A 144,179-nucleotide genomic window follows, 5' to 3' on the forward strand; every position below is an offset into this window, starting at 1 on the left:
TAGAAGACAGGACGAAGAAGGTGATGATGCATTTTTCTTCTCAGTAAAAATAGAAGCATCTTTAAAACTTGCTTCAGTTCCCAATTCTTCCTTATCAGCCGATTTTGGTCCAACAGTTGAAGCATTTCCATCATGCATCGACGAAGTTGATTCCCCTCCTAGTTTAGAATTCTTGAGTCCATCAAGCTTTTTGCTATCTGGAATTTTAAGATATTTTTTGGACTTGAAAACCCCAGGATCTGCAGGATCAGATGCTGCGCACCAAATGTACAGTCCAAAGACACAAGTAATCTGGAAAGAGGAGAAGTATTAGTATTAGTACAACATGATAATGTCCTTTGTGTAGTTTAAGACAAATACACAGATAGTTCCCATCTTTATAAGTGTATACAATTGGTATCAAAATAACCATTTGTCACTCAATATTGGTAAAGTGTATTGCAACTTGCAAGCACATTCAAAGCCAGAAATATTCACCCACACAGAGTGATGCAAGGCAGTAGCAAGCTAGCAGCCCTAAAAAGGTCATAGTCATACAAAGGTCTAACAAAAATTGCAAACAGCAAGACAAAATATTAGAGAGCTGAACATAGGTTGCAAAAGCATATCAGCCTAGAAAAATTTATCCAGAATATAGATAATCAAGCATATTGTATTTATTGGATAGCGGGTATATATTGCTACCCACACATTTAATATTCCATTGGCTCTACGATTAAAGACTAACAATATACAAGTCAAGGATTGTTGTGAGTTCAGTTCATAAACCCAAGAATTTGTTCATTCTCCACTAGTGGATAGTTAAAGTAGTTTTTGGGTTCAAAATCTAAGATTGTGAATCTACAAATACAACAACAACCATTGCCAAGCATTTCTTTACTAGGTGAGGTTGGATACATGGATCAAATCAAACTACACCATAATATGATGCCGGGGGTAATAATTACAAATAGTGTGCAGAAACCAGAAGTTTACTAATCAACTTGCCAAATTATTCCTTCTTAACTAAGTGTTTGATGCAGATTACCCAACCCAATTCAAACATTATTGCAGCTTATGGTCCCATGGCTCATTGAGGAAAACAATTCATTTTACCAAGAACCTCTATAATGAAATCTTATAAGTTTCCCTAAAAGTCTCATTGAACTTAGTGATTACATAAATGCAAATTCCAAACTCTCAAGAGAGCACCTAAACCATTATCTGCAATGATCTCCAAACAAAACCACCATCAAGTTGCAACTGTTAGTGCTATGCTATGTTTAAACAGCCATACAAAACAGCTAATTTTTATAGTGCCCACATTTTCCATAATCTAGTATTAATAGTATAAAGTTGGCGTATTGCTCTAATTCCACATTTTTCTTAAAATCTTAAAACTGAAAGGTTCATGACGATGCTAATGATTCAGTTGGCATAATGACCAGCAGACAGAGCTATCTCTGTCATCCATGGATGTCATCGAAAAGCATACATAATAATTCCAACTTCCACATCTGCTTAAATGTCACCCATATTCAGACACTCACTGGCTGTACCTTTAAGCAGAATGTTGAAGCCATTGAAAAATTCAGAGTCACTCTCTTTAAGTAGCACATTCAAGGTATCTTCCATGAATGCGTCCCAGTTTTGACAAAGGAGGGTGGTGGTTGCCAGAATTATCAAGAAGGCCAAAAAAGGAATATGATAAGGACAATTCAGTGCCATCTTGGACTTCAAAAAATTAAATTTGTTTGAATTTTTAGAATAATTTCCTAACACATATTCATGTGCCTGGTTTGTCAACAGCAACAATATCTAAGCCAGCACAGTTTAAAGCCTTGGTTTCTAGATTACATATCTTCACAAGGCTGTCTCTCAAAATATTATTAAAAAAGGGATTTAATAAACTGGAAGAGGATAATTTAATTAAGGAGACATAACAAGCAGCCAATACATAATAGTTCCAAATACCACATCTGCAGACACAGAAAGTCAACTAAGTGGCAAATTGTCACCCATATTTAGACACTGACTGGTTGTACATTTAAGCAGAATGTTGAAGCCATTGCAAAATTCAATGTCACCCTCTTTATAAGTAGCTCATTCAAGGTACCTTCCATGAACATGTTCCAGATTCAACAATATCAACCTCCCTCCAAAGAGAGTGATGGTTGCCAGAATTATCAAGAAGGCCATAAAAGGATTCTGACAAGGGCAATTCAGTGCTATCTTGAACTTCAAAAACTTAAACTTGTTTGAATTATGAAAATAATTTCCTAGCTCATATGCATTTGCCTAATTTGACAAAAGCAACAAATATGAAAGCCAACACAGTTAAAAAGCCTTGATTTCTTGTTTATATATCTTCACAAGGCTATCTCTCAAAACATTATTAAAAAAAGCAATTAATAATTGAGAAGAGGATAATTTAATTAAGGAGGGCATATTAAGCAGCCAAATGGGCTACTCATAAGCTATCCAGAGACAGCTCCATACAACATTAAATTGAACACCATCTAAATGCTAACCCCAAAATAAATAAATAAATTTTTAAAAAATAGGAAAGGAAAAGGAACCCAGATTGGACATAAAGATTAGAGACGCATGAAACCAAAACCTTGAATCAGAAAACAACAATCACAGATCTCATCACACCTTCCACCAGCCCACATAAAATCAGTAAAATGAGCATAAAGTAGGTAAAGGTTCAAGATTGGGTTACCAGGGGTGTGTAGAGGCCCATTACAACATACTGATACATCTTCTTTCCAACAAAAGGAGCAAAGAACACATAGAAGGCAAACCCCAGAGCCATAAACACAGCAATAGCCACCACCTTCACACACAAAGAAAAATTATCAAAATGACAAACCCCCCACAAAAACAACAGTAACAAATCCTAAAAAAAAAATCAAAACTTTACACCCACCTGGAGAGGATGATAAGGTAGCTGCCACCCATTCTTCCTCATCTTTCAGTATGAATAAAAACCCAAACTCTGAAGGAGAAGTACAAAAGCACAAAAAACCACACACACAAATGCAGACAGCACCAACCAGAAAGAGAACTGTAGAGGACTGTTATCCTTCCACTTTCTTTCACCACTTTTCCCTTAAGTTCTTTTCAAGGGAAGAAGGGATGAAGAAAAACCAAAGTTTTCACTCTGGGACCAGCAAAAAAAAAAAAAAAAAAAACCTAACTTGCAATGACATGTTGGTACAAAGAGCTGGCAGAAAGAGATGTAACAAAGAGAGAGACAGAGAGAAAGAGAATGGGTTAGTTTTTTTTTGTGTGTGTGAGAGTGTGTAGAGTGAGCAAAGGTTTGTCTGGTTCACTCAGAGACAAACCTTACCCAGGTCATGGAAGATGTAAAGAAATGGCCTTTCTTTCTGGATTTAGATGTTGGGGTGCTTGCAAAGCTTTTTACTTTTGCAGAGAGAAGAGAATAGATCTCTATGCTATGTAGTGTGGTGGGAGTGTGAGTCGAATTGAGTTTGTTTTGTGTTTGATTTTTTTTTCCTTTCTTTTCTTTGCTGTGAAATTTACCTCATTTCATGACCCACCCCTTTTACTTTTTTGGGGTCTTAGCATTAACCTCTGTGTTGTGCTGTGCTGTGCTGTGTGTTAGACTGTTAGCACCTTTTTCCATAGGCAAAATCATGTGTTACTCTCACAAGCCACTCACTGCAATAACAGTTGTTTGTTTGGTTCTGCTTTTGTTAATTGCCAACAAACAATCACTTAAAAGCTTGCTCAGGAAAAACGCATACAACGCATTCTCTCTCTTCACTCTCTCTTTCTCTCTCGTACTTCATCGTATATTTAATGAATAAATTTGTAGTAGTAATAAATTGTATAATAAGTGTACTATAAGAATATAATTAAATCCAGCATCAATGACCAACTCACTGTTTTGTGTTTGACCAGGTTTGGCTTTCTTTATTATTATTTTATTGCTGCAGTTCCTTATACTGTGCAATGATACTAGGAAATTACTATGTTGGAGTTTTGTTCATATAAGGTGGGGTAACCCTGTCTAATGTCCAGTGTATGTAAACAAGTTTAGTCAACAAAAATCATGGATAGGAAATTTATCAGAAAGTTGTACTCGGATCAGTTTGGTCAAAGTATATATATATATATATATATATCGAATAAAAATGATTAGATTCTGTTTAATTTTAAAAAAGTATCAACAAATTTATATCAAATTATTTTAATTAAATATATAATCATAAAATTAGATTATTTTAGTTGGAACCCAGCAATTAAACTAATAAAATTCAATTTTAATAGTTGTATTCAAGTTAAATTTGAAGATGTAAAAAAATTACTCAAGAATAAATGTGTACTTTTACATAATTAAAATTTATGTTTTATAAATATTTTGAATATAAATTATATTATAATTAAAATTTATAATAAATATTTTAAATGTATAAATTATTTTTTAAGATTATAAAAAATAATTTAATTATGACATAAGACTATTCTTAACTATTGATCTTCTTTGAAAAGAATATTGAAAATTAGTTTAAAGATAAAATGAGGGTAATTTAGAACGGTTGACAGAATATTTTTGGTTAAATGCAAGAGTAATTAGACTCGGTACTTCTATCCTACCTAATAGCATTAACTGCTCGATGCTTAGGAGGATTATTTTATGTGTTTAAAAAAGAGCAAATAGAAATAAATAAAAATGGAAAAGTGGTAATTATTGACTTATTGTTACTCATCTATTTCTTTTTCTTTTTTTACAATCTACGTATCTAGTTGATATAGACATATGTTGATAGAAAAATATCAAATTTCTTCTCTTTTTTTTAAAATAAGTTATGTGGTATCTCCAAATTATGCTACTAGTTAGTGTGTTTGATTTGATGTTAGATAATTCATTATGAATTCATAATTTATTTTAAATAAAGTTTCACGTTCAAAAATCTTTTAGAATTAATTTTGGATTCAATATTAAATTTAGGTTGAAATAACTTTGATAAAAAAAATTATATTAACTTTTATTCATAATTTGATTTTATAATAAAAATATTTCAACATAAATCACATCATGTCAAAATTAATTTTAATTAAAATTATTTTTATAAAATTATTTTTAAAAAAAATAATTTTATCAACGCTTATACAAAATATACACTTAAAATAAAATATATGTGTGATATAGATTATTTTGAATCACCATCAATCTTTGTTGGCTTCTATGTAAGTGGATTTACATCACTAGGTTTACTTAATTTTATGGCTAACTTATGTCTCACTTATGTTGACCTTGTTTGTAATCAACTTTTAACAAAATTTTACATACTCAACTTGGGTGTGATTGATCGATTCACTATCTTACAAATTATTAATTCGTTACGCATTCATGTAACTAGAAATATAATATTTTATTTAAATAAGTTTTTTTAAAAAATGTCTCTCAATTGACTAGTTTAACTAATTAGTTTAGTCTGCCCTGAATATAATGTGGATTAGACCATTAATATCCAACAAGTGACCTAACTCATCTTCTTTCTCATCCCTCAATAAGTAACAGCTTGTACTTTTTTCCTTTAATGTTTAACTTCTCTTTTCACTCCCTTTGATATTTATTGATGATTTCTTAATGCTCACCTTACTGGCCTTCATTTGGTTAAATAAAACCAAGTTATGGTGTATTTTTGTTGTTGTCTAGTTCTAAAATATTCTGAATATATGGAAACAAACACTGACACAGCGATTGAGTGGCTTAGATACCAAGCAATAAGTTTCTTAAATGAAAGGTTTGAAAATGCCATTACACTCAATTCAGTGTTTTATCAAAGAAAATAAATACATTACTTACGGAACAATTCAAACATTCTTATACAGACACTATATATTTTGTATTTTTGGTTGCTGCTACAAACTAGCTCTTTTATCTTTATGACAATAGCTAGCGTGCTTAAATTTCACATTTGAATACTTTTAACCTATACTTTGTCATCATAAAAAAACCTATATTTTTAAAAATTATCCTTTGATCATATTAATTATCTCGTTTCCAGTTTTTATAAACCTTGCAATTGCACCGTCAAAAAAAAAAATACCTTGCAATTGCATCATAACTTAAAAACGAACTAACCTATTAGGGCGGCCTACTACTGAAAAGATTGAGTAGTTTGCACAATCTCATGTTCTAACCTTATATTTACTACCATTGTGTACTAAAAAATAATCATTTAAAAGCAAAAAAAAAAATGTTCTTTTATATTTTTTATTTGAAAATACTAAAAACAACGACTAATATAAAACGGGATATATTATTTCTATCCTTTGAAAATTTTCCTAGAAAAGAAAATTCTAAATCACTCAAAACATTCAAGTCATATATGAAACACATTTTTCTTCCGTCGAATTATATCCAGTAATGATCAGTGTGATAGAATGTTTATCAAAAACATTATTTCATTAACCCACACAAGCATATTATATTTTAAGTTTATGCAAATCCTGTACTTTGACTATGCGTTTACTTAAACTAATATTTTTTTACTGCTACTTTAACGAATATTTTAATGGTTTTGTTAATTTCTTATAAAATAAATTGAAAAGGTTTTGTTAAAAAAACATTTATTATATTAGAATTATAATATCATTTATTTATTTTCTTACTTTTTTTCTTAAACGTTAACCTTAAATATTGATATCAAGAAAGCAAAAAAAAAAAAGAGTTTAATTTTAACATAGTTTGCGTTAAAGATTTATATATCGTTAATTATTTAGAAATTATTTTATATATTTTAAAATAATTATCATAAAAAAGCAATTATATAGAAATTCATTATTAGATGACAGACATTACACTATGGTCTATGGATGTACTGCAAACAATTAAATTAATAAAGTAATAGTACCTTTATTTTAAAAAATGGCATCTCATGCGAATAGTGAAGAGAATAACCGTGACTAAAGTAACTAATTATAATGGAAGAGCATTTGTTTCATTCCCTTGAAAGAGGCCGTATACTTCTATTTTTTTCTTAATCTTTTGATTTATAAAAAAAATAATTAATTCAGAATTCGATAAAATAAATAAATAAAATTTGATAAAAAAAAAATTATTTTCATAAAAAATCATATCAAACTCGTCTATCATCTAAATGATTTAACTTTAACTTTAATAAATTAATTATTTACATTTAATTACTTATTATCCACTTTCCTTTTAAACACATTTTAAACTTAGCATTCAAATTTCAACATCACTTAACAAACACAAACTTCAATCAATCAATATGTCTTAAGTCTTACAAGTCTTAGATGAATCTATATATATATATATATAAAAAAGTTTAGAACCCAAATTTAAATTAATTTATAAAATTAACAAAATAATTCATGTTTAATTTGATAGACTAATAACAGTCACGTGTTATAAATGAGATTTGATCTGAAATGAAGAAACATCCAAGGTCTTTAATCTAAAAGAAAAACAAATCACTCAAAATTACTCATTAGTCATTAAATTGAAACAATTCACCTCAATTGATCTACCATCAATATATATAGCATTCATTTCTCAAGAAAGACAATGACCGAAAGAAATAAAATTAGAAAACAGAATGCAAGGTGCAAACTACAAAGAGCATAGACAATGACTGAACAGAAGGGCACAAATGGTATTATAAAAATGTTACTACTATGTGTCTACACTAAACGAACATATTGATATTGATAACTGCGCAGTGACAGTGAGAATAGAGAGAGTAAACTCCGTCTTGCGAAACGTCGAAAGCAATTTGTCGTTTTCTTGTCAGACACTACCGCAACTTGAATTTTTTAAACTTTTTTCTCTTTTAATTTAGCAGATCGAGTCCATTGAATTTACATGGATGTCGTTTTGGGAAAAGCAAAGCCATTAATGTGCGTTTTGTGAATGTCCTCTTCGGTTTCGTCCCATCCACGAGTCCCAACTTTTTTTTAAAATTACGTTGACCCGTGAGACACATTTGACCGTCGATTTTGCACCGCTGATCAATTAATGGACGGTCATGATTGATCGTAGTGTATCTGCACATAAGCACCGACTTCATACTAACTTTCACGTGCGGAAGTAATTAAGAACTCATGCTTAGCAATCAATAATCATTCAGTATTCCTAATGCTATAGTTTAGAGCTTATAGATCATTATGTTACAGTACGCAACAAAGAGTTCAATTTTTAGGCTAATTTTTTAGTACATAATTAATTATTAATTAATTAAAATTTATTTTAGATATAAATTTTAAAATAAATACTACAAAAATTAATAATTTTATCATGCATATTTTTTTTATTATTTTATCATACGTATAATTTCATAATTAAATGTTGTTAAAAAAATTTATATTATCAATATATTTTAACTAAATTCGACAACAGATATGCTAACTAGAAAATGGAATTAGCATATGTAAATAAATAAATATATGATCTAGTTGCCTAATTCAACGCCGAACACTCTTAAATCATACACATGATATACACTTTATATGAGTATTTTGAGAGGATATTTTATACGAGTATTATTATATACGTGGATTTAGGACCGAGAGTCAATGGAGACAATTTATTTTAAAAATAAAAAATACTTTTTATTATCATACATATGAAAATAAAAACATAAATATTAAAATTAAGTGTAATGAGCTGAAAAAAGAACGAAACATTCCGTTTAATACAACGTAAAGTACTCGATGAACTGAAAGAAGAACAAAACTTAAAGAAAAAACTTAGAAAATAAAAAAATTAAACATAAGATTTGACAACAGTTGAAAAATTGGGAACAGTGAATACAAATTATAAAAATAGGAGATATAAAAGATAACAATAGTACTATATATATATTTGTATTTTCTCAAAAGTCAGGGGTGCTTGCACCCCTCATTTATACTTGGATCTGCCCGTGATTATATACTAAATGAATTTAATTATGATAATTTGGTTTTATAATTTAGTAATACGATTCAGGTAGATATTTGTTTAGAAATAATTTACACTAAAACCATAAAGATATAAGATTATTTTAACTTAATTAATAATCTCACATTTAACTTTGAATCTTGAATATATAATTATACTAAATATTTAAAGAAAATGTTTAATTGGGAGAATACATGTGATCTTACTATAAAATAGAAATAATTTACAGCATAAAGTTTTATACGTATAAATAATTAGTTTTAATGGGATTTGTTAATATATATATATATATCTTTAAAATCTAAATATGTTTTTTTCATAAATAAATTATTTAAATCCTGTACTTAAAATCAGCTTTATTTAACGAAAAAAAGTTTTTTAAAAAAATTACTTTAAATGAATTTGACTTAAAATAAAGAGCATTTATTCAAAAATGTAAACAAGCATATAACGTTACGTTACAAATTGATTACAAACGGCCTTTTGTTCGCATCCAAACAAACACGTAGAGTCGAAGTGTTGTATAAAGTTTTGAAGGAATATCACATTTGCAATACAACAAAAAAATAAGACATAAAAAGTTAAAAATTGAACATGTAAGCAAGGCAAATGGCATAAGTTGACTATCTTATGGCAGAACAATGTTTTAATAATCCAACTCACAAATCCTTGATTAACGCAAGATCTCAACCTGTTATGGATTTTCATTTACGCATTTTAATTATTTTATCATAAGCTTTGTTCTCTTCAAAACTTTTAGACAAAATATAATAATATTGGTTGAATTGTGGATACCTGCCACGCTGCCGCTACAAATTAATATTAATATATAAGACAAAAAAACATATTTGACCCGTGATTATTCTTCTTATTGGCCACCATTCCTATGTTTTCTCTTAGGCATGTGATTGATGTACGGATCTACATAGATCACGTTCCATGAATGACCCCAATAGGATTTTTACTTTAATTAAGACATACTCCTTCGGTGTAGATAGTAATAGTATACATCAAAGGCATACACGTGGAGCAAGGAAGGATTTTTTATTCACTGATATGTAGATATGACATGACTTTAAAATTTAGATAGTTTATGACAGGTTCAATATTGAAAAAACACAAAAACAGATAGAGAAGTAGATGATAAAAGGAGAATAGAGATAATGTAACAACTAAAGTTTTATTGCTAATAAAAAACAGTACAATAAAAATTGGTTTAGAAGTTCTATCTTACTCACTCAGAACACTACTAATTAATCATTTTTATAGGAGTTGACAACTATAATAGAATAATAAAAAATAATTACGACGGCTAAAAATAATTACAATACAAAACATTGTCAATGAATAATCTAACAAGTTAACTAATATAAATTAGAAGACACATTAAAAGACATGATTGGATGCTCCAGTGGACAGAAAACAGATTCCAACATAAAGGTCTAGACTAAATGTTATAGGTAGTGTCGTCTATTCATCTCTTTTAATGTTGTCCACTTTTCCTTTTTCCAACAATCTCCATCTTGATTCAATAACAACTCTTAATCTGATGTAAATCTGTTTATTTCTAGCAATCTACATTAAGTAGATCCAAATAATGCATCAACTTGCTTCGAAGAACAAACTTGGTGAACATATCGACTAAATTCCCCTGTATCAACTTTCTAGACTGCAATCCTATTCTCAATACGGATGAAGTGGCATTTGATGTCAATATGTTTAGTCTTCTCATGATGGACTTTATCCTTGATTAAAAAAGTTGCACTTTGACACAAAAAATGATAGTTTTATCATGTGGAAACCCAAGATTGTTGATAAGACCTTTCAGTCATATACCGTTCTTTGTTGCTTTTGCCAAAGCCATATACTATGCTTTTGTAACGGACAAGGCTGGTGTTGGTTAAAGTGTTTCCTTCCAAGTGACAAGAGAATTGCCAATTGTGAATGCATACCTTGTCACAAATCATATTGCATCTAAATCTACAACGTAGTCAGAATTTGAATATCCACCAAGGACACAAGATGTGTCACCTTGATAGACCAGTTCAATATTAGTTGTACCCTTAAGGTACCTGAATATATGTTTCCTAGATTGTCAATGTTATTTCCCAAATTTACCCATATATCTACTCACCACATTGACTACTTGTGTTAGGTCCGGTCTTGTGCACACCATTGCATACATGAGACTACCTACAACACTTGCATAAGGAACACAAGACATGTATTCCCTTTCCGATTCTAACTGAGTGACATTGAGTTCAATGAGATGAATGGATGTTGTCAAAGGAGTACAAATTGGTTTTGCGGATGTCATCCCAAAATGATTTAGCACTTTTTGAATGTATTCCTTCTAACATAAGAAACACTTATTCTGGGCCCGATCCCTCTTGATCTCCATGTCCAAAATCTTTTTTGCAGCTCCCATGTCTTTCATCACAAATTCACTATTAAGTAGGAACTTTAGATTATGAATTTTAGACTTATCTTGAGATGTTATGAGCATGTCATCCACATAGAGTAACAGATAAATGTGGGAACCATCTTCCACCTTAATATGATAGACATATGAATCATAGGGACTTTTGTTGTACCCATAAGAGACAATTTCTTGTACCATTGCCTTAGATATTGCTTCAGCCTATAAAGAGACCTCTTCAACCTACTAACAAAATTTTTCTTCCCTTGTGCCTCAAAACCTTCAAGTTGTTGCATGAGAATGTCTTCCTCCAATCTTCTATGGAGAAAGGCTATTTTGACATCAGGTTGCTCTAACTTCATGTCTAGAGTTGTTACAAGAGCCAGCAAAACACATATTGAAGTATGTCAAATTACTAGAGAGAAGATCTCATTGTAGTCCTTCTTTCTGACTATAGCCTTTCGCTAATAAATGTTCCTTATACCTGATGATTTTAATTTCTTCTTGAAGATCCACTTGCACCCCACCACTCGCTTGCCTTCAAATAATTCAACTAAATACCAAGTCTAGTTTTTCTTAAGGGATTCCATCTCTTCATTCATAACCATCATCTACTCTTCAAATTTAGAACATGAAATTGCTTCTCCATAAGTGGTTGGTTCGAATGAATCAATTTCTTCTACTACCTATAGCGCATAAGACACTATATTATCAAAGACATATCTTTCAAGTGCTTTGATTTGTCTTTGAGACTTTCTAGGTGTTGTGGTTTTTGGCTACTTCGGATGGTTCTGACTCGTCCAGTGAGACCCCTCAACTGGTGCTAAATTTTGATGTTGAAGTTGCATTTGAAGATCTTTATTAGTCCCATCGGGTGCTTCAAACTGCTTTTGATCACTAAAATTTCTGATTGTGGGGCTCTTAAACTCCACGTGCTTAGTGACATCTTTAGACATGCCTGAATTTTCTTGAGATTTAGAATGCAACATATAGACTTCATTAAAGATGACATATCTATTTAGAATGACCTTTCTTTCTAACGAAGACTAGATTCTGAATCCTTTAACTTCATCTCTATAGCATATAAAGACACCCTTCTTGGCTTTGGGCTCTAGCTTACCTTCACTTACGTGATGGTATGTTGAACATCCAAACACCTTCAACATTGAGTATTTGATAGGTTTGTTAGACCATACCTTAATAAGAGTCTTGAAATCTATGATAGTTGATGATATGAGATTCACGAGATAGCATGTTGTGTTCACTGCTTCATCCCAAAAACTCTTATTCAACCCTTAATTGGATAGCATGCATCTGGCCTTTTCCAACAAGGTCATGTTCATTCTTTCAACTACTTCATTTTGCTGCAGAGTATAGTGTATAGTATGTTGTCTTGCCATGCCTTCATTTTTACAAAATTTCAAATCATTTTCAATCCTAAGACACTTCATTGTCTTTCCTGTTTGATTCTTCATAAGAATCGTCTAATGCTCAAAACATTTGAAAGCTTCAAACTCCAATTAAGGGTTGAATAATTTCTGATTGTGGGGCTCTCAAACTCCACGTGCTTAGTGACATCTTTAGACATGCCTGAATTTTCTTGAGATTTAGAATGCAACATATAGACTTCATTAAAGATGACATATCTATTCAGAATGACCTTTCTTTCTAACGAAGACTAGATTCTGAATCCTTTAACTTCATCTCTATAGCATATAAAGACACCCTTCTTGGCTTTGGGCTCTAGCTTACCTTCACTTACGTGATGGTATGTTGAACATCCAAACACCTTCAACATTGAGTATTTGATAGGTTTGTTAGACCATACCTTAATAAGAGTCTTGAAATCTATGATAGTTGATGATATGAGATTCACGAGATAGCACGTTGTGTTCACTGCTTCATCCCAAAAACTCTTATTCAACCCTTAATTAGATAGCATGCATCTGGCCTTTTCCAACAAGGTCATGTTCATTCTTTCAACTACTTCATTTTGTTGCAGAGTATAGTGTATAGTACGTTGTCTTGCCATGCCTTCATTTTTACAAAATTTCGAATCATTTTCAATCCTAAGACACTTCATTGTCTTTCCTGTTTGATTCTTCATAAGAATCGTCTAATGCTCAAAACATTTGAAAGCTTCAAATTTTTGTTTCATCATGAATATTCGTGTCATCTTAGATTAATTATCAATGATGGAGAGGAAGTACCTTGCCCCTCCTAGCAATGCAACTTTCGAAGGTCCCCCAACAATGAGAATGGACATAGTCCAATGTGACCTTCGTAGTCTACAAAACCTTTGGGAATTTCTTTCGATGTTGCTTCCTATAGACATAGTGCTCACAAAACTAAAGAGGTTCCACCTTGTGATTTCCAAGTAAGCCTCGCTTGCTCATAATTTCCAGTCCTTTTTCACTCATGTGGGCTAGACACAGATGTCACAACAAATTATCATTGGACGCATGGCTCCCAGCTTGTGAAATAGTTAAGATAGAGCCTGTTATAGTGGACCCTAGAAGGATGTACAACTTTCCTTGCTTTAGTCCTTTGCATTACCATAAAGTTCATTTTTCCTCTAATTTGCAAAGCTCCATTTTCAACCCAGGAAGAAAAACCTTTTAAATCCACGACACCCACAAAGACTAGATTTTTCTTAAGCTTTGGAACATGGAGAAAATCATTTAAGGTTCTCACAATCCCATCATGCATTCTGATTTGTATAGAACCTATACCGAATGACTTGCAAGAGGCATTGTTACCCATCAGAACATTACCATCAAACTTCTTTTCATATGATATAAACCAGCTTTTGTGTGTACACATATGATAAGAACAACTGAGTCCAATACCCATTGTTCAAAATGTTGTTGTAATTGTTCACCAACAATCAGAACCAAATTGTTTTCAAATGACGAGTCATTCTAAACAATAACAACAACATAATCTTTCTTTGCTTTCTTTGGACAATCTTTCTTCTGATGACTAGGTTCTTTGCAGTAATTACAAATGTCCTTTGGATCAACTTTTCTCTTCTTGCTACCTTTGTCTTTCTTCTTCTTTTGTCCTTTAGCAGAATCAGTTATTGATAATCTAAATGCAAAGGCTTTATCACCATTCCCAAATGCTTTCAGTCGAAGCTCTCTAAAATAGAGATCGAACATGACTTCTTCAAGTATAATAAAGTCTTTCCCAACACTAAGTGAACTTATAAAATTCTTATAGGAAGGAGGGAGAAAGTTTAACATAATCATTAACATATCTTCATCTTCTATCTTAACATCAATGTCATAGAGCTCCATCAAAATAGGATTTAACTCATCAAGATGTTCTTTCAGTGGTGTACCTTCTCTAATTCAGAGGCTAAATAGACATCGTTTCATAAGCAACTTATTGCAGATTGATTTTGTCACGAAAAGTTTCTCCAACTTAACCCATAACACAAAAGTGATTTTCTCTTCAAAAACTTCATAAAGAACTTTATCACACAACAACAAGAGAATCAACGAGTTAGTCTTTTCATCTTGTAACTCAAGGATTGACTTATCAATCTTCGACGATTGATCAGAGAGAGGTGCCCAAATTCCCTATTCTTTTAACAATGAACGCATCTTGATGCACTAGAGGTTGAAGCTATTATTCCCTATGAATTTCTCAATTTTGATTGTGTTGGTCATCCTCTCGATCAAATATTGAAGATGTAGCACAAATAGAACAAACAAAATGGTTGATCTCGGATGACTTAGACCCATCATGAATGGTGCAAAATTGATCTGAACTGAAGCTCCAATACCAATTTGTGTTAGGTTTAAGATTGAAAAAATACGAAAGCAAATAAAAAAGCAAATGATAAAAAGAGAAGAGAAATAACACAACAATGGAAGTTTTATTGCAAATAAAAAAAATAGTACAATGAAGATTGGTTCAAAAGCTCTCTCTTACTCACTCTAAACCTTGCTAACTTACCCCTCTTATGGGAGTTGACAACTTTAATAGAATAATGGAAAACAATTATAACGTCTAAAAATAGTTACAACACAGAACCATCTAAGAAACTAACTAATATATATAGATTGGACGATACATTAGAAGACATGCTTGGGCACTCCATTGGACAAAAGACACATTCCAACATAGAGGACTAAATTTAATGCTACAGGCAATGTCATCTAATCACCTCTTTCAGTGTTGTCTACTCTTCCTTTTTTCAAGAGTTTACCTTCACTAACAATATTTTCATAGCTTCCCAATTATGTTGGAAATTTTAATTATTATATTTAATAAATTGAGACATTGTCCTTGCAAGTAGCCTAGCTACAACATAAAACACATGTCATGTGAGACACTGAGACTCACCATATTAAATATATAAAAAAGATTCACATAAAAATTATTGTGAATGGTAACCTTAAAATATGCAAGAATTAACCTCAAAACATTTTTCCTTAAAATGTTAATATTTTATACTTCAATAGAATGAATATATTTATTAGTACAATAAGATTTTACAAAAAAAAAATACTAAGAAACTAATCAGAGTAATTACACCCCCCCGCACACACACCCACGCACACCCCCCCCCCCCCCCACATTAATATTTCACACCCCCCCACACACACACGCACACGCGCGCGCACACACACATATATATATATATATGATTTCATGTGTATGTTAAAATAAGTTTAGGTTATAAAAAATGGTGTGTTAAAATATTTTAAACTCCTTTGTTAGGTTAATTTGGTCAGATTTGAGAAAATTTATGGAAAACTTGCCAATTTTTTTTACAATTTCAATTGACTTATACAGATTTTAATAAATTATTTATTAGATTATTAATTTTATTTTAGCCCAAACAATATATACAATTTAATAAATAACAAAGAACTTTAAAATAAAAAACTAAAGAATTAAATTCTATTTTTGGTTAAATATATAATTTTAATTTTGTTATTCAATTATTATTATAATTTAAATTATTTAACAATTAAAATAATTAATTTATATTTTAATAATATAAAAAATAATAGTACAAAAATAAATCTTATCTCACGTGTGTGTTGTAACAAAAAGAAGTATAAAAAGAAAAAAGAAAAAAAGAAGAAGAAAATACAGTGGGGGCAAGGGTTGAAGCGGGGAGTTACATTTCTATTTTGCCCTTTTATATTTCGCTTTTTTATCCATAATATGGTCTCACACCTAACCCATCTTTTGTTTTCGTGATATACTTTAAGGCTTTTGTTGGTGAATTATGTTTGTGGAAGTGAGGATTTGTGATTCAATTTGTCATGTTTGTAAAAGGATTGAATCCCTCAATTACTTGATTAATTTACATTATTGACCTTTTTACTGTTTGCTTTTGTTTATTTTTCTTTCTTTGTATTTTTTAGATGAGTCAAAAAAGTAAAAAGTAAAAAGAGTTTTTTCAAAAAAATAAATAAATTCCAGACTCCTATTAGTTATTATCCATTTCACTTGTCCACCTAATAATTTTCAACTAATTATTTCATCTAACTTTTCTGTTATTTTCCTTGATTTTTTGTGTGTGTGTGTGTGAATATTCCTTGACTAGTTTGAATAATCTATCATTATTAAAATCGACCTGCATTAAAAGTAGCATTTAATGTTATCTCAATTTTATAGTTAATGGTCCTTTTAATTCTACAGCACCTAAAGTATACCACTAAGTTTTGTCTTTGTTTACCAACTGGGCCAAGCTTGTTACTATATATGTTACCATAAATTATCATTTTTCCTCTTTAGAACAGTGATAAATATGAATATGAAAAAAGTTTCTTAGAATAGTGATTAACGCGAATATAAAAATTGTTTCTAAGTTTCTTTTGAATTGGATTGGTGACTTGCAATGGTTGTGTTTATATCATGCTATGAGAGGACCCAGGCTGAGAAAATAAGAATTTTTAACCTAAATATCCAAAAGAGGCCAAAACGTTGATAACCACAATAAAAAGGTTTTGCTTCATTTGAAGGCAAAGATGCTGACTCATGAAAGTAAAGAAAACAAAAATTTGCAGGCTACCATTTTGGCTATCATCACTTATTAGTTAATTAGAAGTGAAAGGAATATAGAGATTCTGATGGTTATCCCTCAAAACATGAAGCCTGATTGGTCAAGTGAGAGAAAGAGGGTCCAGTGTGATATCAATGATTGACATTGGAATAATGTTATATTAAAATGACACAATTGAATTGAGCATTTGAAAAACTGGCCAAAGTATTACATGTATGATGGCGGGTAGGTGCATCTTAACATTGCAGCAACATGGTAGTCATTCATTCTATAATTTTATAATTTTTCTCATTTATTAAATGAGAAAAATATTATTTTTAGAAAGATATTTATCAAATACTTTCTTTATAAAACATTAAGAAAAATAATAAAAAAATATTGTTAGAGAATATAATAATTTTTAGTTAATTTTTAATGTATTTTTGGTAGAGATTACAAATATCTTCTATACCACAAACAATATGAGTAATAAAATCTTCTCTTTTAGTAGTTAATGCAAATATATATATATATATATATATATATATATATATATATATATATATATATATATATATATATATATATATATATATAAAAGAATCAAAATCAAAATCAATGACTAAGAATAATTTTACATTAATTAATCTATGTGCTCGGAAATTAATTTTAATATTTTACCTAACTCTCACTGAAACTCAAACGTTGAATAGGTGAACACTACAAAGTTGTTCATAAAAACTAGGCAAAAAGCTCGCTTTCTTTTTGTTCCTCTCAAATGTCCAAGTATTTTATCATCAGCCTACGTTATATCCAGAAGGTATGATATCATTAAGCTAGTTTATTTTTCGGGTGACTTTTATTTTTGGTAGTTAAAAAATGTAGGGAGAGTGAATGATCCTCTAGTCTAAAATAGGAAAATTCTCTAAAATAAAAATACTTACAATTATCTCATGAAGGTTTGGATCTGTGACGTGTCATACGCAAGATCCATAGCGCATCTTCACACATTAACATAGTTGGGGGTACTCTGTTTAAGTATTAATTATGTGTCCAGCTAAGGTTTTGTTTTTTAGAGTTTGTTCAGCTAAGTTACTATTGTGCATTTTTGTATACATCTTGTTTAAAATTCAATACAAAGTATACTACTCGATCAGTTAATACCCAAAAAAAATATTACTCGTTGATTTAAATATGTTTTTATTCTTTTAAATTTAGATAATTATTTTTTTTCGACCTAAAAAAATTATTTTTATTAGTCCATCAAATTTTTGAAAAATTACTTTTAATTCTTTTTTATTTATTGTGTTCATAATTTCACAATTAGGTTAGGAACGGTTTTAACTGCCAAAATTTATTTGCCAAAATTTATTTTTTAAAAAAAATGATTTTTTACAATTTTAAACAGTCAAAATATTTTGAGTCATATGATTTGGTGATCTTTTTTTAAAGATATTATGATGTTTTAAAGAAAAAAATAAAAACAAATATGGACATTGAATTGTGACTTTTTTTACATATTATTACAGTTTTATATGGACACAAATCATTTTTTCAAAAAATTAAATTAAAAAAAATTGATGGTGAAAAATAATTACAAATTATGATATGATTAACGTAAAAAATAAAAGGGACTAAAAGTAACTTTTTGAAAAATTAATAAAAATAATTTTTTTAAGAATTAAAAATATAATTATTTAAATTTAAAAGATTAAAAATATATTTAAGTCTGATTAACTTAATTATTTTAGATTTTTAGTTACATGCAACACTTTACACGAGAGAACTAATGCACTATATTCATGAAATACTTTAGTTTAAACATTCCAATACTAATAGATATTACGAGAGAGATTGTCCTTATGCACGGAAATGATTCGAATTAAACATGATGTTTCTCATAGTGTTATATATAATCTCAGTCTTTAATCATTCATTCTCTTGGGAAAAATATAAGTATATGCATTCGAGTCATCAAATGAAGCTGTTACGACACTAATTACCCACCAAAAGAGAAACAAAATGCGCAATTCATGGATAAAAAGGGGAAAAAGTGGAAGAGGTGAAAAGGTTCACAATCAGTTAAATTGGTAGTCTTCGTAGCAAAATAATTGGTAATCTAATCACATTTAATGGGGGCTTAATGGATGGGCAGCATAATAAGAAATAGTGGGTCCATGACCATGACTAAGATTCATGAGTACATAGATAAAAAAAACCAAGGTGGAAGGGGTGATTGTTAATGGTATTTTTTGCTTGATGGGGAACAAAAGAGAGAAAGATAAAAAAAAAAATGAGGTGGTGGTGGAGATGAAGGTGCCTAGAGAAGCTGGTGGGTGTGGTGGTTGTCTCTCATTATATAACTTTAGACAAACATGTGAAGCATTTAATTATGTATGTCCATGCTTCTGAATGGTGTGGTCCCTCCTCAATTCATGTTTGTTGCCTCGTTTGTTCATTAACATTTCATATATTATATTGAATAATTCACATTTTTTTTTGCATCAAAGATAATTCACACTTTAATGAAGGTACCATTTTATCCTAAAATGAACCCATCCGATGAAAGAAAAATTAATTAAATGTCAAAGAAGTCTCAAATACATCTTTATTAGAAAAAAAAAGAGAAGAAGTAACTCACTTTAATAACTTCACTTGGTTAGAATGACACTAAACACAATGGCTCACAAACTTTCCCAACCCTATCTGTGGGCCAATTTTTAGGTTGTTTTCTTAGAAGGCCAACTTATGAACTTATCCATAACTGTGGAAAAGGTGATCACGCCTTCACGGCCCAATACAAAAAATTGGAAAAGTAAATATTGTGAGGCATAAGAATAAAATTCCATTCAGGAATCAATCACAACCCAATGTCAATTAATATTTATAGACCGAAAATAGAATATTTTAATATTCTAGGGCTCTTCTAGAATATTTCAACAGAACTTTGGTACCTCAATCCTCCTTGTTCGGATTCGAGATAAAAGAAAAAAAAAGATAAAAATCAGGAACGAAAAACTAAAATGCATAAATAAAGTAGAAAAGATGTGGTGTTTGAATGAATAGAAATAAGAAATGAAAAAGCGGAAAAAATTTCCGCTTGTTTGGATAGGTAGAAAAGGAATAAAAAGAAAGAAAGAAATTATAAAAAATTTCATACTAAATTACCAATAAAATAAATTTAACCCCCAAAAATAAAATGTTTACTTGATTATTTTATTTTTTATTTTTTTGTGTTATAAAAAATTATTTATTTTTAAGAAACAAAAATAAAAAGAAAAGGATAAAGAGATCACGCCCCAATTTCATGCCAATTTGGGGGAGGGCGATTTTCTTGTGTCTTAAAAAAAACTTCTTCGTGCTTATCTTCTCAAACAAATAGTGAAATTTAAGTATTTTTATTTTATTTTCCTTCTTTCCATTTTCTTCTTCTCTATTTTCAAACAAACAATAAGTAATATTTTTAGTGTTATTCTCTAATTAAAATTGAAATTCCTACTTAGTAATAACGTCGACCAATGTTTTATAAACTATCAAAATTCAATTTTAATTTTAAGTAAAAATAATATAAAAACCACTTAAGACATTACCCCTAAATTTTGTCTTAGTTGTTACCCAGAACCACAGTTTTTTTTTTAATATAAAATGTCTTTATCGTCCACTATTCTTATCACTATCTCATAAAAGGTGCATATGTAAAGCATTTGGTTTTGGGTCTAACACAAGTATAAAAGAGTCCTGGCATAACCGGACTTGAAAATTTTGGTCTCTTGGGCAAACCGAGAAAATGATATCGTCATACTCATTTGAATATTGTTTTTCTTGTATTTTTTTGGTAAAAATCATCAATAATTTGTTCATAATAAAGATTCTTTAAAAACTTACTTTTAATAGAAATAAAAGTAAAACTATTTAATATACATTGTGACATAATAAATGGCAAATAAAATTTTAACAGTTTTAATTTCAAAAACCTTCTTTCGGTAGATGCAAGAGTAATAGTCAATTCTTCTTTTAAGTGAGCCAGTTGTTTGACCAACTATATATAAAAAAGAATGAATCCTAAAAGACTCTTCGGGATTCTCAATGTTTGATTATGTGCATTCAGAGAGATTTTCATCATAGTGTTTTTTCTATGAAATTGACGTTTTTTTTAACAAATACACATCCAATCTCCATTTCTTTTGCAATTTTTTTTACCACTAACAATAGTATTTTCAAATTCACATTCTTTATATTTTTCTAAGTACTTAATCAGACCGTTTAATAATTTTATAGCCACGTCAATACACATGTCTTTGGTTTGCAAACTCTTACTAATTCCATTTACAACAGTTAACAACTCATATCATGTAACCATAGCTAATAACAACTCAAAGTTTTCAATTTCATGAATAGTTAATGATTCAGCTTCAGTCCTAATTTTTGGATCATTATCTTGTTCAGCTAATTGAAATAAAACTTCTCTTATGTTTGAAGCTTGAATTTTAATTCCGCGTAGACTATTCACATGATTTTTCCAACGTGTTTGTGACGAAGGCTTAATATCCATTTTATGTTCAACATTCATTGCGCATATAATTGCACTATCATAATTTTAATAAAATTTTATGTTTAGCTTGAGTTGACTAATGATCAATTGATTATTTTATTTTATATAATAAAATTTTATATAATTTTAATTATGCGTTGTTCACGGTTCACAAAATATACGTGACATCCTACGTGATATTCTGAGACATGTGTCCACCCTCTATGTCAACCCTGATACAAGAGCACGAACGTCCAACCATTAGCAGTCAGACTCTCTCATAGACAAGTTATCTTTAATCTCTTAAATATTTGAAAATACCATAATCACTTTATCTCTTAGCAAGTATTCAATTATTTACAAGCTATTCATTATATGTAAATGCTAAATTATCTATTAGCAATTATCTTTAAGCAATACATTATCTTTAACTTTATCTATGAGCTACCGACTATTATTTACAAGCTAATAATTATTTGCAAAGACTATAACAACTCCTACAAACAAAGACCCACAACTTCATTTCACTCCTATAAATACTAGGTTCCATCGAACCTTCAATACATTTGAACACACCAGCACACGACATGTCGAGCACACTACACACACCTGCTTGCATACCTTCTTATACATTCTTGCTCATTCTCCTAACTTATATACTTAATTGAGCGTCAGAGTCTTTTGTTTTGTAGGTACTCCCTCTTGTCCTCTTAACAAAGGCAACTCTCAAAGCCGACGTGTGAAGTCCGAGAGTCCACTTTAGCCATGTCTACCCTAACGTGTGGTAGTTTCGGATTTTGATAAGTACAAATTATATACAATTTTATTTTAATATTTATGAAACTACATAAAGAAATTTGGTGTCCTTATAAAAAATGGGACTTTGTGTTGTGGCCCACCTCACCGGTCCTTAGGGTTGCCTCTGCCTTGTGTCACCCGTTATTTACACCCACTTTCTTATTTCTCTGGAGCCATTTGGATATTTCATTTTTTTGGCTTTCCACAAATCTTATGGAAACTAATTTCTGCAATGTATTTAATAAAGTCAAATCATACTTTTTTAATAATGCATTTCGAAAACTAATTTTTGAAAAGGATACTTTTTTAAGAAATTATAAAAAATAGTAAAAAGTGAGAAGCAAAGAGTGGTGTGAAGAGCAACTACCTAATTAAAATAACCAACACAACTTTTTTATAACTAACACTCCATTTGTTACAACTAAAATAGAGTCATCAAAATGACTCAGCTCGGTCTTGCTCTACATGGGCCAAGGTCCAAAAGGCCCACATTAAAAAGTCCCAAAAGTTTGTAGGGCTAAGGCCGACCCATGAGTCTTAAGTTTAATATTATGACATACTTTTTTATTACTCAAGTCAAGTAAGCTGAAATCAACCTTGAATGAGGTTGACCAAAAATTATCCCAAGATAGGTCGACTGAAAATAGTCTCTGCCTAGGATGGCCAAAAATAACCTTGATCAAGGTTGGCCAAAAATAACCCTAATCGAGGTTGATTGAAATTAATCGTAGACAAAATCGATCGAAAACAACCTTAACTGAGGTTGTTGAAAATAGCTATAGCCGTGGTCGGCCAAAATTAACCTTGGTAAAGGTCGGTCAAAATTAACCTTAGCCGAGGTCAACCAAAAATAGTCCTATACCGAGGTCAGTCAAAAATAACCTTAACCAAGGTTGGCAAAAATTAACCCTAGTCGAGGTCGATAAAAAAACAACCTTGGTTGAGGTCAACATAAATTATCTCTAGCAAAGGTCGAATGAAAATAGACCTATTTAAGGTGGATCGAAAATAACCCTAGTCGAGGTCAGCCAAAAATAGCCTCGATTGAGGTAAGCAAAAAATAGTCATGGCTGAGGTCGACCGAAAATAGCTCCAACCAAGGTTGGCTAAAATTAGCCTTGGCCAAGGTTGACTGAAAATATACCCGATCAAGGTCGTCCAAAAACATCCCTAGCCGAGGTAAGTAAAAAAAAATACTTGAGTCGAGATCAACAGAAGCAATCTTTGCCGAGGTCGATTGAAAACAACCTGGTTGAGGACGACTGCAAATAACATTAGCCGAGGTTAGCCAAAATTACCTTAACAAAAGTCATCTAAAAAGAGCATCATTGAGGTCGGCCAAAAACAATCCTGATTGAGGTCAGTCGAAAATAACCCTAATTGAGGCCAATTGAAAAGAACCCCATCATGGTCAACCAAAAACAGTTCTATCCGACGAAATAACCTTAATCGAGGTTGGCTGAAAACAACCTTGGTCGAGTTGATAGAAAACAACCCTGATCGAGGTTGGCCAAAAGCAACCTTGGTTGAGTTGATATTAAATAACCTTGGTTGAGGTTAATAAAAAAATAACTCTAATCAAGGTCGGTAAAAAATAATCCTAACCAAGATCAATTGAAAATAATCCTACACCAGATTAACCAAAATTAACCCTAACTAATTGATTTAAAATATATATTTTTGACAGTTGAAAAAAAATCACTTTTTAAAAATAGCATAACCCATGGGTTAACCCTAACCTGAATCTCATATTAAGTGAAGTTGTTTGGATTGGAGCCGTGTAGAATCCTTCATTATGGGAGCTTAGGCCCTCTAGGTCCATTATGGATGGCCGAATGGATTGGCTACCTAGGGCCGAAGTGATAGCTCTAATCAGAAATAGGAAAGAAAGAAAGACGAACGCGAAACTTTTCTTATTTGCAAAAATGTGAAGCCCGCATAAAAACCTTATACGTAGAATTTGGAAGGAAAATAAAGAAATGCATGCCTTTTACTAAAGTACCCTCCCGTAACCATTGCACCCTCATGAACCTCAATCCCTTTTTTGTTTTGCCTTTTGCTTTCACAAAGGAAGGCTCACACATAATACTATGGTGGTTTGATTTGCTTATTCATGGTGATGTTTTTGGTCCTCCTCTTCGCGGCCAATAGGTACTCTGATATGCTTCTTGTCGCTGATATCATGTTCTAAATTGATAGTGCTTCTTGTATTTTTATTTTGTTTATTTTCCCTTTGTGATGATGGATTTTTTTATGCTTGTATGGACATAAATTGTGTTGGATTTTGCTTTGTTGCACTTAGAAGAGTTTACTGGAGGTGAGAAGAGTTGATTTGAGGGGAGAAGAGTGTAGATATGCGAATGTTGAAATAAAAAATGCAAGTATACATAATCGGTTATGTTTGAGTATAATCAATCAATTAGGTGTACAAATATAATCGTTTATGTTATGCTTAATAACAATTGATTATGTATGTGCACAAAATCAATTAGATGTAAAGAATTATATAGGCAAAAAACCAAAAAATAGGTATATTTTAGTACCGTTGTTATTTTTTATTTTTCAATTACTCTAAAATCAATAAATCTTAAATTTGATTTATGTATTCTTTTAATTTCAATCATGCAAATTTTAGTATAAATAATTGTAATCCTCATCAATTATACAATTTAAAATTCAAATCATTATCACTTGTTACTTTTTTCTTTAGATTAATGTTTAGAATAATTATATTATTTACAATTGTGAATATAATATATTAACGACATTTTAGTGTAAAAGTCACGTGTGTTAATATTGCATCTAGGGATGAAAATGAGCCGAGTAGCTTGTCAAAGACCTTTGGCTCGGTTTATTTAAGGTTCGACTTGACTTGTTTACTGTAAAGGTCAAGCTCAAGTTTTTTAAAAAACTTTTTTAGATAAAGAAGTCAAATCCAAACTATAAAAAAAGTTGTTAGACTTGACAAGCCGGTCTGCTTAAGTAATAATAATGATGATGATAATAACTATTATTATTAAATAACAAAATTTTAAAACTCTTCAGATTCTTATAAAATAATAAATGGAAAATAAAAATACTTTTAAGTTGTATTGTAAGTGACATATTAACAATGATTATCTATACAATTTTTATGTCATTATGAATGATAAGATAAAGTGACATAAAGTGCTTAGAGAATTCATTTGGATATGAAAAATTTTCAAAAAGAAAAAGACTCAAGTTAAAAGGATAATGCAACTAGATTAATACTTTCAAGGAAAAGAATGTTTTGTAAAGATATTTTGAGACAATTTAAATATTTTTATTTGCCTATATTAGTATAAATCATCTCTAATCCTTACATCTTTTAATATTATGTTCTTATTTTTCATTCTTTCGATATACTTTGTGTTTTAATGACTTGAATACAATATGACTTTGTTTATCAATTATTTTTGGATTTGTACATTATTTATACGAAATTTTATAAGTTTCTTTCTTTTAGTTAATATTTCACTAGGTTTTAAGATAATTAATTGATCAAAGATGTCTTTAAATAAACTTTTAAATAGGCTCGTAGGCTAAGTCAGATTTTTATGTAAACCGAACCGAGCCTTAAAAAAAAAACCTATGACTGATAATGAGTCAAGCTTTGCATATTCAACTCAGGCCGAGTTCAAACCTAGTAAAACTTGGCTTATTCAACTTATTTTCACCCCTAATTTACATCAACAAAGTTAGTTTTAATTTGGACGGAATGAGTAAATTAAACTTATTTTAAAAATTAAAAGATTTAATTGAACCTTTTAAAAATAATGGAATCAAACTCAACTTAATAAATAAAGAAAATAATTGAACCAATATTGAAAGACGCATTAACCTGGAGAGACACCCTTAAAATACCATAAAGTTAGTATAATTTCTTTTTTTTTTTTTTAATTCAAATGATTTGTACATATCACTATCATAAGCCATAAGAATTTATTGTGTTTATAGGGAAGTTTTATAGTGGAAATGCATTTTTCATGCTCAAAGCGTCAAATTCTAACATTGTATTGCAGTGTTTCGTTATCAGTTGCAGGATTATTAATTTAGTTTGTAGACGGCAAAATCCTAGAAAATTATTCAACCATTAACATTCATGCTAGAGTATTTAGTTCGTTACCACTTGAATTTTTATTAGGATTCCTCCAAGGAAATTCATTTAAAATCAATTTTCATATTCAAATTTCAATTACCTTCATATTATAATTATTTTAATTTTATACATTCCTATTTTCAATCACTATATATTTGTTCATAAATTTTATGTTCAAAGAATAAAAAAACTCAAACGAATATATTATTGTAAATACCATTATTTTTGTTATAAGTATTTACAAATCAACAAGAATCTTACAAATTTAAGATTAGACAGTGGCATTTTCTGGGCAATTTACTCAGAATCAACTATAACAAAGACAAAACCTTGCTATCCTACATAACATTTTTTTTTTATCATAGTGAAGGAAACTTTTATGCACAACCAACATGATTTTTTTACCCATTTAGACAAAATACAAAACAAACTTCTTCAAGTAGTCATATTCCTATTTTATTTACCTAAGTGGCAATATTTACTGTGTTCAGAGTGAGAATTCAATCCTAGCACACCTGACTTCTCACCTTATTTTTGTCCATTTCCTTTTGCACATCCTCTTAGAATTTGGGTATTCTAAAGGTGTTTTTTTTAATTGTTTTTTATTTTTAATTAATTTTGTTGTAAATTTTGTTTCGAATTTTTTAATAATACAGATAGAGTAAAGATAATTAGTAATATATTTAAATAATTTAACTTTTAAATATTGACATATAATGTAACTAAACTGTAAGAATAATTATTGATAATTATTAATATTTTTGAATGAATGATACACTATAATTGAACTTAAATAACAATTAATTTGGTAAATAAAAACAAGCACAGAGAAAATCATAACGTAAAACAGTAACCAAGACAAATAAAATGATAACTTAAAAACAATTATAAACATGAGGAAGGAATTTGAAATGGTTAGAATTTGAATTTCTTTGATTTTAATTTCCTTTATTTTTCTGCTTTGTTTGGATAAATCAATTCAAATCTCTTCAATTTTAAATTCTTTATTTGAATAGGGTAATTCAATTTCCTCCATATACAAAATTTTAATTTTATATTTTAAAAAGATGAAATTTTAATATTAAATTTTATAGAAAACAAACACAATCTAATTTTGAAATATTAATTAAAAAATATTTTTCAATTTTTAATAATTTAAAAATACAAAATATTGATAATTTTAACTAGGGTTGTTTTGCTTGACCATAATCAATGATGTTTTTAAACCGACATCAACCAAGGTATTTTTCGATCAACATCAAATAGGGTTTTTTTTGGTCAAAATATGTTGGGAATATTTGTCAGCTGACGTCAGTCAGGGCTATTTTTCGGTTAACACTGGTTGAATCTATTTTACAATCGATGTTGGCTAGGTTTTTTTTACCAACTTTGGCTAGGGTTTGTTTGGCCAACATCGGCTAGGGTCTTTTCGAATGATATTGACTAAGGCTATTTTTAGCCAATGTCGGCCTAAAAAAATCCTAGCAGGCAATGACAAAAAAATCTACCCAACATTGGCTAAAAAATAGCTTGGTTGATGCTGACCAATAGAACCTACCCGATGTCGGCCGAAAAACATCATTGGTCAATGTTGGCCAAAAAATCCCTAGTTGAAGTTGGCTAAAAGTAGCCCTGACCAAAGTCGAACATAAAACCCTACCCAACATCGACTATAAAATAACCTTGACTGATGTTGGCTAAAAAATAACTCTGACCGATGTCAACCAAAAAAACTCTACTGTAAGAACCTAGTCGATGTCAACTAAAAATAGTCATGTCCGATGTCGGTCAAAAATACCTAGCTGGTGTTAGTAGAAAAAACCTTAGCCAACATTAACCAAAAAAACCTAACTAATGTGGTTACGAAATAGCTCTGGTTGATGTCAGTTAGAAAACCCTAGTCAATCTCAGCAAAAAAAATTCGATATCGACTAAGAAAATCTAGTTGACATAAGCCAAAACACCCTAGCTAACATCGGCTGAAAAATAACCCTAGTCGATATTGGCTAAAAAATAACTTTGGCTGATGTTGACCAGAAAAACCTAGCTGACGTCGGCTAAAAAACCCTAGTAGGTGTCTACTTAAAAGTTAGTAATGACCGATGTCGGCCAAAAAAACTAACCAACGTCGGCCAAAAAAATCTTTGGTCAACATCAATCGAAAAAACCTGGATGATAACGGTCAAAAAAATCCTTGGGCGATGTCGACAAAAAATTCCCATGATTGACATCAGTGAGAAAATAACCCTAACCAACATTATCTATAAAAAATCTTAGCTCATATCAGCAAAAAATAGCTTTGGTTGACATCATACAAAAAAAATTTGACGAAAAAACCTCGGTCACCGTCAGCGAAAAACAATTTATTTCAATGTCGACTGTAAAAATTTTGGTCACCCGTAGTTGCGAGTGTTGAGCGAGAAAGAGTCGCGAGTAAGAACATGAGTTAGAGTGAGTATCTCCGAAAAAAGAATTTCAAATTCTTTACTTTTTTTAGAGAATTTGAAATCACACTGTTTTAGTCAATTAAAATGATTCATAAAAATACCAAAAATTAAATCTCCTTTCAAATATTCTATCCAAATAAGCTATTTTATCATGAATCCTTTTAAATTTCTTGAAAAAATGAATTCTCCTAACTCCATCTAAACACACTATAAAAGAAACAGATGACAATAATAATCGTTAAGATAAAAAGAAGAAGCTTTTAATCAACAAACATGATTAAATATCTTTTTAAAAAATATTTTAATAATATTAAATATCTTAATAAAAGATGTAGCATTATTTTATTATTAACTAAATAATAAAATATTTTAGTACAAAAAATAAATAGAAAAATAATACATTAAATAAAGCAAGTTAATTTAACAAAATTTAAATTAATTATATTTTTTAATTAAAATAATATAAATTGATTATTTTTTTAATTAAAAAATATAAATTAATTTTATTCTTTAATTTAACAAAATACATTAGTTAAAAAAAAAGAAAAATAGGATCAGAATTCGGGTTTTGCACACCCGAATTCTTACTTGGGCAAAACAAAATTTCGGGAGGGGTAGGTGTGAATTCGGGAATGAGTGCCCGAATTCACACCATGAATAGTAAATGTTACTGGTTGTGTAAATAATTTCTAAGGATGGCTACTTGGGGAAATTTGTGTTGTATTTTCTCTAAATGTGTAATAAAATCCAACCAACACTTTCATTTTGGAAAATATCTTAAAATTCCCAGCCATATAGGCTATAGCAATGGTAAATGTAGTGTATTCAAATTCTAAATTGATGTATTATGTTCCAACTATTATTGATCTTAAGGTGGATCACACGTACTTCCTCTATAATAGTAATTTTTTTTTTACGGATCCTCTATATTTTTCATGAAGTCCAATTAATAATTTGACTTACAGGGGCCTGTACCAAAAGAAAAATAATTACGCTGCAGTGACCAAAACCTACATTATATGACAATAACAATATAACTATTAAATTTAATATTGACAAAAGAACTATCGATGATATTTGAAGTTATATATATATATATATATATATATACTCCTTTTGATATTGACCCTTTTAATTAATTCCAATATAAATGAACTTGGATTTTTTATTTAAAAATTATTCCTCCAATTAATATAACATGAATTTTAATTTTATGAAGTTGTTAATGAACATTACTTTAATTTATTTTTCCTTGAGCGGTTATGTGATTCTCTATCAAAGTGAGGCGTCAAAAGTGATTTTCCATAGCATGGAGTCCCATTAATTACAAAGGCTTCTTAATTAATACCTAAAAAAAGGCTTCTTAATTAATTGCAGATTTTGCACTTATATAACACTTGAATCACCCCTGAGTTATTGATGCATTATTAATTAAACCAGAAGTACACTAATTTTATAAAAGGTATATAGTTTTCTTTGGGGGTGAAAATGAATATACTATTTTTTTAAATTTAATTTGAATAAATTGACATCGTAAATATTTTTTACAATATTATCATCCAATTAATTATCATATACATAATTAGCTTTTTTTTTAAAAATGTCATATATATAATTACAAATTATTGAATTTTATAATATTTATTTGGCAATATATCAAACTAATATTTAACCGCTTAGAAATCCTATCTAGAATAACTGTTGTTCTGCATGACTCATATTTTATTCACCACACTAGCTTAGCCTTCTTGGTGTCGGGTTGCGAATCTCGTTGAGGGTGCATTATTGTTATATAAATTGGTGTAATTCAATTATTAATAAATAAAAAATAGAGACAATCGCTTTGCTCCCAATAATGTAGGCACTTGTCGGAATCTCATTAAATTTTTGTGTTAACCTGTGTGCCTGATATCAATATCTTTAAAATTCTGATTACGTTGTCAAGAATAACCCTAGTTCAAGTGGTTGTGCAATATAATTTCTGAAAAAGTTATTAGGTAATTTCATAGGTTTTTTTCCTAATTAATGAAGCTTGTTGAAGTTGAAGTGGAAGTGGAGTAAAATAATCAAAGAGCTTCCATGGGAGACAAAATATTTTAGAGGAATTATGGCTGAAAGTGGCTGAGTGCCTAAATCAATGATTGGTTTTTTTTTTGTTGTTGAATAAATCAAAGATTCGTTTGGTGAAACATGTTTTTATTGAAAAACTATATCTTGAATGTTGTTGGGGCTGCTTTATGATTCTAAAACAATAATTTATATTGTGTACGTACGTATCACTTGAAAAGTGCGTTTAGATTGTTGTGGTTAATATATTTTAATTAATGTATATACATAGTTGTTAGCGGCTGTGTGTGCCCGGGCTGTTTGCACTTGTCATGATATCTTTATTGCCGGTTGAAGATTATTTCCATTCAATACATAAGTAAGATAAGCAATATATATATACTTTTTAATATTATATTCTTTATTATTATTATTGAAATTTATTAAAATCATAAAATTATATAGGTTTCACTCTTTACTTATAATAAATCACACTTATAATTTTCACTACTAGAAAAGTTGTTTTCTACGACACAGAATCTAAGACGATTCTATAGAACCACATTAGAATGCCACACGGTGACATTTTTGTAATTAACGAAGTTATAAATGATTTTTAAGTCGCACAATCTAAGACGGTCATAAGAAAGCGCCTTAGAATGGCTCATAGTGGCAATTTTGTAATAATATTGCATAAAGACAATGACGGTCTCTGTTGATGACCTTCTTCGTTGCATAAGATAAAAGTGCCCTAGACGCGCTTGCGGCTGAAAACCATCAATTTGCTATTGCTCGTGCCTCTCGCCCTCTGTAGTGCCCTATAGCTAGTGTCATCCGTCGTGCCTGTCGCTTGTGTCACCGACGACGTTGTCTGTTTGGTGGCCTGAGTTCGCACGCGTCGTAGGTACCAGCCATCCCTTGCCTCTGTATTCACAAAAGTATCTAAATGTGTTTAGAATCCTTAGTGTTCCAGTTGCATCGTGTTATATAGACATGACATGCTCAACTCCTGTTCTCACACAAACAATTTCTAGTGTTTTATGTTACCTAGGTTGAATGTTAGGCCGGCCTAGGGTTTTATGTTACTTAGTTTGGGGTTTTATAGAGGCTTTGACTCCACAACTACAACAAGCATGCTTTGGCCAGGATTGAGTTTGCTGGTAGTACAACTTAATTATCCTTTAGCTGGTATTAATTTTAAGCATGCATTTATCTATGTCTGATCTACATTGGAAAACAAAATAGGAAGGTCAAATGCTAAATGGTGCTTGAATATTATGTAAATAATTTTGATGTTGTAATTAACAGTAGCATGCAGTGGTTTTATGGACATGTCCAACTTTGATTATTTACTAGTTAAACAAGTTTAAGCTGGCAAATTGTACAAACACATCATGGTAATTCCCATGCTATATTATGGATGACCTTGCATCATGTTCTGTTCTGTGCTGTCTATTTTTTTTCATCTTCAACTGTATGCTTACCTTTTGGGTTAGCCGCTGTACATTTTTTAGTTGAGAGTTGAGACATCGAATTGATATTTTTAGTTATTTGTGCTTATGGACTTGATTTGCTTTGCCTTTTGGGTTTAAAACTGCTTGTCATTTGGTTATGAATTTTCCTGCTTCCTACATGTAATGGCAATAAATCCTATTGCTTCTCTTAATTGGAAATCATTCTTGTGGGCATGGTCTGATTTGGACTTGGAGTGTCAATTGGTATAGCCTTTCTGGTTTTCTTATTCCATTTTGTGGCTGTAACTTTGGGTTGATGACTGAGTAATTGACAACTGATTCTTGTTATGAAATGGTATTCTAACAGAGAGAAAATGATAAATGTGTATTTGGTCATGGATGACACTAGTTAGGTGGGCTGTGATGATATTCAAGGAAGTTTGATGATGATTAATTTGAATTACTGGAAATTCACACGTTTCTTTTAGATTGTTCTGGTAGTTTGGTCTTGTTCTGAAGCTTCATATGAGTGGCTGAAACCATGAATGCATTTAAGATCAGATACAGATACCGTGTGAATTAGAGTCTTTCGGCCTTATTCTTATCATGAAAGATTGTTATGCTCTTATCAGTTTCAAATAGGTAAAAAATGTACCTCACAGGTTTCCAAATAAGCTTTTTTTGTCAAGTGCATGTGCGAGTAAGTCGACAGGACAATTCCTAGTTGCTATTTATATTTGTCTTGATTGTTGTAGCTTATCTTGCTCCTGTTTCTTTGGCATGGCAAATTATGTTTGGACTGTAGAATAAACTAAGAGAAGCTAATCCAGGAAATGCCCTTCTTGAGGTAATTATTCCCCTATAAGCTAAGGGATAAATAGTACATTATCTAGGGACATTATCGTTTATGGAAACTAAAATATTATTGCCAGATTTTGTTTCCTTCTAGTTGCGTGGAAATGCAGGAAGTCACGATCTTGCTTTTTCTGTTCAAACTCTAGCAGCTTTAACCAAATTGACAAGAGAAGGTGGTGGTTCTTTGTATTTAGTTTTGTTTTCTCCTTGTTATATTGTTTTTTGTTTTTCTAATTTCTTATTATTTGAAAAGTGTCCAGGTATGAAATTGAAGTTATCAAGATATGATAAAGTAAGGATGCTTGGTTTGAAGCCCCTTCCAGTTGACACAGTAAAGGTTGTTGATCCCCAGGTTAGAATTAGTTTTTTCTTTCTCAAGATCATACACATGGAGTTTATGATACTGAAGGGCTGACTATGCAAACTCTTTACCCTTTTCTTTTAAGGGAGAAATTGCTAGTGAATTGTGCTTTTGCACACAGATATAACAATTTGTGTTTATTTTTTAGCTAGAAGCTGTAAATAAAAACCTTGAAGCTTACTATGATGCTTGGGACAAATACATAAAGTCTTGGATAGTCATCAAGATTAATAACCCAAATTGTGTCTTCCAATGGCGCTTATAGGTAGGTTTTTTTAACATCCTCTTTCAAAAATTACAAACTGTGTTCTAAACCTGGTTGTAGCATCCATGTATTGAGCTATTTGAATATGCAGGCTGAGATTGCCATGAGGGAGACAGGCAACCTTGGAATGATAGATGATGAGGTTTGTTGCTCACATGGATTTATGTTTTAAGTGTGATGAAATGATGAATGATGACGATGTATCTTTGTGTTAAATAATGGAGTAACATCTACCTTTTAATGATTGAAGTTAAGAATTTCCATGGTTTGCCTTCTCCAGGTGAGAGATTTTGTTTCATGCTACCTGCCGGCATACTATGATAGAGCACTGCTATTTTTTCAGTTCTTAGAAGGCTAGATTACTAGTCATTGATAGTTAATGGCATTTTCTTTTTCAAGACTTACTTTGTTCAGAAAAACTGGGTCCTTGAAATTGGTAGATTACTAGTCATTGATAGATGTCTCCTTGAAATTGGGTGATTGTAACTAGCAAGAAAGTTTGATTTTGAAGATATATATGGAAAACATCTTCAATTTTCTTGTATATTTGGTGGTTTTTTTACTGAGAAAAATAATCAATTTGTCTACTCTAAATGTGGAAAACATCAATTTTTTATCAGCCTTACTAAGAAATTGTTTGAAGATATATATATATATATATATATATATATATATATATATATATATATATATATATATATATATATATCAACATCAAATTATTCATGTAGAAATTCTGATAATATGTTTTTTTTTCTTCTCTTTTGTTGCATTTATACATAACCAATTAATTAAATCTGAATATACAATATGCAACTTGAAGCTATATATTTAGTTTAGCAAATACTGTAATCTATAATTATTATACTCAATTGATTAGTGAAAGAATGAGTTGAGAATTTTTTGGTGCCCAACATAAGTAATCTCTATATGAACAGTCTTGAATTTAGGTTTTTTTTGTTTTGTTTTATTAGTAGTCAACAATTTAATTTGAGCATAGTAAAAATGCCATGAATATTTTTTTTAAGTATTTAACGCATAGTATAAATAAGACTTCATTTTAAAACCATTCATTAAATTAAAATAATTATATGTCAATACATCCACGTGTTTTTCGCAACTGACGTAATATTTTTTTGGTATTTTACGATGTCCGTTTACACGACGGTTCAAAATTGCCATTAAATGCCCGATTTAACCGTCATAAAAAGTCCATTTTCCGGTAGTGTTTGTAACTTTCAGGAAATTTTAATTAATAAAAAACATGTTTTGCTAGCACTCCTTTATAAATTTTTAAAATGTATACGAATAGAAATAATTTTACAAATTAAAGTGTCATAATATAGTATGATTGGCAAATAATTATAAAATTGGCAAATAATTATATATATATATATATATATATATATATATATATATATTTTTTTTTTTTAAGCATACAACTAAAAGTTGAATTCCTAAGTTTGTATATATGGACAAACATATATTAGAATAAGCAAATCTTTAAATACATCTTTTGAATTACTTTCTAACTTTTAAGAGAACTTGTTGTATAATAATCCAAAAATTATAATAGGAAAATAATTCAAAATTACAATAAAAAAGAAAAGAAGAGGTTTAAGATGATTTTTTTAATATTTTATACTAGATAATTTAATATTCTTATGCATGAAAATAATTAATTTGATAATTTTGTTAAAGACTCTGATAAGTTTTTTACCACATCGATCCTCTTATCTTTTTCTTTTTTGATCTCGGCTTATGAAAGAAGGGATATTGAAAAGAAAATATAAGTAACAATTAAGTTTATCACTGGACAACTTATAACATTCATATCAATTTATTATATGCTTTCACATTTAGCTTTGGGTAAATGTAAATCACATGCAATAGTTCTACTACTAAAAAGAAGCTATTCGACGATGTCAATACGACAATGATTGTTGGGGATCGTCATCCAATATGACGTGATGGCAGTATTTGTAAATATACAATTAAAAAACCATGACGTTTACGCCAAAATCGTCTTTGTATTTGACGCGGTGGCAATATAAAAAATAATGGTACCTAAAAACGACGACATTTTACTAACAATTATCGTTGTATATGACGCGGTGGCTATATTTGTAAATAGAGGCAACGAAAACGATGACATTTTTTAAGAAAACAGTCATCGTTTCCAATTTACAAAATTGGCAGTAACTAGTTTTGTCTTTCATCTCAGCTCGTGCCCGCCATCAGAACTTCGTCGCTCGTGCCATCCCTCGTGCCTTCATCCATTACTTCATTCTGTTACCTCCATTGTCATGCCCTCCCTCGTGCCTTCCATCATGCCTTCTATCGTGCCTTCGTCCAGTAGGTCCCCCGTCCTTAGCTGTGGTGGTGCACTCCCTAGTGTCCGTCGTTTCGTCAGTCAGCTGTGGTGGTGCCCTGATAGCGTCTCCCGTGTGTCGCCTTGCCTTCGTAAGTTTCCATATTCTATCTTTTCCTCTCGATCTGTTCATATGAGGGTATTTGTTGAAAATGGGGTTTTGAACCGATAGAGACCATTTGTGGTCCTAGTTAGGGGTAAAGGATATCTACTGAAATTAACCTTGATTGTTATCTTTGTTTCTTCACTAATGCAAGATTTTACTAAACCATATTGTACCATTTTCCATTTTCTATCGAGAAATAGTTTGTTGGAAATCCAATAAACTATGTGAAAACAAAAAACATTCCCTTAACAAGCTTCCATAAAATACATTCTGTTATGAAACATGTAATATGATATCTGATTTGCAAACGATTTCAACTTGGATATGTTTGAATCCAATCCAAGCCAAAGTTAGGGAAACGTGCCTCTTACAGATTAATATGAATACCCCAATGCTATTGTGGTAGATAGGGGACCTGAATGTATTTTTTGTCAAGTCCTGGTTTGGACAAAGTTGTTAACACTTTTAGTAGAAGAAATAAGAAGGCAAAATGAATGTAACTTCTTCCATAAATTAAAATCAAGTTATGTACTTGTAACTTGAATTGCAAGAATGGTGCTATATTGAAAAGAATGAGATGATCAGTGGTGTAGGTTCTGTTAGGCCTCAGAAGGAGTGGCAGCACCCTATCGCTCTACCAAGGGCTGTGACATGTGGCTGGATGTTGCTTTTTGCCACCAAAATTAGCTGTAAACGACAGCCAAATCACGATGTTGTAGTTCTAAAGAATCTTTTTCTTTCTCTCTTGATCTTCCTTCACAATGCTTTCCAGCTTCCCATCTTCAATTTGGTCACAAATTTGTTGACACATACAATGGGATCGTAGCCAATTCTCTCATAACTTGACCAACTCAAACTGCTATTGCTTCTTATGGTGCTTAGACAGTGACAATTTTCAAGGTTCATGGTGTATAGAACTAGCATAGAGAACCTTGGGAGCATAAAATGTTTTAGAGGACCAAGGTGTTTGAAGTGCATGCACTAAGGCTATTTATATAATGACAACATAACATACCCTTCTTTTTTATCAACTCATCATCACCACCTCAACACATCACGTACTTAGAATAGGATAGGATCAACAAAAGAGTGAAAAATAGTATAGCCCAGCAATGTTAATACTTCCTTGTGATGTCAGCAAATGAAATTGCTACTATATGGATTTTTGAAATTGTTTCGTGGCTGTACTTTTATGTTGTCACATAGGGTATGGTTTGTTCAGTAAGTTACTTTGGAGAAAGATAATTAATCAATAAAAAAAATTATTTTATGTAGAGAAATTGCTGATTGAAACACCTAAGTCCTACCCTATGTATTTGATGTGCTAGAATGTTATAAACAATGTGGTTCCGCAATAGTAGCTTTTGTGTTTTCGGGTTCATAGGGAGTTCAAAACAAAAGAAAACCTTGGAAATAAGCAACAATTTGAGGAATTTTTTTTTGTATTTTTGATGCACAAGTTTTTTGGTTTGGTGTAAGACTATAAGGCCACCTTATAAATAAACATAATTGGTCAGTGCTTTAGCGTTATATTTTAGGATGTAGTTTCAATTTTTAAATCTGTTTTACCCTTTATATGGTCCTTTCATTTGTACAAGCATTTGTTTCAATTTGACAAGCTTTTGAATTCATGTATTAAAGTTACTGTGTGCTACTCAACCTTGTTGGCCCATTCTATTCCCTAATTTCTCTTTTCTTACCCTATTTTTTAATGGCCACTGCACTATGCTGCTTCAATCTGTGGTCCAATATAGAACACAATATGTGTTTTCTTGAAACAGAAACATAATTGCCAATGCAGAGTGGCGAAATCAGCACAAGACAGGGGTAGAGAATATATATAGTCATCAAATGACTTTAGTAAGCCATGCGAGCATCCTTCTAGGATATTTCATCTCTCCGCATTTGATTTTTCAATTTTTTTGTTGAGAAAATTGTCTCTTTTGAAATAAAATTATTTTAAATATAAACCACCCCCAGTATATATGTCACGGATAGATCCAACACATGTATACCATGTTTGAAGGGGATGAAAATCACGTGTTAGGAATATATTGAGATGAAATATGGAGAGCTCGAGAGAAATTGTGCATTTGCATGCTAACAGCTAGCCAGCACGCAACTAGGTTGTTGCTTGTCTATTCTCGATTCTTCTAAACTCTTGTTATGTCTATTTGCTCAACTATCCACCTAATTAAACTGGAGATTATTATAGATATCATAACAAAATTTCGTAAAAAAATATCTTGAGAAATTTTTTATGATCAAATCAATTTTCAAACAGAGAATAAGTGCTTTAGTTTACTATCAACCAAAGGTTTCACATTTTTTTATCCATAAGAACTAAAGATACCTACCGGAATGTTTACAATAACTCTCACGCATCTACTCAACCAACTGAGTTAGAATCCCTTAATCACTAATTTGTTATTTTCTTGATATTATGGTCATCTTAGGATTTTCTAGGTGATGGCTTCACCAGATTTGGTATGTTACTGCTCATGCTTTACTGGATTGACACGGGTTGTTTTTTTGCAGGAACTAAATTCTGATTGACAACGAGCACCAACAAGCCTACTTGTTGCAATAGGCTCACATTTAACAGATCTTGTGAGTATGTACTCGTAGTATAGTCTCTTTTATTACCTCTTAAATAAGTCTAAGCAAGGATCCATCGTCTATACTCCATAGTTTTTACTTGATCTATTTAATTGGGAATTATAACAATATTTTTGTATCATACTAAAGTAATATCTCCCCCTTATTTTAGTGTCATGGGATGTAACATTGGCTCCTATTATAATGGATGTCTTAGTCATGGAAATGCCTCCACTTTTTGCCCCATCTTGTTGCATGTCTTAGTCATTAGAATACAGAGTTTGGTAATCTTTCCTTTAATTTTAATGTTTATTATTTTATTTCTTTATTAATCTTTACATGTGTTCCCCAAAAGGTACTTATTTTATGATAATATAATACTAGTGGTATAATAAAAATAGAAGCTTGTATGCAAATTTAATTGGTTTGAATCTTGAAAATAGTACACTCCCATACAACCATACCTTAGTAGTTAATACTGATGCAGTTCAGTCCACGCTCTATTTGGCATTGAATTCACATTTCCACAATAGACGTGTTCTGATTATGCTATATTCATATTACTTCCAAAAGCATGAAAGCATAGTTTGGGTGTTGGACAACAATATTGGTATTACTCTAAATAGTAGTAATTAGTACACTTTACATCAAGCTATGTTTCTTCATCTTTTATTTTGTTCTTAATTAAATATCAAAATATGGTGCTGCTGAAAGAATAAACTTTGATCATATGACATATGGTTAGTATGACCTTTCTTTATGGACTGTTTGGTTTGAAGAAAGGGAGGAGAGGAATGCCAATCTCCATGACTCGTAACTGAGTTTTATTAACTATTTCATAAAATGAAAAACTTGACAGCATGTCACATGGGGATTGATTGAGACTTTGGACACATGGTGGTCTCGGATTATACAATAATTCCTCATGGAAGGACTACTGTCATGGTAGATAGATAAAGACAGTAAACTCCAGTGTTCAATTAAGTTAAGGATAGTTATATTATAGCACAACCTATAAACTTAATCAGATAGGGTTGATAAGAACTGGACTGTGAAGGTTAGCCACTGGTGACTTTTCTATTTATCGTACAATGTTGGTTTGGACGTCTATCCTTGATTGCTATCAGATTTGTAGCATTTTTTCTGCTCAACTAGATAATATCTTAATCACGTGTTAAATGAACAGGTTGGTGATTTTGGTCTTTCTCGTCTTAAGCTTGAAACATTTCTCACAACTAAGATAGGAAAGGGCACGGTAGGCTCGTCTTGTTTTTTTCTCCTTGTGACTGTAATATATTGTATATGTTTGAAACATTTTACTGATTCTTGCATTATTTTTCTTTGTACCCTCAATGGATGGCACCAGAAGTTCTTCGTAATGAACCCTTTCATGAGAAGTATGTTCAACCTATGCTCTCAACTACTCTTTCTCTCATCATTTTTAAACAAATTTCAAACTTCAAATATCTGTATTTGCTACTTCTTGGGAACATATTACATCTCACCTTATTACGGCTTTGGAGTAATATTATGGGAAATTGTAACTGAAAAGATACCTTGGGATAATCTCAACTCCATGCAGCTATTACTTTCATGTGTAGATAAACCTTTGAAAATATATTCATGTGCAACTTCAAATGATAGTAAAGCCTAATGAATAGAAATCCACTGCAAAGTGTGCTTTTATCTTGGTCAAGAATTTGCTTTTTTATGTTATTTGTCATTCTAGTGCTTCAAAGTGAACTATAATACCATAGAGGGTGCAAGTTGGGTGTTTAAATTGTGCCTTTCGTGTGCAGTTTATTTTGTTTTTGAGTTACACTTATTCTATGCTATTAAATACCATGGTGACTGCAAGCTTTTATATGACATGAAGATTTTTTTTATGGAACTATGGAATATGATCACTGTGGGTGCATATATGAACAACTGTTCCTCTAAAAATGTTGCAGGTTATTGGAATTGTAGGATTCATGAATCAACGGCTCGAAATTCCAAAAAATGTTGATCCACGGTGGGCTTCTATAATTGAGAGTTGTTGGCATAGGTGTGTATTCTTATCTCTGTTAAACTTTTGCATCCCAATCCCCAATCCAATAAATAGCTTCGAATATCCAAGCATGAATTTTATCACTGAAACAAACATACAAGTCACGTGTGCCCCAAAAGTTGGCCAGCTTACCCTAATTCCTTAAAATTCTTAATATAACTTGTTGTTTCATCAAGCTGGATTCATTTGGACTTTTAATTAATACTAGGGAACGTACTTGATGTAGCCTATATTATATTTTTCGTTGTTTAAAGTGAATAACAAATTCGTCGTTGCATAGTTGACTTTGGTTTGTTTTTTTTGTGTGAATGTTGACTTTGGGTTGTTGCATTTGCTACTTGATATTTTAATAGAAAAAATATTTGTGGACACCCCAAATTCTAGTTAACACCTACAAAGAGAGTAAAAAACATATAAAAATATAGGTATGATAGGTGATATGATATCATAGGAAGAGAAATGAGAGGTGTTGATAGGTTGTTCATCTTAAATCAAGTGGCTTCAGAATAATTAAGAAAGGAGGATTGAATTAATTATTAATTAAATCTTTACTAATTAAAAATCTATCTTTCTTAATGTTACTAGATTCAATTAGGCTTTTACTATAATGTTAAGAAAGTAAAGAACAAAAATAGAAACTTAACCAAAAGTAAAACCGATAATTAAAGTGCACAGTGGAAATTAAAGAGTGTAGGGAAGAAGAAGACAAACACAAGCGTTTTATACTGGTTCGATAACAATCCGTGCCTATATCCAGTCCCCAAGCGACCTACGGTCCTTGAGATTTCTTTCAACCTTGTAAAAACCTTTACAAGCAAAGATCCACAAGGGATGTACCCACCCTTGTTCTCTTTGAACAACCAAGTGGATGTACCCTCCACTTGAACTGATCCAATAGAGATGTACCCTCTCTTGTTCTCAGTTACAACAACCCAAGTAGATGTACCCTCTACTTGTACCACAAAAGATGTACCCTCCAATGTGTTAAGACAAAGTTCTTAGGTGGTTAGTCCTTTGAAACTTTGTGAAGGGGAAACAAAAGATATCTTAGGCGGTTAGTCCTTTGAAATCTTGTGTTTAAGGGAAAGGGAAGAATCAAAAGAATTCTCAGACTGTGTCGTTTTGAATTCTTTGAAAAGGGAGAAGGGAGACACAAAAGAATTCAGGCGGTTAGTCCTTCGTTCTTTTGGAAAATGAGAAGAGAGACACAAAAAGAATTCAGGCGGTTAGTCCTTGGCGAATTCTTTTTGGCAAAGGGAGAAGAGAGACACAAAAGAATTCAGGCGGTTAGTCCTTCGTTCTTTTGGAAAAGAGAGAAGAGAGACACAAAAAGAATTCAAGTGATTAGTCCTTGTCGAATTCTTTTTGGCAAAGGGAGAAGAGAATAAAAAAGATGAATAACAAACTTTTGTTAACAAGGTTTGGAAACCAGAAAACTTTGAAAGCTTTTGGCAAAGGAAGAAGAAGAAGAAGAAGATATTCAAAAGTTGTAAAAGAATATGTGAAAAATTTATTGAAATGCAAGTCAAGGTCTTGCTTTTATAGACTCTTCATGTCTGGTCAAGAAAAACCATTGGAAGAGTTATAACCTTGAGAAAAACCTGAAAACCATTGGAAGAGTTACATCTCTTGATTTTTATTCAAAAATTGTCATTGGTAATCGATTACCAAAATCATGTAATCGATTACACAAAACTTTTTATGAAAGGATATGACTCTTGACAATTGATTTTGAATTCAACATTCAGATACACTGGTAATCGATTACCAATATCTTGTAATCAATTACACCATTTTGAAATCAATTGGAACGTTGCAAATTCAGTTAAAAACTTTTTGAAATCAAACTTTGCCACTGGTAATCGATTAAGTAAATTGGTAATCGATTACCAGAGAGTAAAAACTCTGGTAACTTAGAAAATTTGAGAAAAACTCTTTTGAAAAATAAAATTGTGCTATGTTTGTTTTTTGAAAAATCTTTTCAATACTTCCCTTGTGAAGACTTCTTGATTTCTTTTCTTGAATCTTGAAATCAAATTTCTCTTGATTCTTGAGTCTTCTTGATTTCTTCTCTTGAAGCTTGAAATTAAACTTGATCTTGAACTTGTTGACTCAATCTTGAAATCATTCTTTGGGCTTTTTGTCATCATCTTTTTCATCATCAAAACTACTTGAATCAACTTGATTCATCATCATGAAGCTTGCTTCTACAGTTCAAAATTATAAGGTGTCCAAAAATCAGGACTCATATAGGTCTTTCTTATATTGAAAGATATTCATTTTATTCCTTATTATTTAACATACAACAGACCTATTGTCCCCTAGATGTTTGTCACATCATCCATAAATAATGCCACACTAAAACTATAAAACATTTATAGGAAATAAAATGACAAAAAATTATATGGATTAAGCCCTTTTGTTTTATATGCAAATTGTTGATCACAACTATTTTTCTGCAGCCTTTGAAGTCGCTTTACTCATTAATGTTGAAACCATGATGTGGTGGATTTACCAAAATCTTTTGTTGAGTTATAAATTTGTCTATTCCTACCAGTGATCCAGCTTGTCGGCCAGCATTCCTAGAATTGTTTCAAAGGCTTAGAGATCTGCAAAAAAAAATGCCATTCAGTTCCAGGCAGCCCAATCCACTGCAAAGGAAACCAACCAAAAGGAGTTCTAGACAACCTTAAAGCTATTTTTTCTGTCTCCTATGTGGTTGTGGCTAAAGCTTAATCATTTTTTTGCATATATTTTACCAAACCTCCTAGAGTAGATGAGCTAGTACACAATACCAACAGCTGGTCTTGGAACCATGTAAAGTACCTGATCTAAGTCCTTCAACAATTTGCTAAGGTATTATGAACATAGGAGATAGAGTGATAAAACTTAGAGAGGTGGGGATTGTCAAACTTTTGATGCATGGTGATTGGGTTACTCATCTTTTTTTCTTCTCTAGTGGCATCTTAAAGTTTCTTCAATTGATTGGTGGTGTTGTGTGTTTGGAGTCTTGTCAATATGTATGCAGTTTGTCAAAAATATTTATTGTTCAATTATTGTTTAAATTTGGATAAATTTCAAAACATGTAGTTTGTCCAAAATAATTATTGTTTAAATCTTGATATAGGTTTTACTTTTATAAATTTCTATAGCATATTCATTTTTGTTTTTGTAATTCAACTTTTAAGTGATTATCATACAACATTTTGTGTCTAAAGAAATGAGCTAACGCACATAATTATCTTGTTGTATAAGGTTGATCGACAACCTTATGAAAGAAGCATTCAAATTTCGTAGAGGAAAAAAAATGGAATCTAAGACAGTTCTATCGTTAACCGTGTTAGAAACACATAACTTTCAAAGACGGTTTTCTCTGAAATAAATTCTAAGATGGTTTTTTGCGGCAAACCGTCTTAGAAAGTGCAGTTATAAAGATCGGTATTAACCAAGACCGTCTTTGAATAAAATGACTATTGTCTTTATTTTTTAATTTTTTTTAAGTATACTAAGACGGTTTTTGACTCAAACCGTCTTAAAAACATGTGTCGTTTCATTTATTCTTTTTTTAATTTAAAACTAATTTTAAGACAATACTGTATAATAATCGTCATAGACACTCTCGTATACAATGACAATCACGATTCTCGTCAAATCAATTGACCTACCACAATAGAGTTTTCTAAGACGGTTAAAAACTGGCTTTGAAGACCCTAACAACCATCATTGAATAACTTTTTTTTAGTAGTGTTACCTTTTATTTTATTTAATTTTTCAACAATAATGACAACCATTTTGTATGATGAAGAATATATGTCCTAAATAATAATAAAAGAGGCAAGAGACAATTATATAATACACACGAATGACATTTTAAACTAACATGTTAACTTATTGATGTGATAATAGCTAAACTAACTAGGGACAAGAAATAGGAAAGCCTTTGTGCAGAGTAGTCTGGATAAGTAGTTCCATTGGTATCTTAATGTATTTCATATCATATAGTATTCCTTTGTTTAGTTCTTGATCATATGAATTATTTCTTCATTTGGTAGGTAAGATTAACAAGAATATTGACTTAATATCTAGTTATGTCCTAGCTTGTTACTTAGGACACAAATTCAATCATTCACTCTTATTTTTCAATACAAACGCATGGATTATTATGAGAAAGAAGTGGCCAAGCCATCTTACAAAGTTGTTCAAGGGACACGAGCTCTTAATTAGTTAGCAACATTGTCTTTGGCTACATGCACTTAATATACATGCCCTATATATATTTTTATAATCATGAAATTTCCCATTTGCCTAAATATTACAATAATATTGTAGTCTTTGAAACATGAAAGAAAACACATACATATTTGAGGAAAAAAAACACATAATTGCAAATGAATTAATCATGTAGTGCATATTTAATTTTAAATTAGAATGGTGTCCAATGGATGTTTATCTAAAAACATAAACATATAATATATGTAAGTTAATATATATTATATCTCAAATTATTATATGATCAAACTAGTTTGGATTCTATACTAAATATTATGTTATACGACAATCAAAAGTTCTTTACGATTTTCCATTTAAATACACTTACAAGCTCTCTTTTTGGATTATATATGTGTGAAAAATTGCTCATTTAAAGTAGGCAAAAGTCTCGTCACTCTTCTGATGCATACCAGATGTACACGCATTAGCAACTCAAAGTATTGCTACGCGGCTAGGGGTGGGAATAGGCCAGGCCGGCCTACAGGGGCCTACGACCTGACCTACATAAAGTCTGACCTGAACTGGCCTATTTAATTAAAAAGTTAGGCTTAGACTTTTTTAAAAGCCTATTAAATTAAATAGACTAGACTTAGGCTTATTAAAAAGCCTTATAAGCCTGATGGGCCGGCCTATATATATATATATACACTTATATTATTTTTTGGGGGTACCAATATATAATATTATTTTTTGGATACAATTAATTTTTTTTAAAACTATCAGACTTTGATTACACATTACTGCTCCATAACTTCTATTTCTATAATCAAGGACTTTAATTACAATTTAGGTGTGAGTCGTGTGCCCTTTTATATTCCTCATTATTTTGATTGACTTTTCTTTTTCTTTAACTTTCCTATTACGTTCCTACTCCATAAAATATTTATTGTGAAGAAGGCTTTTAAAAAGGTCAGGCCGAGCCAAAATAAAAGTCTTTGATAGGCTATAGGTCAGGCTCAGACCTTAAAGATTCATCGTAGACTAGGCTCAGGCCTTTCAAAGCCTGGCCTGGCCTGGCCTATTCCCACTCCTATACGCGGCCATGACTGTGACCTTCCATGGTTTGCATTAATTTGTTTGTAATAAAATAACAAATATCAATATACGTAAGTATGTCATTGAATAGTTTATTTACAGTCATATTTTTGCACATTTTAAAATTTGCTATTTTTATGGGAAAAATAAAAAATTACGGTCACCTCAAAGAGAGGAATGTTAGGAATTTTACAATTCCTAATTAATTAATATGCACTACATATTATATTATAACATTTATATCAGTTATTTGCATTTAGATGAGTTCAATATAAAGTGATATAATTGAATGAGCCCATTAGACTGTCAACAGAAAATTGATATGGGCTTAATGAATGAAAACCAGTTTGGCCCATTAAGGGATAATAGAAATCCTAATAGGTTAAAACCTAAGGCATGGTTATGGTTCCCAAGACACCAAATCAAGAAATAGTTTCTCCTCTCCCCATCTGAAGAGAAAACGAAGGTCCCATAAGGAAGAAGGTAATTTGGTTGAGGAAGATCATTAAACTAATTGTTCGTGACCATTGTAAGATTCCGCTGCATGTTGATTAAGCTCTATTGTGTAAATTGATTTAATTAAATTGCACGGATGTTAGTATGGAATTATTTATGCGAATTGCGCTCGGCCCAAAGGAAGATACAATTTGGCCAAATAACAACATACTTGCGATGATAAATATGAGACAATTATAAAGTTTTTTTTTTCATGAGAACAATAGTCGCCCAAAGAAAGGCTATTATTTGACAGAACTAATTGTCAATATTTGATCATTGCATTGAGAGTACCAACTACAAATTAATTTCTCTGTTCAAAGACTAGAATTAATGTTGTGCTAGGTATCTTGTGATGGATCTGTTATGAGAATATTTGCATGTCTTGTTATATATACTTTATATGACTTGCTTGATTATTTGTGAACATGTTAATAATTTTTGTTCTCTCTTTAGTTAATATTGTCAGTGCTGCAAATGTTACTGCCCAAGTGAATTCTATCCCAATGTTGAATGAGACAAATTTTAAGGTCTGGAAGGACGCCTTAGAAATTGTTCTTGGCTGTATGGATTTGGACTTGGCATTGAGGATGGAACGACCCATTTCCACTTCGGAAACCTCTAATGAGGTAATAATTGAGAAGTGGGATCAGTCCAACCGAATGTGTCTTATGATCATGAAGCGCTCTATTCCAGAAGCGTTTTGGGGCTCTATTTCTGAGGGTCAAAGTGCAAAGAAATTTCTTAAGGAAATTGAGCAATACTTTGCCAAAAATGAAAAAACAGAGACGAGTAACCTTTTGGCTAAACTTATCTCCATGAAGTATAAAGGCAAAGGGAACATAAGGGAGTACATTATGGAGATGTCCAATCTCGCATCGAAAATCAAGTCACTTAAGTTAGAGCTTGGTGAAAACCTGCTCGTGCACTTGGTTTTGATCTTGCTTCCTGCACACTTTGGGCAATTCAAAGTGATCTATAACACTCAAAAGAAAAAATGGTCCCTCAATGAGCTTATATCTCACTGTGTGCAAGAGGAGGAAAGGGTGTAGAAAGATAGGACTGAAAGTGCTCACTTGACTTCGACCTCTCAGAATAAGAAAAGGAAGAAGACTAAGGGTGCTACGGAAAGGACTTCTCAGCAAAAGAAACAAAAGAAGGATGAGGAATTTACCTGTTACTTCTGCAAGAAGTCGGGACACATGAAGAAAGAGTATCTCAAGTATGTCGTATGGCGTGTGAAGAAAAGTAAATTTCTTACTCTAGTTTGTTCTGAAGTTAATTTGGCTTTTGTACCTAAAGATACTTGGTAGGTAGATTCTGGTGCTATTACTCACATAAGTATGACTATGTAGGGTTGCCTGTGGAGCCGACCGTCAAGTGATGATGAAAGGTTCATCTTTGTGGGTAATGACAAGAAAGTTGCAGTGGAAGCTATTGGAACTTTTAGATTACAGTTAAAAATTGGATTTTATTTGGAATTATTTGAGACTTTTATTGTACCGTCTTTTAGACGAAATTTGATTTCTATTTCTAGTTTGGACAAATTTGGATTTTCTTGTTCATTTGGAAATAATAAAGTTAGTCTCTACCAAAATTCAAATATGGTTGGTTCTGGTTCTTTAATTGATAATCTTTACATGCTTGATGTTGTTAGTTCCTATAATGAAATACTGCAAATAAGTTCACATGGTACAAAATGAAAGTTGAATGAGAATTCAGCCACCTTATGGCATAAGCATTTAGGCCATATCTCTAAACAGAGAATTCATATACTTGTGTTGGATGAAATTCTTAACCCTTTGGATTTATCGGGCTTTGAGGTCTGTGTTGAATGCATAAAGGGAAAATGAACAAACATAAGAAAATTAGGTGCCGAAAGAGCTAAAGATGTCTTAGAACTAGTGCATACAAACATTTGCGGTCTTTTTCCTACAACTTCTTGAAATGGACAACAATATTTCATTACGTTCATAGATGACTACTCTAGATACGATTACCTATATTTGATACATGAGAAGTCCCAATCCCTAAACATTTTTAAAACTTTCAAGGTTGAGGTTGAACTTCAACTTGGAAAGAAAATTAAGGCTGTCAAATTTGACCGTGGTGGTGAGTACTATGACAGATATGATGGATCAGGCGAACAACGTCTAGGACCTTTTCGCTTTTCCTCAAAGAGTGTGGAATTATTTCGCAATACACTATGCCGGGAAAACCTAGCATGAAAGGTGTAGCAGAACGAAGAAACTGAACTCTTAAGGATATGGTGAAAAATATGATTAGTCATTCTTCTTTGCCAGAGTTACTTTGGGAAGAAGCCTTAAAGATCGAAGTTTACATCCTTAATAGGGTGCCAAGTAAAGTAGTTAACAATAACTTACTTAATTAATTATGAACTTCGACTTATTATTTTCAAGATGTTAATAGTAATGATGAACTCCAACCTTTGCCAACATAGCATAGTATTCAATCTCCGACTTCCTCAAAGGGGGGCAGTTGTTAGCAATGATATTTCCCTGCAAAGAAACAATAATATGGTTTTATATCCACATTAATTAAAAACAAAATTACAAGCACGACCTAAACACTATTAATGAGAAGTCACTGAACACTATTAATGAGAAGTCACTAAAGGGCTACAAAACTCGCTTATAACCAGTAAAGTTTTTTTTTTTTTTTTTCGTGAAATGTTTTGAAGAGTAACATAAACTCCATGGCCACAAAGGCCTTTAGGGAAATGTTGGAGTTTTGAGGATGCATACCCTAATGGAGGCTTTTTAACATCTTGAAAAGTGATGCTTCTTCGTTCAATATTAGCAACCTTTGAAGGCACAATAATGTAACAATGAAATAGGAAAAATGAGAGACTGACCTACCTACACTACAGTGACGACGACAACTGAACGGCGGCCAAAGATGTTCGACGATGGGGCAAGGAAGCGTGGAAGATAGCTATGGAGGAGACGGTGAGCTCAGGGAGGGTCAAAGTAGTCCAGTAGTGAGTGAGGGCACAAGCCAACTGGTTTCACGTGACTAAATCACGAGCAAGTCTACGATAGTGCTTTCCAAAAATGTGGTGGAAAAGTAGTGTTCAAAGACGGTCTTTTCTAGCACCGTCTTTGTTGACAAAGTTCCTAATTACAAAAATGTCACCGCTTAAGCAACTAAGACAGTGTAGCAATCAAATGTCGTTGTAGAAGTTAAATATTTACATAAATGCCACCGTGCAGCCTACTACGATGTTTATAATGCCACTGACCTTGAAGGTGCATCGTAAAAAAACCTTTGTTTTAGTAGTGTTTCTTGAGGAAGTTGAGTTTGGGAAGGAAGAGAACATAAGGAATATTGTCTTTGAAGAAGAACCTGTTATTTACAATGATCAAGTCCTTGTACCTATTATTGTTCAAGACACAACTCCAGTAATAGAAGACAATGTTCAAACTATTGACATTGTTCTAGAACAAGACAACAATGAGGTTCTCCCTCAAGTACCTTTAGAGCAACCTCAACAACCTCAAGAAGTGCCATTAAGGAGATCCATTAGAGAAAGGAGAAGTGCAATCTCAAATGATTATATTATATTTCTCCAAGAACATAAGGATGGAATTGGTTTAACAGAGGATGATCCAATCAACTTCTGTCAAGCTATGCGCAGTTCTAACTCTCAAAAATGGATTGACGCCATGAAGGATGAGATGAAGTCTATGAAAGACAATGAAGTTTGGGATCTAGTCAAATTGCCTGAAGGTGTGAAACCTATTGGTTGTAAATTTATATTTAAAACCAAGAAGGATTCAAAGGGTAATATCAAGAGATATAAGGCTCATCTAGTTGCTAAAGGCTTTACCCAGAAGGAAGGCATTGACTATAAAGAAACCTTTTCTCCAGTATCTTCAAAGGATTCTTTTAGAACTATAATGGCACTGGTAGTTCATTTTGACTTAGAGCTACATCAGATGGATGTCAAGACTGTGTTTCTAAATGGTGACATTGAAGAAACGATTTATATGGTGCAACCATAGAACTTTGTGTTAGGTGACTTAAAGTCCATGGTATGCAAACTAAAGAAATCCATCTATGGTCTCAAACAGGCTTCCCGTCAATGGTATTACAAGTTCTATCAAGTCATTACCTCATATGGTTTCGAGACAAATGTAGTTGATGATTGTGTATATCATAAGTTCAGTGGGAGTAAATACATATTCTTGGTATTATATGTCGATGATGTACTGCTTGCTAGTAGAGATATAGGCTTCTTACTGGAGACCAAGAGATTTCTAACGAAAATTTTTGAAATGAAAGATCTTAGGGAAGCTTCTTTTGTGTTAGGTATTAAGATACTACGAGATTGCTCTCAAGGTATCCTAAGGTTGTCACAAAAGAGCTATATTGATAAAGTACTTGATAGATTCAGCATGAAAGATAGTAAACCAAGGGATACCCCAATAGCTAAAGGAGACAAATTCAGTCTTAAACAATGCCCCAATAATGACCTTGAAAGAACTAAGATGCAGAAGATTCCCTATGCGTCAGCAGTAGAAAGTCTGATGTATGCTCAAGTTTGTACTTGTCCCGACATAGCATTTGTCGTAGGAGTTATGGGCAGATACTTGAGTAATCCTAGATTGCAACATTGGAAGGCAATGAAATGCGTAATGCGTTACTTGAAGAGAACAAAAGGCTACATGCTCACTTATCAGAAGTCTGAAAATTTGGAGATCATCGGGTACTCAGACTCTGATTTTGCTGGATGTCAAGATAGTAAACGCTCCACTTCTGGATACATATATATGTTGGCTGGAGGAGCTATCTCTTGGAAGTCTGCTAAACAGACTCTTGTAGCTTCTTCAACCATGACTGTGTAGTTCATTGCTTGTTTTGAGGCATCTAATCACGGGATATGGCTGCGAAACTTTGTCACTAGTTTGCATGTGGTCGATGACATTGAAAGACCATTGAAAATTTATTGTGACAATAACTCTACAGTTCTTTACTCCAACAATAATAAGAGTACAACCAAGTCAAAATTCATTGACATCAAGTTTCTGGTTGTGAAGGAAAGAGTTCAAAATAGACAGATTTCCATAGAACATATAAAATTGATTCCATGCTAGCTGACCCACTTACTAAAGGTTTGGTACCTAGAGTTTTTCATAAGCACACTGCTCATATGGGTGTAGTTCCTAACAATACCTTAGTTTAGTGGAAGTCCCATTTATGTTTTATATCTTATGTTTTCTAGATATTTGTATTGTTTGGGTTTTCTACAGAAATAAAGTTGATGTTTATCATTCTATTTTGAGTTTGTTTTGTGTGCAATATTTGTATTGCTCTTTGGATTGATCTCTATAAAGAATAAAGTTTGGACTAGTTGGAAATAAACATTATTAAGATCACATTGTATGTAATTTCCATGCCGCTTATCCATATTTGATCTATGTCATCGAGTATGAGTAACAGTGGTGATCATTGTGGCTTAGTCACACTGAATTGTGATAAAAACTGCAGTGGTTTGCTGTTGCTATATGAGATGCACCAAATTGTATAAAAGGAGTCTAAAAGTAAATAACATACGGTTGCACGCCTAAAGAATTTACTGATATAAATGTCTAAGGTTAATATGAAGCCCAAGTGGAAGATTGTTAGGAATTTTATAATTCCTAATTAATTAATATGGGCTACATATTATATTATAACATTTATATCAGTTATTTACATTTAGATGGGTTCAATATAAAGTGATCTAATTCGATGAGCTCATTAGACTGCCAACAGAAAATTGATATGGGCTTAATGAGCATAAACCAGTTTGGTTCATTAAGAGATAATGGGAACCCTAATAAGTTAAAACCTAAGGCATGGTTATGATCCCCAAGACACCAAATTAAGAAACAATTTCTCCTCTCCCCATCTGAAGAGAAAACGAAAGTCTCATAAGGAAGAAGGTGATTTAATTGAAAAAGGTTATTAAACCAATTGTTCGTGACCGTTGTAAGATATTTCTGCGTGTTGATCAAGCTCTATGGATCTAGGTATTCCTTAAAACCTCTTGATAATCTGATATAATGTGTTTTGGTGCTCATTTGGTATTTTATAATGTTTATTAAAAATTCCAACCAGGAATATAAACTTAAATTTATGATATGTTAGATTAATTAAAGAACCTATCTTGTTTCACTCAAGTACTCAACTAACCTGTTTGAAATTAAATTGTTTTTTATTAGAATTTTCGTTAGACAAATAGGATACACAAGAATTTTTCTAAGAACCATATATGTTTTTCTTTCTCGTAGGGTATCCGTATCCCTAGCTGAAATCTTGAAGTATTAATATTTATTTAAGGAACTATTTTTTTTTAATAGATGTTCTTTTAATAACACACTAACCTAGCTTCCTCTGAAAAAACATACTAACCTAGCTAACGGTGGTACCCTTGACTACAAGCTTAAAAAAATATTATATACGAAACATACATAATCATTTTGGTTCCAAAAACCGTGTTATATTTTAATTGAATAACGCGCGGTATTTTAGATTTGCAGCATAATGAAGTCAAACTGTACCAAAAATCTAAAGAGAAAATTAAGCCAAAATAAAAAAAAAAAACTAAGAGAATATTTGTGTATCTTTATAACATCTCTTTTTTATTTTATAATATTTTAGAAAAAAAAATTATACACTATTTATACAGTCATCTAATCATAACTTATAATATATAATAAATTTGTTGACTCTTAAAAATAATTATTTTAAAATAATTTAAATTTAAATTTAAATGATAATATAAAATTATTTTATATTTTATAAACATTAAACTTATATTTTTATCCATAGAATTTTGTCACATGATGATATTTGTTCTTTAATGTTAAAAATGAAACATTAGTCATATTAGTATTTTAAAATAAAAATAAAAATGATATAAAATGTATTTTGATGGTCAAGATAATTTATTCACACGTTTAATTCTATTGATTCAGATAGTATTTTAAAAATAAGAAAATGATATTGAATATATTTTGTTGCTCAAGATAATTTATTGACTAATTCAATTCCATTGACTCAGATATTAATTTAATCAAAGAAATATATATTAAAATAGTAATATACTAAAATAAGCTATTTTTTCGCGCTAACTTAACTATCCGTTTTTGTGTCATGAACAATGTACAGGTAAAAAAAGAAATTTATTGTTGATAAAGTAAATAATTCATAGGATTTGGCTAAATATATAATTCGTAGAATTTAAATAAATACAATTATTAGTTAACAAAAAGGAAAAGAAATACCCTGATAGTCTTCTGAAAATTTGGTACAAGAAAATTTTTTAGTTTCCTCAAAATTTTATGTTAAAAATGTTTTTTAATGTTTGGTTTATTTTTTTTAAAAATAACATTACCAAAAATTATTTTTTCACTATCTTTTCATGAAAATATTCTCATGGAAAAGATGAGAATCTATTTTTTTTAAGTTAAAAAATAAGTTTTATCATGATAAAAATATCATATTACTCTTTTTAAATTATTTAATGTGATAAATAATTAAAGATTATGGTAAAAATATTATATTATATTTTTTCCTAGAAAACTCATAATAATATTTATGATCAATAAAATAAATTTAATAATTTCTAAAATCATAATTTCAGGATTCATGATTTTTAGAAATGACCATTATTACAAAAATCACTTTCATATAGACGGTTCATTGTGACTTTTTATAATGGTTTTCAATCGTTTTTGTATTTATCGAAATGGAAAGTCAACACTTTTCTTAACAATTTTTAAACTGTAATAGAATCTTGATTTCTATATCAGTTATCTTCAAAACCGTCTTAGAATGTATTTTTTATTTTTAAATGTCAAAAAATTGATATTTCTAAGACAATTTGTTTAAAGAACCGTTTTAGAAAGTAAACTTTTTAAGATGATTTTTTGATGAACCGTCTTAGAAAGTCTCTAAATAAAACACAAATGTTTCAAGCATCATGGGTTATTACAAGGACTAAAATTGCATAGTTTAAATTTATTGGGGTTTATTATTTTAAAATATAGTATTTGTATTTGGAAACAAAATCGCAAATTATAATATATTAAAAGTAAAATATAAACTTAAAATTATTTTATCTTTATTTAAATATAATTAAAGTTATAAATATATAAAAATTAAATTTTAATTTATTAGAAAAAAAGTAACTACACCATTAACAATAAAGTGTCACAAAATAAATAAATGAAATATGAAGAATTAAAATTATCTTATTAATATTTAAATTATCAAAGTAAATATTTACATTATATACTAGATATTTTCATTATATGGATAAATACATTTCAGTGGTTGCTCTTCCTAAGAGAAGCAAGTCACTAACACATAAGTTTTGCACCACGCTACAACATTGGATGTCTTTGTCCATAGAAGGGATTGTTTTTGGTTTTTGAATAAGAACATATAGAATTTGACCCTAACCTCTCAAGTACCATGGTTGCGATATTTTCCTTTAACAATGGTCCACCAAGATGCAATCTCCTTTTAAATGAGTGATCCCCAGCTCTAGATAAACAGGAAAAACAAACTTATTTAGTCCTTTTTCCCCTTTTCTTTCTAGTCATAAGAATTTAAAGTATATTTCTTCTTTGTAATGAGAAACTTGATATGGAAACTTATTTACTAAGGCAGTAAATGACATCTAGAGTTCAATAAGCAAGTTGTGAATGTATGTGTATGAAGGTTTTGATGATGCCAAGACAAAAGAAACACAAGTTTTATTTCAAGTCCAAATCAAGACCAAGAAAACAAAGATCAAGAAGAAAGCTAAGTCTTAGTCTATCTTTGTTAAAAGAGTTTCTTAGTGATTGCAAAGGTTTGACCTTACAACATAGTTTTTTAATTGATTTTAAAATATTTTTAACATTTTCTGAAAAAGCCATTTTCCACTGGTAATTGATTACCAAGCATTGTAATCGATTACCAGAAGCAAAATTATTTTAAAAAGCTTTTTCAAAAAGTTTCAAATTTCAAATTTAGAGTTTTTCAAAACCTTATTGTCTTATCCTCTCAAAAACAAATCATTGATCAAATACTTGCAAATCAATTAAGGAGTTTTCTAAGAACGTCATCTTGTATCTTCTTCTCTAAAAGAGAGAAAAACATTTGTACTTTCTTTAAAGACTTATTGAAATCAAGAGGTTATTTGTCTCTTGAATTGTGAGTTTCCTGAATACAAGGGAAAGAGATCCCTCAGAAGTTGTAAAAGGGATTTTTACAAAGTTAGTAAAAATCTCAAGTGGGTTGTTTAAGGATTGGACGTAGGCACAGGAAGTGGCCGAACCAGGATAAACCGAGCTTGCATTTCTCTCTTCCTTATCTTGATTACTTTATCTTGCACACTTGAAGTATTATGTTGACATAACTTTGATCTTCATCTTCAATATTCTTAACATATAGATTTAAAAGGGAATTTAGAAGTCAATTAAACGAGAAATTTTATAACTTAATTTATCCCCCCTCTTAAGTTATTGAGGTTACTTGTCCAACACAAGTTTCATAATACCACCATAAGGGAATGACAAAATATGTTGGTAAAGAAAAATGAAAAACACTTAACACTCAATTTAATACTTTAATGATAGTACTTCACTTAAGTCAACAGTGTTGAATACTATTACGGTAGGAAATGAGGAAAATATAAAAGTGATAAGGAAACAGAGTGGCAATCCACCAAATGGTATAATAGAAATAATTGGACAATTTAATCTCATTAGAGTTGATGTAAGTCTACATGATTTTATTTTGAAGGGATTCACAAGTATGTTTTACCTACAAAAAGCACTTATGTTATAGTACATGAATTATCTAGTTTGGTTTCTATCTTTTATGTAAGCTATAAGTAGGATAAACTTGCATTAACATTTCTTTCCTTCACAATTGGCAACATTAAAGTAGGGAAATTGGAAGCATGCAAGCATCTAAGCAATACTCTAAGATGGAATTGTTCCCTTGGAAATAAGAACTACACCTACATGAATATGTCGAATAACGTTATGACTTACCAAGCAGTCAAATAGATGCATGAAGAGTTAACTATCTATATCCAAGATATCACTCACCTTCTATTTGTTTCTCTTATCCTTATTTGGGCTCCGTAAGAAAGGATCTTTCTTACAGTCCCTTTAAGAAGTGTTCCTTACTGAAGATTTAGCTTTTCTTGCAAACTTATTAATTACAAAGTAGGGATTTTGAAAGACAAAAAGGAGAAAACAAAAGGTAAACTCCAACATTGACTATTCAAATGAGGCAACAACCAAGGAAACAAACAAATTTGAGTACTCACCCAAGCTTCCCTTTCACTATGTATCAAATTGTTTTCAACTTCATCTACTAGAATAACTTGTACGTGCATACGAACATGAAAAAATAATTGCTTTAGTTAAAAACCAACAATGAATTAATAGGATAGCTCATAGAGGCTTCTCCCAATCACACTCAAGGAAACCAAAGCTAGAAAAGATTTTAATTGAGCCTAATAACGCCATCAACATCAATTAAGTTGTAAATATTGTTATATGTTGATCTATAATACAATAATAGAGTACTAGAATCTCATGGAAGCATATAAGTAAATTAGTTGTCCCAAAATAATATTTTATTGTGTATAATTTTTCGGTTGGAGGAAAATTACGGGGTTGGAACTCACATTTTCTTTCAACTCAGTAAAGCTATTTACTCTTCTCATAAGCTCGACTTTAGGTAGGAAAGCTCGCAAACCCTGCATATCCAAATTCATGAAGTGATAATTATTTACTCAAATGATACATGAACATGATTATTCAAATCAATGGCACAAACCTCAATCCTTGTCAGCAGTCCCTTAGTATTCCACTTAGTGATTCTAACTTCTATAGGTTCACCAAGCTGTTTTATCTGCCCAAAACATTAAAAGCATAAGATTTAAATCTCATCAGCAAGATAAGAGATTAATTGATTTTGTAGGTTTTAAAATTGACTAAAGCAATAATTTGACTTAAGATCATTGCTTTCAAGTTTGTTATCACATATATTTCCTGAGTATAACTATAGTTGTTAATGATGTAACATTCACTTACCCTATCAATATTTGATAATACTTTCTAACCTAGGAATCATGAACACACCAAAACGGTTACCATACCAATGATAGCTACACCTAGCTTAAATCCTTCGATTTCTTTACTTTATTTTTGAATTTGTGTGCTAATATGGATGAGACACTATAACTAGATAAATGATAGTATTTTATTGTGTTCACAATGAAAAATGTTGACTATTGAAACTTGATGTTTTTATTGTAATGTAAGATTTTTGTTTTTATGTTAGCTTAATATCATCTTTTTGTGTTATATCCAAACCATGTTGTGCCTTATAATTTTCAGAATTTGCAGTTTCTTTTGTTGGTGTCATGTCACACTCATGTCTTGTGTTGCATCTATGCTTTGTAAGTTTCAAACAAAGTAATCATAAGAACCTAGCACTTGGATCCCATTCACAAAATTACACATAAAATTTGACATATCTAATATGCTAAACATAACCAAGGTAAAAAAGAATAATGAAAGGAAGACAAAAACCCGCCTCAGCCGATGCCAGGCAATCCGGCGAAAGAGCCTTCTAGTTGAAAGCAACGACCTACTAGCAAGTGTCCTACCAACAACCTTAGAAAACAAAATGGTTCCAATCTCTACAACAGTTCCCCCTCGACACTGGCACTATTACCCCATTTATTGCATCATCATTCTTCAGAATCCCTATCTTCCCCTGAATTGTAGAACATTCTTCAACATTGTTCACATCACACAACAAGTGCTCCATTTCTTTACTAAACAAGGGAAACACCTCCTTTGTCAACATTGTACCTGGTAACTATGACCCAACATTCACATTGAGCTTGTTCTCATTACCTGAAACAACTGTTGGAACAAATAAAGCTCTTCACACACACTCACACTATGCACTCACTCACTCTATCTTAGAGAATAAGAGAAGATGAAGGAATTGATTTAGAAAATAGAGGGAACTTAGAATTCTGAATTAAAACTTCTGCACACTCTTATTCTTCTCATTCATGATCACTATTATTTTTATATACACTACACATGTAACTACAATAACCTTCATAGCTGTCAAACTAACTAACTCCTAACTACTAACTAACTAACTGAATTACATCATACATCAACATCCCTCCTTAATTCAGATTTGTCAAGGATGTCACTCCTAACTTGTCTCTCAATTCCTTGAACTTGATAGACTTCAATGGCTTAGTTAGTATGTCTGCAACTTGATCTTCAGACCTGCAAAACTCCAATTCAAGCTTCTCCTTACTCACTTGATCACGCAGGAAATAAAACTTGGTTTCAATATGTTTACTCCTGCCATGTGCCACAGGATGCTTAGCTAAATCAATTGTTGATTTGTTATCCATCAACAACCTCATAGGACTGCAATTTCTCAAGTTTAGTTCTTCCATTAGAGCTTCCAGCCATAGAGCTTGACTGGCTGCCATAGCAGCAGCAATATATTCTGCTTCACACGTTGACAAAGAAACTACACTCTGCTTCTTTGAGCACCAAGAGATTGGTGATGTTCCAAATTTGAAAACATAACCAGTAGTGCTTTTCCTATCATCCTTATCACCACACCAATCTGAATCACTATAACCAAACACTTCTCCTTCTATATTCTTCTGACTGTAAGGATATAAAATGCCAAGATCCAATGTTCCTTTCACATACCTCAAAATCCTCTTTGCTGCCAAGAAGTGAGGTGTCTTTGGTTTCTCCATAAACCTGCTTATCAACCCAACACAATAGGCAATATCAGGTCTGGTGTTACATAGGTACCTCAATGAGCCTACAATTTGCTTGTACAAGGTAGGATCAACTTCTTTCTCGTCCCCATCTATTTGCAGCTTAATTCCAGTTTCAGTTGGTGTGATAACATAATTGCAATCCATCATATTGAACCTCTTTAGGATGTCTTCTGCATACTTCTTTTGATGCATGAAAATCCCTTTACTGGTAGAAACAAATTCAATACCCAGGAAGTATGATAGTTCACCAAGATCAGACATCTCAAATTCATCCAATATTCTTCCTTTGAACACTCTTATATCTTCTTTACTATTGTCAGTCACTAGCAAATCATCTACATAGAGACATATTATCAAAAAATCACCAGAATTTGTGTTTCTGACATAGACTCCATGCTCAGTAGTGCACTTGGTGAAATTTTGCTGGACTAGGAAGCTATCAATTTTCATATTCCAGGCTCTAGGAGCCTGCTTGAGGCCATATAGTGCCTTATTCAACTTGTAGACTTTATCCTCTTGTCCTGCAACTACATAACCAGGTGGTTGAGTTATGTAGACTTCTTCTTCAAGTGGCCCATTCAAAAATGCTGACTTCACATCCAGTTGATATAGAGACCAGTTTCTGTTGCAAGCAGCTGCCACAATGAGCCTAATAGTTTCAAGTCTTGCAACTGAAGCAAAAACCTCATTGTAATCCAACCCATGTTTTTGCAGAAATCCCCTTGCTACTAATCTTGCCTTATACTTGGACACATCTCCATTAGGCTTTACTTTAGTCTTATAGACCCATTTCACATCAATTGGTCTTTTTCCTTGAGGCAAATGGACTAACTCCCAAGTCTGATTCTTCTCAATTGATCTCAGTTCTTCTTCCATAGTTGCTCTCCAATGTGAACTTTGTGAGGCTTCATCATGACTCATTGGTTCTGATTCAACAAGTAGAGCAAAGTGCACAAAATCCCCTTCTACAGTGATTGTTGTATTAGGATACAATTCATACTCTCTAAGTTTTTGTGGTACTTGTCTCTCTCTTTGTGACCTTCTGAGTTGCTCTCAACATGATGGTACATCCTCTTCACTTTGTTTGTCTTCAAGGTTCACAATCACCTTTCTTTCACCATTGTCAACATCATTTATTTCCCAATTCCAGCCCTTTGTTTCATCTATCAAGACATCTTTGCTAATCACAACCTTCCTCATTCTAGGATTATACAGCTTGTAGGCACCAGTTGGATGATATCCAATGAGTATCATTGGTTCAGCCTTGTCATCAAGTTTCTTTCTGTTCTGCTCAAGCACATGCCTAAAACACAGTGAACCAAATATTCTGAAATGACTCACACTAGGCTTCTTTTCTAACCATGCTTCTTCAGGTGTGTATCCCTGCAATCTCTTAGTGGGACACCTGTTCAGAATATACAGAGCAGTAGAAGTTGCCTCTCCCCAGAAGTAATGAGGCATTCCCTTCCCTTTCATCATGTTCCTGGCCATGTTTAGAATGGTTATATTTCTTCTCTTAGCAACACCATTATGCTGAGGTGTATAGGGAGATGTCACTTCATGAATTATCCCCTCTTTATCATAAAATAATTGAAATTCATGTGAGTTATACTCACCACCTCCATCTGTTCTAAGCACTTTGATTACCTTATCACTTTGCTTTTCACTCAACAGCTTAAACTTCTTAAAAATGTTAAACACTTCACTTTTCTGCTTAATGAGATAGATCCACATTTTCTAGTATATTCATCAATGAATGACACAAAGTAACTGTTACCTCCTAGGGATTTCACTTCAAAAGGACCACACACATCAGAATAGATCACTTCAAGCTTTCTTTTGGATCTGATTGGAATTTCTGACTTGAAAGAATTCCTTGGTTGCTTTGACACACAACACTCAACACATAATTGTTTTGGTATCTCAATTTGGGGAAGATCATGAACCATTTTCTTACTTTTCAATTCACTTAAACTTCTGAAGTTTAGATGACCAAACCTTTGATGCCACATCCAGCTTTCATCACTTATAGAAGCAGCCAAGCATTGAAATTCAACAATCTGAATTCCAATCTTCAATGTTCTATTTCTTGACAAAGAGGCCTTTAGGATCAACCTCTTCTTGTTGTCAAATATCTTCATTTGACCGTCCTTCATCTGCATTGAGTAGTCCTTTTCTAGCAACTGTCCCAAACTCAGCAAATTATTCTTCATATTGGGAACATATAACACATCATTGACAAATGAGTGTTGTCCATCCTTCCTCTAAAGCATCACCTTTCCAATGCCTTTTGCAGTTACAGAGCTATTATCTGCAAACTTGATCTTGCTCTTCACCTTATCATCAATGTTTACAAACCACTCTCTATGTCCAGTCATGTGATTGGAACAGCCTGTGTCAAGATACCATAGATTAACATTGTCTTCTTCTAAGTTTGTTGTTGCCATTAGCAACACTTTATCAGAGTCAGAATCCTCATCTTGTGCCAATTTAGCCTCATCCGCATTTCTTGGAACCCTTTTATTTTTGCATTCATCTGCAAAATGTCCCCATTTCTGACAGTTATAACACTGAATCCCTTTCTTGTTGAATTTCTTCTTACCCACTTTGTGATTCCCTCCACCTTTCTTGTCTGTTTCTTCATTCTGGTTATGATTTCCAGAATTGCTGGAGCTCTCACTTGACCCCTTCCACTTATTGTTCTTCCACTTTCCCTTTCCCTTTTTATTCTTGCCACCATCATAGTTGTTCCCTTTGGTTGTTTGGGCTTGCATAGCTTGCTCAGCTAATCTTTGTGAATTTCTTTCATTGAGCCTCATCTCTTGAGCTTCAAGTATTCCTTGCAGTTCTTCAATCTTCATTTCTTCAAGATTCTGGCCTTGCTCAATTGCCACCACTATATGATCAAATCTTGGTGTCAAGGTTCTTAATACCTTGTCAATGATCCCCAAGTCTGATTGCTTGTCACCATAAGCATTCATTTGATTTGTAATTTCCAAGATTCGAGAAAAGAACTCACCAATGCTTTCATAATCACTCATTTGTAGAAGTTCATATTGCCTTCTCAAGGTCTGCAACTTCACCTTCTTGAGTTCGCTATCCCTTGCATAGGATTTCTCTAGAGTATCCCATGCCTTCTTTGCAGTATCAACAGATCTAATTTTCTGAAAATTATCTACATCTACACACTGATGAATGATAAACAATGCCTTTGCATCTCTTTTCATCAAATCACGGTGAGCCACCTTTTGTGCATCAGTTGGGTTCCTGTCAAGTTCTTGAACCCCTTCTTGCACCACTTCTATCACATCTTGAAATCGAAAGATTACCTTCATCTTAGCACACCAATCATCATAATTCTTGCCTTTGAGAACAGGCATAGATGCTGGAAAACTTCCATTCAAGGAAGCCATCTCAGTTTCGGTATCCAAGGATCTTGAACCTCAGCTCTGAATACCAGTATGTTGGAACAAATAAAGCTCTTCACACACACTCACACTATGCACTCACTCACTCTATGTTAGAGAATAAGAGAAGATGAAGGAATTGATTTAGAAAATAGAGGGAACTTAGAATTCTGAATTAAAACTTCTACACACTCTCATTCTTCCACTATCAGAAAATATGCTTTCTACATCGGTTATTTATGACTTTCAACATCGGTTCAAAAACCGATGTTGAAAGTACCAACGTTGATTGTATTATCGTTAACATCGGTTTTTTAAAAACCGATGTTAACATAAAATACCAACATCGGTTATATAAATAACCGATGTTGCTAATATGAAGTACACCCAGAAAATGTATATTAATGTTGAAAGTTAACATCGGTTTTTACAAAAAACCAATGTTAACGAATGTGTTAATGTTGACAGTTAACATCGGTTTTCTGAAAAAACCGATGTTAACGAATAAAAAACCGATGTTAACGAATGTGTTACTCTTGACAATTAACATCAGTTTTTTCCAAAAACCGATGTTAAACCACGTTAACATCGGTTTTTATAAAAAACCGATGTTAACTAATGTGTTACTATTGACAGTTAACATCGATTTTTTTAAAAAACTGATGTTAACGAATGTGTTGCTATCGACAATTAACATCGGTTTTTTCAAAAAACCGATGTTAAACCACGTTAACATCGGTTTTTATAAAAAACCGATGTTAACTAATGTGTTACTATTGACAGTTAACATCGGTTTTTTTAAAAAACCGATGTTAAACCATGTTAACATCGGTTTTTATACAAAAACCGATGTTAACGAATGTGTTATTATTGACAGTTAACATTGGTTTTTTCACCGATGTTAACGAATGTGTTGCTATTGACAGTTAACATTGGTTTTTTATAAATTAATAATGCAATAACAATTATAAAAAAAATCAACTTTGTTTGAAATAAACAATTACCGTCTCCCAATTATTCCTGAAAGATCCTAAGATTATCGTGGACATCCAGTGCATCACGTAGTAGCCACATTCAGTGATTCCTTTTTGTCTATTACACTAAATACATAATGAAATTTGGATATTAATTGAACGTTAACTACAATTAGTGTACACACACATAAAATATATATAAGTAGAACTTTTATTTAAATCACGCACCTTAACAACAATCCACCTAGCAGCAGCCTTGGATTTCGATTGTGGAGTATCATCAAGTCCTTTCAAAGCACTAGTGTTGAATATGAGGAACATTAAAATATTGATGTTGTTGAGTTATGCCAATGAAAATGTATTGAAAACAATACTGACCTGTTAATTATTCCCTTAAGGTAGTTGTCTGGCCTGTTATGTAAAGAACAAAACTAGACAACTATGTTTTCCTTAGGTAGAATGACGACCATTTGCTAGTGTCCGCTGTAGTAGAGACGAATATGGGTTATTGAAGTAGTATAGGTTATTTAAATTCAATTATTGTGTTTGACTTACCCATTCAGGTAGGCTCCAAGGTAAACATCTCGTTTTGAACTCTGTATCCAACTCTTGATGTAACTTTCGGATTTAAATTGTGATTGCCCAGATCTCTGAATGGACTGTGGCTCGAGGAATCCATACACATCAAAATTCCCCGGTCGCACACTTGTCTCAGTCAGATGACTGTGATGTTAAGTCAAAGTTAATTGTGTATGAATTTAAAACAATTACTTTGGTAATTAATAGTAATCTAAAATGACTTACAGAATCCACAACTGTATAATAGATATGCTAAGACATTGACCACCGTGTGCAATTTCAGAGAGATCTTCGTGCTTTATATACAACAGGAAGTTTTGATTAAACACCCCGAATATGGTAGCATCCCACATAACCTGGAGCGGCTTCAAAAACAATTGTGGGATGATCAATGTCATCAAGTACAGGGGATCATCGACCTCTTCATCCGAGCTTTCTGGAGATTTTGCTGGAGACACAGCTGCCTGTTGATAAAACATAGTTAATTAGCAAGTTTTGATTACAGTGAACAAATTAATTGAAAAAAATAAACATATAATCAGAGTAAAATACATGTTCTGATAAACGCTTCACAAGATGTGTTGGCCAAGCAAAAAGGAAGGTGTTAAGTGTCTGCCCCACTAAGGTAACCTCGTCAGTGGGTACAGGAACGAGAGCCTCTGCATCTTTAACCTCCTCAACACCAACCTTGACTTGGCCATGCAACAAAGGGATGTTGTGAACTGTTGTGGATCCCTCATAAAGTCTTCCTAGGGCAACCAGGCAGGAAGGATTTTCTTCAATATATAGCCCGCATTTGTCTGAGTCACCCGTCCCTGGATTGTTCCGTGAGGGATCAACACAACTCTCCTTTGAGCTGACACGAGGACCTGAGGGACCAACCTCTGGCTCTGGAGGTAGTGCAAGTCCATGTGATTGCATCTGAGACTGAAACTGGGACTGCATCTGGCTGAAGGATTCCATCATCTTTCGAGTCACTTTTTCTGTGATTGACTCCTCCAATTGGTCTCTGATTTGTTGGGTCAACTGTTCTAGGTCTTCAGGAGGCATGGAGGAAGAACTGCGAGACGTTCGTGAAGCCGATCCAAAGTATTGCTTTATGGTGACACCGGCTCCAACAGCACGAACACGGCCAGGGTGCTCTGGTCGCCCAATGGCAGCAGTCAGGATATCCGTACGTCCATGGGGGATGAACGATCCCTGTAACGCCTGCTCATCCAAAGAATCTTGTACCGAACACTTATTTGTCCAAGGAATTCACAAAATACACAAAGATAATTACAATTATTAATTAAAAATGACTTACAATCCTGTCAGCTATTTCCTTTGCTGCCTCAGATGTCATCTGTCCAGTTTTCTTTGTGCGGGTCATCTTCCATTTCACGTGGCGTCTGATGGGAGATGGAGGGTCAATGATGCCCTTAGTGCTTCCAGATTGGGCAGCTTCTTCCAGTCTTTTCTTTGTCTTCTCAGCCATGAGCTTTTCTTCTAAATATTCATAACCCCCACGAGTGGCTGAATTGATATAATGTCATGTGTCTGAATGAAAGCCAACTGTCAGTGGCGGTGGAATTTGTGCTGGAGTGAAGCACACGTGATGTTAGTGACATTTTCATCTGCCACTTCCACTTTCTAGTTTATATATCCTTCTATAATAATGATTTACATTTACAAGTTCTGCACTATTATTTTATTGGCCCCTTGTAAACTTGGAGTATATATCCTTCTTTTTATTTCTATTTCTTCACTATTGTTTTACTGGCCCCTTGTAAACTTTTTTATTAATGGCGCAGCCAACAAGTGCCCTAAGGTCATCACCATTAGTCAGCTGAATGTTCCAATTTAAATAAGGCTAAACTAAAACACCTCATGAGATAGTGGAAGGATATAGATTTCATAAATCATGAGATAAAATAAATATGAGGCACACCTGGTTCTTCTCGAGCCCTGAGGTTCTGAAACCACAGAAACACCTGCCACGGCTGCAATCCCAGCTTATTAGCCAACTGGTCTTCCCAAGAAGTAAAAAAACAATTAATACTGTTTCTTGGTAAAGGGGAGAAATTTGTTTTGAGTAAAGCAAGTTACAGATGGCAATGCAAACTATACAAGCTTAGGTTCAACAAGTGAAATTGTTCAAGAGAGCTATATATATAGATAAAACTAAGAAACATTATCACACTAGGCACACCCTTTGTTGAAAATTGGTTTTCTTGCTTTAAAAGAGGAACAGTGTATGAATAAATAAATTCCATGCAAAGATGATGAAATAAAGAACTATAACAATCAAAATTACCTAAACTCTATTTGACGATTCCTTCTGAAGTAGATCCCTCTCAGTTTCCTCAATGCTTTCAAATTTATGTCTTTTAATTCTTCTTACATTCATAAATTATAGTATATAACACAGTGAAATTTGACCAAAAACAAGAAGTAAAAAAAACAAACTCATAGCATTATCTCTCAGAATAGAATGACAACTGCAACATAAATGCACCAAAAGCATGAACCCTAAAATATTAGTCTCCCTCTCTTGGGGTTTATGCAAATTGGTTCACAATTCCACAGACCACCAGCAAAAAATAGTTTTCATGCAATGCTGAAGATTTTCAAAGCAAAACAAGGTCACAGACAAAACACACTTTATTGTCAGTTTTTAGAAAGGCATAACTAGTAGTAATATGCACTCAATAACATAGTTCACGGAGGGAAAGAAGAATGAAGTATAGATCTCAATAACAAGAAAATTTTATAATCTCTCACTTTGATTTGAATCCGAAAGGCAATAGTTGTGAGTTAGAAACTTTCGTTGGCATAAACCCTAGCCCATGGAGAAGAGTTAATCTGCTGGAAGTATGTGATGGAAGGAAGAGAAAGAGGCATTATAGTACCTGGAGCGAGCGTGGGAGAGTGAGTGAGCAGCGGCGAGGGAGAGTGAGTGACTGAGTGAGTGAGAGGAAGGAGCAGACTTTTAAATTTTTGCACATAGCATTACGATGATATTTTTGGTTCAAGTTAACGTTTTTTTGTTTTTGGTATTCATAAGTTTAGTTTTCGTGAGTCAGTAATTTTTCAGTTTTGATTTTTGTAAATTTTTTTTTGCTTATTATAAATTCTTATAAGTTATAAGTTTGTACGTTTTTTAATTATAATCTTTTTAAGATTTTATTTTTTTTATTTTATAGTTTCCATAAGTTCTTGTTTTTAAAAATTAAAATTAAAAAACATAAACTTATAAGCATTAAAAATAAACAAAATATCTTATAATAATAAAAATTAGAAAAGTACAAACTTAAAAAAATGAAGTTGAATAATTTTTTTATATAAATTAAATTAAAAGAAAATACAATTTAAATGAAATAAAAATATATTTAAACCTAATTTTAATTGAAATGCTGGGAATCCTAGCGGTGAAACTATTGTCCAGTGTCTAAAGAATACCCCTACACTAACACTTGATTGTGTTAATTTTGAGTGAAAGGTAAAAAATACCCCTCCAATTTTGAGTGAAACTTTCTGAGTCCAAATCCAGTAACTAACCAAAGAAAAAACGTAAAACATTACATTGTTCAATATATTGTCTTAATGCTTGAAAAGTTGGAAGAAATGAGTAAATAATAGATAATAATTAATTTCATGCTTAAAAGTGTATATGCAAAGTCAAACCCAAAAGTATTCATAACTTCATGAAAATATCAAACTTCCCCTGCTGATACCTTGCAAAAGACAGCTACATTTTTTTTTGCACTAATGTAATGAAGCAAGGATGTCATTCAATACAAAAAGCCAGTTTCTGAACACCTTCAATATTCTTCTCCATAAAATCATTTAATAAAAAATATGTAATTTTTTATTTAAAAAAAGAAACAAACTTTAGTCACGTGATGAAGTCAATTTATTTTCCCTTTCATCGTTAGTTTCTATTCCTTTAGACAAGTTTTTTTGGTTTCCAGTAGAATAGAAAAATGAAATATGCATGGAGTGGGGGTAATTGTGTCATTGTGAATGGTCCACTAATAAAAAGCTGGCCCAAGCAAAATTGATGATGAGAATAAAAATTATATATGAAAGGGAAAGACATAAAAAACAAAGACTAATGTGGGTGAGCTGTTGTGGTGCATTAGATGCCTTTATCTGATGATTTTTTATAAAGTAAATTTTTTAAAAATTGTTTTAGAAATATATTTGCGTATTTTTTTAATTAATATAAAATAATTTAATATAATTATTTATTTATTTTTTATTTCTTTTACGTTCATTCAAACAAGTAATATTAATATTTCCACTTATTTTTCTTTTTTTCTATTTGCCTAAACAACACTTTTTTTTATTATATTTATCTTTAATTTTTATTTGTTTTCTTTCATTCCTTTTAATTTTTTTCTCTTTATTAATCTAAACAATTGGTAAACCACATTTGCACAGTAAAATCTATGTTGTAAAAATTAAATTAGAATGTTCTTAATTTTCCTTTTCTTAAAAAAAATTGTCCTCACCAAAGTCATGAAACCCCTTGCAACCTCATTTTTTTTTGTTTAATTCCAATTTGAAGTCGTGAGTTTATCCATGATTTATTTCTTTCTTTTTCGCATTTTTCTTACCTTTTATTAGTAAATAAATATTTTATCCTTAATATTAAAATAATCATATTAAATAAATTAAATCAATTTTTATTTTAATAATACTTATTTCAAAAAAGAAATAAATCCCTACATATTCTACGACCTCTATTTCAAACATATTAAAAAAAAAGGAAAACTAAAAAGTCACAGGCCCAACGACTTCTACAAAAATCAGATTCTTGTGATTTTGTCGTCTATCAAATTCTATTGTGTTGTTTCTTTGTATTTTTCTGTTGGAATATTGTTGTGTCATGTTTTTTTTTTTTTTATGAATGATTCTTTGTAGTGAATATATGGATTGAAATATATTTTTTTAATGATGTTACAATGCTTCATAGTGGCTTTAGAAACATGTTTGATGATAACCAAAATAATTTTTATCATCTCAATCAATTAGATGAAATATTCTAGATTAATCAAATAAAATGGTTGAAGATAAAATGCTTAAAGATCCTACATATGAACTTGATTACCTGACTTTTCAAATAAAATGATTTCATATGTTCTTCCCTCTCAATCAAGAAATTATTAAGTGATTCGGACTATCATATTATCTATGATCCTAATCAATAATCATGTGACATATAGATAATTTAATATTTTAAATTAATTAAAATTCCTTAGATCAATGAATAATACAATAATTATTATTCACTTATTATGATTATTGGTCGGAATCATGGATGACGTGATGGTCTTAAACTACTTAACAATGTTTTTTTTTCATCTACGAGATCCAAATCCAAAATCTTACTTTAACCCACTACTATTTGGACCAACAATTTATCGAAATACAACTTAATATTTGATTTATTTTTCTATAATCAAAGTTTTCAAATAAAAATTAAAAAAAAATCAGGAATACATGGATACTTATGTTTTACAATAATCATGCATAGTGCATTTTAATTATTAACAATTATTTTTTATATAATAAATTGTAAATTTTTTCTATTTTAAATAATCATCATAATTAAAGTTTTTGACTCTATAAACCTCAATATAATTTTAAAAATTTGGATCATTTTGAGCAAATCATTATAATGTTGATTAATTTTCATGGGATATAATCACATTTTTTAAAATATGTATCTTTTTAACGGCATGTATTTAGTATTATGCAAGAATCATATCTTAAATTAATTTTTAGAATTTTTTTTTATAAATAACAATGATTTTATATTTATTCTGAAATATGTCCATTGAAATAAATTATTTTATCGGTCAAAGAGATCTGACTAAACAATTATTTTTTTTGTCTTTTCTTGGTTGAATAGTTATTATATATTTTTATGTTTAATTTTTACGGATAATCAATCCGACCCTACACTTACTTGGATAGTAGTCACACACTACATTTGGACATTTGTGGTAGATCGATCTTTGACAAAAAAAAGTTACGCAAGATTTTAATTTCTATAAAGAAACCATATAATTTTTTTATATCATTCATTAGTTAAAATTTATTATTACTACAATTTTTAGGATAACTAACATGAGAAAAAAAAATTGTACATAATAATTTATTATTAAATATTAGTGTAAAAAATTAAATTATTAACATACACTATTTACTCTTTTTTTTAGTAGCATCCACTATTTACTCTTAACACAATGCATTTGGTAATAACCAAAATATTAAATTTCACCTCCATTTGTATGTTGGTCATTTAAGCAGTGAAGAAAAAACTTTGCTTAATCAAATGACAAAAAAATATGGCGAAGTCTGATCAAATTTTGTTGATTAAATAATAATAAAATTAAAATTATGAAATTCATTTTAAAAATTTAGTTTAATTTTTAAATGTTTACCTTTTGAATTTATAATTGTTTCTTAATTATTATATTTTTTTAATTAAAATATAATTAATAACGCAATATATGATTTTTTTTAAAATATTTAAATAATTAAAAAATGTTTATATTAACATCGGTTTTTTGAAAAACCGATGTTAACATAGCATACGTTAACATCGGTTTTTTGAAAAACCGATGTTAACATAGCATACGTTAACATCGGTTTTCCAAAAAACCGATGTTAACGTGTATGCATTAACATCGGTTTTTTGGAAAATTGATTTTAAGATACTTTATTTACAAATATGTCACTGCGTTTAACTTAACATCAATTTTGTATAAAACCGATGTTAATAAGCTGATGTTAAAACTGCTTTTTGTAGTAGTGTTCTCATTCATGATCACTATTATTTTTATATACACTACACATGTAACTACAACAACCTTCATAGCTGTCAAACTAACTAACTCTTAACTACTAACTACTAACTAACTAACTGAATTACAGAGCATACGTCAATAACAACAACACCAACCACAAAATGCCCAGGTTTGGGCTCAGGGTACTCAGCACAAACCTTCTTAGCTTCTTCACTCTCATCACCCCTTTCTTTAGAACCTTCCAACACCCCACCGACTTCTTCCTCCTCCACCACAGAATCACTACTTCCTTTGAAAAACTTCAAAAAGGGTGCCAAAACATCCTCTTCAATACAAACATTCTCTGAGTGTACATCAATTTCAGAAAAAGACTCATTTTTAATGGGAACTAGTGAAGGCTTGTCCAACAACTCAAGCGTTTCAAGCTCTTGGATGCCTAGGGCTTCTGGCTTTGTCGACTTCTTCTTCCCCGTCATCATGGTGAGCATATTGATTCTCCTCAGATCCGCTCTTGACGAAGTCATCCCTCTGCTTGCTCGTCACGCCTCACGAGCTATACTTGTCGTCCTTGGCATCACTATCTGAGTCTCCCTCCTCGCTCTCCTCTTCCTTCTTCACAACCTCCACCTCTTGCAAGCTCTGCTCCCTCTCGTCCTCGCTCTCGCGGTCGTGCTCGCCATCTCCGTGGTTATCGCCCTCAATTTTTGTTAAAACCAATGCTGAGTATCTTATTTCAACATCGATTTTTGTTAAAACCATCTTTGAATGGACGTTTCGGAGACGGTTTTCACAAAACTGTATTTGAAAAGTTGAGATTATTTACAAAAATGTCAGTGCATTTTTTAAGACATTGATTTTATTAGAACCCTCTTTGATCGCGAGTCGTAGAAGAGCATTTTTGTGTAGTAATGGACAAGTTCTATGACCCAAAGTTTTTTTTTCTTTATACCAAACACCAAGTGTATCTTGCATGTACTAGTAGTAATATTTACTCTAGAAATTAAATGGTTTAATTGTTGTCAAGTGTCAACCAACATTGAAAACTACGTTAGAAATAATTCATTTTAATAAATTTTTTTTACCTTTGACATGAATCATTTGATGCTGGTTACTTGGCAAGAAAAAAAGTATTTATAGTTTGTGATAATGAGAAGAGAGAGAGAGAGAAGCATGGAAAGAGATTTGAAAGGACGGGGATAAAGACTCTAACAACGAAGTAGGATCCGAATTGATTGGAGGGGTTGTGTTGTGTTTGTGTTGGGTGCAGTTGTCAAAATCTTTTGTCTCTCTCTTCATTTTGGTTGGAACCCCTCTTCTTTTTTTCTCTTGTCTTTTCTTTTGTTCTCATCATCGTCTCAACAACGAGTTAAAGGACAAAGGAAACCTCTACCAACACCACCACACGTAGGAGAAGCTAGCCAAGAGAGAGGAATCATAGTTCCTTTTTTGGGAACAACGGTTCCTCCTTTATGCTACCGGCACCACCTCTTCGATTCCTTCATACCATACCCCCCTAGGTGATCATCAATAGGATCCTTCAATTCTTCTTCTTTTGTTATCATCATTGATCTTTTTGTCAATGACCCTTTTCTTAAATATACATGTTTTTTGGTTTTATTCAAGCCTTTTTGATCCTTTTTGCATGCATGTGTTGTGTGTATACTATATATTATATATTATGTTCCTTCTTCTTCCCTATTTATCAATGTGTTCTTTCTCATATCATATGTATGCTTTTGTTTTCATGTGACTCGCTCATGCTACTTGTGATGTGTGTTGTTTTAACTTTTATGTGCGTTAGTTACCCCGTCAACATTATTCAGCACAACATTATTCAGCAATCAGCACGTATGTGTTGCTAGGATTGTATGCATGTGAACATGTACGATGAATCCAGACCAACGTTGTTACATCTTGTTTTGTTTTGTTTTTGTCAACTCTTGCAAGCCAAAATAATCATTTTATGAATCTTTCTTTTTATTTTTTGTATGAATAATATTATCCTTATATGGAAGGATGTGTATATATTTATTTATTTATTTATTTATATTCTTGCTTTCTTCAGGTGTTTTTCTTCAAATTGAGGTGGTGTGTGGCAGACAAAGCTATGTGATCACCTTGATGGCCTCCATGTTATAATCAGTCGTAGGTGTATCATTGTCTAGATTGCTATTTTTTTTTAACTTAAGGTATATATGTATACATGCATATGTGCTAGCTGTTGAACGATTTAGTTGATTATTTGGTAAAGCCACTTTTATTAAATTAAGTTGATTTCTCATCCTAGTATATATATAAATTAACCATAACCCTTTCTTTTTTATGCATTTCTTCCATATTTGGAGCTGATCCAGTACAAATTTGATTGTTTGTGTGAATGCAAAGTTCTAATTTCTTCTCAGGGGGGTTAATCATAGATACACTAGTACTACTTAATCTTTTTTTGTGGTGATACATAATAAAGACAAAATGTTGGCCGGATTAGTGAAGAAGATTACTTCCACCACAATGGGGAGCTGTGCCTCAAATCCAAACAGAAAGAGCAGTTGTCAGAAAAGAAGAAAACAAAAGTCTGGGAAACGCAGAGGAAACATTCCCACTGCACTTCCTGATTTGCCTTTGGAAAGGGTTAGCAATGCCGGAAGCCGTGTGGGAGACTTCTCTCTCAGTGACTTTGTTCACCTGGACTTTGAGAATGGTGCTTCAGCCCCCTGCAGAAGATCAGAGGTTTCAAACATGAAATTTCATCTCACTCAATACCATAGTCATAGTCAAATTGATGCAAATGGTATGTTTTCTCTTCTCCCCTCTTCTTTGCTGCAATACAAAACTATCGGGAGATTTTTGTTAATCAATGATTGTCTTAAAGTGAGAATTATAATGACTAGTGAGTTAATTATATCATGCATTCATTTTGGTTTTTTTGGTTATTTGTGATTTTAATGATTTTTTCTTTGATGATTGGTTATTTGGTCGTCTTTGAATAAGTCCAATGGGTTATTCATGTAGATTTTTTTTATGAATGAGCAATTTTATTTGAAACTAGATACCTTCACGAAAGGTAGTACAAGCTTTATCTGCCTTTAAGGCATTAGAAATGAAAAAAGGCCCCACATCAAAATCACAAGTAGAACACTGAAGCTCCAAACCATGTTTGGCCAACACATCAGTAACTTGATTTCCCTCATGCAAGATATGAATCCATTTAACTGTGATTCATGCAACTGATTGCACTTAGTGGGATAAGGCTTTGTCATTGTTGTTGTTGTTGTCATTGAAGATGTTTCTTATTGTATTTAGCTTGATGGATTTCATGAAGTTGACATTTCTACCTTTGGTAAACATGTTGAACACTTGCATATATTAAGCAGGAAAATACCAAGAAGAAGCATGGTTTGACTCAGTTAGCATTATAGGATCCGATTCAGATGATGAATTCAGCAGTGTGCATGGAGGTAATGCAATCATGTCTTGTAGTTCCTAATAACTATTTCAGAATTATTTCTTCCTTTCCTAATGGCACTTATCTGTTTCTTCCTTCTGGATGGCAGATTGTTTTCCCTTTCCCAACAATTCTTTGGGAAGTGCCCCAAATACTCAGCTACTCCAGTATGAAAGTGCATCCTGCATTTTAGATTCAGGTCGTAAATATGAGGAGTTTTATGAAAGCTACCTCAAAGTAGATGGAGGTAACTATAAGAGTGGCGAGAAAACTCAAGAAAACAGCACAAAGCAATCAACAGTTATCATGCTTTCAGTAAAAAGGACTTCAATTGATGGACATGACAAGACTGAATCATGTTAGTACATTACGTGTAAGATTTTCCAATGTTTTGGTCTTTGTTCTTTATATAGACTTTGTTTTTTAAAATCTCTCAATGTGAAATTGTGAACACCTTGGAGGATTCCTTGTCCAACAATAAGAATGCAATCTGTATTTAATATATCAGTCAATAATCTTTTGTGTGTTGCCCTATTTGTTACATCCATATTGTTACTTTTCTACATCGTTTGAATTTGTCTAAGCAGTAAAATATTAGGAACTTTATATCAATACATATATCCAAACTTCTCATAATTATGATGTGATACTAATCAGTGGATGGACAGGTTCATCTGAGAAATTTCTTTACCGTCCTAGGGCGGGGCTTCAAATTCCAGGTTCTATTCAAGAAAAGCCTTTACCTAGTACATGGTCTGCGATTTCGCCTTCAGTGTTTAAGCTTCGCGGTGAAAATTTTTTCAGGCACGTGAGAAAATTGTATCTGTCAATCTTCTATCATTTTATGCACATATTCATCAGTTAGTTAGACCTTTGGTTTTATTTTTGTTTCTTCTGAAAGACTGATATTATATGTGATAATAAGTTATTCAGAGATAAGCAGAAGTGCCCTGCTCCAGAATCCTGCCCATACGTACCAATAGGTGTTGATTTATTTGCTTGTCCTAAGAAGATAAGTCACATAGCTAAGCATCTTGAACTTCCACCTGTGAAAGAAAATGAGAGTTTACCTTCCCTCCTCATTGTTAATATACAGGTTTGGTCCTAGACTACGTATTTGCTCCTTTTATACTCACAAGTCACAAATATTCACTTTTGATGAGGTCTATAGCTGTTGTTTTTCTACTTGAACAACATTAGAGACTGCTTACATAATTATGTTTCTTTTGCCTTAGTTGCCAACATATGCTGCTAGTGTGTTCCTTGGTGATGCCAATGGGGAAGGCTTGAGTCTTGTTCTGTATTTTAAGTTGTCTGAGAATTTTGAGAAAGAGATCTCACCAAATTTTATGGGGATGATCAAGGTATATCTTCTCATCAATAGTTACTTCATTAAACTTTCAGATCTGCAAGCTTACAATAATGTTACCCTAAAAAGGAAGTAAAGAAATCCTTCACTTGCTGCTAGTGCCAGATTTCTTCTTATGTTTCCTAAAGGAAGTATAATCTCAATGTTTGATTGAATTGTCCTTACATTAATTATTCATTTCCTTGCACTCAAGAAAAAGCCATATCCTCCATTGAAATTTTGGCAGTTAAGTACTTTTTTGACATCACTAGTTCTACTATGTTTTGTTCAGGGCCTATTCTGTTTTATCAAGAGAAATTGTCAACCCACATAGGGGGGCATGTTTTAAAACTTAACTGAGTAGTACATACCTTTTTGAGTTAAAAAAACAAACTGGATGCTTAGAACAAGCTTGACTTGGTTAACATCATATCTATTTGCATGTGTGTCTGTCCTCTTTTACTTTTAAGGGCTAATCCTATTAGACAGAATAATCTCCTTTGGTTTACTTACCCTTAAAATGTACACAGATATTTGATTTTGTTTCCAATAACCGATTGCTTTCATGTACTATCTAGATACACATGTTAAAACTTGTTAAGTACCCTTTTGAAGTAGGTCCTTAGTATGACATGCTCATAAGCTTTCTAGTAGTTACCTTCTCAAAATTGCAAATATATTCTTAATTTCTAATCTTCCAGACTTTAGGAAGAGAAGTGAAATTCCAATTTGATATTGTTGCAGTTTCCTAGCTTCAATTATTTGTTAAGTTAAATAAAAATATTTGTTTAACAGAGATTAATAGATGATGAGACGAAAAAGGTGAAAGGGTATACAAAGGAAAGTGTGGTTCCCTATAGGGAGAGACTAAAAATTTTGGCTGGAGTAGTTAATTCAGAGGACCTTAATCTGTATTCTGCAGAGAAGAAGCTTATAAATGCCTACAATGGCAAGCCAGTGTTGTCACGTCCTCAGCACGAGTTCTATAAGGTGTATACAAACTTATGACTTGCTTGGCTCAAAATATGTGTCTACTTCTCAGTTGAAGGAATCCATGAAATAGCAATCTTCAACATATTCATGGCATGAGAATTGAGCTCATCATGATTTTGACATATTTTTACACACCTTTGTCATTTGTTAGTTTATTATGTTTTGGTATAATGAACCTTAAGATTCCTCCATCTATTAATGGTTCGTTTGATACCTGGTGCAGCGGTAAAGTTGTGCCTTGGTGACTTGTTGGTCATGGGTTCGAATCCGGAAACGGCCTCTTTGCATATGCAAGGGTAAGGCTGCGTACAACATCCCTCCCCCATACCTTCGCATAGCGAAGAGCCTCTGGGCAATGGGGTACGAAGTTTTTTGATACCCGTAATAAAACCCTCAAGCTAGTAAACACCCCCTCACACACACACTCACACAAATGATACAAATTCCTCTGTGTTTAGAGTTGGATATATTCCAAAGTTATGTCCTCATTCTGCACTATATTAAATACATTAAGTTACAAATGTGGTAATCCAAGTGTTCAGGGTGATTGACATGAATATTGGATTCTGGTTATTCAGAAAGGGATGTGTAGTATTTTGTGTCTAATATTTCAACAAGTTTACCTAAACAAATATTAATTCTGATTATAATTGATTATTGAAATAATTTAATTTTCTCAGCTATCTCAAACACACCCTTAACTTTAAGGTGGCACAATCTATGTTAAGTTGTTTAACAGAAATTTTTTTTTTCTTCTTCTTTTCTTAGTAACAAAGATCTTTCTGAAGTTCTTTTTATCTTGACATTTCTTTTAGCATGGGCATGAAGCTCATTTTACCATGTAGATTGATTCTTCTGCACCACATATTTTTACACATTATTTATGTTTTTTAATTACAGGGACCTAACTACTTTGAGATAGACCTAGATATACATCGCTTTAGCTATATATCAAGGAAAGGACTTGATTCACTCCGAGACCGTGTAAAGCATGGAATACTTGATGTTGGTCTAACTATCCAGGTATACTATTATGTGTTAAGAAGTAAAATTAATGAAGTTGCAATAGTTAGTTTGGACATTTAAGTAATGAAGTTGATCAAGCTATTATGTGTTAAGAAGAAATTATTACATGATTTAGAACTATAATAATCCCAACTAATCTCTACATTACACGTAGCCGAGTAAAATTAAATTTTTCTCGTGAATTAAAAAATTCGATTACGTGTCAAGTAAAGATTAGTCAGGACTATGGATGTTTAGTGTCCATGCTCTTCCTTCTTGCCTAATTAATTGGTGTATTAGTATGCTTCTACATTTTAATACCCCTCTTGTTATGCTTTTGTAGGCACAAAAGCAAGAGGAACTTCCAGAGGAAGTTTTGTGTTGCTTAAGATTGAATAAAATTGATTTTGTTAACCATGGCCAAATTCCTACACTTGTGACTCTTGACGATAACTCAGGCGTGCATTAGTTGATCAATGGGGGGGGATCAGAAAAGAAAAGAGAAGAGATTCATTGATATTTATGAAAGAATGGGGTGCCAAATCTATTTAATTAACCGGGGGATAAAAAAAATAAGAAGAGGAAAAAGAGAAGCAAATTTGAAGAAATTTTAGCCTTCACCGACGTGCAAGATTGATTTTTATTATTATTATTATTATTCATATGATATGATGTAATTAAAGTCCTATATGTTACTTTGCATGATAATTATCTTTCAGGAATCATGATGACTACTTAGGTGACCGTTGTAAAAAAGACATCTTGAAATGTATAATTAAAGAAAAGATTATAGTAGACTATATTCAGTTTTGCAAGCACAAATCATCAACCAAGACCTTCCTCGGAGTATCCGATATGATTGAGTATAATCTATAATCCTTGTATAATTGTTCATTTCAAAAACACTCTCAAGAATAATCGTGGCACAAATTGATTAAACAAATAAATTAATAATAGCATGTTTGAAAACTTGCTAAGAAATATAAAATTATATTTGGGATGTGAAAATTATAATTATTAGTTTCTTAGAATCACATTTAAGATGTGAAAAATCATGTCCAAGACATGAAACCAAATGCGTTATAAGATGATTTTGTTATGAGTTTAATACTTATATACATTGATAATATAAAATAATTTTGTTATTATTCTATTACAGATAATCATTTAAATTAGTTTAAAATAATTATTTTAAAAATCAGCAAATTTTTTATATATAATAGATTATGATTGAATAATTATGTAAAAGAAAATTACACAAGAAATGCATAATCATTTTTCTCTTATTATATGCATAATCATTTTTAAGTGTTTATGTCCTGAGTGTTATAAGATGAGCCAAGAGCTATTCTTTGGAACTATTAGTAGTATATTTTCAATATTCAGAACTATCATATTAAGTTCATTCGTAGCCAAAGCTAATCAAGTCAGCCACTCTTTGATGAGGGTGTCTAGATCTTTTGTTAGCTTACAAGTCTATGATCACACTCTTACATGTATTCGCGCTCTTTTTTTTTTTTTATTACGAAAGAAATGACATGATCCCTTTGTGTCAAAACAAAAAAGTGTTAATGTCTTGAATTACTTATGCTATTATAAAAAAAAATGTTTTCTTTTTCTTTTATGGGTTAAAAATGTTTTCTCATCAACCACTAGATTATCTATATCTATATTAAAATTGTCCTATCACGTGTTTACTGAATAGTTTTTTAAATTTTCTATTTTAATTTTACTCATTTTATTATTTATTCTTTCATTTTTTTTTTAAAATCCGTGTAATGCACAGATTTCCACGTTAGTTTATAAAAAAATCTATAATATATTTACTTCCAATATAATCTAAAATAATATTTTAAGAAAATCAATTGAAGCTGTATTCACTTAATATTTTAAAAATAAAGTACAAATAGTATTATATATAAAATAAAAAATACAATTAAGGAATTATAAATTTTTCAGGTAAAAGCAAAAATGTATATTTTACTCAATTAAAGATAGTTGATTCAAATAATTAAATGTTTAATTAAAATATTTGAAATATATATATATATATATATATATATATATATATATATATATATATATATATATATATATATATATATATATATATATATATATATATATATATATATATATATATATATATATATATATAAATTAGGTTAATTTACACCTAACATAAGATGTTCCATGCATCTCGTGTAGAAACTAGAAAGACAAAAAGTTTCAAAAAAAAATAGAAAGACCAGTTGTAATTATGTAAAAGTATTTTATAATTGTAATTAAGTGACAAATTCTAGTCTTTCATAAACTTTTTTGTAAAAGGATACAAATATATGTTTGAAAATAAAAGAAAAAGTGAGACAAATTTTTTATTTTTAAATTAAGATGTTTATATAATGTTATAAAATAAACAATAGACTAAACTAATAAATTTATAATAATATATTATTTTATTTCTTTCTTCTTCAAGAAAAATATTATTATTATTTCATCTTAAATAAATTATCAGAGAATATTAATAAAAATTAAAATATGGTTTAAATATGTTTTTTATATTTGTAATATAGTCTTTTTATTTTACTACTTAAACTTTACTTTTTTGTTTTTTTAATTTTACTACTTGAAATATTTTTATGTTTGATTTTAGTATTTTTGTCAATTAGGACCTGTTAATTGATGTTGTGACACTCTGTTGGCCTGACATTTCATCACTCAACTAATAGTGTGATACTTTGTTAGTCTGTCACATCATTATTTAACAGATTTTGATTATCGACAGTCGACCAGTACTAATATCAAACATAAAAAAAAATTAAGATAGTAAAATAAAAAAAAAGTGAAGTTTAGATAGTAAAATCAAAATAGATTATATTACATGTATAACAAACATATTTAAGCAAAAAAAAATATTCCTTTCCCTTTTCTTCCAAAACCTTATTCTCAAATACACTGTAAATAAACTGAATAACTATGGCCCAACACAAATCTACCTTTATTACTAGGCTTCAGTATAAAGTCGACAAGATGGGTCGTAATGCAGGGGTCAACCTGTGCCCACCACGGGTTTGGGCCAAGTGGGCTAAAACATTGCAAATTTCAATATGTTAAAAATGTGACTCGGCCCACTTACGACTTAACTAATCTGGACTTAACCTGTGGTGGAATGGGTATGCTTACTCAGTTTGTGTTTATAAGTAAAAAAAATTGCTAAATATAGCTCTCTATTTGCCTAGTTCACCCATTTCCTTCTCATTAAAATTATTGTTATCAATTATACCTTTTTAGCCCTACACGATAACCACAATTTTGATACCTTCACATTCTTGTTGATATGAAAACATCATAATAAATTAGAAGAGGTAGGAACAACTATTTGCACTGCATTCATCAAAGCAATGTCTCTATCTGTTACAATCACTTTTGGTAACTCATTATCGATTGATAATCGATTCTCATAACTGTTTTAGTACCCAAGTAAAGTTATTAGCTTGTTCAAACTCCACATAAGAAAATGCCACAGAAAATGTTAACTCTATTGAAGTGACATTGACAATCTTGAGTAGCGGCAATCAGTATTTGTAAGTACTATCAGCAAGCAAAGCAATTGAGAAAGTACTAAGAAGTTCAATGGAGCCTGGATGTAACCAAAATATATCTCTAATAACATTTGAACCGTCTATCTCTCTATGCCAGTACACATAATGATCATGTTCCAATAATTTGACCTAGTATTGCATTTCCGTTCTAGGACCTTTCTGATAGGATCAATAGGCTTGTCAGACATTGTAAATGTGTTTCATAGTAGTGACACTATGTACATTATGATCCACTAGGTAGTATGCTTTTTGGCTTCACCATGTTCCTTATCATATCATTGACTAAAGACTTCTCTTCAACACTCAGTTGCCCAACATATGAATGACCCACTAATATTTTCACCAAGTCATGGTTATGACAACCAACACTTACCTATGTAGTGTTGAATGCCTCACTACAATCAACAACCTTATTTTGTTCTCCATCGGTTGGCATGTCCATCACCTCGGGCATCTTACTAAAATGGTATTTCATGTTCAAATGTAAAAAATTAAATTAAAAAAGAAATAAGGGTATGATGAGATAAACAAATAAAAAATTACTAGAATTCACTTTCCAGAACAACATATATCCATTTCGAAATCCATTCCAAAAAGTAGTTCCCAAAATTATGTATATTATTAAAGATAATTTTAGAAAAACTTAAATATTTTTTTAGTCCTTGCAATTAAGCACTTTTTTTCGTATTGTAATTTTTTTTTGTTTTTAGTCCATATAAACTATGTTTGTTTTATTTTTCGTCTTATAGCGCTTTAGATTATGTTTTTTCACTGTTTAAGGCACTATATAAAGTGCTTTAAGGATTAAAAATAAAACATACATAATTTGTAGAGATTAGAAAGTTTTTTTTTTTGCAAGGATGAAAAGAAAAAAAATCTAAATTACAAGGATTAAAAAAAATATTTAAACCTTCCAAAAATACCTTTCTAGAATAGTATATATGAATTCTGGAAAGTAATTTCTAGAACCATGTTTTAAAAAAATAAACATAGCTATTTCTAGAAGTCATACAAAATTGAGTAGGCACTTGGTGTAAATAGAAAGTCCCATTGTTTTCAAAAGAAATTATGATGTACATTATTATGAATATGTTTGAAGGGAAATACGATAGGAAGGTTTAAAGAATAATAAGAATGAGTAAAGATGAGGGATTCCAAATTAGGGTTTAAATAGTAATAATAATAAAGATAAGGTGTAAAGGAGGTTTAAAGGAATAACACAATTGTGGGGTGTGCGGAGGAACAAAAGGGTTAAAAGGGTATAATTGGTAATAATAAATTTAGGCAAAATGACGTCAATGAGTTTTATTTACAAACTTTTTATCAAAAGAGGTCTCTTTTCAAACATATTATCCAGGAGGAGGTCTTTTATTTTAGGGCTTTCGTTATTAAGATTGACAAAACATGCATATCGCCAGCTACGGAACATCCTGCAACATCACTATTCATGCACGGAAAAAGCAAAAAGCATTCACGGACATGTTGCTTTCGCCACCACCATTGGCGAAACCCAATGTGCATGGCCATGCATGCATCCATCCCCCATAGGTTCCACTGGTAAAACTAGCAAAATAGGCATGGTTGATTTTAACGGGAGAAAATTAGGCATGGTTTATTTTAACGGAAAAAAATTAAACAAAAAAAATTAAATACGATTGTAATTGATTATAGTTAAATTAGGGATGATTGATTTTAACGGAAAAATTAGGCATGATTGATTTTAACGGAAAAAAATTAGACGGAAAAAATTAAATACGATTGTAATTGATTATAGTTAAATTAGGGATGATTGATTTTAATGGAAAAAAAATTATGCATGGTTGATTTTAACGAAAAAAATTAAATGGAAAAAATTAAATACGATTGTAATTTATTGTAGTTAAATTAGGGATGGTTGATTTTAATGAAAAAAAATTAGGCATGTTGATTTTAACGGAAAAAAATTAGACGGAAAAAATTAAATATGATTGTAATTGATTATAGTTAAATTAGGGATGATTAATTTTAACGGAAAAAAATTAAATACTATTGTAATTAATGATTAATATAATATATTTTTAACTTTATTTTGATTTTTTTTTAAAATTGATATGATTTGTTATAATGAGAAATAATATTTAATTACGTCTTACCCTTATTTCGCCCGTCACAATGACAAAACCCAACCCTTACCCTATTTTGCCAGCCACCATGGCGAAATATGTTGGATACGCTAGTCCCATTGACGAAACCCATGGTAGATGATGGACATGGTATACATTGGTGAAGGGGCATGAGGTGGATGAATGATGGTGGAACAATGCATATGCCTTGAATTTTAAGCTGACATATACAAGTATGTTTTCACATATACAAATGGTGACATAGCTGTTTTGCCATTCTTTTTAGTGAAATCCTTACGAAACAGACCCTCCATAATATATTTAAAGAGGAACTCCTTTTGATAAAAAGTTTGTAAATAAAATCCATTGACGTCATTTTGCCAATAAATTTAATGAGAAGAAAGGGAAGTGAACTTAGCAAGGAGACCTATCGTCGCACTTTCATTACCATACACACTCACTCTCTCGTCTCTGACCCTTCGCTCAAACACTCAAACCTAACCTAACCTCTCAACAAGACAACTTACCTCATTCAGCCCTTGTAAGCATCTCTCTCTCCCTTTTTATTTAATGTTGGGCTTATGATAAATTTTGAATTTCCCCCTTCTTTTTTCTGCATGCTCGAAAAGCTAGAGAGTAAGGGGGTTAGAAGTTTATCTCTGGTATAATTTATGTTGTTATGTTATGGTGATTGTTAATGTGGCATGAATATATAAATTATTAATATGCTGCGTGTTTGATTTTTGTTTTTTTTTTTTGTTTTTATATAGAAATGGTTGAGTTATACTTATGTGGTTGCCAGGGAATGATATGGTTTGTTCTGGAAGGAGGTGTGGAATTATTTGAGTAACATTAGGTGGTGTACCTTGGGGTTGCTTCTTGTGAGCCTAAATTATGGTCTATTGGGATTCATTCTGTACTGTTTTGTTGGGGATATGTGACACAATCTGAGTACTGGAATGATATGTCTCTTTATTAATAATAATATCTTTCTTTTGCCTTAAAAAAAAAAACAATATGATTCATGTGTTTTTGTGTCTTAAACTCTGGCAGCTTATTTGACTAGCTACTTTTTTAGTTTTCTCAAGGTTTCGGAGAGGGATAGCTTTGATCGGTATCACTGTATGTCTCTGAATTGCTTTTGTTTTGTGGATGAATTGCTTTTAATCCGTATTGCTGTATCAGGTATCACTTTTAAGTTTTATGATTTTGTTTACTTATTAAAGTTTTAATTTTTTCTTTGCCTAGGTGTTGTTGTGACCGAACTGTTATGCTCTCTTTTGGACCTTTGGTGTTGTCATTGAAAGAATTTTGTAGCTGAGAGGTATAGACATTTAACAGGTGACTTTATCATAATGCTCTTACTGTTTTTGTTGTGACTGGTGGCAATTCTGATTGTGTAGTGACTTTAGTGTGATGCTGAATGGTTTTCACAGTTACAAATAAGAGTTGTTGAAGGGCTATTTATTCTGGGTCCTTTTTGTGTTCAATAAATGGAGACAAAATCCACCAGTTCATTTACAAACTTAGTAGACCAATCAGTGGTGAGTGCTTGCCCTTATTCATCTCTGTTGTGCATGATGGATACAACACGGAGCATTGTTTTGTATGTTAATTATAATTATAATTTATGTCAATGGTTTTATAGTGTCCTGGAGATGTGGTTCTTGATCTTTCTAAAATGATAAACCAGACAATTAAACTTGGAGGCGGTCTACGACAGGTAGGTCTCTAGTTTTTTGAAAATTTAGAACATTCCATTGACAATTTGACATTTGAATTCCTGTCTATCTCTGTTTTTGTTGGCTCTACACTACATGTGCATGCTCACACACATGTATCATTTTTTACAATGATAGAGAGTTAGGTACTATGGGGTGCCAAAGTCTCATATAGAGCAATATGTTATGCTCGGTGGAGTACTTAAGTGGCTTGGTTCTACTCCCTTAACAGAAACTTTTTAAGGGATGATTTCCCAAGAGCTTGAATGTTTATCAGACGATAACTAATTTTGGAATGCCTTTTTATACCTTCATACTTCCTTTTTAGTTTAAATGCATGTTAGACACAGTACAGATTCTCAGCTCTCTCAAGTTTTAAAATCATTTTGGTCAACATAAGTATATGAGTTTCTCTTAGATATTATGAAGTGGCTTTTTTTTCTGTTTAGCAATGAAGTGATATGGAACTCAAAACTTTGTTATCGTAAACTTTCAGGGTGTGTTGCTTTTGATTTTGTATTTTTTGATTCATCCTCCTCATTTATCATCTTATAAACAGAAAGGAAATAATACATGATGATTGTTCTTGCTTTTTGTTCATTCTTTTCAATCCTGTTAATAATAAGGGACTCTCGCTTATGTCAATTTTCTAGGATTGTGATGCAATTTCTGTAATGAAGGCTGGCAGACTCAGGTTCTCAAAGCCTCATAAATACTGGGTTGAAAATTCTCAGAAGAGGGTGAGTATGATTCTGTGGTCATGAGCTATGTATTAATGTGTAAAAGCATGGCTTTGACTGACATGACAATGCTGACTTTTCATTGTTACTGGTTAGTATGCTCCTTTCTTAGTGCTATATGAATTTACTGTCCAATTTCCAATAGCTATAAATATGTTCCTTTAAATCAAGCATAAGTTTATCTTACATGTATTCCTGGAGCTTTTTTAGTAGAAGGGGCTAATATACTTTTGATCTACAACAAGATGGCTAAACCAAAGATGGTGGGAATAATATCCTCAAATAAATTGTTTTGATTTCAGTGTAATGCCATTTGTAAGTGTCAAAATTTGTTTGTCATTACATTGGAAGATAGTATCTGTCAAAGAAATTTGTGGAGGACCTTTTTCTATGTTTGCTTTGGGTCTATTTTACACCCTCTTGAATTAAGTAAATATTCAATTGCAGTCACAAAATTAGGTTAAATGTCTGTGCATTTTCTTCCATTTTAATAGTTTCGTAGATATTCTATCATATATGGGAATTAAGTTATCGCTGTTAAGATGAATATCAGTTTACATTCTTCCAGAAGAATATCTTCTAAAGTGCTTATAATTTTTTTTAGCATTGAATTATGTTATGTAATTTACCTTCTCGTTATGTATGGAGTAGGATTTTAATGTTTCTTCCCCTAGGAACAGAACAATGCTATCTTTTTTCTTCCATATTCTGATTCTTTTGTTTTGTTCAGTATGTGCCATATGCAGAGGATTCTGTTCTTGGAATTGTTGTAGACTCCAGATCAGATGTAAGGAAATTTTTATTTTTTTTTTGTTTTTCAAGCTTTGTTGTTGGCTTCAAGTTTTATTTAGGCTCTATTATTTAACTGTCTTCAGACTTAAGTTGTTAATGAGGACTATGGACTTAAAAAGAGAATTAGCCATGGCATGATGGTGTTACCCTTCCTTAAAACCATAAGTTTTTTCCTAAAACTACAAAGACACATGTCAAGAAAACAAATATGGAAGAAAGTAATAAAGAAAGAAAGAAAGCGGCTAATAAATTGTTTATGCTTGCTTTATTTCTTGCTTACTTGCTTTCTTTCTACAATGACGGGCTGATAATCAAGGGTGGCTTCATAACTAATATCATGTAAATGTTAATTTAAGATATTCAAAAGGAATTTACTAGTGTACCTTAAAGTCTTAAAATGAATGGATTGATTGGTTCTATGTCAACTGTTGTACTTTTTTTTTTAATTTCTTGAAAATAATTAAAATGTGTTTCTTACCTAGCTCTGTGTGTTTCTATGATAAAAATCTCAATTTATTGCTGTGCAGAACTTTCTTGTGGACATAAAAGGACCAACTTTAGCATTTTTACCGGTGCTTGCATTTGAAGGAGGAACTAGAAGAAATATACCTAGGTTTGAGGTGTGCATAAAATACTTCGTTTTTAGTTTCAGTAAATCACTTCATCTCTTTATCTGCGTGGTTAGAACTTATTTTTGAGGAAGTGTAGAAACATGTTTATTCAGAGTATATAAGGATAACACAATCATAAGTATCTCTTTCTGTGATAGCCTTGTCTACCTCAAAACACTGCAACTTTCTATAGTTAATTGTATTTGCAAATTGCAATCATGACGATTGTTGCGGAATTTTCAGTGTACTCAAAGTAAAGGATTGAAGGTTCATTTTGTAGTCCTTGTCCATTAATATAAATAATTAGATATAGGTGAAGGGGATTAGTATTATGCTTTGGTGCTGTGGACTAGCAGAAGACTGAGGTCAACCATGGGAGGGACAAGTAACTTTGACTAGTACGACAAAAAAACATCTCTTTGAAATCAGTTTCAAGCCATGATCTTAATGCTGATCTTTTCACTTTTAAGTAACTTAACTAGTCTGCTTGAAAAGTTGTGTTGGGTGACCATGTCTAATTTAGAAATTTGAACTCCAACCATCTTAAATTGTCTGTGTCTTTGGGCAAAGTTGCAGGTTATAAGTATTTCTTGATATGAATTATGCCATAAGACAGGAAAATAGAACATTACCAAATGGGATTTACAAAGGCATCCTAACAACACATGTGGCTGCTCCTTGTAGTCTGCCCAAATTCCTTGGATTCACTGAATATGGAAGAACAAGTCAGCAACACAGTTTGTGTTTTTATTTATCTTTTAGTGTAAAATTAAGACTATGAAGCAGGAAGTGCTTTTTGACTGCTATCTTTGAATTTTGCTACTGCCACAAATTACCAAAGATGCATTGTTGGTTAACCTAATTAAGCCAGTCTTCTAAGAGTTTATGTTTTATGCTTGTATTAATTCTTGTAAGAAATGAAGTTATTCACATTTTCCTTTTCATCTCTTTTGATTTGGCTGTCAAACTAGCACTTGACTTGTTCTTACTCTTTGGGTGTTAAACAATGCTGTCTGGTTGGTCTATCATGTTTCTGTGGGTTATATTTTCTTATGCCTAATGCTTCACCTGCAGATAGGTACTTTGATTTACGTGCGGGTTATAAAAGCAAACCCTGGAATGAATCCAGAGCTATCGTGCACTGATGGTAGGTGTTTTATCTTTTTTGTTTTTCTGTGCCTCTTAACTTAATTATAGATTTTTTTTTTGTTGTTTACGTTTAAATTTGTTTGTTTTATTTTTGCAGACCTAACCCTGCCTTTTATTTTGTTTTGGTGTTTGTTTAGCCAGTGGGAAAGCTGCAGAATTTGGTGCCCTAAAAGATGGCTATATGTTTGAGTGTACAACAGGTCAATCAAGGATGTATGGCTGTGGAATTTAATTTTGCTTGTCTATGCATAACATTAAAAGATCTTGACATGAGAGATTGTGTGTTGTTTGTAGGCTTCTCAGTTCTCCCACATGTCCAGTACTTGATGCTTTAGGGAAGAAACTGTCCTTTGAGATAGCAGTTGGCTTAAATGGACGTGTTTGGGTATGCAGACACCCTCTATCTCTAGCGTGCCATATTACGTTCTTTTTTTTTTTGCTTCTTTAAATGGACTTGTCTCGTATGAAGCATATGCTTGACCATCATTTGAGTTAGAGTTGGTGAAATTTCATTCTATTAATTTCTGCTTTCCTTTCTGAACTTTTTCATCTAGGTCGATGCAGCATCTCCACACACAACTATTGTTGTAGCTAATGCGATTATGAACTCTGAGACATTGAGTGGTGCTCAGCAGAGAATAATGGTTGAAAAGCTGCTGCAGAGGATCCAGTGATCCTTCCATTTTTGATTGGCCATTCATATAGTCCCTTGTGATTTCAATTTCATAGCAGAATACTTGTTTTGCAATTGTCATCTTATGCCATTTCCAATTTATAAAGTGCGTACTTTTTATGTGCTACCAAATACCAATGCTTCTGCAGGGTGAGCACTCTCCACTAGACTAGCCCCACTAGCTAAAGGGCACAAAGGATTATCAACACCTTCATGTTTAATGTGACTTACATGATATTTATAAGAATTGAGAAGTTCTCTTACTATTTACTAGGAGTTTACTTTTCTGGTTACATTATTCTGTGTCTGCAAAATTCAACAACAAAGCCTACTAGGTTACATGAGTTGTACGATGTCATTGGTTTCCGCAAAATATATGAATAGAAAGCCAGTCCTAAGCTTTGTTATTTATATTGTTCATATTTAGAAATCTACTACCTGCAATATTTGTCTAAATCATAAGAAATTATACTCTATTCTGTTAGGGAATCTGTTCTGGCCTGCCTTTAAGAACTATTTGTCAGATTCGGTAAATGTGAAGTGATGAAGAATGATATACTTTATTTGCGAATTTAGTATATTTGTTATATCACTAAGTATTCTTCCAACTAGCCAAAAGATTTTCTGTCATCTCAAACTACTATCGTTATCTGTGTACTTTATTTTCTTCACCGTCTATCTATCCTTTTCATTCGATCTTTTTATCTTTGTCTCTAGATTGAAATGCAATAATATTTTAAAAGAAATTATCAGTAGTTAATAACCATATTATTCACTGTAAATTCAAAACATTGGTTATATATTCAAATATATATATATTTATCATGAGTTTTAATTATATAAAAAGTATTTATTCTGTTTAATGCTCAAACTAAAATAGTTATTTCAGATACTGAAATGAATAGTGTTTAGTTATGTTAGGAACCAATGATTAAATGACATTTTTTTTTCTTCTCGAATTGAATTGATCAATGCTTGTAATTTTAGGGACTAATTTGGTGATCACTCTGACATGATCTTACGTTAGGTAGCATGCATATTTGATGTTTTGTGCAGCCTAATTAAATTGAACGGAGCCATAAGTGGTTTTATGAAGGGAAAAGGTACTAGCACAAGTTATGAGAAGTGTGTGCACAATCTTGATTATTTAAAAGTTACTGTCTGGAATAAGTTGTTATTTAATTTCGTCCAGAAAAAAAAAAAGTTTATTACAAGGATATTATCTTAGCCTTCTGAGAGCTTAAAAAATTAATTTGAAACAAACATGCATTATTTTATTTATTTGGGGGCGGGTGGGGGTTGGGATAGTGTTAGTCTAAGTCAAAGTAATACTATTAAATGGCAGCTTTTGTTTTTGTTATTTTTTTTTCTAACAATTTTTTTTTCATATACATCCTGAGATCGAACTTATGATATGTTTAAGAAATAAAATTGTTTATCAATCATATCACATCTTGGCCATTTTTTTTTGCTAATTGAATCCAAATTTTCTTTCTTTTAAAATGCTAGCCCCTCAAATATAAAAAATTTAATAACAATTTTTTTTTGAGATATTGGACCAGTTTGGGTAAACTTAAAAATAATTTTAAAATAAATGTTTTTCAAAAAAATACTTTTTAAAAAACAAATATGATTTGTTTCTTAAAATAAATAGAAAATTATTTTTTAACTAGACCTAGTTTAGACAAATCAAAAAAATAAAAACTACTTTTAATAAAATAAATATTTATTTTCAATAAATAAGTTTAAACAAACTAGCCTATTGATTATATAATCAATGAGTAAGTTTCAATGGATCTCTCATTCCTTGGATCTATGGTTATCTGCCTATTATACTTTGATCAAAATGAAGTATATTTTAAAATTTTGTTTTAGAAGTTTTTTCTTTAAAGGTAAAAATTGTCATTGAATCAATAAAGTCAATTCAGATGGTAGTTCTCTAGGGAACCCAGGCCATTCTGGTTTTGGTGGGGTTCGTAGAGATGAGCATGGTTGAATTGAAGGTTTCATTGACTCCTGCAGTTACCCTTTGATATCGAGAATTCGAGATTTTACATCTCTTGATCGGAACCTCCACTTCTAGCATGTCATGCGTGAAGGAAATAAGGTTGCAATCTTTGTTTGCTGGTTTGTTATGAGATGTTTTAGGCACTCTATACCTTAGGGGCATTTAGCTTCCCTTTTCTCTTTCTGTTCTTTGTGTTTTGCTTTCCCACTCATAAGCAAAACATTAAACTAAAGATAGTTGGCATATTAGGGTAAGATTCCATTATATCACATATGAGAAAACAATCTATCTAGGGAGAGAATCTATGTTTGATTTCTTATATGCGTAAACTTCTCTAAGGCTAACAGAAATCACACATCACAAACAAAAGTATTCTTTGAACCAGAGGGTTGTGCAACATCCGTGGTATCTAATCTAGGCAAAGAAAAAACTAAAGATACAATTAAACTAGACGTATTGGGAAAAGGTTGAAATGATTTTTTCAAATATGATTGAAGTTTAGAAATGGTTGTAAGTGGTGAAGAGGATTGAAGAACATTATTACAAAAGATTGTGTTTTAGCATAACTTACTCTAAGTATATTTTAATTGTACGTAAGACAAACAATGTACATTTAAAAAACATGTTTTGGCCTGTTTAATTGGTGTTTATAAACCGCCAAAAATGCTTGGCAAAGATATGAAGCGATTTATGACGGCTAAAACAACCCTAGAAAATGTTTTCCCTTTCTCAAATTGTTTCTCCTCAACATTACTATTACCCTTCAACAATATGACGACCTTCGATGTTGATCCGCAGGAGTGTCCCTCCGATGCTCCAGTGTGGTGACCTTCCGTGGCGGCCTTGATTTAAAAAAGAAAAAAGCTACAATATGTTTATTGCTTCTATAATTTGGAAATATTGTAATTTTTTTAGTCTTTATAAAATTAAAGTATATCATTGTTTTTGACTTAAAGCTAATTTGAAATAATACAAATTTAGCTTTTGAGTCACACTATGACATGACATATTTTAATTTTAAGAGAATTGAGACGTACAAATTTTCTTGTTGAATTAAAAATTCAACCTTTTCAATTTAATAAAGATAAAAAAACATATTTTAACCATAGATATATACATCCTTTTGCACAAATATCAATTTCAGGAAACTTCTTGTGGTATTGGTTAACGCTACTTTAGATAGGTACAATGTGTTGTAGCACAAAGTCACTCGTCAACTTGTCAATCTCCAAATGAAGCCCTTCTAAGATAGTAATCACTTGCAAATACTTAAATCCAATGGTTTCCTATTAGATTTAAGCAATATGGAAACATTGCAAATTAAACCAATTGAAATAATATACATGGTAAGCTGTATACCGAGAGTTATTTAGAATTACATTTCAGTAACTTCATAGCTAGCTAGCAAGCACAATCTTGAAATATGGATATAGAAGTTCTAGCAGTATAATATGAAGTAATTCAATAAACTTAATTTATTATATTATGTTCTCTTCACATTCCTTGTCTTTTGGTTTAGTTTGCTTAACAAAATAAGTATATTTCTTAAATTTATTTAGTGTATTTTAATAATAAATTTGATCTGAGAGAATATGCATTTTCTTTTTGGTAAATAATTATGCAAAAAATTAGAAATAATTTAGTGTTTTTATTATTCTTTATATAAGTATTTAATAACAATAAATAAAAGTTAAAAAAATAAAAAGAAGTTGTATATCACAAACAAAAGTGGTAAAAAAAGTGTTGGATAGAATATATAGTTAGTAAAAACATATCGTAAACTAAATATATAGATAATTTTTATGTGAGAATAAGAATGATTAATATCAACCAATAAGGCCTAGAATAGTTAGTATCTCATCGAGTTCCTTAAACATGCTGACAAGGATTTTGATTCTTTGATCGTATGTATGGAGAAGACTTTGTTGAGAGAGACAAAATTTATTAAGATATTTGATTTTTTATTTAACAAATTTTATAAAGATTTTATGGACTAATGAGGTTTTAATTTGAATTAAAATATTTTAATGGATCTTGATCTTTTATTCTTGTTAAGAATAGTCTCACATCGGGTAATTCATGAACATGATAAGTGCTTATATAGTTGGGTAGACCACCCCCTTATGAACCGGTTTTTAAGGGGACCTTTCGGATGCCTTTGCTGCACTATAAAATTTAATATGGTATCAAAGCCATCTTCTGCTTCTGTTCGGTGGGTGCCGCCAGCCCTCGCTTTGTGGTGACGAGCCCTGGCTCGAGGGGGCGTGTTAAGAATAGTCCCACATCGGATAATTCATGAACATGATAAGTGCTTAAATAAATGCAATTCGATCAAATCTCAGGGCAAAGTGTCTATGTAGTGAACATATTGTATGGACAAGGTATAATACGATGAAATTTATTTCATGATCCAAAATTTTGTCACGTTCTTGAGCAAAATATCAAAGAGCCTTTACACGATGAAATGATGAACATTTATAACAACATAACTTGCATTTTCAATGTACACAAAAGGTACAAATAGTAGAACATCATCATCCAAAACCTAAATCATGTGTTCACTGGGCAAACTTTTTCGTTTAAACCATTTGCCCATACCTCTTTCATTAGTGTTAAACTATTTGTTTATTATAAAATAGTCACTAACATGTGCATTCACATGGGTAAGCTGAAAAATACAAATAACAATATAAGTGTAAATTATATAATTATACTATTATACAATATCGTTATTTCTTAAATTTAAAAACAAGAGCTAAAAAGTAATATAAGATAAAAAAGTGAATTAAATTTGATGACGATTCAAAAGAAAAACAAATATTATATACCAAAGCGAAAATAACAAAGTCATATTGTTGAAGACGTAGTATGTTAGAAAAGCTTGAGAATCAAATAAGTGTGCAATTTACAAATGATACTTCGACATTGCAGTAAATTTATAAACATAACCAAACCAAAACATAGTTGACATTGGGATCAGGAAATTCGAAGACTATTTCCATACCAAGTGTGAAGTCGTGGGCTTTGGAAAAATTTCTCCATTCACATCCAATTTTTGTTGTTTTTCGCCAGTCATTGTTAACAATGTGACATTCAGCACAGTCTTCTATAATCAAATGAGTGAACCTTTTCTCTTTCATAAAGTAATACATAGTACTTGAAACATCCTGACATAACCAATAATTTAATTTGAGAGAAGGGATAAAAAATTGACAAATGAAGGTGCTTCGAAATTAATTAAGTATATAGCTAAGCAAGTTACCAAGCTGTTGCACGTGACCTTGTAATCATTCAGAAGCACCTTGAAAGTCACTGAATTCGGCACTTGATGGTAAAATGAGTTCCATTTTGGAAAAGTTTTTGCAGCACTACTGGTTTTGAATATGGTTAGCAAGAAGAGACATTGACCATAATAGGTTAATGTGACATGGTGATCTCCCTCGAACCCATAAAAAGTCTTTAGTGCTGCTCATCCATGCACAATGGTTAGGCTGGCCAAATCTTTATTGTAGACAACATCATGCATGCTGTCATGTTTGTCTACCAAATGCCAATGATGATCAAGTTGTTCTTTCCATTTAATAGCAAACAACCTACTGACTTCACCATACATCTGCATTTGAAATAGTGCAACATTAGAATGAGGCTAATTGGTTGGTTAGTTGTAACAAATGATTCAAAAATCAATATGGTAATTGGAAATAATAGTTATATCATAATAAATGATTGACCTAATCCTTTGTAAGAATGGTCTGGGACATCTCCTCTTCAGTTCTTGTAATCTGCATCATTATTTTTGCCAATTGATAACACTTTGTCTTGATATCATTCATTAACTCTGAACGCCATATGGAGTTAAAAACTTGACATCATTAAATCTTGACACAAACATAATACGATTACACAATGTTATAACAAAATTGATATTAATGTTGTACCTAATACTATTATAGAATGCTATACATAAATCAACAATTCCTTCTTAGGTTCACATAAAAATTCAGATGACCCAACTATTTTTTATGTGCAATGTGGCCACCATTATGCATATTAACCATTGAAACACAAGAAATAATCAATACACAATTGTAATCACATTAATGAAATTGTAGCAAAACTGATTTGCATAAAAGCCAATTGCAAGAGGTAACAAAACAAAGCTCACATATTAAATTGCGAAGTAGTCTTTGATAATAGACTACATGTATATAAATCATACTAAATCATAATAGGATACTACCTTGCAACCTACTAGTCCTAGGTTGTTGTCGTTGATACAACATCACAAGTCACAGTTAGCAAAATATAGTTTGTGCCTTAGAAAACTTGTAGTGGTTGTCTCATGGATGGAGATACTATTTGATTTTTTGGAAAAGAGGACTTTGAATTTTAAACCCAAGATTGCACTCAAAATGTCATGATTTTGTACTCTTCTTTGGACCTTGATATACATATTTGCTTGTATATGATTTGTAAGGGTACTCAATCAGATATTAATAAGCCTCTCTATAGGAGTGTTATACAGGCAGTGTCATCATTTCAGGATACTAATGCAGCCTCAAAATAATATTGCTTGGCACTTCGTAGCACATACCAATTTGAGCAGCTTCAAAAGAGTACAAATATTTTCGAAGTAAGTAGAAAAAGCACTGATCATAAAGAAAAGCCAAGCAACAACACGGACACGATAGAAAAGCTTGTCTAATAATACTGATATGTCATGGAAGTTGAGAATGACCTTTGATCAAAAGAAAAGGTGTAGGAGAAGTGTGGACTGACATGACAAATATTGGAAAATTATTGAGAAGGTGTTAATATAATATTTTCAAACATATAAAAGGTCGTTAATGTAATGTTTTCAAATTTAAAGGAAAGTTAGTGTAAGAAAATAGAAAAAGGTGGAATTATGTGTAATTTGATAAAAGCTTAGAGTGTGTTGCTGTAATTTGCTCATGAAATTATAAAGCATGATAGGTCAATGTAATTTTTAAATGCAATTCCATTGTGACACACGGGAAAAGCGTTTGTGTATTAAACATATTGGATGGAGAAGGTAACTTATGATGAAATTTATTTCATGATCCAAAATTTCGTCACGTTCTTGAGGAAAATATCAAAGAGCAAGGAATTACATGATGAAATGATGAACAACTATATTAGACAACATAACTTACACTTTTAATGTACACAAAAGGTACAAATAGTACAACATCATCAAAAACCTGTGTTCACTGGGCAAACCTGTTTAAACCTTTTGCCCTTGCCTCTTGCATCAGTGTTGAACTATTTGTTTATTAGGATTTGCACTGATAGGCCCTGATCAAAACTTAGGCCTTAGACTAAAAAAGAATACGATAACATCAAAATAAAGATGACAAGTGAGGTGAGAAAAATTCTTCCTCACTGGATGTTTCTTCCAGAAAACTAGGTGATCTGCTCTTCCTTCAACCGAAGCCGTGCAACCGGCTGTTGTTCATTTCCTCCCATACCTCTGCTGCCAAAATTATGCTTCTCAGGATTGGTATTATGCGATTTTAACTGTGATGCAGTATTGCTGGCCATAGTGTGGCTGTTATTCTTAGCTGCTGGCACATCATGATTGTGTTTTCCTTCATATGTTGTTATGACAGCTTTAGGATCTGTTGAAGCCCTCTCCACGTGCTTCCGCACATTGCAACCTTGGGTTGTACATTTGTAATAGCTCCTGTGCATGATATAAGCAAGCATCAGCATTATTTTTTCAGCACAAGACAAGGTTAATGAGGCCAATGTTACATAAAGTAGTATATGTAATCTGGGCGATGAATATGAAAAAATTGAGCATTTCTTTGGGTGATAAACTTTTAACAAGTTCAGGGCAATCATAACAGTCATGACTAGTTCGATAGATGCAATCGAAGTGTGGAGGAGAAGCAATATCACCTAGGATAAGGGTTGCCTTTGACAACTTTCTGCCCATATTTTCGCCATCTATACCCATCATCCAAGAGATCAACTTCACTTGTTGTTTGCACAATGATTCGAGGCTCAGTGACAGTCCTATGTGAAGAAGCTGGATCTGACTGCGAGACTTCTGCTTTTCTGCAGAATTATAACAACTCTAAGATCAGAAAAGACAAATGATGTTAGGAACCAAGAATAAAAATGAAAAGAAAAGAAATATTTTATTGAATTGAATGGAAAGAACAGAAAATAGGAGAGAGAGATCTCCTCCAAAGGTTTCGTCTTTTGTCTTCACCAAGGATCTCCTTTCACAAAGAACAAAAACTCAATTTACAAATGATAACCAAATAGAATGAATCCTTTCCCCTTAATTCCCCTTATTTACATCTAATTAATTCCTATGACCAACTAATTAATTACTCTAACTCTGTAACTAGTTTTCCCTTCCCTTCTATCTAACTCCTAGCAAACGATTATCCAACAAGAACAGATTTATATAGAATAAAACCTTACCTCCTCTTGGGGTCAGGCTCAACATTTTTCTCATCCACTTCGGTTTCATGATCGCCTACTTCCTCGCTTTCACTTGTTCCTGATAGATGATCAGCTGTTGCCTGACTTGACTCTGGATCCATCTTAGACATCGAGTTCGTAGTTGTCCCTTGATAAGTTGAATCTACACTCCCTTGGATATTTGAATTTGCATTTGAAGTCATGGTGTCTTTTGAGCGCTTGTTAGGATGAGGACGTTGATGGTTGTGTTCTCCTTTATAAATAATTGCAGTTACATGACCCTCAAGTGAGCGCTCGACCTTTTTCTTGACAGAACAGTTTGGATGCGTGCACTTGTAATAACTTCGAGGAAACTCACTACCCTTCACCTGTTTCTGTCCATACTTCCTCCAGTTGTAGCCATCATCTGCCGGCTTATCAACATTCAACAATGAAGATTGCAATCTTTGTTCAGAATGAGAATGATCTGCTGATTCAGTCATTGTGGCCCAAGAGTCTGCATTTAAGGGTGGAATCAGCTGTTGTGTTGTATTGAAAGTAGCTGCAGAAGCCTGTGTCAATGAATGTTCAGCCTGGATATGCATATTTGAGTTGGCTTGTGAAGCCTGAGCTGAGACCTGTGTTAGGGCCTGCTGGTGTGTCATTCCAAAAGACACCTACAAGTGTCACAAATCAGGTTCTCAGGAGAATAAGGAGGAAGTATAATTACTTAAAAAATATCATATGTGACTGTTATTCTAACAAAGAGTGGCTGTATGCGGTTTCCTGTAGCGCTGTATGCGGTTTCCTGTAGCACTGTTCAATATCATGCAAGCAATAAAATTTTCATTATCATGTAGATTTAGATATCTGATATAATCCAAGAAGTAGCCTTTAAATTTTTGTTATCTCACCACAACATATTTACTAGATATTCACATTTAGATAACCATTGTTTAGTGGGTACAATCTATATCCTATTATCCTTATTAAGTATTATTTTTGCTAGGGCCTGAATACAACTTTGTTGTATTAGAAATAGTATTATAGAATTTATAGTAGACCTAAGCCTAAGCATCCAGTTAAGGGATCAGTTTGAAGCTCCTGTTGAGTAATTCAAATGGAATTGAGTGTGTTTGGGTGAGTGTTCATTAAATTGATTTTGCAAAATTGATTTGTATTAAAATTGATTTTGAAATAAAATGATTTATGTTTGGTTGTTTTTATTATAAAATAAATTAACAATAAAACTTAGTATAAATTTTATTAATATTATTCAACACAAAATCTATTTAAAATTACTTCAACTCAATTAATTTTGAATACATAATCAATTTTTCTAAGTGAGACCAAACATGTAAATATTTATTTAAAATAACATTATTTGATATCTCAATGTGATTTTGGATGATTCAATGTGAATCCAAGCATGCACCGAGTGTAACCCCTTAACGTAGCATAACCATCCATGATTGTACAGTTTCCATCTTGAATCTTGGAAAACAGATATATTACTCAAGGATAGCTTAGAAAACCTACTGTCTAAAACTGTTCATACATAGTACATATGCTAGTCCTTTACTATGTTTCTTCAAAACAATTCCTGCTTGTTTCATGAAAAAAAGGGGGGATTGAGGTACAGAAAAGCTTGTACTTAAGAGTTATGACATTATTAATGAAAAGTTTGTGCACAAGCAATCCATTGTTTCCACCTTAAAAGATAGTTTTAAAACAGCATGGTTCCTTAATCGGAAAAGATAGTTTTCATTCAGGTTGAATGCACCAACATGCGTCCAAATTCTTTAAGTTTCACTGTTATCTGCCTTTTAGATCCTGGTGTTCATAAGATGATAAAAATATAAGAATGACTCACCCCTAAATGTGGTATATCTGGTGAACAATAATCAAGTTTTCAATTCAACGAAAGTGACACCACCTCCAAAATAGTAAAGTTGGCAGAAGCCAACTCCAAATGTTTTTTTTTTTTTAATTAAGTTGCCAAAATGAAACTTCAGAACAACTATTTTTCTTTTTATAAATTTCAAAATTTAATATTAAAGACAGCTCCCATTATTCTACAATACCACTCATTGCCCATTTAAGAAGCCTGTCAATTGAACATACAAGTTGGCGAGCAATAAATATAGGAAAGTTAAGGATGTTGAGGGAGTCAATATGCTATGAAAATGAGGATACCATAGGTGGTACACCAATATAATCTTTTAACAAATGGGTAACGGAATGGCTTCAGATGTGTTTGACATGTTCAGAAAATATTTCAGAAATACCCACTATTTTATTTTGATCTTGTCTTATTTTAGTACTAGAAGTAACAATATCCAGCATCATATATATACTCGTATTGGTCATCTCTCATATGCAATGTATTGTATACATAATCAATGTTTCAGCGTAAAAAAATGGGGAAGTAAATTCATCTCTCCTCCTGGGTAAGTTTCAAACACAATACCTTTTGCAATAGCAACACAAGTAAATTCTACACGTTGTAGTAATCTCCACTCCACCATTTAAAGAATCCCCAAAAAAAATAAAAAATCCCACCCTTAAATTGAAGGAAAGAAATTAAATATTCACATTCAATAACTCCACATTCATTGGAATAGATTCCATGAATCTAATCAAAGGCTTATAGCTACCATTACCACTTCAGCACCTATAGAGTAGAACTCAAACCTGACATATATTGCTCACACTTGCTAAATTGAGTAAAAACTTAAATGCGTTCCTACAAACATAACAAACACCAGAGACTCCCATCAAAACTCCACAAACAATCTTCCCTGCCTATTCTCAGAAACCAAGTAAGGCCCTCAGTAGATAAATTTCTCCATAAATACTTATAGGAAAAGAAAATAAAAAGAAAGAATAAAGCTTATGTATAAGATAATTTGTATAAGCTCCTTCATATTATCTTTTCTAAAAGTGCTTATGAATAAATTCATCTATATAGAGCCTAACAAACTAACGTACAACGCCTCAAGGTGCTTTGTAAGTTACACCCGAATCAAAATCAAACTTTTACTTCACTAATCAGCATATAAAAAAAAGTCAATATCAAAAAGTCAATTACTTAGATGTCAAACTTCAATTTTAATCAAAGAACAATACAACTAAAAGCAGCTAAATTTTTAATCTTCGCATCAAAAACTTAGTCCAAACCAGAAGCAAAAAGAACAAAAAAAAAAGCATGTTTTCAAACATGTTTCATAACTGAAAATGCAAGCAACACAAGAGGAACTCGCACATGATGACTCAGAGAGGGAACTACACAATAATACCTGAGAAGGTGAAAAGAGACTAGGTGAGTCCATCACTCCGTCGGCGACAGCTCCGGCCACCGGAGAAGCCATAGCTCCGGCGAGGAGCTGAGAGAAGGACTTTCCATCATCCCCATCACCCAAAAAGCCAGAAAGCAGAGTCATGGGACCAGGGCTGAACCCTCCATTGAAAAGGGTCTCCATGGAACCCGACCGCGGCGGCAGAGTGATGGTGGGTCGTGGCGGCGCCGCCTCCTTCCACGGCGGCCGGTCCCCACCTCCGCCGCCAGCCATCCAAATTCAATGGAAGGAAAGAAAAGGTTCAAACTTTTGTGATGAAAAAACAGAAAAAAGTGACAAAAGAAGAAAATTTTGCAGCTTCTTTTTGCTTTTTCTCTCTGTGTCTTAATTTGGAAACTGGAAAAAGTTTGAAGCTTTTGAGTTGGAGGTACAATCTTACGTGATTTTCTGTGATGGGTTTGGTGGATCTGATTGAAGAAAAACTGGCAAAAAGTCCACGCTTTAGTTGCCCAACCAAATGCTATATGTTTTCATTTTTTTTTCCTTTCACAAATTTTTATTTTTTTTGGTTATGAATTGGCTTCCTGTGCATTAATTAATAACTCTGCATTTTTTTATAACTAAGGTGTACTTTTTGTTTAGAAGAATTAAACGTTTTCTTTACAAATAGTATCTTTTTGTAAAAAAAAAAATATCTTTCTCGAAATAGAAGTTTTTTTTTTTTAAGAAACTGCTGGTATTCTTTACGGGAAATAATTTGAGTTAATATATAGATCAATTTAAGAAGTTAATTTCTTTTAACAAATATTCTAAAATAATACAAACAATTGTACATTGCATACCCTTAATTAATACAATTCATTTTTTTTTTATAATTCTTATCTCTCTTTCTGTCATTACACTACCTATTATATTTTTCTGTTATATCTCTAACCGTTGGCACATGAATGTACATAAGTCTCTATTCTTCATCCTTTAATAATCAACTTAAAATCCAACAAAAACGAAGCATTGACAAAATTCTAATAAACTTGTTACACTAACTTGTAAGAAAATCAAGAAAATGATATTTGAATTTACGTATTAGTTTGTCGTTTTCAAACCAACTTGAAAACTAAACGAAATGTAAATGTACCTCTCAACGAATTGTCAAGTCTCCTTTAATTTATCCTGCTATACATTTTCTTTTTTGAAGAATTCTTATATATAAAATTGAGAAATCGAGAAATGGAGTAAATATAGTTTTAATTAAATAAGTTTCATATCCCAGTTTTTTCTCTTATTTTGAAAAACAAAACATAAATGATCTCATTTAGAAATAGAAAAATGAGAATAATAATTAACAAAAAAATGAAATAGGAATGGAAAATCGAAGAATATAGTTTAGTTGATTGAACCAAACGCGTGGGTTGATGTAAACCTTTGATATCTGTCTTTTATTCTTACAGAACTATGAAGAAATAGAAATGAAGAGAGTTTTGTATGGTTGTTGGTAAATTTACAAAGTATTTTTATGAGCCTCTAAATTAATAGAAGATATAAAATTAACATGCTTACATTTCTCATTAAATTTTAATTCAATTGGTAGTGAAATTTATCAAACAAATCATCAATCACATGGAAATTTGAAGAGATTTAAAGTTAAAATTCAAAAGAATTATTAGAAATGAAAAAAAATGAAAAACTTACCAAATATGCAAAAGAGTTTGTTTTATGAGATACAAGCATTTAACAAAACTTTTCGTAAAATTAAATCACATCACAAATATAAATAAATTATGCAGATTATAAATTATTCGGATGGCTACTAGTTACTTTGTGTTTGTGTGAATCTAGATTTTTTACTAAAAAATATTTTAAGAAAGTGAAAATCATAAATTACAAACATGCAGTAAAAAAACAAAAAAAAAACTTACTAACATATTACTTGTAAGTTTTAAATAACATGCTGATATATTTAGCAAATTCCTTATTGAAAATACAAAGAAAAATATTTAAACAAAAATCAAAACATTTATAACATTGAAAATATAAAAATATTTGACAAAATGTTAATATCTTCCAATTGAATTTGTCAAAAACCAGTTAGAAACTTAAATTGATAAGATATTTGAGACGGGTTATATCACTTATTTGTTTGTTATAATATTAAATAATGTTAATAAAAAATGTAACACATTAACAATACGAGTGATTTAACAAGTCAATTTGATCCAAACTTTAAAAAAATTGCTTATCTAGACGTCGTAAATATATGAAAAAATTTCTAAAATTATTTTAAGAATTTACTAACGAGTACTTTTAAAAGCATTGTTCCGCTAAACTTGTAAAGTAAAAGTTTAAAATTATTTATAGTTACATATAAAATATTCCTATAATTTTTTCAGCAAAATTTATTCTAAATAAAATAAAAATAGTGCATTTAATATTTTGAAAAAGATACGTACTATTCTTGTTTTGTTTTTTTTTTGTTTCTGTAAGCCGTGATTAAGTAGGAATGAATTTTCTGCTATGTAGGGACACGTGTCGCATAATTTAACTGGCTAACTGTCACCGTATATGAAATGAATGAATTTTGCCCAAATTGACCAAAAGACTTATTAAAAATAGGACATTTGGCAGAGTAACTCAATGATAGGGTGGCGTGAGGAAAATGGTGCCACAAACTTATTATTACACAATTTTATTTTTAATAAGGTGTATTAAATAAAATATAAATTAAAAAATTCTTTATGATATTCATGCAAATTTGCAAAACTTGTTATTAATACTATTATTACTCGGTGATTCAACTTAAAAGTTATATATATATATATATATATATATATATATATATATAAATGTAACTTGTTTTAAAAAAATTAATTATTAGCAGTTAAAATGTTGTAATAAGTTATAATGATTAAAGGTAAAAATATCTATAAAAATAATGATATAAAATAAGATTTTTTTTTATAATAGTTATAAATCATTACCAGGAAAAACAGACACTTCGTGTCTAATTTTTTTTAAATAAAACAATAATAATAAGAGTTAGGGGAAGGTTTATAAAAATAATTATATAAATAAAATAATAACTTATAAATATAGTTAAAAAAATAAAATAAATATAAAAATATGTGCAACAAAATACCTTATTCTCTCTATAATTATAGAATTATTATAAAAAAATCGGAAAGAAGATTACCGTAGTTTTACTGTGCATCTTTTCGAATTTGGATAAAGAAGACAAAATAATGGGAACAATGAAGTAACAAATTGACAAAACCGTTTTCTCCTTTTTACATGTGGAAGGCGCAAAAAACCTTTGGCACACGACAACTATAATATCTGCTTCTTTTTTCTTAAAAAAATTAATTAAACTACTGTTGATAAAAATTATGGCGTCTAATATATTCGTTTTTTCATGTTTGAAATAATTTAAGTAGAACGTGAGAGTGGACGAATGAACGCCAAAGAGGAAAGAGTTGAATCTCCCACAAGTGACAATACTCCAAGCTCACACCATAGCATGAATGTGATCTAAAATGAAACATGAATTATACAAGCAGTTTGTATGTATACTGAAATATGCCTCCTGCATTTTGTAAATGAGCTTAATTTCTATCTAATCTTATTATGATAAAAATATTTACTTTCAGCTGATTAAAAATTATGATGGATATCTTTTAGGTGATTATCATAATGGTCTTTTCTTAATTCTTCACAAAAAGAAAAAATTGTAATTGGGAAAGGTAAATGTTGACACTATTTCAGCAGGAAAAGGTAAAACAAACAAAATTTAAGGGTGTATTTGAAAATTGGAAAAATTATATTATTTTAACAATCCATTATATGATGGCTAGATGTGATACAAAACACTCACATTCTTTTAATTCTCGTAACATTATCTCATTTGAACAACAATTTCTTTTGATGCATATATTTTTATAATATGAGAATGATTGAGAAATAAAACATTCTTTTTATTATTGGAACATTTTTGTAATTTTCCATCTCATGTCTTCGAAGAACTTATCGCACATCTTGACAAAATTTTCATTAAGATAAGTTGTTTGATCGACCAATTTTAATACATTTATTATGATATTCTATAACTAAGTTTTGTATGTTTGGACTTAATTGAACTTTAATGAAAAATATTGATTTCAAATTTTTATGTATTTTGAGATCTTTTCACCTTATTTACGTCGTAACTTGAACTCTGAAAATGCGATGGAGGTAATTTTGTTGTCTATGGAAAGTTTAAAGAAAATATACATTTATCAAGAAGAGGTCATAAGCTTATTCAGCTAGAAGTATGGACGATTTTGGACATGAAGTATGGAGACATTGTTCTATCCTTACAACCTAACATGGGTGTGCTAAGGAGTTCTATTTTAATTGGTTAGGCCATGTGTGTGAGTTGTTATAGTTTTTTTTTTTATTTAATTTTGATTCCTACAAATAGAATATAAAAAAATCTTAACATAGGTGTAGTATTTTGAGTATATCTTGAGTTGTAGAGATTGAAACAACATGAGTCTGGTGCCAAAATTTTAAGGATAAATTTATTTGTAACTTTTTGAATACAATAAAAATCAATTCATCCATATGTAAGGTCTCATAAATCAAGGAGAATGGCAAACATGTTATTGACTTTGCAACTTAGCTAGCCTTGTTGAATTAATTTGTGATTGGGCTAATTACATTTAGTAGGCCTATATTTCAAGCTTAAAATCTAGTAAAACTAGACAAACTTATAAATGTCTTCTATAGGATTAGAGGGGGAGTCTTCAAAGAGGTTGAATTGCACTTTGTATCTCGGGATTTCATCTTTCTCAACTTTCTTTCATTTTCTTTCCCTTTTTATGATTTCATGTGAAGTCTCCATAGAATGCTTTTTTTTATTATTATTAATTCACTTTTCTAAAGATTTTTTTATGGATCTATAGGTTTGGTTTTAAATTATTTTTCAATTCTTGGTTTGGTTTGGTTTCTTTCTCTAATAATCTTTTTTATTCTAAATCTTGATTTTTGTGTGTGTTGGTGCATTAGCATTTAAATTTGGGTTTGCATTCTTGATTAATATGTTGAATTCAAGATTTGGCGTATTTCAATTGGGTTTGATAAGTTCTTCCGTGCTTAATCATTGGTTTGATACAGAATTAATTTGTAAATTAGTTTGGTGACTTAGAGGGCATGTGATTGTGTAACCCAAATTAATTAAATTCTAGATGCTTAATTTAGTAGGCATTTTCTTGAAATTAATTGATACTTATATGATTAATTTTGGGGTCAAACAATAATTAAATAAAGAATGAGAATGAAATATTTAAAAATCAATGATGGATCCAATTAGAAAACTTAACAAATAGATTAATTAGTCCTTTTTACTGAATTGATTTTTCTTCTAAATTACAATATGTTTTCATTCTTTAACTAACCCCTCTTTTTATTTCTAAACATTCATAATTGGTTGAAAATAACTAAAGATCCTTAAATCACCATCACACCATCACACCATCACTTATGACTATTACTTATAAAATTATGGTGTCAAGATCATATTGTCCTTCATCATAAGGAATTTGTTCCTTTTTCATATGAAGTTATGTGTGATTTGATTGCTCGGTCAAATACACATTAACATTTACATTGATGATCTTTCTAGGAGTTAAAAAGGATAAGGAGTTTCTCAAGCAATTAGTTCACAATGAATGAGAGCGGGAGGAAGAGAAGAAAAATGGAATTGTGGATATGGGTGAAAATAGCTCAGCATGACTATTTTAAAATCTTAGCTTAGCCTATTACCCTACTCAAAGGCCTATAGAGTTGAAAATAGGCAAGATGTTTCTTGAGAGTCAAACATTCGAAAATACCTTGTCATGTAAGAAGGCTTCCAAGCTAAGCCAAGTCTTAAAAATTGACCTATAATAGATAAACACACCAAGCTCAAGCTTTGTAATAATAAATCAAGTTACACACAAGCCAACCTAAATACATATTTTTTAGATAGGTTTATTTTATTTTAATGGTTAATTTAAGACTTGAATATCTTTTTTCATCCTAACAAATATATCACTTCCTTTTTCTTTTAGTCCTTATATATTATGTTTTTTTTATCTTTATTAATTATTTCATGTTTTTAGTCTTATTGATGTTGTATTTTTTATAATGTGGCACTTTCTGACCTTAACAACCGTTAGTCATGTTAGCAACTTCTAACAAGGACTAATGAAAAAGATTATAATATTTTAAGAACCTTTTTCAATTTTTTTACTAGGAACAAAATAGAAAAATAGGACAAATACACAATCACACAATATACAAAATACTTGCTAGTTAATGATAATTTTAGTTTGGTTTAATTACTCTATTAGTCCTTACATTTTGACAAATTTTCAATTAGGCCCCTGAATTTTTGGTGTCCTTGAACTTTTATTTATTTTTCAATTTGGTCTTTGCATCTAATTATTCTTATGAAAAATTAATCATAAACACTTACTCGGAGGTGCAAATAGTGAATTAATGTTTTTGGAGTGTGTTATAAGTACAACTAAGTAAATTGTGAGAGTTTTTTTTTTTTTTTAAAAGTTTCAACTTTTATTGAGTCAGATAACTAACTGTAAAGGAATACCTAAGTTGAATTGACCTGAAAAGATAAAAACTTTACAGAAAAATCTCATTGACTCAATTCTACATACAACAAAGTCAAGAAACATTGGTTTTCTGTCTGCAACTCTAATTAGGTCTATGCAGTTAAATTTCCATAACAACATTTAAACGAGAGATCCAATTTAAAAGTAAATAAAAACTCAGGGATCAAATTAAAAGAAAAAAAGTTTAGGGACCTAATTGAAAATTTGGTAAACGTATAAAGTTTTTTTTTTTGTAAAGTTTCAACCTTTTGCTCAACCAAATAATTGTAAAGGAATCTAGGTTGAATTGACCTGAAAAGAAAAAAGATTTACAGAAAAATTTCATTGACTCAATCCCGCATATAACAAATTCAAGAAGCATTGGTTTTCTACAACTCTAATTAGGTCTTTACGGTTTAATTTTCATAACAACATTTAAATGAGGGACCCAATTTAAAAGTAATAAAAGCTCAAGCATCAAATTAAAAAAAAATTAGGGATCTAATTGAAAATTTGATAAAAATATAGAGACCTACATGTTAATTTAATCTTTTAGTTTAATTTTAACATTATTCCTAGTTATCTATTTAATCTTTTAGTTTAATTTTAACATTATTCCTAGTTATCTATAGATTATCGAGAAAGTGTAACTTAATTAATTGAACAGAATACATGAGTTGTTACAAATTCTCATGGGCTTGTTTTTTATTTCTACACATAAAAAAAAGTCATGGATACATTAGTCGACATTGATTAGCAAAATGCTCCTGACCTGCACGTGCTGACCTAGTGCCAGGGCAATAAGATGGTTCAAAACATCTCGGCAAAATTAGAACCACGCAATAGGCAATGTGAATGTGTCTTTTTCTTTTGCCACAAAAGTTCTCGCGTTTAGAACGTGATATTAATTGGTGGTTCTTTTTTTTCTTCTTAAAAAAATATTTAAGCACATCGCTAGAAGAAAAAAGTTTGACATCGTTTTCATAAAAGGTTTAAAAGTAGAGTGGATGATGGACCACTTGGTGGTAATGGCACGTAGAGTGTCCTCTCGTGTCCCCCATTAAAGCAGTGTGGACGAGGATGATGATGGACCCTTTCTGTGCGCATTGTTGTGTGCAAATATATACAAATAACTTGTGCACAATTGGAATAAAGAAGAATCATCATGTTGTTCTGGACTGGCTCATGTCCCAGAGTGACACAATGGTTATCAAGCATAGCAAGTTGGCCTGGTTATCAACCAAATCCAAGTACATTTTGTGGAGCTTATACACAAAGAATCAAAGTATCATATTCAAATGTGAATTAGCATTGAAAATCTTTCCGTAATGGATAGTAAAATATCATTTTATCTTCTTTTTTTTTTATAACTAGGAGATATATTTAAAGTTTTTATTTGACATCTCTATCTAATTTTCTTCCACCTGATTGACCCATTAATTTTAGAATTTTTTTAAGGTAAAATAGTACTTGATCATTTTACTTCTTTTGAAATATATCTTATCAATAATAATAGATAATAATATTTTTTGGGTCTTGGGACAAAAATCATGAGTGTTCCCATACCCATTGGTAGAATAATTTCGCTTATGATATGTAATTGTCGTTGACTTAAGAAAATTTTGCATACAAAGAAAATCGAATACTAATTATTTGACTAAATCATTCTTCCATGTATGAACACAATAGGATTTTATATCACTATTCTAACCTTATACATTTAATTACCAGTGAGAATCACAATTTCAAATGTGAATTAGCAGATAGAATCTCTCACTTATAACTGATTGTAAAGTATTATTTTATCCTCTTTTTTTTTTTATAACTAGGAGATATTTAAGGTTTTTATTTGACACCTATATCTAGTTTCCTTCCCATCCAATTTACCCATTAATTTTAGAGTTTTTAAAAGTAAAATAGTACTTTAGGTCAGGATCATTTTACTTCTTTTAAAATATGCTTTATCAGCATTAATAAATAATACTAATTTTTTGGGTCACGGGTTAGAAAACAAGAGTGTGCCCCAATCCATTGGTCAAAGAATAATTCCGCTCATGATGTGTGATTGTCGTTGACCTAAAAAAATTTTGCATATAGATAAAATCAAATATTAATTCTTTAGCTAAATAGATTGTTCTCCTATGTACGAATGCAATAGGATGTTACACCACTGTTCTAATCTTATGCGTTTAATTAGCAATGAGAATCATAGTATCATATTAAAATGTGAATTAGCAGTGAAAATCTCTCGTAAACAATAATAAAGTATCATTTTACCCTCTCTTTTTCAATAGCTAGGATATATTTAAGATTTTTATTTGCCACCTCTAACTAATTTCCTTCCCACCCAGTTGGTCCATTAATTGTAGAGTTTTTAAAGGTAAAATAGTACTTCAAGTCGTGACCATTTACTTTTGAAATACACCATATCAGTATTAATAGATAATGATATATTTTTGGGTCATGGGTCGTTAAATACGAGTGTCTTTCAACTCACTAGCTAGAGAATAAAAAATCAAACATAATGGTTAACTGCTGAGTTTGTGTCGTTAATATAATTTTTAGTAATAAAAAACCTGAACACGTAATATAGATATTACATATTTAAGGTAGTATTATATTATATAATATAAAATAGAAAAATTATTAAATATAAAAAATTCATATATAATATATCATGTTATTGTAGCATGCACAATATTTTTATTAAGAATTATTTTAAAAGTCATATATAAAGTAATTTTTAGTTATCGTAAACTCTATGAAAATTAAATTTTAATTAGAAATAGATTTAATTGAAATACATTAATACTATAAATTTTTTATTACACTATGATTTAATAAATTATGATATAATTGAAAATCTTTAACTCTTATAAATTATTTAAAAGTCATGTTTAGGGTATTATAATTAGTTAACAATTAATATAAAAGTCTTTATATATATATATATATATATATATATATATATATATATATATATATATATATAATGGGGTTTATTAACTTACACTCATTTATTTTTTAGAAGGAGTAAGTTAACAAGTTACAATAAAACTTATTTTAAGAAAATTTATAGTTATAATTTCTTAACTTACATCTTCTAAAAATAAGTGGTGTAAGTTAGCAAATTCTATACACATTTACTAACATACACTTACTTACTTTTTAGAAGGAGTAAGTTTGCAAGTTACATATTGGTATATTTTAAGAAAATTTATATTTATAATTTAACTTAAATATGTTTTTGTCTTATCAGTTAGGATTATAAGTTTATTTTTCTAATTTTAGTATTTTTAATTTGATGTTTTTTAAATTTTGGTCTTTGTAAACTTTGGTGTTTTTTTTTTTTTTGGAAATGAACTGAATTAATTATTTTCTACCTAAAATTTTGAGTATTTTTACCCCTCGTAGATAATATATTTTAACAAACAAATGTCAATTGGTATTTTAAATTCATGGAATTTTTTTTTTTTGTAATAGATTTATAGATTTTTTATAATTGATTTCTGATTTTTTAATTTTTTGGATAGAGATTTTAAAAGTATACAAGTTGCAAATTTTATGACCGGACTCAAATCAACTCATTTTTTAATTAGATTGGTTTCGTTCAAATTTATTGATTTTTTTTTATCTAATTTGAACCAAATGGAACCAATTAATTTTGATTGATTTAAAATATTAAAAAAAATTATGATAAAAGGGTAATTCGAATTTATTAAAAAAAGTAAAAACCTTTTATCAGTTATGCATGTTTTGGAGAGAGAGAATTGAAAAAAAAAACTTATTTATGTGCCAAGTGCCAACGTTTTGAAGAATGAAAGTTGGGGCTCCGAAGCCCTTTTACAATGGGGGCTACTATTAAGACTGCCATTTTTTCTATTCACACTGCCAAATGGGATGAAATGTCTCTTTTGCTATGTGCACCCAGCCCAATTGTTGGTACACCTAGCACAACAATTTCATGTAATTAGCACAATGCTCCAATCAACTGAGCTAATAGGCCTATTATGTTATAAAATAATTAATATCGCTATATGTAATATTAAAATTTCTAATGTATATTTAATACGCATGTAAATTAGATAATAAATTTTGTGATAATTAATTTGTTTACACATATAAATTGTAAATATAAATCATAGGTTTATTAACATAAATCTACTAATGTATTTTTTAACCTTATTACAATTAATTTTGATCTAATAATGTATTTTTTTACATATATAAATTTTAAAAAAAATTATAGGTTTCATAAAAATTCATATATGTAAACATATTAATTATTATATCAAAATTAATTGTTACATATAGCGACATTAATTATTTTATAATATAATTGACCTATTAGTTTAATTGATTAGAGTGTTGTGCTAATAACTATGAAAGTCATAGGTTTGATTCTTTGTTTGAACCATTAATTTTAAATTAATCCATAAAACATATTTTTGAATTTTCTTTTTAAAAAATGTATGGACCACTTATGGATTGAATTCGTATGAGACTTATAGATTACCCAATCTGTATCAGTTTTAGGGAAGGACAAAATGAGAATCATGCTGTCCAATCGATATCAGTTTTACAAAATGACAAAATGAGAATCACGTTGTTGTGCTAGATGTACCAACAATTGTTCTGGGTGAGCATAACAACACCCCCAGGGAGTGATGCGGGTTTGAAGATTCAAAACGTCGGGCCCCAATTTTTTTCTTTTTTTTTTTTATGAATGTCACAAAATGGTTTGATGAAACTTTGGTTTGGCTTGATGTTTTTTGTCAACTTTGTGGAAGATTTGGTCTCTAAGAGTCCTGTAATTGCTGGTGTACCCCGAATCCCATTCCATGCCCATGGTAGTGTCCAACGGAATCTAGTGTCCGTTGTGTATGCTTCTCAACATACTTCTCAGCAAAACTATGTTTTTGTGTCATAGATACTTTCAGAAGAAAAAAAAATTAAGCAACAAAAATATAATTTTGTTAAACTATTATACAACTGAATCGTAATTTTATTGTTTAGGTGAGGGGGAAAAAATAAAATAATAAAAATATGATTTCGTTTTTTTTTTCACCCCTCCAATGTACAATGGAAGAAAAAGCTTAAAACAGGGTGGTGATGTGAAAATATTTTATAAAATATTATAAACATGAAGCGCATGAAATGTTCCTGCTGAAATATTTTTTAAAAAGTTACTTGTCCTCGTTTTTTATTTTCTTTTTAATTTAATGATTAAAGACTTAAAAACTTAAAAGTGAGTGGCTTGTGAGAACCATTAAATTAAAAGAAAAGAAAATGATGAAAACGAGGAGTAATTAATATATTATGAAGTAACTTAATTATACGAGGTTAAAATCCATTCTTCCTTCCCTGCATTATCTCAAACAAATGGTGTCGGGCCGAATACTTCTTGCTTGAGTTGGGCTTGAGAAAAGCATAAAATCGATTGTAAATGGGACATGCCATTGCTACTTCCAAAAATGATATTCTCACTCCTTCGCGAGTGGATTTTTAAGGGGATGTTTGATTTGGTTATTTTCTGTTTTTATTTTCACTGAAAATAAAAAATGGTAATGAAAGTGTGTTTGATTGGATTCTTGTTTTCATTTTCAATGAAAATAAAAATAGAAAACAACTAGAAAATGAAAACAATAAAATTTCATTTTCAGCATTTTCAGTTTAAAACAGTAACCTCATTTTGGGAAAAATAAAAATACGGTGGTAAGAAATGTAATTTAGAAAAAATCTAAAAATACAAAAAAGACAAAAAATCAATATATTGTAAATTTTCAGTGTTTTTATTTCCAAAAAACAGAAAACAAGAAGTTAAACCAAACATGTTTTCAGAATTCTAATCTTTTGAAAATGAAAATAGTTCTAAAAAAATGAAAACAAAAAATAAAAATAGAAAATAAAAATACAAACCAAACACACCCTAAGTGATTAAAAAATTACCTTTCTCACAAAAACATGATTTTGTTGTATACTTGACAAAAAATCATGTTTCATTGCACACATTCCGAGCCTCTAAAAAATTACTCCCCGTCCCCAAAATTGGAGTGAAGGACTCCTTTTCATTTTTTTAAATAAATAATATTTTATAACAATAAATAATTTTGTTAATAAAAAATAATAAATAAATTTGAATTTCACGTCTTGCATAGATTAATTTTTCACTACCTCGCTCCTTCAGAGACCAAAATGGACATTTATATTAAAACTAAAGGTTCAGTTTTTTAGATTAAATTTATTTTTTAATTAGTATAAATATGTTATATATAATTTTTTTTCCTTACTGCCATCGTCGAGCTATTGTTGAGCTATAGTTATATTTACTACTATGTGACTTTCTTTAATTCTTTATATTGCTATCTCTACCATACAACATGTATAAAAATAAATTAATGTATAATATAGGTGTGGCTTGGAATTCTAATGGAGATGCTCAATGATGGTAAGAATCATTTTATACAACAGTCAACATAGCTACATCTTCACAGGGAAAAAAATTAAAAATATTTGGTGGGTTGTACGGTTTTTCTCAGTTTGGACTATTTGGATGCATAGAAATCATTTCCAAGGTTGTGGTTATGACCATTTTATAAGTGGTCTATTATGGATCATTTTTTAGTAATTCTTAGATCCATCTTAGACTCACCATAATACTATGCCTCATATACAAATGATTCCTTTCTCACTTTCTTCTACAACCCTCCCATCTACACAGTAGTACTACCGCTCCTTGTCGTCAACAATGTTTCTTGCCGTTGACCACCGTTCGTTGACACGGCAACAATATCCGTCATTGACATTTTCAATAGTGTTGATCCCCATACGATGTTTCTTGTGCCGACAAAACAACATATTAAAATCACTGAGTTTGCAACACTTAATCTCACTCCATATTTGTTTGGTCAAATCCTTTGCAAAACATGAATCAATTCAGAAATTATTATTCCTTTTTTTTTTTCAAGTGGTCTACAAATCCTATGTTGTGTATAAAAGGCTTGTTATAGGTAACGACACGGTATAACATGGGTTTGGATAACTCCTTGGACCCTCCTTTAATATATGTTTACTAGTCGGTAACCCGTGCATACACAGATCATTCGTCAATTGATTTTCGATGAAAGAATTAAAAGAAAGGTATAATAAAAAAATAGAGTAATATAGAGGATTATTGCATAGGCAAATTGGCAAACAAAGAGAACTCATCCAAAACAAAACATGAAAGTCAGCAAAGAAGCAAAAAGCATCAAATAAAGGACTAAACAGGCGGGAAAAAAATATATCAAAGAAGCAGAAAACATGAAATAAAGAAAAGAAAGAAAGTAAGAAAATTAGAAGAAAAAAACATCAAGAAACTTTGTCATTAAAATCACAAAAGTTAAAATGAAAAGAAAAAAAAAGATGGTTAAAAATTTATGTAATATAGAACATTACTGCATAGACAAACTGGTAAATAAAGGGATTACTACATAAGCAAACTAGTACTTGCATGAATTTCACCAATGTAACTGCATGAAAGTTAATGCTCCCTAAAAGGAAAATGATTTTCTTTGTTATTACCACCTATACAGCAAGAACCTCAAAGAAAAATCTCAATATTCACTCCCGGCATTACAACATAAAAAAGGGTCTTCAGTTAGAACATACATAATAATAATAATAATAATAATAATAATAATAATAATAATAATAATAATAATAATAATAATAATAACAACAACAACAACAACCGAAAAAAGTCCCACGTGTTGCAGCCTTAGATTTTCCTCTCTCTTCATGTTGAGGGTTTCAAAACCCTGTATGTGTTGCATTTTCTGTTTTTTTTATGGTCCTCTTGCCATATTCATCCTATTAGTTTGCGATTTTGGTTAGCATTTTTTTTGTCTAGTTTTTTGTGGTTTGATTTTTGGGAGAGGCTAGGGTTCCAGAAGCTTGTGTGTATGCACGGGTCGGTACATTGCCTAAAAAAAGTATATATGAGACCTTACATTATCTCATTTTTCTTATAGTATCTTCCTTAAAGAAAGGTTATTTTTTTTCTTCTTAAAAGTGCTTCCATATTAATATCACACATGTATTTATAAACACAAATCCAATGTTTAATGTAAAATACTGAAGAACACAAAGGGAAGGTGATGAGTTGAGGCTTAGGTCACCTCTCCAACTAAAGTGATGAAGTATTTTACTACAGAAAATCTCACTTGTCGATCACCAGTCCTAATTCTTTTAATTATTTGGAAAAATGGTAGGATCATGGGAGAGGGGTACCACAGGTTTCACTTTCACGTGAATTGGTGTTCCAAAATGCAATTCAGTGTTGAAGCATAAAAAAATTGAATATTAATAACTAAATAATGGTGAAAACAACAAAATTACCGAAGCTAAAAGGCTGAATATTTAAACTTAAATAATTGTTCAACATCTAAATTAACAAAATATTGTTTTAAAACCCAGAAAATACAAATTAAAATTCAGTCACTATCATTGTCGGCCCAATTTTTTTGTCTTCTAGTAACAATTTCCCAAATTTTGTCGCGAGGCCTGTAGTAGAATGAGAGCTCATCTCCATGGTTGAAATCACCTTGTGCAAGAAATTGGTACCATGGTTGGACAATGTGCTTGTCACCAATGCCAACATCAAAAGCGTGACGACAGTCCATTGCAATGGAGGGTCGAACCTTCTTAAAATCGCCATATGGAAACCGCAGGAAGGAAGATGTATTGTTGCAATAGGTGGAAGTCTCTGCACATAAAATTGAACTGAAATTAATGTCTGGAAAAAATTTGGATAATAACGTAAATATAGCTAATGTCAGTTACCAGTGGATCAAGGGCACCAAGCAAGCCTTGGGTGAGTTCAAGAGTCCAGACATGCATTCTGAAAAAATTAATGTCTGTCGCATGATTGTTGATCCAGTGGAGGAGTGAAGTGGAGGTTGAATATCCATTTTTGTTCATAGGCCAAAAAATTGATGGTGGTGGACTCGTAGATCCCTAAGTCTTTTCTGAAGGTTTTGAGGCCATCAGCAAAGAAAAATTTCCCTTGGTCTTGTCTTATTTGTACTTCGTACATGGCTCCGTCATAGCTAAAGTGGGCAAAGTTCGGGTAGTGTGGTGCCCACTATTCATGGTAGAAGATTGATATTTGTATATAATCCTACCAGAAAAATGTGTTACAGTTAGGTGTTATATATTATATGAGAAGAATGAGTCAAAGAAACAACGTGAATAAAAGAGTAGTTTAATATTACTCTATCGTTGTGGAAGGCGGCGCTAAATTGTAGGATGAAGGGTCGCCTGATAATTGGATTACTTATCTGCAATAACGCAGGGATGATACTTTCAGGCGTAGAAGTGTTTGAACAAAAATAAGATTTGGTATGAAGAGAAGCAGTTAATTGAAAACAAAAGTTAAGTAAATGAAAGCTATTTAGGTGGCTTACCCTACTTGTCATTGTTGACAATGTTATGCTCATTTTCGAGATGGGCTGAAGCTGATGGTTTCTCTGCAAAAGAATTGAAATGAAATTTGCAAGATAAGCTCTCCTTTGGTGTGTTGAAGGAAGTTGAAGTAGCAGATTGCAGGCATTAAATTGTTGTATTTTCCCAAAGTTGAAACTAACCGTAGATTGAGTTGCTTGGCAATTGTGCAGTCTTAATTGTTGTTTCTAAAAAGTTAATCTTGCAGGGGCGTTTGAATGATTGCCAAGGTACATGGCTGTGCAAGCAGCTCAAGGGTTATTTTTGCATGTGGAATGTTTTAACTCTTTTTATAAGTTGCACTGCGGAATATCAAAGTAATAATAAAATAGTGAATTATTATATCATGAATGCTTTAAATGTTGGAGGTGTTGTGTATCAAGTGGATTTGAAAATTGGGCTAGTAACATGATCAAACAATGCAAAGTGAGGTTTGTGACTTGACTTATAATTTAATGAAGTTGGTCTTATATTGAGCATTTTTTTAGGAAAAATGCAAAATAGAGCAGAAACATTTAAATCAACATCACCATCCCTGCGCAAAGAAAAAAGATTTAATAATTAATATCTGTAGTCAGATTGGATAGCAAACTAATAAAATATTATTAAAAGATTAAAAACACTGCATGATAATTCGGTTAGGTACTGCTATTTCCAGCCTATTGACTCCATCAGCTGATTGTCAAATGCACTCAGTAGATTCACAGTCCCAGAGCAAAAATTAAATGTTTTCCTCGTCGTGGTTAACCATCATCTAAGGTTATACCTGACAATGTATATAAGAGTGTAAGAAAGAGTGATAAATGAAAGGCATACCAATTGAGCAGGAGTGCAATAACCGTTGCCAAGGTTAACATCAGTTTTTTTGTGGCATTGAATGCAACCTGGATAACACGATGAATGGTTATCCATAAGAATTCTATTAATGGTGTCGATAGTAAGACAAACTATTTTATGGCGAAAAACATAGGGATCAGATTTCGGGCCAATTGGTGGAGGAATTCAATAAACAACCGCACTTTGATTAGAGTTAATAGAGTTTGGTTGCCACTACTTTGGATTGGACTTTCTATTGCACAAAACAAATAGGAAACATAAATAACAGGTTTACCTCATAAATGTAGTTAATCTCAAAAATGGTCTTGGACTCAGCTCTTGAAAGAAATACATCCTTTGACAATAATTGACTTGAAAGAATTGCTAACTAATATAGGATTATTTTCTGACTTAACAAAGCACAAGAGGATTATTTTATAACTTAACAAAGTAGTAAAATACTTGCATGTGATCATCTTTTTCTCCTAAGCCAACATTTCCAAAACAACCTTTGTCATAGGGTAATTTAGATTTAGATTGATTAATACAATCTATATAGGAGTTCACACAGATTGGAATTAGCTGGTCAAATAGAAAGGTAACAATAATTAAATCCAAATCTAGTAATTGTTATTATAGGAATTAACATAGAAAGTTTGTATATAAAAAAAACACCTATTTGAAAGGTAAGACCTGAAAATGAAGAGAAGCAAATATTTATTATAGAAGACATAGTAAGGCCAATACATACCACATTGTATAGAAGACATAGTATATGTTCACTAAATATAGTGTAGGAGTAGAATGTCAACATATCCAAATGTCAAAAGTACATTGGAATATACCTGAAGTATTTGGGTATGCTAGCAACTTAAAAACTAAATGAGAAATCTGTTACTTTCAAATAAGGCAAAAACTATAAGTCAGTCACATTTTCCTTTGATAAATACTTCATTGCCAACTTCCTAAACAACATTGTGCAGCACATAAAGTACTTGAATTATGGTTATCTACTACTTAGTCTAAAATTGAATTTAACAAAAATTAATACTATTATTGTTATCCTCACATTCTCTATAATAGTATTTAACAAAAATTAATTTCAAACAACATAGAAAAACGTGAAAATATTGTGGAAATTGTTGGTCTATAGGTATGGAAGTTTTTCTTCCTCACAGAATAATAAAATTTTCCTATTTCAGTTTTTTTTTTCTTTGCTGGTTGCGAAAAAAATAGAAACTTTAGGGGTAAAAATGCTGAATCTCAAGTACCCATGAAGATTGAAAGTTACAAACCTTTGATGTTGTGCAGAAATATGAGTCAATGTCAGTATGCTGGATACTTCCTCGCGGGTGAAGCTGCAAAATCACGGAGCAGCGAAAACTGCTTTAACTTGGAACAACAAAACCAACAAATAACAAAGAAAAGAGGATCAATGTTGCTACCAAAAGGAAGCAAACATGCATAACAACAAAGCCAAAAAAAACCTTGCTTGATATTCCAGCATACTTAGTCATCGTCAAACATAATAGCAGACACAAAATATGCATAACCATAATCAACTACCTGAGCAGGTCGAGAAGCTAGAGTCGATTGTGTAGCAACAAGTTGCAAAATTTCATATATTGTATAACTGAAAGCTCTTTGCCAATACAAAACTACAATATCCCCTACCCTTGTCCTTAGTTCCAATAAGCTGCGATCAATTTTTGTCGCATGTTTTGCAACATATGGTCTGAAGGAGTCACACACATATGTTGTTCCCTAACACAAATTTTAGATTTCACTGTCATATTGAAGAGAAGCAAATAAGAAAATGATATCAGATTTTCTAACACAACAAGTAATTTTATACCTTAGTTTTAGGGTACCACAGAAATATGAAAAATTCCAACTTAGCTTCACTGTACATTGGGACCCTTCATGAAGAAATTAATTCAAAAATAAGAAATCATAAACTTCTTTTTTGGTAATAAGTAGATCTCAGTATAAACTTTTTTTGTTAATAAGAAATCCCTATGTATTACATGCTTTCCATGGCAATATATAAAGGCTCGGGCCAATGATGCAACATACTGCCTCAATCACAAAAGAAACATTAATTTGTCAATCACTATGGAATTTTGTAAGCCACAAACAACAACATATGGAGAGAGGAAAAGAAGGAAAGTTGTTTTATGATATATACTTACAATAGTTACACACTTACACGCCTTTAGATGAAATATTTGCATTTTTGCAATTCCTAGTAAAGATCACCTTTGGGTGCATACTCTAGAATCAAATAAACTCGTTCCTACAATAGATAATTCAGAAATCATAAATAGGGAGGTATCCCAAAATCAAGACACACGTGGACTTTCAAGATTAAAAACCAAAACTTCATTTAGGCATCTCACCAAACACATAACTTACAACCCATTTCACCAAAAATGTAACCGCATGACAGTTAATGCTTCCTAAAAGGAAAATGTTTTACTCCTGGCATCACAACATAAAAAATGGCCTTCAGCTAAAGCATACATAACAACAACAACAACAACAACAACAACAACAACAACAACAACAACAACAATAATAATAATAATTAAAGAAAACAAAAAAACAACACAAACTAAGAGAGAGTAGGAAAAAAACCTGGGCTTGTTTAAAACTTTATTTTTTTTGTCCCACTCAACAAAGAAACCATTTATTTTCTACAATATATTTACCATAAAAGTCTACAAACTTGCCAACAACCCCATGCTTTCTTAGCATTTGTGTAACAATCAACACCAAGTCAGTAGCTATGACACCATCTCGTAGTTTGCCTAATAATTTGTACCCAACGACACCTGGTAGTACCATGCTCATGGGCTTCAAAAATATGAGTCAGAAATCATAAATAGGGAGGTATCCCAAAATCAGGACACACATGGACTTTCAAGATTAAAAACCAAAACTTCATTTAGGCATCTCACCAAACACATAACTTACAACCCATTTCACCAACAATATAACCGCATGACAGTTAATGCTTCCTAAAAGGAAAATGGTTTTCTTTGTTATCACCACCTACACACACCAGAAACCTCAAAGAAAAATCTCAATGTTCACTCTTGGTATCACAACATAAAAGAGGGTCTTCAGCTAGAGCATACATAATAATAATAACAACAACAACAAATAATAATAATAATAATAATAATAATAGTAATAATAATGAAAGAAAACAAAAAAAAACACAAACTAAGAGAGAGTAGGAAAAAAACCTGGGCTTGTTTAAAACTTTATTTTTTTGTCCCACTCAACAAAATAACAATTTATTTTCTGGAATATATTTACCATAAAAGTCTACAAACTTGCCAACAACCCCATGCTTTCTTAGCATTTGTGTAACAATCAACACCAAGTCAGTAGTTGTGACACCATCTCGTAGTTTGCCTAATAATTTGAACCCAACAACACCTGGTAGGACCATGCTCATGGGCTGCAAAAATATGAGATAAATAAATATTTCTTACAATAACTCCTCCAATGGTCAAAACCACACAAGTCTATACATCATTACAAACAACATGCATACTGTTAAAAGAAAGGAGAGAATTGGAATTTTTCATAGATACTCAGAGAATAAATTAATTTCATTCTCTAATTTTAAAAGTAACTCAGAGGGTTCTATAACAAATTAGCATGTTAGTTTTACCTGGCCAAGCATTGCAGCTTCTGCTTCTATTCCACCAACTCCCCATCCAGCAACACCCAGGCCATCAATCATAGTTGTGTGTGAATCAGTTCCCGCCATTTGTGTTGAACACAACTCTACCAAGGTATTCTAAATTAACCTGCAAAATTAAAATCACAAAACTTTATTCAGAAAAAAAATTTGAATCACGGGATGAAATTTTTTTCGTTGCATGTAAAATTAAAATTATTCTATATCAGCAAAATTAGTATTCACCATAAAACTAAATAAAGGCAACATCTTATCAAGAAGAAGAATATAACAATTCAGATTGATTTTGGTACTACATATCATTTGGTTTAATGTCTACATTGACAAAACAAATAAAAAACTTGAAATTTAGGAGTAAAAATGTTGAATCTCAAGTACCCGTGAATCTGTTTTAGTCTATTTTTTGCGCTTGTTCTAAAAATTGAAACTTTTTGTGGTAAAAATGTTGAATCTCAAGTACCCATGAAGATTGAAAGTTACAAAGTCAAAAAGGAAAGTAAAATATTGGACTACTCTTTTAAGCAACAGGCAATGAAACCAAGTCAAGGAAGTGCCTTTTTAATCTCCTGAGACCTTTTTTGCGAACTATGGGAGTTAAATATTTTTTTGTGATAGCAAACAAAATAAAAACCTTGATTAGTAAGGAAGCAAACATGAATAAATATGAGTTAATGTCAGTGGACAAGTGTTACGGGAAACAAACAAAGTGGACACTATCAGTTAAGAAGCAAACATGCATAACAACAAACAAAATAAAAACCTTGCCTGTTGGATGCTTCTTCCTGAATGACCTTGCAAATGGAAAAGAATTAGTAAGGAAGCAAACATGCATAATAGCAAAGGAAAAAAACCATTCCATGGTGGGTACTTCCTCGTGGGTGACATTGCAAAACCACAAAACAAAGAACTATCAGTTACGAAGAAAACATGCATAATAGCAAAAAAAAATTAAAATCTTGCCTTTAGTAAGGAAGCAAACATGCATAACAACAAAGGGAAAGAAAAATGATGACCAACGGGAAAGTGAAGAAGGAAGAAAACTGAAGAAGGAATAGGTAAATGATAATACAAAAAAAAAAGGGTTTTCTGGACGGGACATGGGAGGAAGCGTGTTGCAGGTCCACACCGACATGAGAAGGCTGGACAGCGAGACACATGGGAGAGGCAACAGGGGAATTAAGTGAAATTAAATGAAGAGTTAGAAATCCACCAATTAGGGAGTCACATGTGGCTGGGGCAACAGAAAAAAAAGTGCAAAAAATGAAGGGCAAAATGACAAAAAAACCAACAAAAGTGCCACGTGTCGCAACCTTAGATAGGGGCATTTTTTATTTTTCCAAGTACTTCTCTTTTATTAGATAGTATATAGATTTGCTGATGAAAAATACATATATAGCCTTATGTTTTTTAAATAATGAAATTAATTCTTTTGTCTATCTCAAATTTGTAACCTTATAATTAATGGACCCTAATTACAACACAACATTTGCCTTCTAAATTAGCGCTCTAAATTTGCGTTGAATCATAATTCATATAAGGTTTAATTGTATTTTTTATCTCTAATTTTTTATTTTTTAATGAATTTTATCTCCAACAAATTAATTTAGTTAAATTTAATCTTTTTTTTTTTAAAATTATTAATTTTACCTCCTATCGTTGAGCTAACATGGCGTGCTAATATAATTGCATTTTTTTTCATTGAGTTAACATGATGTGCTAATATAATTGCATTTTTTATCCTAAACTTTTTTTACTTTTTTGGCAATTTATACTCCCAGTTTTTTCACATTTGACAAATTTTACCTCTCATTTATAATTTTTTGGTAAATTTTATTTCCAACTTTTACACTTATGTTAACATTGTCAATTCATTGACATAAAGTAAAATTTATAAGTTTTTTTTAAAAAAATAGAGATAAAATATGTCAAAAATAAATTTTTTTGGAGTAAAATTGAACAAAAAAATTAAGAATAAAAAATTGATATTTTCAATCAACTATAACATTGGTTTTTATAAAAACTGATGTTGGTGAGGAGAAAAATAACATCAATTTTTCAAAAAACTGATGTTGTTTTCTGCTCAACAACATCAGTTTTTGGAAAAATCAATGTTGTTTTTTGAAAAAAAATTTAATATCCTATTTATTTTTTTAAATTATTTCAAATTAACCTGTAAATTGAAAAATAAAACCAATCCAGACAATTTTCAAACAATTCAAATTTTGTCCATAATAATTGAATATTTACTATCAATTAAAGTAAATATTTAAAGTAATGATAGTCAATACATAAAATCAATTGTAGCATAATCTAAATTGACATAACTCTACAATTCTAAAATTAATTAAATACCTAGTGCATCATTTTTAACCTTTAGATAATATCTTGCCCATTGAATGTGAATTGCCTTCATGGTCTCTAGTTCCAATGGTCTTGGATCAATAACATATTGTATGATATAATAAAACATAAGTTAATATGTATAAATAATAACAATTATAACAAATTGAATTAGTTTTGAAGTAAACAATTATTATTCCCCAATTATCCTTGAAACCTCCTAGGACTATCGTTGACATCCAATGCATTACGTAGCACCCGCACTCAGTGCTTCCTTTTTGCTTATTACACTAAATTGAGTAGGATATTTAGATATTTAAAGTTAACCGAAAATTATTATACAAAGTAATAAAATTTTATTTTTAAGGCAACAAACATTGTTTAAATGACTTACTTTAACTACAATCCATCTAGTAGCAGCCTTGGATTTACTTCCTTGACTATCATTAAATCCTTTCAAAGCATTGATTGAGAGAAACACACATGCATATTGTACAATTAAAATATAGACGTCAAATACTAATCATAAAGTAAATGTATTACAAAATACAACTGACATGTTGATAATTTCTTTCAAGTAGTTGTCAGGCCTACTGTGTAAGGAACAAAACCAGGTGACAACATTGTCTTTAGGACATATAACGACCATTTGTCAATGTGCACTGCATTAGAGAACATTAAGTTATTATAGTGAATACATTAGTTAAATTGATTTGTTCAGTTTAACTTACTCATTCAAGTAGGCTCCTAGGTAGACATCTCTATGTGAATTTTGCATCCATTTCTTAATATAATCTTCATATTCAAATTGTGATTGCCTAAATGCCTGTATGGACTGTAACTCGAGGAATCCATGCATAAAGGCATTCCTCGTTCACATACTTGTCTTAGTCATATGCCTATTGTTGTTAAAATAAAGTAAATTATGTAAGAATTTAAAACAATTAGTTATTTACTGTACAATAACGTAAAGTGACTTACAAAATCCACAATTGTATAATAGAGATGTTGAGACCTTGACCACCGTGTGCTATTTCAGAAAGATATTCATGTTTTATGTATAAGAGGAAGTTTTCATTATACACTCCTAAACACGGTAGCATCCCACGACACCTGCAAAGGCTTGAGGAAAAGCTACGGGATGGTCAATGTCATCAGGTATAACAACCTATCTACATGTTTCACTGGTCCCTTAGCTCCTTATTTATCCTAGACAATTAATAAACATATGTGAATGACAATCAACACTTTATTTGTAACAAATTATTTTTTTAGTAATTCTTAAAAACAAAAAAATAAAATACTTGTTTCAAAAATGCTTTACAAGATGTGTCGGCCAAGCAAGGAAAGTGCTAAGTGTCTACCCCATTAACTGAACCTGTTGAGTGGGTATAGGAACGTGAGCATCAACATCTCAAACTTCCTCAACACCAACCTTGACTTGATCATAGTCCAAAGGGATGTTGTGGACGGTGGTCAACCCCTCATAAACTCTTTCAAGGATAACCAAGTGGGGAGGATTTTCATCGATATACAATCTACATTTCTCTTAGTCACCCGTGCCTGGGTCCTACCCCGAGGGATCGACACAACTTTCTTTTGTGTTGACACGAGTAGCAAAAGGACCAACCTCACCTCAAGAGGCAATGCGAGTCCCTATGATTGCATTTGCGATTCCAACTGGGAATGCATCTGGATGAAGGACAACATTAGTTGTCAAGTAACTTTTTTTGTGATTGACTCCTCCAGCTAGTCCTTGATTTTTTGTGTTAGCTGCTCCAGGTCTTCGGGAGCCACGGTTGCAAACATGCAGGAGCTCGTTGAAGTCGATCCAAAGTATTGTTTGATCGTGACATCGACTCCAGCAAAATAGACACGACCAGGATGTTCTGGTCTCCCAATGGCAACAGTTAATACATCTTGACACCCATGGACGACAAATCTTCCTTGTGAGGCCTGTTCCTCCAAGGAATCATGTAGTCAATAGATGAAACAAATTTGGTTTACTCATCTAACAATTATTATAAAGAATAACCACTGAAAAATGAGAGTCACTTACAATCCTATCTGTAATTTTCTTTACTGCCTCAGATGTCATTTGACCAAATTTCTCGTGCGGGTCATCTTTTACTTCACGTGTCGTCTAATGGGAGATGAAGGATCAACGATTGTGTTAGTGCTCCCACATTGATTTTTTTCCTCTAATTGTTTCTTTTTCTTGTCCTCCATCAACTTTTCTTTTAGATAATCATAACCCCCACACGTAAGGGGTAGTGTTTTGTTTCTGAATGGCTTGTGCCTTATTTCGAACATCCTGTAACAATTACACATTAGCCTAACTTAATACATTTGACAATAATGCGTAAATATAAAGTTTAAAACAATGAAAATCACAAACTTACCTCCCATGAAGGGTCTCAATGGCTGTGACAAAACTAGTTCTACTTCTCCTTGCTTATGTCGTACTTATCACATACTTTATCATCATTGCCCTCCTTGCCTCTGCCAAAGCCCATTTGGAGGTCAAATTTGAATTAAAATACCTCCACCGCTTTCTCCTACGGTCTGTAATATTTTTTTTTCGTCCTCAATCGGATGCTTCAGGAATATCAAATTCAGCCTGTGATACAAAAAGTGCATTTTCTAGTTAGTCAATTATAATTTAAGATTTTTTGTATAACCTATTACAAAAACATGTAACGTTTAATTGAAATACCTGAAGATCCTCCTAGATCAAATCCTTTTGAGCTATAGGGACTTGTTTCCAATTATCATATGTGACATCCACCTTATCGCAAGTGACGATCCCCAAATACGTTCTTAATTTCTTTCTATGGGGACCTTCGACTTTCCCAGTGGCAAGATCCACATGAATCACTGATCTCTCTGCCTCAACTAGTCTAGTAGCCAATGATCTGAGCTGTGTTGCTTTTCTTGTCTTATTCGACGTAGATGGCGAAGGTGCTGCTGACTCAAGATGAGGAAGAGGGAAGCTGAGTGGTGTATCCATGTGCCTATTAAAAACAACATTAATTAAACAATGTTTGAAAACTATATTAAGTTATGCAATTGAAATTATCAAAGCAAATAAATATAAAATAAATTACATTATATGATGTTAATTAATCCTCCTTCATCATGATCATCGTGATTTGTATGCATGTCATCGACTTCTTTTTCTCTATTGACGTTAGGCGGCATTTGTGTGGAGAAAGGACTCAGACAAGTATCAACAATTGAATCATCATCTTCAACATTAACACTAATTGTTTTTTTTTTTTGTGTAGAACCATTGACCACCTTTCTTCACAAGGATCTTGAACATAAAACACTTGTTTAGCCTGCTCTGCCATGATGAAAGGCTCATTCTAATAAGCGAGCTTCTTCAGATCTACTAACGTAAATCCGAAATCATCTGTTCACACATCGACATTGCTACCAACCTACTTACACTTGAAAACACAAACCATGAATTTTACATAATTAAGCTCCTAGATTTCTTCAATGACTATAAAGTAAGGCATGAAAGCTCACAAAAATTGTCATCATATACAGTAGCAAAGTGTTGAGATTCAAACCTTAGACTAACCCCACTATTTTACATTGTACTCTAGTCATCTTGTGATTTCGTGTAGAATTAAAACTTGTTGATATCATATCCTTACCAAGTTATAAGATTTCTTTTAGGCTTATTTGCTAACTTCCTTAGCGTTTTAGAAGCATTATCGTCACCAAAGATTGGATCTTTAAACCAATTTAGGAAAGTCTTGTTATGCTCTTTCAACACGCTATTCTTGGTCATTTTTGGGTTACTTTACTTGACCAAAACTTTGTGATGAACTATGTATGACATAACTTTATTACTGTTATTTAGTATATACAAATGAGCTTGTTGCAATTCTTCTAGACTTGGAGTGATAACATGTAGTCCTCTTGAAATCTTACCTCCCACTATTTCATCATGTTGAGACTCGAGAAGCCCAACAGGTTTTGCCTTTTCAATGCACTCTAAACAAAACTTAATAGTTTTTTCTGCAATATACCTTTCAACAATAGATGCTTCCAGACAGTGTAGATTCTTTGTATACCCTTTTAAGATATTCATGTATCACTCAATCGGGTACATCCACTACAAATAAATGGGACCACAACATTTAATTTCCCTCACCAGATAAACAATTAAGTGAACCGAGATGTTGAAAAATGAAGGCGGAAAATAAATCTCCAACTGACACAAGATAATATCAGCCTCATTTTCCAGCTCATCTAACTTAAGAGGATCAATGACTTTGCTACATATGACACTAAAAAAAAAACACAAGCGAGTTATGACAAGTCTGAATTTCTTAGGTAAAATGTCTCGTATCGCCACGACTAATAGTTGTTGCATTAAGACGTGACAATCATGAGACTTTAAGCCAACTAACTTTAGATCTTTGAACTGCGCAAGACTCTTAATATTTGAAGAGTATCCCTATGACACTTTGACACGGTGCAGATACTGACAGAAACTTATCTTCTCCTTTTTGGACAAAGTATGACAAGCTGGAGGCAAGTGTATTTTCTTAACATCGGACCTAGGATGTAATTAGTGTCATATACCCATCTCAACTAGATCTTGACGAGTATTCGAACCATCTTTTGTCTTACCTTGATTGTTAAGAAGCATGTTGATGACACTATCACACATTGTTTTCTCCACATTCATGACATCAATACAATGTATGACATCTAGATCGGACCAATATGGAAGATAAAACAATATTGACCTCTTCTTCCATATGCAAGTTTTACTTTTTTCCTTATTTGAGGTTTTTCCAAACATCGTATTGATGTCCTCAACCCGCTCAAGAACTTGCTAACCAGTTAACAGTGTCGATGCATTTTCATACTTTTGACTTTCATTAAAAGCTTTTTTCAATCGTGATAAGCTTTTAGAAAACGTCGATGTCAAGTGTATACTATTTTTCTTCCATGTTTCAGTTGTACATAGCTTGTGTCTTCTTCATAGATATGGCATGCACGATGGTTCTTAACACTGTATCCACTCAAATTCCGTATGCTGGAAAGTCATTTATGGTACAAAATAGCATTGCGCGTAACTTGAATGTCTCATTTTGATACCTACCAAACACGACAACCCTCTCATCCCATAACTTGCTTAAGTCTTCAATCAAGGGATTGAGATAAACATCGATGCCATTTCCTAGGTGTCTTGGGCCCGATATCATCATAGACACCATCATGTATTTTCGCTTCATGCACAACCAAGGAGGCAAGTTGTAAATTACTAGCAAAATAGGCCACGAACTGTGTTGAGTGCTTAAACTGTCACATTTCATTAGTAGCAAGTTCAAGCCTAAGATTTCTTACCTCTTTATCGAAATCTAGATATAGATGATTAATCTTCTTCCATTGGGAGGAACCAACCAGATGGCAAAGCATTCCATCGCAATTTTTCCCATCTGCATACCATGTAAGGTCTTTTGCGTCATCTGCATTAGCAAACAGACGCTCAAACCTTGGAATGATCGGAATATACCATAACACCTTTGCTGGGGGGGGCCTTTCGTTGTGCTTTCGTCACTGTTACACTTGTCGTCATCCTTCACTTTGTACCGTGATACCCCACACCTGGGGAATTTATGCATTTGTTCATACCCATGTTTGTACAATATACATTCATTAGGGCATGCATGTATTTTCTGATACTTCATACCCATCGGACACAGTAAGTGAAGCTTTTGTCACTCCACCCATATTTGGCCTTGACATTAACCAGACTTAACATCGCTGACAACAGGGTCAAAGATTTCTTGCACCCTGAATATAAAGGCTTCTTGGAATCACTTTCCAATGTATCATACATAGGGGCATGTGCTTGTTGAAAAAACTCTTTTCCAAGATCACGGATCATATCCTCTAATCGATCTCCCATTTTTACATCAATCGGTTCAATTTGGGACCCCCTTTACATGTCTGTCAATTCACATGCCATATCCATATCGCATAATTCTTCTTAATCCCATCACACAGAAGATGTTCTCGTATGTCGTCTAGTACTTGTCATCTCTCATTCAAACAGTTTATAAAAGGACAAAAATATTCTTCATCCTCATCCGCTTGACTTCTTTCGAAGGAAAATTGGAAAAGCTCTTCAACGCCTTCCTCATACGTAGAGCTCATGTGACTTGCATTCATCCAACTTCGGTCCATCTAATTAATAACTCTGTGATACTGACAAAGTTATTCCATGCATGAAAACCTCGCTTTTTTCATTAAAGGTGTGGCTCTATCCTATTTAGGAACAATTTTTTTTATATGTAAAGGTTAAGTCGCTTTTCTTAAATTTGACAAAATTTTGGCAGCATTTCGCATTGATCTCCAAGTACACGACATGAAAATGGTGACATGACTTCCACCACAATCAAGTACGCACTCAGAGAACAAAGTGAAATGAATTGTATCGAAATTTCATCAAATTTAACAAAAGAGACTTAACTTATACATATGAATCTACTATAAAAAAATGACTATTCCCAAACTGTCCAGACAGACAATTCAAGATTCAATACAACGATTAATCCAAATTGTCTAAAAGAATCATTATATTCAATTTGAAACAGGAAACTAAGATTCACTCATAATGAATATAACATGTATATACAGTAATATTACATCATTAATCACATAATACAAGTTATAAAAGCATTCATAACAAAAATAACCCTGAAAATAGCATGACAGACATTCATACCTGTGAAGATGGTAACTAACAATAACAATGAATGATCACAATGAAAACAAGAAAATGAAAAGTACCTACAAATTGCAATTACAACTACAAAATGTTATTTAAAGGGACTAATTTAAAAACAAAAATATTTAAATGACTAAAATAAAAATGTTACTCCTATTTTGGGACCAAAATGTTGATCGTTAGGTTAGGCCCATTCACTTGGCTCGACAATTTGATTATGTTTGCAACTATAGAGATAATTATTGACAAACCATTTGGTCTGCATCCAACAATCGAAGGAATTACTAAATTGGAGAAAGAGAATCAACAAGACACTCGGTGAAATGCTCAACAAGCAAATATTTATTTTTTCATTGTCATATAAAATAAATCCTCACATCACATATTCTCTCTCTTCTTCTCTCTATATACATTTATCAAAAATTATAAAATAACAAGTTTTTAAAATAAATAGTGGGACTTATTATATAATTTTTTCTAATATATTTCAATTAACAATAATGTGTTAGCCAAAGAATATTTTGCTAATATTTATTTTAAAGAAAAATATCTCTTTATAATAATGTTAATTATCTTTTTTTTTTTTTATCAATATATGGTAATTATACTTAAGTATACAAGCGAATAATGTATAAACTAAAAAAAATTAATTGCATTTTTGGTTTTTGTAGCATAATTATATGATTTTAGAAGTACTAATTAAAATATTTTTAAAATAAATTATCTAAAATAGAACAATTATATTATAATTATAGTTATAATATTTAATGTATAAATTAATATTTATTTAAATTTATAATTTATAATATTTATTTAGTAATAATAAAAACATACTTATTTTTATTCTGTGCACATTTAAACAAGGTAAATATATTAGTAGATTGAAAAAATTAGATTACGTACTAATCTAAAAAAAGTAGGTTTCGTTGAGTAAGTTAATTTTTTTTTATAAAAGTAATTTTAACTTAGAAAAAAGCTCAATCATCTTATATTTTTATTTTTTTTCTCTTATAAATATTTTATACAATTTATTTGTTATGTCTTTTAGTATGATGTGGCGTGGTGGCATGTTAACATGTAGTCCCTAAAATTCTTTGAGGCCCAAGATAAATGCATTTTATCTAACGTAAAAATGAATGCTACAAATAAAAAAAATTATTTCAATTTTTGAAAGAAAACAAATCAAAGAGCTTCACTTGTAATTTATATGTTTCACGCTTCATGAGAAGAATAAGGAAGAAAGAAGGTAATGGAATGCGGATTCTAAGTCCAGTTCATTTGAAGTCCCTTACAAAGGAAAATGTCAAATTTTAAGTTACAAATTATAGCCAAATTATACGGTGGAATTGAAAAAGAAAATTATAGCCAAATTAATATAGCGATTCTCAAACCCTTAAACCCAAGTTCAAGCTAGATTACTCTACTCCAAGTTCAAACTTTTATTCTCGTATAAAAATGAGAAAAGTAAATTCAGTGAGATTTTTGTTACTCTACTCCAAGTTCAAACGTCCAGTTGCAATATTTGTCAAAGTTTGCGTTCAAGCCAAAGGTGAGGCTCACAGGACTTATCTATGAACTTAAGATTCATAGTTCCAAAACAGGACCAGCCACCAAATGCTTGATTTTAATTTACGAATTTAACATGACATGTATTCCAGGGATAAGTCAAATTCAAATTGCATAAGCAACAAGCTCATTCACAAACAAAATCATTTAATTCTCATTATTTCCTATCTTCGATACTTCTCCCCATCTTAGCACCCAAATTTTTAGTTTCTTCCTTCTCTCAAAGCATCAATTACAATGTGAATTTATTAAAAGTGTGACTCCATGCATCAAACATTCATAACAAAACATGCAGTCAAAGTATAATTTATGCCTTATCAAAGTACAATTGAAAGGCAATATGCAGTCACAAATTGGACTATGGTACCCATGGTCATCAGTCATCACAAGTAATGCAAAACATGGAAATCACATGTAGGAACTAGTACTTGTTCAGTACTTAAAACTACAAATTCTTGTTATTGTTTTACTCCAATCCATGTTTGAAATCAACTCCTTTTATTGCCATGTGCACGATGACAAGTGTAGTAAACTCAACCAACCCTGACTCTGACATTGCAATCATCAGTAAAACAAAAAAATTCTAACAATGTGAATGCCATAGGTTTTTCATATCTAACTTTTTCATACATTCAAACCGCAATGCATGGACGGCGAGATGTACCTATGGCGACGTGAACGGATTGGAGGTGCAAGAGGCAGCGACATTGAGAAGGCGACGAGAAAGAAATGCGAGAGTAACGGAGCTGAGAATGGACGGGAGGCACAAGAGGCAGTGATGGCGTGAGATGCAACTGAGACGGAAAGAGGAAGAGAGAGCAACTCAGACGGAGAGGGGAAGAGAGAGCAACGCGAAAGAGTAAGTAGAGATTAGGACGTGGAGGCATTTTTAAAAATTGAGTTCATTAATATCGATTTTCTCTAAAAATCAATGTTAGCGAACTTATGTTAACTTATCATTTGACAACATTAATTTTTTTCAAAAACCAATGTTAATTGATGTTAAAATCAGTTTTTCAAAGACCAATATTAATGAACTTCTTTTATTTACAAATATATCACTGCATTTTAGTTAATAACGTAACGACATTAAATCTATATTTTTTAGTTTTGTTGGGTTTGCATGGTGGGGATTGGTTGGGTGTTCTCATTGCGGCAGGTGGTGGATTTGGGTGGGGCTGTGCGGAGAATGTCGTGGTAGAGATAACGGGGGTTAAAAGTTGTTGCCACTGTTAGAAAATGAAAACCATAAAAAATCTCAACTTAACCATACTAGTTTCAATTTGACAAAAATGATTTAATCGGTGCATTTAAAAAAAAAATCGATGATTAAATTGAATCTTTTAACATATTTGCAACCAAATTAAGCAAAAATATGTGAATAATATTTATAATATACGATCAATTATTCAACTAATAACCGTTAGAAACATTATATGCCGACAAATTATTTTCATGTAAACCAAAAGCTGAAAGAGATGTGGTGGGTATGGAGACCTACCGTTTTGATCCTGACCCCATCTTCTTAAAGATGACAGATAAAATATATTAAGCTAAGAAAATATCAGCTACAATTATTTATACTCATTTATTACGATATCAGTGACCTACCACTGTACCACTCCATACATATCCTCTATATATAGCGTAACTGGGAATGCTGCTATACGTAAGAACAAGCACAGGGTCTGATTCAGATTTCTTAAATTTATATATATCCGTTTGTCATTTAAAAATGGGGAGGAAGCCACGTGGTGTGAGAGGGCTAGGGTTGAATAAAGGATCATGGATACCGGAAGAAGACATGAAGCTCGTGGCTACCAATGTAAGACAATTCACCTGCAGCGAAAGCTCACTCTCATGTAAGGGTTGACAACAATGTGATGGAAAGTAGTGGTTAATTAAACTCAAGATAATAGAAGACTATGTGTCAAACTTGCAAGATGATATTATTATGATAGTTGGAAGCATTCAGAATAGCAAGATCAATATGTGAGAGTATCCAACACCTAATATTATCATCTTGTAAGTTTGATACATAGTTTTTCATTATTTTTTTAGTTTGACTACTAATTTCTATGGCATTACCAAATAACTCGTGTGTGAGTGAGCTTTCGGTGTCGGTGAATTGCCCTACATTGCTAGCTAGCTAGGGATCAGAGGAAGCTTTTCTATAGCTACGTAATAGGCTCAACTAATTAGACACCAGGATGCTGAATTAGCAGTGAGAAACACAGTATCATATTCAAATGTGAATAAGCAGAGAGAATCCCTCATAACCCATGGTAAAGTATTATTTTACCCTTTTTTTATAACCAGGAGATATTCAAGGTTTTTATTTGACACCTCTAAAGCTCTAACTAATTTCCTTCCCACCCGGTTGACCCATTAATTTTAGAGATTTTAAAGGTAAAATAATGCTTCAAGTTGTAATCACTTTACTTCTTTTGAAATATATCATGTCAGTATTAATAGATAATGGTATTTCTTTGAGTCTTTGAGTCGAAAAACATGAATATCCTCTAACCTATTAATCAGAATCTTGCTCATAATGAATAATTATCGCTAATTTTAAAAAAATTTACATGCAAATAAAATCCAACATAATGGTTAAGTGTTGAATTTGTGTCACTAATATAATTTTTAGTAATAAAAAAACCTGAACACTTAATATAGATATTAAGTATTTAAGGTAATATTATATGATATAATATAAAATAAAATAAAATAAAAATTCTTAAATATAGAAAATTCATATATATATATATATATATATATCATGTTATTGTGGCATGTTCAATATTTTTTATTAAGAATTATTTTAAAAGTCATATGTAAAGAAATTTTTAAATATTTTAAACTATATGAAAATTAAATTTTAATTTGAAATAGATTTAATTGAAATGCATCAATAGTAAAAGTTTTTTTTATTATACTGTCATTTATTCATAAATTACTATATAATTAAGAATCATTAATTATAATAATTATTTAAAAGTCATGTTTAAGGTAATATAATTAGTTAACATTAATATAAAAGTCTTTATGTATAGATATAGATATTATGATTTATTAACTTACACCCTTTTATTTTTTTAGAAGGAATAAGTTTGCAAGTTAAATCTTGACATATTTTAAGGAAATTTATATTTATTATTTGGCCTAAAGATCTTTCTCCTCCCAGTAAGTTAACATTTTTTTTTTATTTTGGTAACTGTAAGTTCATTTTCTAATTTTAGTCTTTGTTAGTTGATATTTTTTCAATTTTGGTCCTTATAAGTTTTTTTGATTATTTTTAGTTCATGTAAGCTTGTGTTTTTAATTTTAATCTCTATAAGATTCTAATTTTTTTTTCATTTATAGTCCCCATAAGTTTGTGTTTACAGGGATCAGAATTGGAAAAAATGTAAAGTTTTAGAGATTAAAAATGAATAAAATATCTTATAAGAACTAAAATTGAAAAAATGTAAATTTATAGACACTAAAACTAAAAAAATGAACTTTCATAAAAAAAAATACTCACTTACCAAAAAAAATATTTAAACCTTATAATTTGTTAAATTATTCCTTCTTGTTAAATTACTCCTTCTAAAAAAGAATGTAAGTTAAATTCTATATATTTTATCTTTTGTGTAATTTTTGAAACTAAAAACGAAAAAAAAATACAGTTCAAGCGTCTCTCATATTGGAGAGAATTTTAAATATAATTAAACTTTTAATTGAGGATTAATTTCATTGTCGGCTCAAAAGATCAAAATTTGTAAGAATACTTCGGGTTTTACCCGAAAGTTAAAATCCTAATTATGGTGGTTTAAGAAGAAAAAAATACACCAGCAAAACCAAAAATGTTCTTCCTATGACGTAATTCTTCGATCAAATACATTCACGACAAAAGAGCACGTATTCCCTTGTCATTACTAGTTATCGTTACTGTGTTAGTTTGTTTGTCATTGTGTGTTTGCTCTGGCCAGAGTGTGTTTGCTCTTTGTTATTGTATTTGATTTTCCTCTTCGAGTGTGTAATGGAGAGTAGGGTCGAAAATAAGTAGGAACTAGTAAAAACCTTGTTTATTTTAAAAGAAATTAAAATCAATAATAGATAGGGGGTTGAGTAAGACCTATGATTAATCTCTCCTTAAATTTATACTCAGTCTCTAATTATAAGATTTTTTATATAAGATTATTTTTTAATTTTTAAATTCATTTATTATTTTTTTTATATCCTTACTTAATTAGTTTTTTTCTAAATATTAATGAGAGACAATTAAGTTGATAAAGAGATATGAAATTGATAATTTTAGAATAATAGTATAAATAACTAATATATTTAATATAATTAACTAAATTAAATATTTTTTAAGTGACAAAAATTAATTAAAAAAGTCTTATAATTAAATATAAAAGGAGTAATAATCAAGATGAACTCAATGATTAATACTCTTATTAATAGACAATCTTAAACAAGCTTTTAAGATTTAGCCTACTAATAGAATATACCTATTATTACATATGTAACTTTTAGTGATATTTTTTTTAATACTTAATAAAAATAATGTTGTTAATATATTTGTGTGATATTTTTGAAATATTGCAAAAAAAAATAAAATTTACTAAGTGTTAAAAATCACATGTCTAGTACTAATCAGAGATGCCGAATTTTAGACAACAAGTTCAATTTATTCAAGCTTATATTTCTTTACTACTAAAATTATATATATATATATATATATATATATATATATATATATATATATATATATATATATATATATATATATATATATATATATATAAAATCTTAATTGCCTTTTCACAATCTTGTTAATTAGACAAAGGACTTTTTTGCACAATCAACAAAACAATATTTGATAATAAAATACTAGAAATATAAATAAAAAAACAGAAAAGAGATGAAAAATATTTAGACCACACAATCTTTAAGAAACTGGGCATTGATATAACCTTGAACTAGAAAATAGGTTTAATTATCTCCCTCATGGAAGTCATGACAATACAAAACCCAAGAAATAAAACTAAGAATGAGAAGAGAGAACTACCATACGTCTAGCAGTAAAACTAGCAAAGTTCTCTCCTAAAGTGCTTCTAAATTCTTTTTATAAGGTATAGAAACTAAGCCTAATAACAATGTAAATAAAGGTTCCATAAAAGGTCCAATGGCTTGATAAAATATAAAAATAAAATATCTTAATCTAATTTCTTGATGCTCCACAAGTATTATGTATACTCCATTGTAGATATGGTGATTTTGACTTAATTTCTGTTTTCTTCTTTCTTTCGATCCCAATTAACTCTCATTTTATCTTAGGTTGAGATTCTTCTTTCCTAAGGTCAAATATTAATAAGAACCAAAAATATGAAAATATGCAATATAACAATAAAATATGTAGAAAAATGAAAAATTATTAATAAAATGCAATGCTTCACTGGAAGTAATACAAAAGTTTACTACTAGAAGTAAAACATAACTTAAAAACAAAAGTTTACTTTATCAGAAAGAATAATATATATATATATATATATATAAAGACTCCCTTTTTCTCTCTCTACAAGGCATATCCGCATCGAATTAAAAGAAATGTAAAAAACATAACACATTTTTTATACTACCCATTTTAGTATTTCTAATTGTAATCGAATATTCAATGACTAAAGAAGTTCAAGAAAAAAAAATTAAAGAATGGTTGAAAATTTAAGAGGTGATACATATTAATTTCACACACATAAAACTTGCAGGTAATCCGCATACAACACATGTATTTAGTGTTCATGATCAGCAATATTTGTGGCGAGAATGGACAGTTCTTCTCCAATGTATTCCACGTAAAGCATATATGCACTACTAGAAAAACCTTATTTTATGATGCACATTCCACATCAATCTTTCGAAGTCATCTTAGAATAATATGTGATGACAAATTTGTAATTATGTTCTGCGTAAACGACGACAGTGGAGCAAAACCCGTCTTTGTATGGATGTTACAACGACAGGTCCAGTTATGACTGTTGTTGATTATTGAAATCCACAACACTTTAAAATTAACACCGTCGTGGTATGCAAAGTCGATTAAAAGACTAACCCTTGCACGCCTCAAGTGACTCACAGACCCTAGCCTCATGCCCTTAGTCATTGACATACTGAAATTGTTTCCCCTTACTCAACTCACGTCCTCCCGTCACTCCTTCGCCCTAGTGGGTTTCTGAGCAAAACGCGTTGTGGTGGTGGAACGTGTTGTGCTGCCATGTAACTGTTAGTAAATATTTGTTTTACAATTTAAAATTTATAAATATATATTACTTATATTAATTTTATTTTATAAAATAAAATATTTATTTTAGAATCTATTATTTCTTATATTTTCTAAGATTTTGCTTTAATAGGTCAATGCAATTTGTTAAGTTTGTTTTGACATATGTAAGTTGTTACATTTATTTTGATATTTGTAAGTTGGGTTCCAATAGTCAGATTATATATATATATATATATATATATATATATATATATATATATATATATATATATATATATATATATATATCTTTTCTCCTTTTTAGAAAAGACACAAGCAGAGCAATAGTCTGGTTTCTTTCTCCCTAAAATTTTCTTTCTTTCTCTTATAAAAAAAACTTATTTTTGAGAGCAAGAGCATTGGTGTTCAGAAGGTTCAGGGACCCTTTCGCTGCACACGATCGGAACCAACGGATTGTCGTATCTTGAGAGAGGAGCGCAATCAGATTTTCTTACCAGTGCAGTGGGGGCGTTTTCTCTCTAAGAATAGCGTTTGCGCACTTCAACCCAGGCTAATTATTTCTTCCCCTAATTTATTTTTTCCTTGTGCTTATTGTATAATATAGTGCATTGTTGATTCATTTGGTGTCAATTAAATTTATTTTGTTATTTAATTCAAGGCTTTGCATTTTCTTCTTATTTATTTCTTTCATTTTATTTTACTTTTCTAGCAGTCTTAGAGAGAAAAATTTTATACTTTCTTCTTGCATAGTCTTTTCTACAGTAACATCCCGTTTTTACCAAAATGTGTATAATGGATACATTGAGTCTTTATGCTCCATTAAAAATGTTTTTTATATTATTTCATTTCTTTAAATTTTAAATTAATGTGAGATTGTTGAAAAATACTTTTTTATAATTTGAAATTTATTATTAAAATATATTTTCTTTATTAATGATGGTTTTAAAGATAAAATACTTTTAGAATTACTTTATGTGAAAAACTAAAAGCATCTCACTAATTTCATTCCTATATGTTAGGAAGCTATGTTTTACTTGGTCAATTTCCTGTGTGAACGTTACAAGTATTTAATGTTAGGAAGTTTGTTTGATTTTTATTTTCTGATTCTTAACGTTATTGTTGTAAATATTTTGTTGTTACACATTAGTGACCGATTGTCTCTATATATGTAGCTTCTTGCTAAAATAATAATAATAATAATAATAATAATAATAATAATAATAAACATGTGAAAATACAACACACAAAGCAATAAAATGAACACTTGGGTGAAACTTTATATTTTGTATGTCATTTTCTTGATATGGTATCTTATAATTTTTTTTTAAAAATCTTTATGAGCTATGGAGAAAAAGAGAACCAAATCTGAAATATCTTAAAGTGTGGGGGTGTCTAGTAAAAATTAACATTAGTTGTTAATTCAAAAGTTTTTGAAATTTCTAATGGTACTATTATGGAATCTAGAGATGTCACTTTCTTTGAAAATGTTTTTCCTTGAAAAATAAATTGTTAAATCTTTATATGGTTTGAAACAAGCTCCAAAGCAATGACACAAAAGTTTGATCAAGTTATTCTTTTGTATGGTTTTCAAATTAATGATAGTGATAAATGTGTGTATGTGAAACAATTTGATGATAATGGATATGTCATTTTATGTTTGTATCTGGATGACATATTGATATTTGGTAGTAATATGCATTTAATAAATGATGTGAAGTCTTTCTTGTCTAGAAATTTTTATATGAAAGATTTTGGTTGTGTAGATGTGATTTTGGGTATTAAGCTTATAAAGAAAAAATGATGGCATGGCTTTTACCCAATCTTATTATGTTGAAAAGCTATTGAAGAAGTTTAATTATTCTGATGTGAAACATGTTTCTACTCCTTATGACTCATCCATTAAGTTAAAGAAAAATTTGAGTAAACTATTTTTTTTTCATATAAATATTCTCAAATTAATGGTTTTTGTAGCATTTGACAAACTTCTCTAGGCCTGCCTGATATTGCATATCCACTTGGTAAATTGGGAAGTAATTGAGGGGTTTAGTGATACAAATTGAAGTTCTGATTTTGATGAAACAAAATTGACGAGTGGTTATATCATTACATTAGCCGGTTGTGCAATATCATGAAAATCTACTAGACAAACTATTATTTCACATGAAAGCAAAAATTTATTGCTTTAGATATTGCTACTAGTGAGGCTCAGTTTCTTAAAAATTTGTTATGTGATTTATCATTATTGAATAAGCCTATACCTCTTATTTCAGTGCATTGTGATAGTCAAGTTGTTATATCTAAAGTTACTAGCAAAAATTTTAATGAAAAAGGAAGACACTTAAGAGTGAGAGATAAGTCTATCAAAAATTTGATTTCTCATGGTGTCATTTCTCTTGACTTTGTCAGGTTAGAAAATAATATTGCGGATCCGCTTACAAAATGGTTGATGCGTCAACAAGTACTTGAGTCGTTGAGGGAAATAAGATTAAAGCCCATTATTTAGTTACAACAATGGACATCCATCTTCGTGTGATTGGTGATCCCATGAATGGAGTTCAATGGGTAACAACGAAATTGTTTGTTAACTAAAGTACACCAAAATAAAATTTGGTGAAGTTGTTTCGTTTCTCATTCCTATGACGAGGTGTATTATAAATTGTGGCAATATTAAGGTTGAGGTATTTATATGTGTATTTTTGGTATAAAAAAATACATGTTAATGAATTCGATGACAATTATTGTAGGGGTGGGGGTCACAAACCACTCTTTGAGAATTCACCTAATGAGTGTGGTGGTGGGGCCGCCACTATGAGATATAGGCTAATCTCTAAGTGAAACTCACGAAACAAGATACAAGCGCAAGGTCGTGTAACGCGCTACCACTAATTAGAACCTAATTGAATGTCAATATTGTAGGGGTTGTGTACTAAAGTCCGGTTAAAGAATGTGTAGCTCAAGACAATTAAGTCACTACATTTTTCTCGGGTGGAAGTTCATAAACACTAGGTATAAGGCTCAAACCCAGAAGGTTCCTTATACTGAAATACAATATCACATGCTCTTTCTTTCTTTCTTTCTTTTATGTTTCTATACAAATTATATTTTAAAAAATATTTTAAAATTTTAAATTATGTGGGGGAATGTTAGTAAATATTTTTTTTGTAATTTATAATTTATAAATATATATTACTTTATTAATTCTATTTTATAAAATAAAATATTTATTTTAGAATCTGTTATGTAAAATTAGATTTCTTATATTTTTTAAGATTTTGCTTTAACAGGTCAATGCAATTTGTTAAGTTTGTTTTGGCATATGTAAGTTGTTACATTTGTTTTGATATCAGTAAGTTGGGTTCCAACTGTCAGATTTTTATTGTTGAATAAGAGTGTCTATGCCTATATATATATATATATATATATATATATATATATATATATATATATATATATATATACATATATATCTTTCCTCCTCTTTAGAAAATACACAAGCAGAGCAATAGTCTGGTTTCTTTCTCCCTAAAATTTTCTCTTCTTTCTCTTATAAAAAAAACTTATTTTTGAGAGCAAGAGCATTGGTGTTCAGAAGGTTCAGGGATCCTTTTGCTGCACATGATCAAAACCAACGGGTTGTCGTATCTTGGGAGAGGAGCGCAATCAGATTTTCTTACCAGTGCAGTGGGGGCGTTTTCTCTCTAAGGATAACGTTTGCACGCCTCAACCCAAGCTAATTATTTCTTCCCCTAATTTATTTTTTCCTTGTGCTTATTGTATAATATAGTGCATTGTTGATTCATGTGGTGTCAATTAAAGTTATTATTATTGTTATTTTGTTATTTAATTCAAGGCTTTTCATTTTCTTCTTGTTTATTTCTTTCATTTTATTTTACTTTTCTAATAGTAGCACCTTCATTCTCGAAGGTTTTCTTTCATCACTATCTATTTATCGCCTCTAACTTTGATGCTTTATTGGGTTGAATGAAAAAGGAACTGCTATTCAATGTACACCCAATTGGTATTTTGAACTATTTCATGGTATTTCCATTGTAGCTCTTGCGAAACGTGCATTAGGTTTTGTAGTGGTGAGCTAGGTGCACGTCGTTTACTGTTCCTTCGACAGGTTCTTCTCTACCTAACCATTATACTTTTTGTTCTAGTCTTCAGGTGCTTTATTGGTTTTGTTCACCCAATTAGGTTAATTTCATATTTTTGTCAAATGAATAACATGATCAAAAATTGGTGTGGAAATGAGAAAGTATAGCTGCATTGATTTGTGGTCTGCAAATATGTAGTGTCTTATTAGTATTAATCATATTGAGTATTCCATTCCAAATAGGGAATTTGATCTACAAGAAAGCTTTGACTACCAGATAGGTTTATCATTAAGGAGGTGTTCCTGATTAGAACAAGTAAAACTGTAAATATGATTTACAAGAATGCATACCATAAGTGTTAGTGGTCCAAAAAATTGTATCTTGATAGGCTGACAGGCTAACAGAATCAAGTGCAGAAGGGGTTCTAAACAATGCTTCATGTCCGAAGGATTCCTATTTCATTTGACCACTTTGGTGAAAATATTTTTTTATGCCTTCTGTATTTTGTTCACCTCATGGATAACCTTTTAGTTATTGAGGAAAAGTTTTCTTAGCAAGTGATGTTTAAAAGCCAAAGAATGTTTATTTGGCTGCAGGCACCTATTAGTATTTTTCAAACGTTGATTATGCTACTTTTTAAAGGAAGATTAAGTGACTGGTTGATATATATATATATATATATATATATATATATATATATATATACACACACACACACCCATAAAACATTGTTATACATCAACCTAATTGATTAGAGAAAAACCTTAAAATGAAATAATTATTTTATTCAGGAATTCAAATCCCACACAATATTCCCTGTAAACAAAACAAATGGTG

The 144,179-nt window shown here is 31.2% G+C and overlaps 4 protein-coding genes, 1 long non-coding RNA gene, 1 other non-coding gene and 1 pseudogene across 18 annotated transcripts in view; 3 read left to right on the forward strand and 4 right to left on the reverse strand.

Annotated features, from left to right (window-relative positions):
• LOC100803007 (probable protein S-acyltransferase 22) overlaps positions 1-3,771 on the reverse strand; it is a 7,166-nt gene extending 3,395 nt beyond the window's left edge. The window contains exons 1-3 of the mRNA XM_003516248.5: positions 2,912-3,771; positions 2,705-2,818; positions 1-291 (exon numbers count right to left, since the gene is read on the reverse strand). The exon at positions 1-291 is cut by the window's left edge and continues 114 nt beyond it. Coding sequence (XP_003516296.1) covers positions 1-291; positions 2,705-2,818; positions 2,912-2,953 — 447 coding nt within the window. The 5' untranslated portion in view covers positions 2,954-3,771. The remainder of the gene's footprint in view (positions 292-2,704; positions 2,819-2,911) is intronic.
• Positions 3,772-36,328: 32,557 nt separating this feature from the next.
• On the forward strand, positions 36,329-79,397 carry LOC100794541 (uncharacterized). 5 transcript variants are annotated; one of them, XM_041012884.1, is made up of 14 exons: positions 36,329-36,686; positions 39,239-39,314; positions 40,485-40,553; positions 40,665-40,695; positions 41,251-41,345; positions 73,823-74,545; positions 75,126-75,212; positions 75,309-75,557; positions 75,868-76,003; positions 76,133-76,295; positions 76,435-76,563; positions 77,343-77,537; positions 78,441-78,563; positions 78,889-79,373. In XM_041012884.1, the coding sequence occupies exons 6-14, from the start codon at positions 74,227-74,229 to the stop codon at positions 79,012-79,014; spliced, it is 1,527 nt and encodes a 508-aa protein (XP_040868818.1). In that variant the 5' UTR covers positions 36,329-36,686; positions 39,239-39,314; positions 40,485-40,553; positions 40,665-40,695; positions 41,251-41,345; positions 73,823-74,226; the 3' UTR covers positions 79,015-79,373. The 5 variants fall into 5 exon arrangements, with proteins under 5 accessions (XP_040868818.1, XP_003517813.2, XP_014628957.1 ...); XM_003517765.5 differs by having other exon boundaries at positions 39,239-39,310; positions 75,129-75,212; XM_014773471.3 differs by lacking the exon at positions 77,343-77,537 and having other exon boundaries at positions 39,239-39,310; positions 78,889-79,397.
• On the reverse strand, positions 57,760-72,353 carry LOC121174197 (protein PIGMENT DEFECTIVE 338, chloroplastic-like; annotated as a pseudogene).
• Positions 79,398-84,526: 5,129 nt separating the features above from the next.
• On the forward strand, positions 84,527-90,342 carry LOC100809941 (putative exosome complex component rrp40-like). Of its 9 annotated transcripts, none has more exons than XM_014778339.3 (12): positions 84,527-84,790; positions 85,328-85,371; positions 85,498-85,573; positions 85,653-85,793; positions 85,898-85,972; positions 86,624-86,710; positions 87,441-87,497; positions 88,030-88,122; positions 89,188-89,260; positions 89,400-89,475; positions 89,557-89,647; positions 89,817-90,338. In XM_014778339.3, exons 4-12 carry the CDS (start codon positions 85,743-85,745, stop codon positions 89,934-89,936), a joined length of 723 nt encoding a protein of 240 aa, XP_014633825.1. In that variant the 5' UTR covers positions 84,527-84,790; positions 85,328-85,371; positions 85,498-85,573; positions 85,653-85,742; the 3' UTR covers positions 89,937-90,338.
• A 4,470-nt stretch (positions 90,343-94,812) lies between these two features.
• On the reverse strand, positions 94,813-95,543 carry LOC121174897 (uncharacterized). The gene is made up of 2 exons (XR_005891506.1): positions 95,206-95,543; positions 94,813-95,110 (listed from the first exon to the last, which is right to left on the reverse strand). It is a non-coding gene; the product is annotated as an uncharacterized lncRNA (long non-coding RNA).
• Positions 95,544-97,071: 1,528 nt separating this feature from the next.
• Positions 97,072-102,236, reverse strand: WRKY9 (WRKY transcription factor 9). The gene is made up of 4 exons (XM_003517766.5): positions 101,678-102,236; positions 98,400-99,055; positions 97,866-98,024; positions 97,072-97,647 (listed from the first exon to the last, which is right to left on the reverse strand). The coding sequence occupies exons 1-4, from the start codon at positions 101,948-101,950 to the stop codon at positions 97,368-97,370; spliced, it is 1,368 nt and encodes a 455-aa protein (XP_003517814.1). The 5' UTR covers positions 101,951-102,236; the 3' UTR covers positions 97,072-97,367.
• Positions 102,237-134,796: 32,560 nt separating this feature from the next.
• MIR4348D (microRNA MIR4348d) lies at positions 134,797-135,120 on the forward strand. Its single transcript, NR_161663.1, has one exon. It is a non-coding gene; the product is annotated as a microRNA MIR4348d (primary transcript).
• Positions 135,121-144,179: the final 9,059 nt, after the last annotated feature.

This window comes from Glycine max, chromosome 1 (genome assembly GCF_000004515.6).
Source record: "Glycine max cultivar Williams 82 chromosome 1, Glycine_max_v4.0, whole genome shotgun sequence".
Classification (NCBI taxonomy): Eukaryota; Viridiplantae; Streptophyta; class Magnoliopsida; order Fabales; family Fabaceae; genus Glycine; species Glycine max.

Bases quoted from the DNA above. Each gene is read 5' to 3' on its own strand.
- WRKY9 (XM_003517766.5), bottom strand. From the start codon at position 101,950: ATGGCTGGCGGCGGAGGTGGGGACCGGCCGCCGTGGAAGGAGGCGGCG. The intron at 99,056-101,677 runs GTATTATTGTGT...TGACACTTGTAG, and splicing joins GTCTCTTTTCACCTTCTCAG to GTGTCTTTTGGAATGACACA. The intron at 97,648-97,865 runs GTGATATTGCTT...TATCATGCACAG, and splicing joins AAAGGCAACCCTTATCCTAG to GAGCTATTACAAATGTACAA.
- LOC100794541 (XM_041012884.1), top strand. From the start codon at position 74,227: ATGTTGGCCGGATTAGTGAAGAAGATTACTTCCACCACAATGGGGAGC. The intron at 75,213-75,308 runs GTAATGCAATCA...TCTGGATGGCAG, and splicing joins ATTCAGCAGTGTGCATGGAG to ATTGTTTTCCCTTTCCCAAC. The intron at 75,558-75,867 runs GTTAGTACATTA...GTGGATGGACAG, and splicing joins ACATGACAAGACTGAATCAT to GTTCATCTGAGAAATTTCTT.
- LOC100809941 (XM_014778339.3), top strand. From the start codon at position 85,743: ATGGAGACAAAATCCACCAGTTCATTTACAAACTTAGTAGACCAATCA. The intron at 89,476-89,556 runs GTATGGCTGTGG...TGTTGTTTGTAG, and splicing joins ACAACAGGTCAATCAAGGAT to GCTTCTCAGTTCTCCCACAT. The intron at 89,648-89,816 runs GTATGCAGACAC...TTTTTCATCTAG, and splicing joins GCTTAAATGGACGTGTTTGG to GTCGATGCAGCATCTCCACA.